At 33.1% G+C, this 144,179-nt stretch overlaps 10 protein-coding genes, 3 long non-coding RNA genes and 1 pseudogene across 24 annotated transcripts in view; 4 read left to right on the top strand and 10 right to left on the bottom strand.

Moving 5' to 3' along the window:
* LOC146897948 (uncharacterized) overlaps positions 1–1,042 on the bottom strand; it is a 1,779-nt gene extending 737 nt beyond the window's left edge. The window contains exons 1-4 of the long non-coding RNA XR_015022444.1: positions 664–1,042; positions 374–538; positions 117–224; positions 1–32 (exon numbers count right to left, since the gene is read on the bottom strand). The exon at positions 1–32 is cut by the window's left edge and continues 38 nt beyond it. This is a non-coding gene — a long non-coding RNA (uncharacterized LOC146897948). The remainder of the gene's footprint in view (positions 33–116; positions 225–373; positions 539–663) is intronic.
* A 6,768-nt stretch (positions 1,043–7,810) lies between these two features.
* On the bottom strand, positions 7,811–11,683 carry LOC146897947 (uncharacterized). Of its 4 annotated transcripts, XR_015023451.1 has the most exons (8): positions 10,827–11,683; positions 10,485–10,547; positions 9,210–9,378; positions 8,920–9,084; positions 8,655–8,762; positions 8,501–8,570; positions 8,319–8,409; positions 7,811–8,218 (listed from the first exon to the last, which is right to left on the bottom strand). It is a non-coding gene; the product is annotated as an uncharacterized LOC146897947 (long non-coding RNA). The 4 variants fall into 4 exon arrangements; XR_015023452.1 differs by lacking the exon at positions 9,210–9,378 and having other exon boundaries at positions 10,827–11,680; XR_015023449.1 differs by having other exon boundaries at positions 7,812–8,218; positions 10,485–11,679.
* Positions 11,684–29,470: 17,787 nt separating this feature from the next.
* LOC146897946 (uncharacterized) lies at positions 29,471–29,965 on the top strand. Its single transcript, XM_085736486.1, has one exon. The coding sequence runs from the start codon at positions 29,471–29,473 to the stop codon at positions 29,963–29,965; it is 495 nt and encodes a 164-aa protein (XP_085592612.1).
* Positions 29,966–34,961: 4,996 nt separating this feature from the next.
* Positions 34,962–74,479, bottom strand: LOC146897944 (uncharacterized). Of its 5 annotated transcripts, none has more exons than XR_015023725.1 (19): positions 74,120–74,479; positions 56,387–59,606; positions 55,941–56,189; positions 54,534–55,331; positions 53,368–54,213; positions 51,180–51,908; positions 50,251–51,072; positions 47,458–48,180; positions 46,523–47,359; positions 44,931–45,656; positions 43,992–44,831; positions 40,982–41,707; positions 40,042–40,881; positions 39,372–39,590; positions 38,865–39,031; positions 37,919–38,764; positions 37,122–37,676; positions 35,625–36,445; positions 34,962–35,382 (listed from the first exon to the last, which is right to left on the bottom strand). XR_015023725.1 is itself a non-coding variant. In XM_085738121.1 (19 exons), exons 3-19 carry the CDS (start codon positions 59,582–59,584, stop codon positions 35,340–35,342), a joined length of 14,325 nt encoding a protein of 4,774 aa, XP_085594247.1. In that variant the 5' UTR covers positions 59,585–59,606; positions 60,651–60,854; positions 74,120–74,479; the 3' UTR covers positions 34,962–35,339. The 5 variants fall into 5 exon arrangements, 4 of the variants coding, with proteins under 4 accessions (XP_085594247.1, XP_085594248.1, XP_085594245.1 ...); XM_085738121.1 differs by adding an exon at positions 60,651–60,854 and having other exon boundaries at positions 38,865–39,590; XM_085738122.1 differs by having other exon boundaries at positions 38,865–39,590; positions 47,458–47,547; positions 47,968–48,180.
* LOC146897945 (uncharacterized) lies at positions 70,410–71,599 on the bottom strand. The gene is made up of 2 exons (XM_085736485.1): positions 71,187–71,599; positions 70,410–70,881 (listed from the first exon to the last, which is right to left on the bottom strand). The coding sequence occupies exons 1-2, from the start codon at positions 71,597–71,599 to the stop codon at positions 70,410–70,412; spliced, it is 885 nt and encodes a 294-aa protein (XP_085592611.1).
* Positions 74,480–80,430: 5,951 nt separating the features above from the next.
* On the bottom strand, positions 80,431–83,184 carry LOC146897943 (F-box protein PP2-A13-like). The gene is made up of 3 exons (XM_085731345.1): positions 82,230–83,184; positions 81,584–81,702; positions 80,431–81,242 (listed from the first exon to the last, which is right to left on the bottom strand). The coding sequence occupies exons 1-3, from the start codon at positions 82,557–82,559 to the stop codon at positions 80,828–80,830; spliced, it is 864 nt and encodes a 287-aa protein (XP_085587471.1). The 5' UTR covers positions 82,560–83,184; the 3' UTR covers positions 80,431–80,827.
* Positions 83,185–92,956: 9,772 nt separating this feature from the next.
* On the top strand, positions 92,957–99,881 carry LOC146897942 (putative methyltransferase PMT15). Its single transcript, XM_085735976.1, has 6 exons — positions 92,957–93,800; positions 96,012–96,222; positions 97,186–97,486; positions 98,116–98,508; positions 99,080–99,157; positions 99,395–99,881. Exons 1-6 carry the CDS (start codon positions 93,072–93,074, stop codon positions 99,618–99,620), a joined length of 1,938 nt encoding a protein of 645 aa, XP_085592102.1. The 5' UTR covers positions 92,957–93,071; the 3' UTR covers positions 99,621–99,881.
* Positions 99,720–100,824, bottom strand: LOC146897941 (uncharacterized). Its single transcript, XR_015022976.1, has 2 exons — positions 100,637–100,824; positions 99,720–100,519 (listed from the first exon to the last, which is right to left on the bottom strand). It is a non-coding gene; the product is annotated as an uncharacterized LOC146897941 (long non-coding RNA).
* Positions 100,825–100,883: 59 nt separating this feature from the next.
* LOC146897938 (plant UBX domain-containing protein 13-like) lies at positions 100,884–122,925 on the bottom strand. 5 transcript variants are annotated; one of them, XM_085735973.1, is made up of 23 exons: positions 122,801–122,925; positions 120,898–120,956; positions 120,461–120,755; positions 120,288–120,371; positions 120,080–120,199; positions 119,163–119,372; positions 118,967–119,086; positions 118,191–118,334; positions 115,726–115,782; positions 114,696–114,953; positions 114,522–114,605; positions 114,314–114,433; positions 113,504–113,713; positions 113,308–113,427; positions 112,781–112,837; positions 112,201–112,332; positions 112,027–112,110; positions 111,591–111,704; positions 110,873–111,060; positions 110,728–110,784; positions 110,473–110,632; positions 110,316–110,384; positions 109,877–110,197 (listed from the first exon to the last, which is right to left on the bottom strand). In XM_085735973.1, exons 1-23 carry the CDS (start codon positions 122,882–122,884, stop codon positions 110,105–110,107), a joined length of 2,919 nt encoding a protein of 972 aa, XP_085592099.1. In that variant the 5' UTR covers positions 122,885–122,925; the 3' UTR covers positions 109,877–110,104. The 5 variants fall into 5 exon arrangements, 3 of the variants coding, with proteins under 3 accessions (XP_085592101.1, XP_085592099.1, XP_085592100.1); XM_085735974.1 differs by lacking the exons at positions 112,781–112,837; positions 113,308–113,427; positions 113,504–113,713; positions 114,314–114,433; XR_015022974.1 differs by lacking the exons at positions 109,877–110,197; positions 110,316–110,384; positions 110,473–110,632; positions 110,728–110,784; positions 110,873–111,060 and adding an exon at positions 111,811–111,937.
* Positions 107,384–108,684, top strand: LOC146897940 (uncharacterized). The gene has a single exon (XM_085735977.1). It carries the CDS (start codon positions 107,399–107,401, stop codon positions 108,326–108,328), a length of 930 nt encoding a protein of 309 aa, XP_085592103.1. The 5' UTR covers positions 107,384–107,398; the 3' UTR covers positions 108,329–108,684.
* LOC146897939 (uncharacterized) lies at positions 116,777–117,948 on the bottom strand (annotated as a pseudogene).
* Positions 122,926–123,778: 853 nt separating the features above from the next.
* On the top strand, positions 123,779–131,225 carry LOC146897937 (uncharacterized). The gene is made up of 4 exons (XM_085736484.1): positions 123,779–123,782; positions 128,805–129,399; positions 129,651–130,748; positions 131,000–131,225. The coding sequence occupies exons 1-4, from the start codon at positions 123,779–123,781 to the stop codon at positions 131,223–131,225; spliced, it is 1,923 nt and encodes a 640-aa protein (XP_085592610.1).
* A 1,273-nt stretch (positions 131,226–132,498) lies between these two features.
* On the bottom strand, positions 132,499–138,597 carry LOC146897936 (plant UBX domain-containing protein 9-like). The gene is made up of 10 exons (XM_085735972.1): positions 138,428–138,597; positions 137,125–137,183; positions 136,478–136,991; positions 136,305–136,388; positions 136,094–136,216; positions 135,179–135,388; positions 134,981–135,100; positions 134,331–134,474; positions 133,564–133,620; positions 132,499–132,822 (listed from the first exon to the last, which is right to left on the bottom strand). Exons 1-10 carry the CDS (start codon positions 138,509–138,511, stop codon positions 132,715–132,717), a joined length of 1,503 nt encoding a protein of 500 aa, XP_085592098.1. The 5' UTR covers positions 138,512–138,597; the 3' UTR covers positions 132,499–132,714.
* Positions 138,598–140,329: 1,732 nt separating this feature from the next.
* On the bottom strand, positions 140,330–142,603 carry LOC146897935 (putative indole-3-pyruvate monooxygenase YUCCA10). Its single transcript, XM_085737949.1, has 4 exons — positions 141,992–142,603; positions 141,340–141,573; positions 140,895–141,020; positions 140,330–140,506 (listed from the first exon to the last, which is right to left on the bottom strand). The coding sequence occupies exons 1-4, from the start codon at positions 142,601–142,603 to the stop codon at positions 140,330–140,332; spliced, it is 1,149 nt and encodes a 382-aa protein (XP_085594075.1).
* Positions 142,604–144,179: the final 1,576 nt, after the last annotated feature.

The raw sequence follows: 144,179 nt of genomic DNA, 5'->3' as shown, positions 1-144,179 counted from the left end.
CCCGTTGTAGCTTATTATAATCTTCCAAAGCTCTACAATAATTAATACTTAATCGTTACTACTTATATGATTAAACATATCACAGTTCATGTACAATATATAAATTGAATACTTACGAATCAACAATGGCTGAAATTTTTTTATCTGCCGGCTTCTTTCCTAATGAACATAGAAATGTCACCTCACGCTTCTTGGGATTAATTATGAGCAACTGTCAATGATGACTACAAGGGCAATAAACAGTTAAATTATTTATAAAATTCAAATCTCTATATTACAAGTGATTGGGATATATATATATATATATATATATATATATATATATAGAGAGAGAGAGAGAGAGAGAGAGAGAGAGAGAGAGAGAGAGAGTTACTTGTTAAAGTAAGAAGCTCGGTACAAATCCTTTTTATTATGGTCCATTGTGTTTTGAATGTAGGTTTGAACACTAACATGGTCATTTTGACCGACAGTGTGATATGAATCAAGAAATCCGTACATGCCACTTTTGTCCAATTCAACACAACGACGGTGTAGATACCTAAGATAGTGAAACAAAATTACATTATAAATAAAATGAAGTAATTGAATGACCATTAAATTTACAAACAAAATATACTTAAGAGAGCCACACTTGCAAAATAGTCAAGTGTAATTCTTTTTTACCCAAACACAAGTCCATGACATCGTCCCTTGGTAGCTCAATATCAATCCCACTATGTTCAGCCTTAAACTTAAAAGCTTGTTCCATATACATTGTCTTCACTATCAATTTTTGACAAATAGGTTCCGACTTTTTTGGTGGAACATCAACTTTCATAGGTATTTCAACATCCTAAACCATTATAATAAAACATTACACAATATTTGGTGTCAAATCAAAGTTGAATTACATATGAAAGGTCTATGTTAATGTTCTAATCTAATTGAAGTGTCACTTTTGTTGAAGTAAATGCACCTGAAAAGTAGATAGCAACATCTACATCTATGAGCAAACCGTGGTAGTTCAGTGGCATCTATTAATTACTAGAAGAGGTTATGCATATGCGTGAGGGATTCAAATCAAACTCTGTACAGGCTAGCCTACTCAAATTTGCATAAGAGGATTCAAATTTGATACCTTGAGATGATCACATTTCAAGGTGTAAAGCATACACCAATGGTTCGACAAAATTGTTTAAAAATGATATTTAGAAAGAAATATACTTGAACATGTCTTTTTAAGAAACTAAGAATAAGGTTCTTGCTAAATTGTGCCTTGAAGACACGAGCTAAGAAGGTAAAATTATAATTAAAAAAATTAAATTTGTATTGAAAAATAAAATTTTGAACTTTCAAACTAAAAAATACACAACTTCCAAGATTTCATTTATGTGTTTAATTTCTTTATTTGTACTATAAGGACATCTCTATTATATACAAATGTCTTCCTAAAAATCAAAAGTACACATTGCATCTTCATATTCTAAAGACCATTAAAGTCTAATTCACCTCATCTAAAAATCGAAAGTACACATTGCATCTTCATATTCTAAAGACCGTTAAAGTCTAATTCACCTCATAAAAAAGTTTACACATGTGATTTATTTGACAAGACAATGTGTCTATGTAAACATGCATTAATATTTTTATTAATTACCTTATTTATAAGCGGAAAGCTGTAAAAGTCTTATAATGACAAAAGAATAATTGAATTTTTTTATCACTTATTAATCATGTTTCAAAGGCAACCATCAAATTATCATCATTGTTTGATTTCTCAACCAATCAAATGTAGTCATGTACTCTTTGCCTTAACTTTCTACCAATTAGAGTAACTAAATCATCATAGGTTTCAATCATACACGAATTTGTTAACAAGTTGTGTGTGTGTGTGTGTGTGTGTGTGTGTGTGTGTGTGTGTGTGTGTGTGTGTGTGTGTGTGTGTGTGTGTAGGTACAACAAATATAACTTACTAACAAGCAAAATCTTCAACTTTCATCTAGCATGTTGACGTGACATTTTTTCTTGGGCTTTAATTTTTCCTTTTTTTTTCGTTGCTCAAACATGAAACATATCATTGATGTCATTACAAGGACCATTGAATTGCTTCTAAAATGCAAGGACCAATGAGTACGAGTATATGATATAACATAACAAGTATGTGTAACATCGCAGTTTAAGTATTAAGAATTTAAAACCTTTTCAACTCAAATGGAGTTTTACTTTAAGATTTGAACTTAAAACATCATATAAATGACTTTGAATAACTTTATTTAGAAGAAAGATTTACAAAATATTTACATTTACATAAAAGACACCTTTTAAAATATAGCGGATAATGAGACCCTAAACTAGACTCTACTGTGATCCGGCCTCTGATGATACTTTGAAAATTACTTATACCTGATAAATAGAAATAAACATGGGTGAGAGTATGAGTGTATGTCATTGCAAGGACCTTTGAATTGCTTATAAAATTGATTTAATTCAAATTATTTTTGGTCAATTTGTTTTGATAAAAAAAAAAGGATCCTAAAAATATGTCAGATTATATAGTTGATTTAATTATAATGTTACGAACAGTATCATTTTTTTTCTACAAAAGATGCAAAATCATCTTAGCATTTAATGAAATATCAATTATCTAATTGAATGTATTTATTGATTTTCCTTGATTGTGTTTTTCCGATGATGTTAATTAGAGGTTCTTGGTACAAACTCGGATGAAGAAGAAAAAAATTAATTTTGTTTTGAGAAAGAAATAAAAATTAATCTAACAACTAATTATTAAATTTGCCATTAAAAAAGCCTTTGTTAAATAGGATATCTTTTTTCTTAATTAAATACATTAAATATATAACTTTTAACCTATGATGATCAATAAAATCTCATGTCATTCATTTTAAATAGTATTCTAGACATTTTTTAAATTAAAAATAGAAAATAATTGATATTTTAAGGATCGTTTCTAATAAGTATTCTTAAGATAAAAATTTATGGAGAAAAAACAAAAAAAAAAACTAGAAGACGTAAACCTAATCTGATAAAAAATTAGGGACATAAATTGAATCCAAGAAAAGAGCTAACATGAACTAAGTTGTATAAACACATTAGGTTAAAAACAACCACATTAATTGACACTACATCTTCGTCAAAATCCTTAAGACATTAGATATATGGATCATCTCATTTATATGTTTCTCTTCATCTACTGATGCATTCAATATGGAACTTTAACTCACATATGACACATTAACATCACTCTATTTAGTGTGATTTAATGGATGAAGCTTTATGTTCATTTCTTTCATGAGTAAAGAGAAAGTAAATTTGGAAATGAAAGATGATAAAAAAAAAATCTAAGCATGAGAAAAATGATAATGAATATCTCCACAATCAAAAGAATACATCATAGAGTTCATAGCTATGAGGAAGCCTACAATGAATTGGATCATTACATTTGTCTAAGAGAAACATCACAAATGAGATTGACACCACATTTTTATCTAAAATCTTTAGATACATGTATATGAGTCATTTCACTTCTATGTTATTCATCATCTACTCTTCCATCTAATGTAAAATTTTAACTCTCTCTCTCTCTCTCTCTCTCTCTCTCTCTCTCTCTCACACTCTCTGCAATGTGCGACTCTGTGTCCATAATTATGTGACATACTACATAGTCAAACAAGGTCACACGGAGGCACAACATGGTCAAAAAGGTGGATTGATGTAATTTAATGGATTGGGGTTTATGTTCCTATCTTTCATGAGAATAGAGATAGAAAAATTAGAAAAAGAAAGAAGATCATGAAAAATAAATTTCAGATTAAGAGATATGATAGTGGTAAAAAAAATAAGAATTGTGTGTTTTGTCCATAAGGTTATAACAAATAGAGTGATTTTATAGTAATTTTATCGGTTTATTGAAGGAGTTTGAGATATTTGGGTAATTAATTTACCAAAAAATTAAACTCAATTAAAAATACGCCACAACATTTAAAAATGTTCAATAAAGATGTATTTTGTCAACTCAACATAACACGTCAACGTTTTTCTATCGTGAAATCCCAACGAAGACCAAAACTGAAGGAAGTTGAAATAATAGAGATTGATATTATAAAATATTGCATGAAAGCGAACAACATCAAAAAACTTCAATTTAATATAAAAATTATACAAACAACGTTGAAAAAACTAACGAAATAATTCATCAAAATGTTTAGAGTTTCAAGGCCACCAACAATGAGTTAGATCATCACAAAGCACACAACTGAGATTGACACCACATCATCACCCAAAACTTTAAAATATTATGTATATTGGTCATCTCACTTATATGTTTTTCAAGATCTACTTGCATCTATTGTGGAACTTTAAGTCACAATTGACACTTTAACATATCTCCCATAAGTGTGAGACTCTTGCGTATGAGGTCTGGTGACATAGCCAAATAAGGTCAACCAGAGGCACAACATGGTAAAAAATGTAGGTTGATAGTGGTTTGATGGATGGAGGTTTATGATCATCTTTCATAAAAAAAGAGAAAGAAAATTAGAAAAAGAAAGAATATAAAAAAGAAATTTAAAGATAATAGAAATGATAAGGGAAAAAAGTAGTGTGTGTTTTGTCCATTGAAGTGTTAGGAATAGAGCGAGTTACTGATAATTTTATGGGACAGTTGAAGGAGTTGAAGATTTATCAGTAATTATTTCACCCAAAAAGAGAATCAATTAAAAAAATATCACATCATTTTTAAATGTCTGATAAATATGTAATTTGTTAATTTAACATAACACGTCTACATTTTTCTATTACTAGATCCCACCAAAAACCAAAAGTGAAGGTATTTAAAATAGTGGATATTGGATAATTTTTTTTCTTTCATGAAAGTGAACATCTAAAAACTTATATTTAATATAATAAAATTAAACTAATGAAATCCAAAAACTAAAAAAATAGTTCATCATAGTGTTTGGAGTTTTGAGTGAGCTTATAATGGATTGATTATCACATTTGACTAACAGAAACCCCAAAAATGAGATTGACACTACATCTTCACCAAAACCTGAAAGACATTATATATATTGGTCATCTCACATTCATGTTTCTCAATATATACTTTTGTTTCGAATGTAGAAGTTTAACTCACACATGACACATAAACATATCACTATTATGTGTGAGACAATCCGTATTTCTGATCTGGCGAGAGAGCCAAAAAAGATCAAAGGCATAACATGTTAAAAAATGTGGGTTGGTAGTGGTTTTATAGAGAAATATTTTTGTTCCTTTCTTTCATGAGAAAAAAGAAAGTATATTAGAAAAAGAAAGAAAACGAAAAAGGAATTTGAACATGAGAGAAATGAAAAGAGAAACAAGTAAGGATTGATTGTTTTTCTCTAAGAGTATAAAGTATATAACGAGTTACTGGTACTTTTATACATTATTGAAGGAGATAAGAATTAATGTTCAATTAATTTACCAAAATATTAGACTCATAAAAAAAATGCCACGACAATTTAAAATGTCTAATAAACATGTATGTATTTTTTATGTCAGCAAAACACATCTACATTTTACTATTGTCAGATCTTACCAAAGATCAAAAGTGAATGAATCAAATATAACAGAGGTTGAATAATTTTTTGACATTTGAAAACTAAAATTTAAGATAAAAAATTAAACAAAACGACATTCAAAAACTAACAAATAAAATTATCACAACGTTGGAACTTCTGTGAGAGTCTGAGTTGAGTTGTATGATCACATTAGGCTAGGGTGTTCGCGGTGCAGTTTGGTTCGGTTTTGAGGCTAAAAGTCATCTGAACCGCAAGATAAAAAAGCATGTGGTTTTGTTTGGTTCGGTTGACTTTTAAAGCACAATCCGAACCAAACCAAACCAAACAAATACGGTTTGAGTTGGATCGGTGCGGTTTTTTTGAGACAATACAATTTTTTGTTTACAACATTAAAATCGAGTTAAAAAGGTAACACACAACATATTTTCAGCAAGGTTCCGACAATGTTTTTAATTTCATTCCACATTAAATTTTCATTTTCACCAAACAACATAAACCAAATTAAAAATGTGGACAAAAATTAATTCTATTATGTAAAAAATGTAAAATACTTATATTTTATCATTCTCTAAAAGTTCAAGTAGAACATAAATACATTTTTGAAATAAAAAAGCAAAGAAGAAACTTAACAAGAGAAAAAATATGTCATTTATAAAAGTTTTCATTGAGTTTCTATGAGTATTGGTCTAGGTGACATAGATTTTAATTAGTGTTTTTATTATGTTGCAGTTTGGTTTGGTTTGGTTCGGTTGGTAAAATGAAAACCGCAAACCAAACCAAACCATGTGGTTGAGTAAAAAAGTGATCCGAATACATCCAAATCAAATGCAGTTTTTTGCAGTTTCGGTTTGGATTGGTTCTGTTTGTGGTTTTTGTATTGGATTGGTTCAGTTTTGAACACCCTTACATTAGGCTAAGAGCAATCACACGAGTGAGATTAACATCAAACCTTCATCCAAAGTCTCAAGGCATTACAACATGGACCATATTATTTATATGTTGTTCACATCTACTCTTGCATACAATATAAAATTTTAACTTACACTTAACACATTAACATCTCTCCATTAAGTTTCAGATTCTCCGTGTTCGTGATCCACCGCCTAGAACACTCCCTCTCCCCTACAACATTGAACCAGGATATCATACCACAGTTGGACTTTTTGGTGGAGCCAACAATAATGTGGATCAACACATCGGAGAAAGGGCAACAACACTGAAAATGAGACTACAGTTTCATCCAAAACGTTAAGGCTTAAGTATGAGTTTTTCACTCTTTTGATGTTCAACCTGCACTCTTTCATCTAATGTTGAACTTTAACGGACTTCTGCTACATCACAATATTATCTCCCTTAAGTTTGACGGAATTCTAGCCCGTGCTTGGCACGGGTGTCCATGCTAGTTTTATTATATTTTAATTAAAATGAGGTGGAAATGAGGTGTGAAATGATGAACCATGTAGGCAATATCACATAGAAGTTAAGAAATGAGGTATCAAAAGTTAACAAATTCAAAAATAGTAAGATCAAAATTGTATTTAAACCTTCTAAATATTATGTTAGAAGTATTGTAAATATTTTTATACATTGTTCTAATTGTCACATGTGAGTGGTTATATTAGTACTTTTAAACCCTATTGATGTTGAAATATTTGGTATGCATATAGTTAGTGTTGAATTGCAATTGCTAATCGCAAAAATATGTGAGGTTTTACTTAAAGAGACCCACATCTTGCATAATTGAATATTAATTAAGGAGAGAAACAAGAGTACTGTGAAGCCATCTGATGTCGCTAAAATCAAATGTCCAGGTTGAATTGAAAGTTCGTTCCTTTGAAAATCATATCATTTGTATACTTAGTTTAACAATCCTTCATGATATAATGAACTTCTCATAACAAAAAGAAAAGTCTACAAATCTATCGACAACCAACACAACTGGGCTTCGGAAAGTATTTCTTCAATGCATGAATACTTAGGATATAAGATGGACATTTTTGTCGATCGTTACATATATTTAAGAAGAATTTATAGCTCAATCTATACGATAACTACTCGTTAATGATAGTTATTTTAACAAATGAATTTGTAAATTGTAGCCTTTGTATATTGATATTATTAATGAAAGAATAAGTAGATTTTTCCTTTTAAGAGAGAAGAATGTCCTCTTTTTTATATTGATATTAGGTGTCACTAGTACAAAAAACCCTTTTTAAGTCGGTTAAAAAGGGCTTTTTAAGTCGGGAGCGTGCCCGACCTAATAGCTCCCGTCATAAGAAGTTTTTGCTTTGTAAGTCGGATATAGAAACCGTCTTAAGGCATCATTTTTTAAGTCGGTTGTAAAGGACTTTTTAAGTCGGGCGTGTGTCCGCCGTAATAACTCCCGTCATAAGAAGTTTATTCTTTGTAAGTCGAATTTAGCAACTGTCTTAAGGCATTAACTTCTTAACTCGCCTAGTTCTAACCGACTTATAAAGTTCAATTTTTTTTTTCCATGTAGCATACATGCAGAATATGCTCCCCACCTGCTCCCAAAACTAGTCTCACACTAAGATGGCTCCGCATTTGCTTCAATAAGTTCCAGAATCAAAACTAGCACAGCGTTCTTGAACATTTTTAACTTCATCCTTTTGAAATGGAGTTGAATCTCTAAATATCTGAATAAATAAATGATGACACAATATTAGTTTATCATATAAACATGTAAAAATAAAATTAATTAATTTATAATAGTTGTTAAAAAAATCTCACACGTACTTGCATCCATGAATCCACAACAGGATACAATGTTCAACATATGTAGCATGACAAAGTATCCACTCTCGTAACAAACCGATTGTCTTCGACTCTGAAATTGAATATGATCAAATATGACCCTTTAGTCGGTAAATACTATTCAAAAATGATAGATGAAGCAGTAGCATGTGTAAACAACTTACAGTGGGATAAAACCATACTACTTTATTATGCTTTCTCACCCGTTGTAGCTTATTATAATCTTCCAAAGCTCTACAATAATTAATACTTAATCGTTACTACTTATATGATTAAACATATCACAGTTCATGTACAATATATAAATTGAATACTTACGAATCAACAATGGCTGAAATTTTTTTATCTGCCGGCTTCTTTCCTAATGAACATAGAAATGTCACCTCACGCTTCTTGGGATTAATTATGAGCAACTGTCAATGATGACTACAAGGGCAATAAACAGTTAAATTATTTATAAAATTCAAATCTCTATATTACAAGTGATTGGGATATATATATATATATATATATATATATATATATATATATATATAGAGAGAGAGAGAGAGAGAGAGAGAGAGAGAGAGAGAGAGAGAGTTACTTGTTAAAGTAAGAAGCTCGGTACAAATCCTTTTTATTATGGTCCATTGTGTTTTGAATGTAGGTTTGAACACTAACATGGTCATTTTGACCGACAGTGTGATATGAATCAAGAAATCCGTACATGCCACTTTTGTCCAATTCAACACAACGACGGTGTAGATACCTAAGATAGTGAAACAAAATTACATTATAAATAAAATGAAGTAATTGAATGACCATTAAATTTACAAACAAAATATACTTAAGAGAGCCACACTTGCAAAATAGTCAAGTGTAATTCTTTTTTACCCAAACACAAGTCCATGACATCGTCCCTTGGTAGCTCAATATCAATCCCACTATGTTCAGCCTTAAACTTAAAAGCTTGTTCCATATACATTGTCTTCACTATCAATTTTTGACAAATAGGTTCCGACTTTTTTGGTGGAACATCAACTTTCATAGGTATTTCAACATCCTAAACCATTATAATAAAACATTACACAATATTTGGTGTCAAATCAAAGTTGAATTACATATGAAAGGTCTATGTTAATGTTCTAATCTAATTGAAGTGTCACTTTTGTTGAAGTAAATGCACCTGAAAAGTAGATAGCAACATCTACATCTATGAGCAAACCGTGGTAGTTCAGTGGCATCTATTAATTACTAGAAGAGGTTATGCATATGCGTGAGGGAGTCATCTACTACAGGGTAATTCTCTAAACATTATTCAACTTTTTTTAATTAGAAAAAATTGTATCAGTGTTTTAATTTATAAACGTTTGTTTGTTGTTTATATTAATTATCACATGAAACCTTCTCTAATGGGTATTCTGCATGTTACAACATGTTCAATATTGTATCAAAATAAAAATCAATTATTTGCCTCATAATAAAGATTCTAAAAGTTCAAATACTTTTTGAAAAATATTTCAAACATTTTCTTTTCTGATGCTATATCTGAAAGTATTGGAAACTAATTAGGTATATGTACATTATGTTATACAATGGAAAGTGGCAACAAATCAACAAAGGATATAAACAAGGAGAAGAAATGCAAAAGAGAAAGCCAGCAAGGTCTAAGAATGAGTTGTTTAATCGGTCACATATCACATTTATGTTTTTTTTTACTATCTAATATATTTGATTTGCAACCCCAATTATTTGTGCAAGATTTAACTCTTTCCTTGTTCTAGCTACTTTCTTATCACAACCAAAATAGGCAGAGTGGTCATCTTCAACTATTGTAGCAGGCCAGACATATGGTATGTAATTTACTAAGCAGGTTTATAGATGAAGTTAACACATGAAAGCAACAAGAAGAATTAACTGCAGGCCAACCACGGACACAAGCACAGACACAAGACTGACATATCAACAATGGTATTAAATTTTAAAATATGAATTTATGATATGTAATCACATATGTCAATGTTAAGTTGTTGTCGGACACTGACATATGTCAAACATCGAAGACGCCCTCAATCAAACGTGTCGGTGCTACAAAGTGCATTAACCAGAAATTTTCAACTAATTAAATCTGAAAATAAAAAATTTGAAATTAAAGGATTATATACTCACATTAGCATGCTGATCACTTTCTACTTAGGCTTAATTTTCAAAGAACAGAAGCTGCCTGATCACCTACCAGAAGAAAATAATCATGTCTCAAAACTAAAGCAGCAAAAAAGCATCCTCTTCTTAAAGAACCTCTGAAAGGATTGAGCTAAATGAAGGACATGTGTTAATGGGCTTGAGTGACGGTAAGCCCAAATTTGGAGAGTATATATGAGGTGGAATTGAAGGAACTATCCAATGATTTATTTTAGCCAATAAAGTTAGGCAGTGAGAGCAATTTTGTTTCTCTAAACTAAGGAGCTTAGGCTCTAGAACTATATTATAATATAACTAGATTTTCATTACCATTATAAAATTCATTCACCGTATTTTATGTCCATTAACTCTGCCCTTTCAAATTTGTCTGACTTGCCTTGTTAATGCCCCCGAAAATGACAGACCGGATCACCGCTATGGAAGACCATTGGATCGTTTGGAATCCAGCATTGAGAGGTTGCATGAGGCGCTGATTGGTGAAACTCAGCATGCTATGGCGAACAAGGAATCAACGAAGAACAGTGTTGCGACAATTTCTTCATCTCTTGACAGATTTCGTCTTTCTGTGAAGAAGGTTAAGCTGAAGGTTATTCAAAATAAATAATTAAATAAAGGGAAGAAGGATATAAGGCTATAGCAACACCACCAAAATTAACTGCAGGCCAACCACAAGGAGTAGTAAGCACTGATGGTGAAGCAACACAAAATTAAACCTTTTTGACTAAGTTTCTTAAATTAATTTTGACAATAACACAATGAACGATTTGTTATAAAATGCTTGGGTAGGTATACTTTATGTGTTTCAATTAAATGTATAGAAATTTAAAGGTTGAATCAGTTCCAATTAGAGTTTATGAATTTTAAAGAAACAAAAGGCTCCTGAGTTTTTAACATGATCACTCGTTCAAATCAAAATTATCAGAGTTCTGTTTTAGAAGTTTATACACACAACTATTTTCATGTCTATTCAAATGAGTTCCAAATCATAAGGATTAAATCAAAACAGAACAAGGTAAAGGAGATTTTCACCTTTCCTACTGTATGTGATTGAAGATTTATCGAGTATGGCCTAGTTTGCCTAGTTAGGATATTTGTTCTTCTTGAAATTTTGTGGATAGATCCATATATGTCATAGAAGCTTTAAGTCTAAAATTTAGTTGACAAATTCCAAGTATTTAAAGGGTTGGACTAGTTCCTGTTTTCTTTGATAAATTCCAAGTATTCATGTTAACTGTCTTGTATTGTGTGCTAGCTAGGTAACCAACTCTTACTGTTTCTAGGCAGCAAAACTATCTTATAATCTATGATGTATGCATAGAGCAGTGACTAATACATTTAATTAAACATATTTTCTTTTTTCTCCCTTTATTTCCTTTTTAATTTCTGGAGTTCTCTCTTGCTCGAAAAGAGATTATTGTTAACCTTATCATTTTCGTAATGAGGATAAAAAAAGATTATAAGAGAAAGATAATGCCGTAATGTGTTACGGGAGTGGAGAAGGCGTAAACTGAAGTTGAAACACGTTTTGTTGAAAAAAAAATCTGGTCAAAGAGCAGCAGATCCACCGGGTAAGCAGGGTTGTCTCTCAATAGGCTCTGACATCGTGTTCATAAGGGAAAAAAAAAAAAAGAATACGAGAGACACATGCATAAAGCCGTGTGTCTAAAGACTTACGAATAAGCTAATAATATGGTATTCCTGAATTTGTAGTGACTAAAGAAGTGGATATGGACATATGGTACATCTAGCTCTCTTGGCTGAAACAGAACAAGTGTCTTTTGATCAAGCAAACAAGGAGCCAAAATGGAATACATGAATGGAAAAAAGAGTTAAATACTACAGATAATAATTGGAGTTGGTTTCTTAACATAAGACCTATATGATACTATTATTTAAGTGAAACAATATTTCCATATTCAATGAAAAGAAAATCGTTGCTCCATAGATTACATTTTACAAGAAGAAACTAGTATTTTGCTTCTTGCAAAATTTAAATTGAATTGCATAGTTTAAGAAATCAATTTAGAACTTTCCAGATTTTGAACTACAATTGTAAATGTTTTATGTTTATCCTGATGAATTAGCTAGGGGGAAATACATGTCTTCCATTAGTAGTGTCACTGTTGTATGCCTTGTAATAATCAATGATATCTTTTGGCTCTTGTGATTTTAGAAACTATGCATTATGTGTGCAAGTAATACATATGAGTATAATTAAGAATTTAGAGTCTTGATTTTGTATCTTCATCTAATTATTTAATCCTACTGAAGAATTTTCCAAACTCTGAATTGATGTGTAGTGTTTTCTTAACCTATTCTAGAAATCTCATGCATTATTGCATAAAGTAATGGTAAATAGTAGGAATAAACGGAGAAAAAAAGAAGCAACATTGCTTCACTTGCCATGTTCACTTATCATTCTCCACTACAAATGTACCTTTAAGTGTTAAAGTTTTACTATTGTCACCCCCTGAAGGGCATACATCTAGAGACATTCCAAACTAATACTTTTATATGACTTAGCATGATATAAAGTTGCATACATTGGTACCACTCATCTGTGATAATATTCATTGTTGTTCCGGTGTTGATCTTTTTCTAGTGTTGGTTTGAATGTTTCAGAACTCTAGTCCAGAATTAACTTTAAATGGAGGGAGCACTTTCTGAATTGGATGTGTGATGTTGGTGAATCTTCATTGATACATGAGCATTTCTCTCGGTCTTTGGTGTTTCTGCCATTATCAGGGATTATGGAATTTAGTATATTTTCTTTCTAGTTGCAGGCTAGTTCTATTATGTGCTATGACATTAGGTGTTTTGTTGCATGCTATTTGTTCCTTCTTGGCTTTAGTTTGTAACAACTATGTACTATGTGTTGATGGCACTATGTTACCTTAATTTACTGATTAATAAATTTGTCCTTGCCTTTTCTAAAAAAGATGTTCGAACATCTTTGGTGTGTATGAAATATTTGAGAGATATTAAATATGATTTAAAAGTGTTTTCACAATGTATTGGACCGTTAATGAAGATTTTTAATCAATAAATTCAGCATTAAGAGCCCGAAATAGTGACCCACATTAGTCGCTAATGGCAAAGAAATTCAGTTCAAAATAATCACTAAATCAGTCACTAGAATCGGTTGCAAATTTGGTCACCTAAGAGCAGTTGCTAAATCAGACTCTAGATTCAGTCTCTAAATTTGCCTCCAACAGCAGTCACAAAAGCAGTCGCTGAATTTTAGTTGCTATAACAGTCACAAAGGATTTGCGACCAATGGATTAGCAACTCGTTTTTTGGTTACTATTTCGGTCATGAAATTGTTTAGTGACCGATTTTGATGATATAGCGACCGAATATTCGGTCTCTAAAAGGCTGATTTCTTATCAATTGAGGAAGCGGGGAAATCCACCACTTCAATAAGTCAATGCTAGTAACACAAAATTTAGCCAACCAATCAGCACATTCATTTTCTTTTTGCAAAGTATCATTAAAGGAGGCCACGAAGAAAGAGCATAAAGCTTCTTGGTGAGAGTAAGCAGAGTTGCATGAGGATGAAAGTCATTCTGTTTAATATCATTAATTAGATCCAAAGCTGACTGATACCTTTCCAAATAGCTATAAGTTCAGCCACTAAATTATAAGCTCTACGGCAAGTTCCAGAAAAACCTTGAATCCGAATTCTCAAATTGTTTCTCAAAAGACCGCCATAATATGCATTACCAAGATTGCCAAAAGAATAGCCATCCACATTAACTTTAATAATACCTTCGGAAGGGGGGTGCCAATGAACACGACGGGTCACACATTGCATACGAATAGGACCAAGAGCTTGGACCATGGATGAATGATATGAGAATATATTATTCACTGAAGTCAAAGTGTCTCTCTTCACATGTTGAAAAATCTCATTATTTCTATTCCGCCAAATCTCAAAACATGTTACTATGAACATAGTACCAATCTCAAAGCAAATTTGACAATCTTGTAAGTAAAATTTCTTAGGATAACTGTGATTAAAATACTTTCAGACATTGCACTAAGGCAATCACAAAGAGTATGCATGTGTTATACCCTAATTTTGGACCTAAAAATACTTGTTCAAAATTTTCTTTCATCTTTGATAATTGTCTATTATTCTTGAAGAATTGCCGATTTGCTATTGTTTACACTGACATTTTACTCTGCTTTATCTCTCAACTTAGCTTTACAAATCTTTTCAACTGTGTATTTGTCCATGGTTTCTTGCATTTTAAGTCATTTGATATGTCTCTGATCAATTACATCTTTCTCTGCATCTTGTTTCAATATTATTTGCAAAATTCATGAAAAAGGGTATTTTAGTCATTTCCTGTATCCAAGCTCATTTTAGTCCTTAAAAATTGTTTGAGTCTTTTCAATTGGTTTGAATAAGTCTTTATTTCAATTCTATGTCAAAATCCATTCCAAAAATTGTAGTTTAAGTCATTTTGAGTCCGTTTAGCCCCTAGGGGCCTTTTAGTCTTTTCACATGTTAAAACCCTGTTTAGTTTCTAAAATTTGTCTCTGAGTCTTTTCAATTTGTCTGAATAAACTCTTGCTTTAATTTCATGATAAAATCCATTTTAAAATTGCATCTGAGTCATTTTGAGTCGTTTTAGTCCCTAGGGGCATTTTAGTCATTTCCAGTGTTAAAACCCTGATTAGTCTCTAAAATTTGTCTCTGAGTCTTTTAAATTGCTTGTATAAATTCTTGCTTTAATTCCCTGTCAAAAAACCATTTTAAAATTGCATCGAAGTCATTTTGAGTCGTTTTAGTCCCTAGGGGGCATTTTGGTCATTTCACATAAAACTTCTGATTCATTTTAATCTGCTTTGTTGCTTTTTATCGTCTCGCTTTACGTTAATTTTCAATTTACTTTTTCAATTCAATTTTATTTTTAATTTTCATTTTGGTCCTTGTACTTTTGTTATTTGCATTTTAATCCTTTTTCAAGTTTGTTAGAGTCAAAGTCAAGGTTTGTTAAATTCAAGTACACATGGCATTGTTTCATTGGTCCATCATTCCCACATCACCTATATAATAGGTCCCATTGGTCAAAGTCAAGGAATTAATCATTTTTCTCACTAATCATTTTTTACACAAAAATCACAAAAATCATTTTTTTTCTTTTTCCCTCTTCTCTCTCTCTCTCTAACCGCCTTCTTCTTCTCTTCTTCTACCACCATAACAAACTCCTCCAACCACCACAATCTCCACCATAACAAACTCCTTCTCTTCTTCCACCACCATAACAAACTCCTCCAACCACCACAATCTCCACCCTAACTAACCTTTTTTTTACTTTCTCTCTCTAACAACCACCACAACTTCATCCTCCACCTCATCTCAACCTCCATAACCACCACCTTCAACCTCCACAACCACCCTAACAACCTTCAATCTTCACCAATTCACTAATATCCATTCACATAAATTAGCAAAAATCAAGTCCATCACAATCGGTTCACCATCAAACCTTCACAAGCATACAAACCGGTTCAAGATTGATATTTGTCAATAAGCTCATCGCCAATCTCAGATTCGTAATCATCATCATCCAAACCGTCCAGAATTGGAAGAGGAAGGATCCACCATTGTTGAGGTCGCAAAGAAGAAGGAGGAATCGGCAAGGCAAAAAGCTTATCCAATTTGTGTAAAAAGTAACCATGCTAATCCTTTTTGTTATGATTTTCGTTCAAGAATTTGTCCACAAAAGTGTTGAATCAAAGTGTTTGGATCTATGTATTTTGAGAATTTTAAGCTTGAATTGGTAGAGAGAGAGAGAGAAGGAAGCATATTGTTGTGAATGAAGAAGAAATACGTGTGTTTCTTTCTCAACAAAAACTCATTCTTTAAACTAACCAACCCATGGATCCAATTGATCCATACCCATGACCCTAACCCAGTTTTCCCCTTAGGTATGGGCTTGGGCCCTGTGAGTTCATTTTTTTGCGTTTTTCCTTGCTATCCATAACCGCCAATTGCTAATTGCACCCCTGCCATGCTTAAAAATCCTAAAAAAAAATCTATAAAAATTCATGCATGTTCTTTGTTCATTTTATAATGTTTCTGTGATGATTGTGCATATTAAAAAACTGGTAAAAACAATGTGATGTTTCCTTGCTTATTGGTGAAGTTTTATTTTAAAATCTTGAGAAAGTTGCATGATTTTGATCCTAATCCTTGGTGCATGTTCTTGACTTGGGATGTGTGATGAGTTTACCTATGTATTTGATGTGTTTTCATTGAATGTTAATGTGTTGTGATTGGTTACTTGCTTTGCAAGGCATGTTAATAATTGTTTGTGAAGGTAAAGTGTTAAAGGTGTCTAGGACATATCATAAATCCTTAAGTTTGAGTATGAACTTATAATTCTCACATTGTGGCTGCAATAAAACCTATTTGAAAATTGCTATAATGTGAAAATTATAAGGCATGTGCGTCTTGAGATATTGTGGTTAATCTCTAGCATATTTTGACACTTTATCTTTACTAATTTTGCTTTTTGTTTGGTATTTTTCTTGCCTATTCTTTTCTATATTACATCTTGTTCTACTAACCATCCTTCTTCATGTTTCATAAGCATCTCATCTTGCATCATCTCCTTTCTTGCCTTTAAATTTTGCCAAGACTAAGCATGTAATACCTAGGAATTCTTGTACTTTACTTTTATACAATTTCAATTCTTGCAAGACCATAGCATGTATCTAGGCCAATGATGTAAAGGACAATGGACTCTAATGATGTACACCGACACAAGCACCGACACATGCACACACATCACATAGATATTTTTAGATGTATGGCTAGGATATGCATGTTTAGATGTATGTTTAGGATTGAATGTTTAGATGAATGCTTAGGATTTACACTTAGAAAAATCATTTTCCAAATAAACATGAACAATATCACTCAAATCATTTTCTAAATAAACCTTGGGATCAAATCCCATTGAATCTTCCTTTTCTTTTCTTAATCAAATTTCAATGGAAATTAATCATACTAGACTTCTTTTGCAAAATAACTAATTCCACTTCACATTTTCCAAATCTTATGCCCTCGAGGCCTCTCTCTCATTCTTCAAAACTCCAAATTTTCAAACTTAAAATCAACCAACAAAAACAAAAACATTTTTTGGAAGAGAACTACGGTGGATTTGATCCCTTAAACGGGTACGTAGGCAAGGAATCAAAATTCCTTCAATTCAAATAAAACAAAAATTCAAATATCTTCTTCTCCCTCCAATTCTTCACCTAGTAAACTCTTAGGTGTAAATATCATTTTTCAAATAGCATTTAAAAATAAAGCGCGCGCGTAGAAAGTAAAGACGGTTCCTATAGGATACTATAGTCGTTATGGGTGCCTAACACCTTCCCGTAGCGAAAACAACTCCCGGACCTCGATTCTCAAGGGTTTTGCTTATTTTTTCCCTTCCCAAGAAAAAATGAGATATCACCGGTTAAAAAGGTTCAAACGTAATCAATGTTTGACACCCGAAAACCAAGATAAAACAGCATGTCACTACTCTCAACAGCTGCACCACACATATGACAAGAAGTATTAGAAGTAAGATGGCGGAAACCTCTGAATGCATTAGTATGAAGACTACCATGCATCACCAACCAACAAAAATGTTTAGGAAGGTGTAATATGAGTCACGCGTAAGGTGTGAATTAATGAAGAGATAAGGTGGGGATATAAACGGATGATAGAAAGTAATGATGAGGAGTCCTATAACTGTGACAGAGAGTGATGACGATTAATATTATATATGTAAAGAAATTACTACGATGGGTAATGATGATATTATATTATAATAAATATGAAAATGATGAGGTCTATGTTGTTGTGATAATGATAGTGTTGATGGTTAATTTATGATGATGATGAGAGTGATGATATTTATCTATGATGATGATGAGAGTGGTAATGTTGTTTTGTGTGCTTGAATTAGAGTCGTGCATTTTAGGGGGAGACTTGCATTAATATGTGGGTTATGTGATTAAGTGTATACGTGTAATACTTGTCGAATTTAATGCTTTACGTTCAGATAGAGTCCAGAGCATGCTGTCGTGAATTGATGACGAGAAAAGTTCAGTAATATACCTCTGGAAAATTATGCAGTGAAAGTCCAATAACATAAATTATGCAGGCGAAAGTCCAATAACATACCTCTGGAAAATTATGTAGGTGAAAGTCCAGTAACATAATTTTGGAAAAATGATGAGTAGGTGTGGTACCATATTCCTATAGGTCGTTAGGAGAGTCCAAATGCATGTATATGTTGATGTTTATACTTGGTGTTTAAGTGTGGAGATGATGTGCTACTGTGATATGTGAAATGAAGAGATTATACATAATAAGTGTTGATAATGATGAGATAGTGGGGACTATATTCTTTTGATATTTATTTAGTGTGCATGCTTTTCTCTATTATTATGTTATAGCAGGATTTCTCAACCCTTATTTTGTTGAGTTGTTTTCCGTATGGTGGTTGTACTTTGAATACAGATACTCAGGTTGGCGATGAGTAGTTGTGGGACGTTTTAGAAGGTGAACATGAGGGGATGCCCTCTGTTTAGTCTGATATTTGGTAGTTGGATAAGCATGTAGTCGCTACGAGCTCTGATATTGTAACACTTGGGTTACGATTGACGATTTAATTTTAATTACATTTTGAGTTGAATCTTGGAAACTTTATTAATTTCTATTTATGTTTGTTGAAAGGCAAGTATGAATTTATTAATGTGATCAGTGAATGATTTCCTTCTTCTACAATGGATTTTCTTTAAAGAAAATATTTTATAATTATTTTGTGATATAATGTCGAGTTTTGTAACATCCTTATTATTAAATAGATTCTTGTTATTTAATATTTATCGTCGAGGAATAGGGTTTTACAGGAACCATCATTGTCATTCTCCAATTCAACATCATTGGGACCTACCCCTTCATCACCAGCTACATTATACTCTATGTTCTTAATAATTTCAGGTTGGGATACTTGGTGAACAAGATATATATGGGCCTTTCCATCAGTTTCTGCTATAAACTTAACCCTCCTAGTACTATTGTCGGCATTTAACAAATGGATTTTAGGTGCAAAGTAAGGGTCATAAAACCATATAGAGTCCATTTCAGTATACCCTAACACCTTTAGATTACCCAATGCTTCAAAGTAGGACCACAATCAGGGCCATACAACCAAGTAATCTCAAGCCTCTCATAACCAGTATGCAAAAAATCTTTAAAAATGCCTATATGATGCGCAATGACTTCAAAATGGTCCTCCATTACCACTCACCAATCCTAATAAACAAATATGCACGGAAATAAATACACATGGACCACTACTATTTAAATACTCACAAAAACAAACCCTAAACCCTAATACACATACAGAAAAGGTTAAAAGTTTGCATTTATTGAAACCCTAAACCAGACACCATTAAACAAACCCTAAACCATATACCAGAAACAACACACTTAAAACCAAAAATAGAAACCCTAAAAAGTTTATCAAAGAGCTGGTGATAAACGATGGAGATGATACCTGGATTCAAAGAGTGATGCAATTTCGTTTTCCTTTTCTTCCAACCAACGTGATTCCTCTTCTTCTTCTTTTTCTCGTTCTTCTCTTCTTCTTCTATTTTGCGTAACCCAGAGGAAATGGAGAGTGGTTTCTCTCTCTCTCTCTCTCTCTCTCTCTCTCTCTCTCTCTCTCTAATATTTATACCTTTTCTCTCTAAAACCTAGCCTTTGCCATGTCATCCATCAATAATTAGCCAAATCAGCCCTCAATTGCCACATGTGCCCTCACTTAAAGGACCAAAACAGGTAATTGAGAGGTAAATAAAGTACTTAAACGGTTTTTTTTTACTTAAGGACCAAAGTGATACCAAATAATAACTTAAGGGACCAAAAGAGAAATTAAGCTATATATATATATATATATATATATATATATATATATATATATATATATATAGCAAATATATACCTAAATTTATTTTGAATTTTCAAAAAAAAATGTTGTAAGAGTTTAAATTTGATCAGTGTTAACTCAAAAAAAAAAAGAGTTTAATCATGGTCGGTTGACAGTCCAAAACAACTTTTCACGCACAGCTAATCAAAACATTCAGAATTGTCACATAAATTAAAAACATTAATGGATGTGACAATTCTAAATGTTTTGATTGGTTTTGTGTGGAAAGATGTTTTGGATTGTCATCTCACCATTATTAAACTAAAAAATATATATGATTCTTGTCAAAAAGTTTTACACTTTCAATAAACGACACATTTGACTCAATATGTTTCCAAATAAAAAAATCAAAATGCTCAATTAATGACACAATTGACTCAATATTTTTTTCAAAAAAAAGAAGTCAAAATGCTCAATTAATGACAGATTTGACTCAATATTTTTTCCAAAAAAAAGTCAAAATTCTCAATTAAAAAATGTTTATTATTCACAAGTTTTAAACTTTCATTAAATGCATATTTGACTCAAATTTTTTTCACAAAAAATAAATAAAAATAGTTCATTTACATTATTAATCTTTAAGCCATAGCATGAGTCTATAAATATATTTCTCAAGATTGTACTTCTCATATGCAGTTTTTATGTTATTTGATGTTCTTATTTGATGTTATTTTCTCAAACATGTATATTTGATGTTCTTATACATGTATATTCGTAGGTAGATGTAACTAGCTATTAAGTTTTACATTCCCATTTTGATCGTCAAGACCTTCTTTTTCAACCCCAGATATATAAACCTGTATCACAAAAATAGAAACGAGCTCAAAAATGCATGTGTCGCCAAGATTGATGCCATTATCACAAACAAAAGCCATCCACCCCACAAAAGGTGTGTGTTGCTTCCGCATGAGAACTCCGTCCTAGGTTCTCATGCGGGAGAAACACACACCATTTGTGGGGGATGCATGGCCTTTGTTCGTGATAATGGCATCAATCTTGGCGACACATGCATTTTTGAGCTCGTTTCTGATTTTGTGATGCATGTTTATATATCTGGGGTTGGAAAAGAACGTCTTGATGATCAAAATGGGAATGTGAAACTTAATAACTAGTTGCATCTACCAGCCAATATACATGTTTGTGAAAATTTAAGGAAGAATCACTTTAGTTAATATTATCTGAATCACTGGTCTCTGATCGTCTTGAGCAGGGATCTGGTTTCTAAATAAAATTTGCTGTTAAAAAAAATGATATTTTTGCTAATTTTATTTTCAATTTGTTGATATATGTTTGAGCTTGGAGTTACATGTTGTATTTTAATTTCTTTACTGTTTCGCAGTGCTTCGAGTTACATCTAGGCAATATCAAGTAGGATCCATGTAATCAATGAGCACGCCACGTCATCTAAGAGGTGGGGGACCAAAAATTTCTGTTGACTTTATAAATAGGGGATAAAAATTTAGTTTTAGAAATTGGGTAATCAAAAGTTAACAAATTAAAAAATAGTGGGATCGAAATTGTATTTAAGCTTTCTAAATATTATGTTGAAAGTATTGTTATTTTTAAAAAAAAAAAAAAATTGTAATTATCACATGTGAGTGAGTATAAGCTAATTGAGTATTATATTAGTACTTTTCAACCCTATTGATGTTGAAATATTTGGTATGCAGATAGTTAGTGTTGAATCTAAAATGCTAATCGCAAAAACATGTGAGGTTTCCCTTGAAGAGGTCCCACATCTTGCATGGTTGAACGCTAAGGAGAGAAAACAAGAGTACTGTGAAGCCATTTGATGATGTCGCTAAAATGTACAGGTTGAATTGAAAGTTCTTTGCCTTTGAAAATCATATCATTTGTATACTTAGTTTAACAATCCTTCATGATATAATGAACTTCTCATAACAACAAAAAAAGTCTACAAATCTATCGACAACCAACACAACTGGGCTTCAGAAAGTATTTCTTCAATGCATGAATACTTACAATAAGATGGACATTTTTGTCGATCGTTACATATATTTAAGAAGAATTTATAGCTCAATCTATACGATAACTACTCATTAATAATAGTTATTCATTAATGAATTTGTAAACTGTAGCCTTTGTATATTGATATTATTAATGAAAGAATAAGTGGATTTTTTCTTTTAAGAGAGAAGAATGTCCTCTTTTTTATATTGATATTAGATGTTGTAATGTTTACTGTCTGTTTTGATGGCTGGTATGTGGGTGTCTTATCATGGGAAATCCCTCCTCTAGTTCAATTTGGCTCCGCAACCAGTGGCGGATCTTCTTGGGAGCCCATGGCTCCCCCCAAATATGATATTAATACTATGTGACACACAAATTATCGGAAGTTTTGCCTGTGTCATAGTGGAAATTGAAGTAATTTTGCATTATTAGGTCGTGAGTTTGAGCCCTTTTGTCTCCTTTTTCTCCTTTGCCTGTGTCTAAACAGGACTTGAACCGTTCATAAGGTGAAATCCAAGCACTATGAACCAACACACCACATATCAATTTGTATCTATTTTGTTGCACAACTTATATATATATATATATATATATATATATATATATATATATATATATATATATATATATATATATATATGTAAGAAATATTTGGCTCCCCCAACATATTCTTTCAAGATCCGCCACTGTCCGCAACGGTTAAAAAATCGTTTGCATAAATTATCATTAATAATGGAAACATCAACAAATATTTTACAACCGTCTTATATGGAATTTAAACTTTTAAACTTTTTCCCTTGAAGTTGAAAATTTAAATTGGTATCACTAAGTTCACATCTAATTGACTAAATAAAGTAGTGTTAATTATGTCTACTTTTGAATGATTTTTTTAAAGACTTTTGAACGATTTTATAAAATGTGACCTTAAATAAAAGGTGTATAAGATTTTTTCTCACCTAGGGTTCCATCTCCATCAATATTTCCACCATGGATGACTTAGTTTCTGATTTTCAGACAACCCATGATCATCCCAGTTTTCAAACCTATTGTGAGAGTCTATTTTTTCAATCGTTTGATCCCCATCAATCTGATTGTTTTTGTTATCTTGTTTCTATGTTATGAATAATTAAGGACGTACATCCCTAACTTTTTCTCAATACAAAAGACCACCCAATCATAGATACAACCCAACTTTATTCAATGATAGGTTTTCCAGCTTGAATCAAGAACAATTATACAGTGTTTGGTTGGGATGTCTGATGTTGGGCAACTAACGGTCTAAGGACAAGCGCATGCAGTACTAAATAATCATTGCTAAATGGAGTTTCTGTAACATCCCGCTTATTCATGTTACGAATTAATACCTGTTAACGATGAATTATGTGCGTTTAAGGATAAGGGCATTTTAGACATTTGAGCTTTAGGGGTATATAAGGATTTTAGGCTCCAAAGTCTTCATTATTCCCTCACTTTCTCTCACTAGGGTTACAACACAAATTTTTGCTCTCTCCTCTCTCTAGGAACTCGGTTCACTTCTCCTCGCTTTGCATGATCTTTACTTCAACTCTTCCAAGTTGGAACTCTTGTAAGAGAGGGTGATTAGTAGCAAGCTTTTCAAGTTGTTTTCCTTTTTGCTAGAAGTAGAGTTTGTTAGGGTTTTGTTGTGTAGAAGCTTGCAGCCAACTTCAAATTCTTAAAGGTGAGTTCTTAGCTAGTATTCCTACCATGGGTTGTGATTTGCTAGTTTAAATCTCTATTAATCATAGTTGAAATATGATATTTCTATAGTTTGGAAGGATGCTATTTTGTTTGATTAAAGATGTTTATATGCCTTGCCTTGCATTCTCTTGGTATATTATGTTTCTGGATGTCTAGAGTTTGCAAGAAAGTTCAAGATTTGAGTACACTTGCAATTTTGAATTTCTGTATCTGAACAGCAAGAAACTCGCTAATGGCGAAGTTTTCACGCCATTAGCAAAATTTTCCCAGCAGGTTCCAGAAGCCTACTCCATTAGCGAAAGTTGCAGGTGAGCTCCAAACCAATTTCGCTGATAGCGAAAGTCTCTGGATATCCAGGGACATTTTGCTAGTAACAACATGCTCACCGAACTTCGACATTGCTAATCATTTGCGTACTTGGAACAACTTTGAAAGGCATGATTTCAACTTTAATCTTCTTTGTAAACAAGTGAAAAATCCTCATCTCTTGATGCAAGAATCTTGCAACCCTAGTCATCTCTTGTTTGAAAGGAAATGGGAAGGCATAGGAAACACATAATTTTAATCAACTATGTAAACCCTAAGAGAGTCTCTCCTTATATGTATACGTGATAGACATGAACTAGCAAGGGAATAAGTATAGAGCCTTGGCCTAGTATGCCGAGAAATAGAATGATACGCATGAATTTTAATTATATATGCTAAGACGTGATGCGATTAGATATCTTATTCACAAAGAATGTTTAAGCAACATGTAGGTGTCGTGTCTCTTGTGATCCACACTAGGTTGGTCTCAAGGGGTTTCCATTAGGTGAAACGAGATTAGCCGTAAGGGGCACGCACGTCACTTAGGGAGTTCCGATGGTTATACCTAAGATAGGTTTCCTTCGGATAGTAAGGGATTGTGCTTGGGCGTTACAGTTTCAGGTGGGCACTCATGTTCTTTCAAGTCAGTGTCCACGATGCAGCTATGTTTATTCATGAAGGTATTTAGTACAAAAGACAAGGAGGATGCAAGTCATGATCTATGGACTTATTGGTATGTCAGATTGTCAAGATGAACAAGGAGGGATGCAACGATATTTTGGAAACAATTTAAAGGTCCAATTTGTGGCATTGAGGGATTCCTCCAAAGTTCTAAAGGTCGAAATTCAGCGTTTCAATGAAAAAATTACAAGGAGTGGACCCAGCGTTTCAATGAAAAAATTACAAGGAGTGGACCCAAACTGCAATATTGATACCACATAACAAGGAAAAATATGGATTTCTCACAGTTTTTAAGTAAATGTTTACCGGGTTGATTTTAATGATAAAATTAGTATCATTTACTAAATAACGGTATAATAGTGGAAAAATACTAGTGCAAGAATAATAGTAAGTAGTGAAATTCAATTAATTGTAGTTAACGTAGTAGTTAAGTTGATGGACAATTATTTTAAAACAGAGAAAAATGATAAAACTCCTTTATTTTTTTTATTTTTTATTTTAGATTCCCAGGCTAAGTGAAAGCTGTTGCCTGCTACCATATTCGAAGTTCGGCGATGTCACTCTTTTTGGTAGGCTTCCTTGATGGATGTCTATATTGTTTATGTATATTATTTTTTTAGGGATATATTATTTATGTATATGTTGAGTCAAAGTATCTGCAGTTATTTGGAGTCTAGGAATGTTTTATTTTGAGATATATAAATATGTAAATATGTCATTTTGAAACTATGGATGAGAATACATGTTGATAAACATGATTAAAATCTTGGAGAATATTCAAAATACAGAGGATACTTTGTCGAAATTTCAGTGGATATCATTTTATGTGAAAGTCAATGTAAAAATTGTTTAAATTATAGTTTGTCAAATGTCGTCAATAGACTTGTCGGAATAAGATGTTCTTGTTCGTGCGCCGGTCACGATTGTAAATTTTGGGTCGTGACAAACTTCCTCTTAACTGTCAATTGAGTTGTGCACTTATACTTATGATACACTAAATATTGCTATCAAAAAAAGATTTTTCAGGTACATACATTTAGAATATACACAATATATTTCCACCAAAAAAAAAAGAATATACACAATATATATATACAATTTATTTTGAATTTATTAAAAAAATGTTTTAAGAGTTTAAATTTGATTCGTGTTCACTCACCAAAAAAAAAAAATTAATCGTGGTGGGTTGACGATTCAAAACAACTTTGCACACACAACTAATTAAAATATACAGAATTGTCACATAAATTATTTCAAACACAACTAATCAAAACATTTAGAATTGTCACATAAATTAAAAACATTATAGTTGATGCTGCAATTCTAAATAATTTGATTGATTTTGAGTGCACAGATGTTTTGAACTGTCAATTCACCGTCTTTAAACTAAAAAATATATATGATTCGTTTAAAAAGTTTTACACTTTCAATAATAAAAGACATATTTGACTAAATATATTTTCCACAAAAAAAGTCAAAATGCTCGATTAATGACGTTTTGACTCAATATTATTCCCACAAACAAAGTCAAAAGTCACAATTAAAAAATATTTATTATTCACAAAGTTTACAATTTCATTAAACGCATCTTTGACTCAAATTTTTCTACAAAAAATAAAAAAAACAATAGTTCAATTACATTATTAATCTTTAAACCATTGCATGAGTCTATAAATATATTTCTCAGGATCTTATTTCTCATATGCAGTTTTCATGTTACAAGTTCATTTTATTTTGTTTGAGGGTTTATACGGCCTTCACATACGTTTCTTTTTCCCTTTTCATAGACCTCCATCAACAAAACTATTTCTTTATCGCCAAATCAAATCGACGAAATACCAAGTTAGTATATTGTGTGAGAAAGAGTACGCCTCAGGAAGAAGATTAGATCAATGAATGAGGATTACTTAACAGATGTGGATGAGGATCTGGAAGTTAAGAAGATTAAGGGGAAACGTGGTAGGAAGAAGAAGGAGGCAATCGGTGTTGGTGTTTCTGATGAAATCACTGTTGCTCAAGAGGGCGAGATACCTGAATGCATTGAACAACAACAGATGGTAACATCATATGATCTTTTTGCTAATTTTATTTTCACTTTGTAGATATATGTTTGAGCTTGGAGTTGCATGTTGTATTTTAATTTCTTTACTGTTTTGCAGTGCTTGGAGTTACTTACATGAAGGCAATATCAAGTAGGATCGATGTAATTAATGAGCACGCCACGTCATTTAAAGAGGTGGGGGAGCAGAAATTTCCGTTGACTTTATAAATAGAGGATCAGAAACTTAGTTTTAGAAATTGGGGTATCAAAAGTTAACAAATTAAAAAATAGTGGGATGAAAATTGTATTTAAACCTTCTAAATAGTGTTGAATCACAATTGCTAATCGCAAAAACATGTGAGGTTTTCCTTAAAGAGGTCCCACATCTTGCATGGTTGAATACTAAGGAGAGAAACAAGAGTACTGTGAAGCTATCTGATGTCGCTAAAATGTACAGGTTGAATTGAAAGTTCCTTGCCTTTGAAAATCATATCATTTGTATACTTAGTTTAACAATCCTTCATAATAAAATGAACTTCTAATAACAAGAAAAAAGTCTGCAAATCTATTGACAACGAATACAACTGGGCTTCGGAAAGTATTTCTTCAATGCATGGATACTTAGGATAAGGTGGACATTTTTGTGGATCGTTACATATATTTAAGAATTTATAGCTCAATCTATACGATAACTATTCATTAATGATAGTTATTCATTAATGAATTTGTAAATTGTAGCTTTTGTACATTGATATTATTACATTGATATTATTAATGAAAGAATAAATAGATTTTTCCTTTTAAGAGAGAAGAATGTCCTCTTTTTTATTGACAATTTTTTTTTTATCTCTATGCAGATGGTATCTATTCATTATTAATGTAGTCAAAATGCATCTTTATTATGTTGTATTAAATTGAAAACTCGGTAACCAAGTTGCTTGGACTCCAGTAGCAAGGAGCTTCTTCCAATGACGTACCCGCGGAATACTGGGTTTGATTCCCAGGGGGAACAAAGCTTGGTCAGTGCGCATGTCTCTACGCATGAACCGGATTAGTCTTCCACCTTTGGTGGGTCGGAAACCGGTGCGAAAGCCAAAAAAAAGAAATTGAAAACTCGGTGTTGTTGTTATTTGTTTGTAGAATAATAAGCTCTTTAACGTCAAAAAAATAAAAAGAATAATATTTAACAAACAATGGTTCATTCTAGTGGAAAATGGTAGACTTCTAAAGAGTAAAAAGTTAAGTTCAAATCTCAATTGAGAAATGTATCCATATTAAGTATCTGCAATACATCGAATACAAATGTTTCTAGTGAGAGGAACCAATGAAAACCCAACAAAAACAGAGAGAGAGAGAGAGAGAGAGAGAGAGAGAGAGAGAGAGAGAGAGAGAGAGAGAGAGAGAGAGAGAGATAAGTATTTTCAATAAAAAAAGTTAAAAAGTTAGTTGTAGCAATTTTATAGTTTATAATAATTTATAATTCTTTGTATAAATCGGTGTTGTTGTTATTTGTTTGTAGAATAATAAGCTCTTTAACGTCAAAAAAAATAAAAAGAATAATATTTAACAAACAATGGTTCATTCCAGTGGAAAATGGTAGACTTCTAAAGAGTAAAAAGTTAAGTTCAAATCTCAATTGAGAAATGTATCCATATTAAGTATCTGCAATACATCGAATACAAATGTTTCTAGTGAGAGGAACCGATGAAAACCCAACAAAAACAGAGAGAGAGAGAGAATAAGATAAGTATTTTCAATAAAAAAGTTAAGAAGTTAGTTGTAGCAATTTTATAGTTTATAATAATTTATAATTCTTTGTATAAATAAATTTTATAATCTCTCTTACCGTAGGTCTGGGGTTCGAATCCAGGACAACACAAAAAAAAATCCAAAAATATATTCTAAATTAAATATCATATTAATCCAAAAAAATATATTTATATTCTAAATCAAATATCATATTTAATGAATACTAAAATGACTTTTTATATGTAATTTATTGTTTTCTTTTAATATCGTGTACATTTAATTTTTCTTTATATCTTTTACATTTTTTATAATATATATATATATATATATATATATATATATATAAATACATATGTATGAGTCAGGATCCGTTAGCACAGGATATAAGTCAAATGACTTACACCAAATATCGACCATTAAATTTAATAAATTGTACGGTTCATAAAAAAATAAAAACTAAGAAAAATTAGAATAGAAGCATGCTATCAGTTCCTCCTAAAATTCAGTGCAAATGGTTGAAACCGCACCACGGAAGGTTAAAATGCAATGTCGATGCGTCATTTTCGGAAGCATTGAACTGTGTTGGTTTTGGGCTGTGTATTAGAGATGAATACGGAAATTTTATCAAAGCTAAAACATTGTGGTCAATTCCCGTTTGCCCTTCGGATGTAGGCGAAGCATTGGGTCTTTACCATGCTATTCAATGGGTGCGAGAATTACAACTTTCGAATGTAGATTTTGAGTTGGATGCCAAGAAAGTTGTGGATTATTTCAATAAGGGCGGGAAAGATATATCCGAGTTTGGAGCTATAATGGATGAATGTAGGAAGAATTGCAATGATTGTTTTGAAAACTCTAAGGTGGAGTTTAGTCGGAGACAAGCGAATGTGGTCGCTCATACTCTTGCTCGAGAGGCCATTTCCCTAGCCAGTCCCCATGTTTTTGATGATGTACCTCTTTGTATCTCGACTTGATGATGTACCTCTTTGTATCTCGACTTTTGTTGAAATTTGGGGCCATATTAGAAATGGTGGTTGGGCCTAACACAACCCCACAAAACCGGCTTGGTTCGTGGACATAAATGGTGGGTGGCTTTGATGATGTACCTCTTTGTATCTCGACTTTTGTTGAAATTTGGGGCCATATTAGAAATGGTGGTTGGGCCTAACACAACCCCACAAAACCGGCTTGGTTCGTGGACATAAATGGTGGGTGGCCCGATAACGGGTGGCCCGATGATAACGGAGAAATGGTTGTTGGGCCTCGTGGACATAAATGGTGGGTGGCCCGATGATAACGGAAACCTGATAGTAGGTGGCCCAATGGATCTTGGAAAGGCTGGTTGGGGCCTAACTCATCCTTACAAAACCGGCTCGTAAGGTGAGGATTGCCTCCTCCTTATATACTCTTCTCAAGAGTCTTATCTATCCGATGTGGGACTTGGGTTTTTCCCAATAACTTTGATTTTTAATGAAAAGCTATAAGCTATTTTCTCTCCAAAAAAAAAAATCAATTCCTCCTAAAAAAACGCTATTAATTCTTTCTTTTCCGTTGGAAAACTCTTTTCTTGGCAAACTTTTGAATTTTATTCTCCAATACTTAGACCAGTTTTAAAATTAATGTCAATCCTCGTAAACGTAGTTTTGAGTTTTTTATTGTATTTGGGAAGAAAACTTGGTTTTTTGGCAAACTTCTGAATTTTCTTCTCCAATACTTAAACTAATTTTCAAATTAATGTCAATCCTCGTAAACATGTTTTTTTTTGGAGTAATGTATTTGGAAAGAAAACATGGTAATAACATTAATCCTCGTTACTGTATTTGGTTGGCGCAGAAGAATTGTTTATTCTCTACCTGTCGACGGAAAAAAGCTGAAAATTAGACAATCCTCATAAACATGGTAATGAATTTTAATGGCAGAACCGAAACAACGACAACGGTGGATCCAACGGGTACAAGCAAGTAGAGGCGATGCCGAAGACTCCAACAAGTTTCGATCTCAATCAGCGAATTTCTCATCTAAGTCTCTGACAAGTTCGAGAAAGCGGAGAAATATGTTTGTGTCATTCTTTTAAGCCTTTGTGAGGTGTAATTATTAACCCAAAAGACTGATTTATATGAGCGGTAGAGATTTGGTTCAAGTTAAATGACTTACATCTGGTGGTGTCAAGTGGATTTATATATAATCCACTTGGGTATTCCAGTGATGTTGGTTTGGGACCTTGGTCATTTGGATTAGTCTAATGGTGTTGGTTTGGGACCTTGTAGTGTGCCCCTCCATAAGGTCCAAGTTCGATTCTTTCTGTTGCTAATTTGCGTCGACTAATTTAGCTTCTTCAAATAGAATTGACTAAAGTAACTACTACCTTAGGCGAAAAACTCTGGTGACCTAGAAATGAACAGTAACCCCGTCTAAGGGTTGTCAGCCAAAGTCGGTGGCTCACTCTTCTTGCTTTCTTTCTGTTCTCGGTATTCTTTTATCTCTGGATCACATGTGATCTGGGTTCGATAATGCATCTTCCATTTTGTGTTCGTGAACAATAACTCCAAGAACGAGTTAGGTTGTTTACCATTGCGCTTCTCGGTGGTTCACAATATGGATTAACAATCTGATTTTGTTCGTGATCAATAACTTTTTCGTTCAAAGTTTTCATACTTCTAGTACTGTTCACAAGCACTAAGTTTTCGGATTTATTACTGGTTTGTAAGACTTGCTTGCTTTTGATTGATATTGGGTTTGTTTCATTCCTGGGTGTTGCATTGTTTGTTTACTCTTTTGTTGACTGGTTTTTCGGTGTCTTATCATGGCAAATCCATCCTCTCGGGTAATTTGGCTCCTCAACTAAAAAAATCTTTTGCACAAGCTTTATCCAACTCATTCAATATTCCAACTTCTCAACTTCCAAAGCCGTGTTTTAAGGGATATCAAATTTCAACCAAAATTTATTAGAATGCATATTTGGCAGGGATTCTAGATTATCAAATGGTACTTCACGGAAAGTCCAATCTTCCAAAGGGTTGCTCTCAAATTCAAATGGTATATTAAAAAGCAAGAATTTCAAAGTTTTGGAAAACATATGGGCCTTGGTCCATGGTGTCTCTCCATAAAGGTTACTTTTCTGCTACTCATGTCAGATAATTAATCAAGCATACTGTTAAAAATTGCAAGTATCAGATTCCAAAAACTTCTTCAAGTTTAATGGATGTGCACAAACAACATGTGGCTTAACCTACTGCATCAAATTTTGGAAGTTAAGAAGGTCGTTGAGGTCACACCTTCAGGACCTGTTTCAAACATTGCAACAGGTAGAATTGTTTTAGAAGAGGATCCCCTTCTTATGGATATAATAAGGTCCAAGGACAAGGCAGTTACTAGTTATGTAGGAGATATCCAAGATAAATATAACTGAATATAAACTTTATTAATTGAATCCAACAAATAAGAATGAGTTCATCTTAGAAGCTTAATCAAGAGGTTTAGTTGCTCATGGTAACATACATCATAACAAAACAATAGAAAAACATACCCTAGAGAGAACAAGAGGAGGATGGAGTCTTTCCTTGGAACTTTGATGCTCGACCCTTGCCTTGAATTGCTAGCTTTCTGAATGGAAAATAATGTGTGCAAAGATCTCTATTTATAGCATATGATTACTTAGGGTTTAAGAGAAGAAAACTTGGTTTTCCCACCTTTTCTGCTTGAAAATCAAGCTACGAGCGATTTTTTGCCTGTAGGCGTGCGCAGGATGCGCATACAGAGGCGCAGAAAGCAGTGGCAACACTGCCTTATGCGCATAGGTGCAAGGCTATGTGCAGGAGGCCGCACCTTTTGTGCAAAATCTTGCATTTTCATTTTGTTTTCGATCGTTCTTCCTTCTGGAAACTCATAGGAACTTGAATTGAACTTTCTTCACTTTGTATTGTCTTCAAGAACCTTCTAAGAAACATTAAACTTTCATCTTCGTATCCTTGGTCCTTCACGTGATGTTTGTATTTGTTGATTTACATGATTTCTCACTACAAAACGAAGAAAACACATATGGAATTGCATGATTTTTTAAGATAGAAGTTAATTACAACGACTCGAGTGAAAACAATACAATATGTTCCTAAACCCATTAACAACTCCTCTAATTCTCATCATATTTGTCTTATAATGCAAAGAAAAGTACTATAAACATCCAAAAATACCATATGATGCTTCGTCATCAGTTTGCTTTTAACAGCTTGATCAACTCCAATTCTTCGAACTCAGCAAGGAAGGTTCCAATTTTGGTGGTTTGGAAACTCAGGGACCCAATCTGAACATCATTTAACTCCACTAGAGGGACTAATCTATCTTGAAAATAGTCTTCTCAGGGATCTAAATCGACAAAATTTATGCCATGCTCGAGGTTACTGGGTGGTGGAGTTGGGTCTGCGACTATATGGTAGGTTCTTTTCAATTTCAAGCTGTATTGGTAAAATTTCCTAGCCATGTATTGGTCCCCTTTTACTACTCCAGTGCTCCCATCTTCAAGTGGTTAATTCATGGTTAAATACAAAGTGCAGAGGACAGCCCCTTATAAGAAGTTAAATGCTGGAATACCTATAATAATATTAGGGTAAAGATATTATATGAGGATGGGGCGCTCACCACCAAATATCTGACCCTAGTAGTTTTCACATTTCTCCCCACCCCAAAAGTTGTATTAAAAGGGATATATATCCTCTCACTACTACATGCTCGTCGGAAAACCCTACGAGTGACCCCTTAAAAGGTTGCAGCATGGAAGGGTCTAATTGCAACTTTTCAATATTATTATTTAGTGAAAAATAAATTATAATTGAATATTATTATATTGGATACATATATTCACAATGTTTTGAAAACCTCTCCTAATCTATACCTTAAGAAAGCATCTGTAAATAATGAAAATAAGTTTATCATCAAATGTATTCCATTGGTTGTTCTGCGGATGAACTACATTAAAATGCTTTTTCATATTATCATCTTTAAATTAAGAAGACAGAGTAAGCAAGCAATAAATGGATTGAAGTTGAAACTCAATTGCGAAACTTTGTCCATGAGGTGTCAACTTCAGAGTCAATATCTTCTCTGTTTTTACCCTCTCAATTTTTTTCATTACGAGAGTGTTGCGAATATAAATACAGAAATGTGACATTTGGTGGATCCAACTATATAATATAGAGAGGGCTGGAACCGCCATGGAGACACCACTTTTATTCGCTGGAAAATGCTTCTGTGTGGCCAATGATCTCGTTGAGTTGCTGCCACTTTGATAAGACTTTTGCATGAAACACTTCTTGAAACTTGAATCTATTCATCAATTCATGTGTATTTTTTGCTAGCCTAACTAAATTTTTAGTTCTAGTTTGGACAATTATATGTTTCCATCAAGTGTATATGAAATTGAACCTATTCATAGCAATTGGCAGAAATTACTAAAAGGTTCAAAATTGAGCCAAAATAATATCAATTCCAGCACTTACAATTTCAAAATTGCAGGAATGAATTTCGATTTTAGCAAATTTGGATTTTGAAATTAACAAACCAATTATTTTTTATGGGTTGTGTAGAAAATGAGTTTGAAATTTTCTTTTTTTCTTGGTGTTTGTGGGGATAAAGATATAGGTGTACATATATGAGGTAAAATTGGTCTAGATGCTAGATGAATTTGTGTCTTAACAGTTTTGGAAGTTTTTCTAAAAGCTTTCAAATATAATGCTCAATCCAAATTTTGATACAGGGCTTAAATCACTAACAATAGATATCTTTATCTTCTAATGAATAGGTGGTAAATCAAATATTTGCAACTTTTTTGTGTTAAACTTAACTTATATATATGATCATGTCTAAAAGCATTGAGTTTAATAAAGCTTATAAGTAATGGCTTAATTTAAACCATGAACAAAAACATAATAATTTGGATAGAGCATTATATCAAAATACATGTCAACTTTAAGCACATCTAGAAATACATGTCAACTTTATTCATGAAATGCACTCTAAATTAAAAGCCATACATAGTACCAGTAGAAATACATACAAAGCCGAGTTTAATTTGTTCATGAAGCATTGTTCTCTGGAAATACATCCAGGTCAAATTTATTTATAGAAAACCATTCTATATCTTAAAAACAAAGCAAACCTTATACATGAAACAATTCTTGAAACTTAAAAGTCATGCACACTTCTCCCCCTGTATATCTGCAGGAAGGCTTTATTCAAAACAAATCCTTATACATGAAACTTTAGAACCACACAATTCTTTTAGATACGTAAGCAAACTTGATTCACGAACACGATACTCCGAAGCCCTTGATTTGTCAATAGTTGTTTCCTTGATTAGCAATTTATCCTCGCTTGGAATCCTCGAGTCTCATTGATCCTTCACACAAAAAAAAAAATAAAAAATTAGATAGTTCCAGCAAGCTAAAACAGGTCAAACTTTGAAGGAGAAAAACAGCATCTATCTATGGGTGTGGTTATTGGATTATGAACCCAAAGTTTGGTAAGTCCAAAATTCAGATTTACAATCATATTTATAAAGCAAAAGAACATGTGAGACCATCAATAACAGTTGAAGGAAGGAGACATTAGCAAATATTGGTAATCTGTCATTATACTTACTCAGGTTGCCTCATCATCTGTTGCATGATTACTTCTTTTGTGTCACCTTCCCAAACGACTCCATCTATTATCGCCTTCAATTCATCTGGTACTTTATCACCAACACGGAAAACTTTTGTGGTGTCGCATTGCGTGAATGACACTTCTTTCAAGGATGAGAAATTCAAAGTGAAACTCCCCGAGTAAAAGCTTTCAAGCTTAGGTAACGTGCCAAGAGTCACAATACTAAGCTCCGTGAATAGAATCTCACCTTCATTTGGTTCATCTTCCTCTTTAGCCACAATTTCTATTATTGATTCACAATTGACTAGCTTCATCTCTTTCAGTACGCTCAAAGTTTTGGCAGTAGAGGATGTGAACAAGTATTTCAATCTGCCACAATCTTTAACATCAAGCCTTTTCAGTTTGGAGAAAGACACAATGGATGGTGTCAAGTTTCTCAAACGGGAACAATACCAAACATTTATGGTTTGAAGATTTTCAATGAACGGGCCTACCCAGGAGCGTTCAAATCCTATGGATTCAAGCTGGGGGAGACTATGAAGCTCCAATCCCTTAAGCTGTGACAAGACTTTAGTACAGTCAACGTCAGGTGTTTGAGAAGGGAATATCTCTTTGAAGGCACTATGTCGCACCACAAGGTATTTCGTACCGGGTAGTGCCGCCTTTGAATGAAAAACAAATGGATAGACATCTGTTTTATCATGAAAGCACGGCAATCTGAGGGTGTTTAATTCTTGGAGATCAACATGAAGTTTTCCTTGATCAATCATCTTTGCTTCTAACTTACCAAGTGTCAGCACATTCAGGCTCGGAGTAACCTTGGATTCAAAATAAATAACAAAGATGACAAGGCCAATATCAGGATTTAATATATGAAACAATTGCTTAAAATATACTACATTGATATAAGAAAGGACTCCGTTAACTAAATCACGAAAATTAAGAAAATTGGCAGTAGTATTAAATATGTTGCTAACAATTGATATTGTTTTTTCAAATTTACCCATCAAGAGAGAGGAAATCATTTCTCAATTTTTTGCAAATTATCATAAAATTATTATTATTAGTAATTCATAAATTCTATGGTTTAGTAAATTGTAATGCAACTATTTTAATGGTAAGATATACTAAAAGTTTCAGAATCTATGTTATTCACAAAGATTGTGAGTGCAACTAAATCAAGGGCATCAAATATATGAAAAATTCCAAGATGTAATGATATCCATGAGAATCTAGTATATTACATCACATGCCAATGCATCATACATATCATGCCTAGACACAATGTCTGATCATTGGTAATCATTTTTTCTATCTCTAAATAACATAGCTTTACAGATATAAATACAGTGTAAGGATAATCGCAAAATCGTAACACGAGGAGAAGAATATATATCCCAAAAATAACAGAAAACCAGAAAATGCAAAAAGTGCGAGGCAACGGCCATCATGTATATATTAGAAGAAAAAAAAATAAAAATAAAAAAGGCATACCTTATCAAGCGAGACAAAGGCTTGCCGGGTTGATGGAAAACTATCTCGAGAACTTTGAAATTCTGTTTCAAAAAATTTCAGCTTTGGACAATGGGTAACATGTAATTCTTTCAACGTAGGCCACTCTAGAATGCGCACCCCAGGATAAATGCACTTCAGATTGTGTAAAATCCGTAACTTCAAAATTGTTATCATTGGGAAAAGAGTAATCAGTTCATTTGCTTCTTCGGTGGCTATTTCTTTCTTTGCAACAATCTCCAGTAATTTTTTACAGTTTTCCACCCATAGCTTTTTCAGCAATGGAAGGCCAAGAGTTCCTTGAGGTCCAATCTTTGTATTAACAAATATTGCCTTAATAGAATTACAGTTCCGCACTTCCAGTGTTTTCAGTTTACTTAGGAAAGGAAGTAAATGAGAAGGTAGTACCGCATCTGTTAAAAATTCACACCCATCCACAACCAAAGAAATTAAATTGCAGAAACACCAGTCCGGGACAGTCTCCGACTTGAGCCAAATCAATTTCAACAAAGGAGAGTCCTCAAAAACTAAATGATCCTGGGAATGCAAAAGAATAAATTCATTGAAATGTTTATTAATACTTATCCAAGGATGAACTTTATTGTTATAAACTGTTATTTATATTTTCAAAAGTTGTTCTCTGGTCTTTACTTCGATACATTGAAATGGCTATTTTTGTCTAGTTCTCCTCTATGCGATTTTTTCCATACATCATTTTAATTTAGAGGAAGCATTTTCTGTTCTACAAGTGAAAATTGACATACACATGAATTACTTACCTGTTGTAGAAGAAACAACTTTTCTACCGAGGCGTTAAGATCATCATTGTACAAGACCAACTGATCATTTGAATCGGACAAAGCCTGGATTCCTCTAAAAGATTCAGCATTTATCTCCCCTCGAGAGAAAATTTTCATCTTTGGACACTTCCATATGTAAACTTCAGTCAGAGATGGCAACTGCAAACTCCCATTGCCAGAATAAAAACACTCCAGGCTTGATAAAGAATTTAGATATATGTAGCACAGCCGCTCAAATTTGACCCCTTGATCAGTTGTTTCATCTAGCTCCTGTGCCACTATACATATAATTGACTTACTTTCTGTGACGGTGATCTTCTCGAGGGATGTTAACAGATTTGCCACTGAGGATCTGAATAAATATCTCAAGCCATGACATACACTTATATACAGTTCTCTCATACAGGAGAAGGATACTGCAGATGGATAACGGAATAACTTATTCAAACCGTGACAATTTGTAACATTTAAATTGTGCAGCTTCTCACAGACTGCATCTAACCATGAGTGTTCTAAATTGATGTATCGGAGCTCAGATACCAAGTACAGTTTCAATATTTTCAACCGTCCAAGAAACCCATCCTCGATGATTTTGGGATTTGGTATGAGGAATATCTCATTACTATTGATGCATCCTAACCACAAATATTGTAAATTTGGTGCCTTCTCAAGTATTCCAAAGAGCACAGAAGGCTTCTCATTCTTATCCACATCAAAGTACAAGTTAGCTTTGTTCAAGTTTTTGAAATCTTCTACATGTTGTCCCAACTTTAACACCGAAATGTGTTTCAAATTGAGTGATAGCTCTTCCACCATGGAAATGGCCTGGTAAAGGAAAATTAAGTGAAAAAGAAAAACTGAGTTTTAAGACAAAAACTAGGAAAAGAAACTAAACAGCAAAGAGTGCAGATTCAATGTAACTTACATTAAGGTCCCGGATCAGGGGTTGTCTAATAATTGAAGTACCAATTTCAGTGTCACACTCGAGATGTGCATCTTGAAATAGCTCCAACTTAGGACAATCCACCACAGAGAACTCATTTAACTTGGGGCACTCCACAGTAAATATTTCAGGGTAAAAGTATGTGAGATCTGGCAAATTAAAAAAATCTAATGAGATTAAATGAGGGAATAGGAACTTTTTTTCTGGGCTTATTACAGTATCGTCCTTTCCTACAATTTCTCGCAACCCATGACAGGATTTAACTTCAAGTTTCTTGAGCTTTTTTAGATTTTCAGCAAGGACGTCAGGAAATAGAGTTTGTATACTTTTACAACCTATAACACTAACTTCTTGTAGATTTTGAAATTTGAGGATTCCTTGAAAGTTCTTCTCCCAAACTAGTGTCAGATTGGATAGACCGTCCAGAGTCAAATTGTTCAATTTGGTCGGAATAACCCCAGTGTCATTCTTAGCAAAAATTACCTTTACCTTGTTACAATTGCGTACTACTAGTTCTTTCAAACTCTTTAAACAAGGAAGAATATAAGACGGAATTGCATATTGTTTGATATCACAATTGACTAGCTTCATCGTAGTCAAGTTGTAAAACCAATTGTTTTCCAGAGTATTTCTATCATGCCATGCCCATGCTTCTTGTAGCTCAGGATGTTCTGAAAAGTTCTTCCCATCCATGCCATTAGTGAGCATCTGTAAATAATAAAAATAAGTTTATCATATCTTAAACCAATGCTTGTTAAACTGCAATAGTGTGGCTCTTCTTTTACCACCATTAAATATAAGAAAAAAAATTAATTAAAAAAAAAAAAAAAAACTTGTTGAGGTTGAATATTGGTTACACAACTACTTCTTTTATTTCATTTAACAGGGGTCTATTAAATATGGACGTCTGACCTACATTATATCATTAATATTTCATTTTAGACAGAATAAAACTGAAAATAATGAAAGACTATTAAATAACATATATAAGTCTACCAAAAAATAACATATATAAGTCAAGCAAAAAAATATAAAAAAACAATAATCATGACAGTTGGGAAAAGAAGTATACAATAATTGCTACCCTAAGCCTGTTTAAAGACATATATTTCATCCAATAGTTGAAATCATCATCTATTTATTTGAACTAAATTTATACCTGCAGTAGAAACACCCTTTTTACTGAGGCGTTAAGATCATTATGGAACACCAATTGATCATTTGAATCAGACGAAGCTTGGATTCCTCCAAAAGATTCAGCACTTGTCTCTCCTCGAGAGAAAACTTTCAACTTGGGGCACTGCCATATATCCACTTGAGTAAGAGCTGGAATCAGGAAAGTGTCATATCCTGAATAAAAACATTCAAGGTTTGACAAAGAATTTAGATCTATGCAGTATAGCCGCTCAAATTCGATAAGTTGAGGAGTTGTTTCATCTTTCTCTTTTGCAATTATTTCTGTAATTGAATTACTTTCCTTAACGATGATTTTCTCAAGGGACATTAACACCTTTGTCGTTGAGGATGTAAATAAATACTTCAACCCATGACACCCGCTTATATTCAACTCTTTAAGACAAATGAAAGATGTTGCACAAGGAGAGTGGAATATTGTTTTCAAACTAGGACAATCGTTAACATTTAAAACATGGAGCTTCTCACAGACTACATTTAACCATGAACTCTCTAAATTGATGTATTGGAGCTCAGATATATCTCTCATGGTCAATATTTTTAACTGTCCAAGAATCTTGTGCTCACTAAATTTGCAGTTTGTAGTGACGAATATCTCGAGACTGTTGATCAACCCTAAGACAATTTCTTGTAAATTTGGGGACTTCTGAAGTATTTCAAGAGGCAAAGTGAGCTTCTCATTGTCATCATCATCAAAGAACAAGCTAATTTTCTTCAAATATTTGAAATCTTTAGCATGTTGTCCTAACCTTAACACTGAAATGTGTTTCCAATCGAGTGATAATTCCTCCAGGATGGAAAAGGCCTGCATAGGCAAATCAAGTAGAAAAGAAAAGGCTGTGAATTCAAAGATGAAAAGTAGGAAAAGATTAAACAACTGAGAGTGCAGATTCAATGTTACTTACAGTAAGATCTGATAAAAGTGGTTGCCTATTAAATGAAGAACCAGCACTTTCAGTGTAACCTGAACCCTGTGCTCCTTCAAATAGCTCCAACTTAGGACAATCCAGCACTGAGATATCATTTAACTCGGGGCACTCCACCGAGAATAATTCTGAGTAAAACCAAGTCAGCTCTGGCAACTTATAAAGATCCAATGATGTTAAACGAGGGAAGACAAACTTTTTTATTAATCCTGTGGATGCGTCTTCTTCCATTCCAACAAGTTCTCGCAACTGATCACAAGATTTAATTTTAAGTTTCTCGAGCATCTTAAGATTTTCAGCAAGGTCTGCAGGGAATAGAGTTAATATACTTTCACATCTTTTGACACTGACTTGTTCCATATTTTGGAAGCTGTGGAGTCCCTTAGAATTCTTCTCCCATATAAATTTAAGCTCCGGTAACCCTTTCAATGTCAAATTGATCAATTGGAATGGAATTGCCTCAGTGTCATTCTTAGAAAAAATTACCTCTATTCTGCTACAATTCCGCACTTCCAATTCTTTCAAACTCTTTAAACAAGGAAGAATATTAGATGGAATTGCATATTGTTTGATATCACAGTTGTACAGCTTCAAAGTTTTCAAGCTGTAAAACATATTGTGTTGGAGACAAAATTCATCATGCCATGATTCTTGTAGCTCGGGATATTTTGAAATTTCCATCCAATCCATACCTTCAGAAAGCATCTGTAAATATTGAAATTAAGGGTATCATCAAATGGATCATATTCCACTATTCGCCTTCCTATAAACTACATTATAATGTTTCTTATTCTTATGGGTGGCATGCATTCTTAAATTTAAAAGGAAAGTACAACAAAGAGTAAATTTTAATGCAGATATTTCAACACACTGCCCCATTTCTATTTACTAGTTCTGACTCTTGATCATCTTACTAAGCTCTTGTTACATTGTTCCTCCCCCCGCTAGTTGTACTTATTTTGTACTTTGTCTTTTCTTTGCCTCTTGGTTCTCACCTATGATCTAACTTAAAGTTTCAGCGGTGAATAGCTGGATATCATCTCATTAACATTGGAAACCTTCGGTCTTAGTGTGCACTTGCAAAGAGAATTACGTTTATGTCACTCCAAAGTGTCTAAATTGTTTTTATAAATCAATTTAATTAATCAACTGTTCCATAATATTTACTTCTTACTCTTTCATTATATAGGACTGGAGCATGAGACCGACCTTTTAGATTATGCTCTTAATCACGAGTTTTCTATTAGCTTCAGCATTTTTCGTCAACCATATGTATTGCTTCTGAATATTTAGATATCAAGCATCGTTTTTAGGGTCATCCAAATCAAGGTAAGTTAAAGGTGCTGGTTTATTGCTTCTGCATCTTTAGATATCAAGCATCGTTTTTTGGGTCATCCAAATCAAGGTAAGTTAAAGGTGCTGGTTTTTCACCTTTCACATTTAAAGACCCTTGATTGTGAATAGCGTTAGCTTCAAAAACATATTCGGCAGTCTTTTCCAAGTAATGCCATTAAAAGATTCAACTCTCCCTTTGATATTGTGCATTCTAATGTTTAGGATCCTAGGCACACTCAATTTTAGGACACCAGTATTGCACCTTCATTGATAATTTCTCATGATGTACTTGAATAACCTTATTGAAGGATCATTCAAAATTATTAGGTGCATTTCATTTTTTTTTTTTGTTTATAGACAAAAATCCAATTTGAAAAAAAGAATCTGAATTTTACGAAGTGATAATCTCAAAGAATACTTTTCTACATCATTTGACTCCTACTTTGCTTCTCATGACATCATAGATCAGTCTGGTTCTCCACACAGCTGCAACAAAATGGTGTCGTTGAGCGGAATCATTGTCATCTAGTTGATACAACTCGGACCTTTTTGACCAATGCTCATTCACCTTTAGTTTTGAGATTCCACATTCTCTCTTGTTTCCTAAGGACCCTCTTTATGCAGTCCATTTTTGAGTGTTCGGATGCAGTTTTTTTTTCATATTTTTTTTTCCTGGTTCACATAAATTGTTTGCATGTGCTGTTAAGTGTATGTTTTGGAGGCATAGGGCTCAAAAGGGATGGTAGTGTTATTATCCAATTACATATCGTCTTTATGTTCCTGCCGATGTTTCTTTCATTGAGTAAACACCTGTATTTGCAAAACCAGCTACATCAGATTCTTCAACAGATGTTACTCCTTCCCAGGTGCTACCTATTCCTCTATTTCAAACATGTCTCTACTCAAAGACCTCCACAGTCACAGGAAAGTCTAGCGTTACGTTGTTTTTATATTAGTTACGAGTGTTCACGTCGTTCTCGCTGCAGTCCCACCACCTCAAGTTTTGTTTGGATAATTCATCAATGTTATTCATGGATGCTTGTTTGTAAACCAGGCAATTAGATGAGATTATATGAAAAATTAAACTATCTCACCATGACCAGACCATATTTCTCTTTTGTTGTCGGTGTCAGGAGTCGATATCTAAACTTGCCTTGTAATGATCATTGGAATGCAGTCTTTCAAATATTGAGGTAAACTAAAAATCACCTAGAAAAAGACTAGTTCTATTCTATATATATTTTATACTTCCCGCATTGTGTAATCTAAATTATTCAACTATACTCAAAACCTTAACTGTGGGATACAGGAAAAACTATCTATTGTAAGGCTTGACTTTTTTTTTTTTTTAGGAATATTATAAGGCTTGACTTGACCAAATTGAATTCTACCCTATATCGAACGTAGCAGACCAAAACAATAAACAGAAAAACTTAAAACTCATATCATCAGATGCTAATATTTCTTGTGAAATATTTTAAAAAATTATCAATAATGAAAGAAAAAATTCATAACATATGAATATAAGTGAGAAAAAAAAATAATAATTACAGTTAGGACTAAAGTACAGACACCGTGATTTATCAAAAAAAAAAAAAGTACGCACTCCGTGCAGTAATACTAATGTTAGAATCATATTAGAAATGCATATTACCTGTAGTAGAAATACCCTTTTTACGGAGGTATTAAGATCATAGTGGAAGACCAGTTCATCATTTGAGTCAGATGAAGCTTGAATTCCTTTAAAAGATTTTGCATTTATCTCTCCTTGAGAGAAAGTTTCCACCTTGGGACACTGCCATATGTCCACTTGAGTAAGAGATGGCAACTGCAAACTCTCATTGCCTGCATAAAAACATTCCAAGCTAGATAAAGAATTTAGATCTATGTAGCTTAGCCGGTCAAACTTGAGCCCTTGTGAAATTGTTCCATCTTGATCCTTCGCCACTATTTCTATAATTGACTGACTTTCTTTGACGGTGATCTTCTCAAGGGGCGTTAACACCTTTGCCATTGAGGATGTGAATAAATACCTCAACCCATGACATCCGCTTATATACAACTCTTTCAGACACGTGAAAGATGTTGCACAAGGGGAGTGGAATAATTTTTTCATACTAGGACAATCCATAACTTTTAAATTGTGCAGATTCTCACAGACTGCATCTAACCATGTGTCTTCTAAATTGATGTATTGGAGCTCAGATATGTCTGTCATGGTCAATATTTTCAACTGTCCAAGAATCCTGTGCTCACTAAATTTGGAGTTTTGAGTGAGGAATATCTCGAGACTGTTGATCAACCCTAAGACAATTTCCTGTAAATTTGGGGCCTTCTCAAGTACTTCAAGAGGCAAAGAGGGCTTCTCATTGTCATCAGCATCAAAGAACAAGCAAATTTTCTTCAAATGTTTAAAATATTTAGCATGTTGTCCTAACCTTAACACTGAAATGTGTTTCCAATCGACTGATAATTCCTCCAGGATGGAAAAGGCCTGCATAGGCAAATCAAGTAGAAAAGAAAAGGCTGTGAATTCAAAGATGAAAAGTAGGAAAGATTAAACAACTGAGAGTGCAGATTCAATGTTACTTACAGTAAGGTCAGATAAAAGTGGTTGTCTATTAAATGAAGAACCAGCACTTTCAATGTAACCCGAACCCTGTGCACCTTCAAATAGCTCCAACTTAGGACAATCCAGCACTGAGATATCATTTAACTTGGGGCACTCCACCGAGAATAATTCTGAGTAAAACCAAGTCAGCTCTGGCAACATATAAAGATCCAATGATGTTAAACGAGGGAAGACAAACTTTTTTATTAATCCTGTGGATGCGTCTTCTTCCATTCCAACAAGTTCTCGCAACTGATCACAAGATTTAATTTTAAGTTTCTCGAGCATCTTAAGATTTTCAGCAAGGTCTGCAGGAAATAGAGTTAATATACTTTCACATCTTTTGACACTGACTTGTTCCATATTTTGGAAGCTGTGGAGTCCCTTAGAATTCTTCTCCCATATAAATTTAAGCTCCGGTAACCCTTTCAATGTCAAATTGATCAATTGGAATGGAATTGCCTCAGTGTCATTCTTAGAAAAAATTACCTCTATTCTGCTACAATTCCGCACTTCCAATTCTTTCAAACTCTTTAAGCAAGGAAGAATATTAGATGGAATTGCATATTGTTTGATATCACAGTTGTACAGCTTCAATGTTTTCAAGCTGTAAAACATATTGTTTTGGAGACAAAATTCATCATGCCATGCTTCTTGTAGCTCGGGATATTTTGAAATTTCCGTCCAATCCATACCTTCAGAAAGCATCTGTAAATATTGAAATTAAGGGTATCATCAAATGTATCATATTCCACTATTCGCTTTCCTATAAACTACATTATAATCTTTCTTATTCTTACGGGTAGGATCGTTAATTTAAAAGGAAAGTACAACAAAAAGTAAACATTGATGCAAATATTTCAACACACTGCCCCATTTCTATTTACTAGTTCTGACTCTTGATCATCTTACTAAGGTCTTGTCACATTCTTCCTCCCCCTCTTGTTTTACAGATTTTGTACTTGGTCTTTTCTTCACCTCCCCTAGATTCGCACCTATGATCTAACTTAAAAGAGTTCAGGAATGAATAGCTTGATAAAATCAATTGGTGATGGTGCACTATTAGATCTAGTAGACATGTCAAATCCAATTGTTTCTTTTTTAACAAAAAGATCAAATGGTTAAAATTAAAAAATAAAAAATAAAAAAAATGAATGAGATCTTTAGTGCACCACCTACAATGTTGGTCTACCTTAGACATTTAGGATTAAAAATTGACTGAAGGGACCAATTTGATTTACGCAAGTACAGTTACGTGACCTAAGCATAACCACAAGTAGTTATGGGACCAAAGTACAACCAAAAAATTAGTTAAAGGATCAAAATAGTAATTTATCCTGCATTAAAAAAATTATCAGTAATTATTTTAGACAGAATAAAATTGAAAATAATGAAAGAATACTAAATAACATATATCAGTCAAGCAAAAAAAAGGAAAAAGCAATAATCATGACATTTGGGAAAAGAAGTATACAACAGATGCAACCCTGTCATAATTTATCTAGCCTGTTGAATGACATAAATTTCATCCAACAATTGAGGTCATAATTTATTTATTTGGATTAAATTCTTACCTGCAGTAGAAACACCCTTTTTACTGAGGCGTTAAGATCATTGTGGAACACCAATTGATCATTTGAATCAGACGAAGCTTGGATTCCTCTGAAAGATTCAGCATTTATCTCCCCTCTTGAGAAAATTCTCACGTTGGGACACTGCCATATGTCCACTTGATTCAGAGAGGGTAACTGCAAACCCTCATTACCTGAATAAAAACATTCCAAAGTTGATAAAGAATTTAGATCTATGTAGCTTAGCCGCTCAAATTTGACCCATTCGGATGTTCCATTTTGCTCCTTTGCCACTATTTCTTTAATAGACTGACTTTCTGTGACGGTGATCTTCTCGAGGGATGTTAACACCTCTGCCATTGAGGATGTGAATAAATACATCAACTCATTACATCCACTTATATACAATTCTTTCATACAGGAGAAAGATACTGCAGACGGATAATGGAATAACTTAATCAAACCATGACAATTGATAACATTTAATTCATGGAGCTTGTCACAGACCAAGTTTAACCACGAGTTCTCAAAATTGATGTATTGGAGCTCGGATACTGTGCTTAATGTCAATATTTTCAACTGTACGAGAAGCCCATGCTCAATGATTTTGGGTATTTTTATGAGGAATATCTCAATACTATTGATCATGCCTAACAACATTTCTTGTAAATTCGGTGCCTTCTCGAGTATTCCAAAATGCAAAGAAGGAGTCTCATTCTTATCCACATCAAAGTAAAAGTTAGCTCTGTTCAAATATTTGAGATCTTTCTCAAGTTGTCCCAACCTTACCACTGAAATGTGATTCCAATCGAGTGATAGCTCTTCCACCATGGAAATGGCCTAGTAAAGGCAAATTAAGAAGAAAAGGAAGACTTGTGAATTTGATGACAAAATGTAGGGAAAAAAATTAAACTGTCTTCAGATTCAATGTTACTTACATTAAGATCTGGGATCAGGGGATGTCGATTAATCCTAGTACCAACGCTTTCAGCCTCACCCTCCAGATGTGCCACTTGAAAAAGCTCGAACTTAGGACAATCCAGAACATAGAAAACATTTAACTTGGGGAACTCAACAGTAAATATTTCAGGGTAAAAGTACGTAAACAATGGCAATTCCTGAAAACCTAATGAGGTTAAATGAGGGAATGGAAACTTTTTTTCTGAGCCTGTTACTACGTCTTCCTTTCCTACAATTTCTCGCAAAGCATCACAAGATTTAACATCAAGTTTCTTGAGCTTTTTTAGATTTTCAGCAAGGACATCAGGAAATAGAGTTTGTATTCTTTTACAACCTATCACACTAACTTCTTGTAGATTTTGAAATTTGAGGATTTCTTGAAAGTTCTTCTCCCAAACAAGTGTCAGTTCAGATAGATCTTCCAGAGTCAAAATTTTCAATTTGGTTGGAATAGCCTCAGTCTCATTCTTAGCAAAAATTACCTTTACCTTGTTACAATTCCGTACATCTAGTTCTTTCAAACTCGTTAAACAAGGATGAATATAAGATGGAACTGCATGCGGTTGAATATCACAATTGACCAGCTTCAATGTTGTCAAGTTGAAAAATAAATTGTTTTGGAGACTATGTCTGTCATGCCATGCTTCTTGTAGCTCCGGATATTCTGAAAAGTTCTCCCCGTACATGCCTTCAGAGAGCATCTGTAAATATTAAAAATAATTTTATCATATCTTAATCCAATGCTAGCTCAACCTATAAGCTGCATTATAGTGTCACTTTATTATATATCATTTAAACAATGGTCTATTGAATGTAGAAGAGGTTTGACTTGCATTATAAATAACTTACTTGAAGAATTATAAATAGTATTCTTAATCATTAATATTTCATTTTAGACAAAGATTAAAATTGAAAACAATGAAAGAATATTAAATAAGATACATTAGTCACAAAAAAATAACAAAAACAATAATCATGACAGTTTGGGAAATAAGTGTACAATGACTTTTACCCTGTCATAATTTATCAAGCTCATTTGAAGACATTTACTTTCATACAATAGTTGAAGCCATGACGAATATTGGAGGGGAATAATCAACATGCCGCCATAAAAAGCCGGTAGTGTGGTGGATTGTCAGGCTATGTAAGGCCATGGCAGCACGACGACAAGAATCGAAAAAGGTGGAAAAGTTTAATTAAAAAAATTCTAGTAAAAATGGATTTGGTTGTGCAACTCCAAAATTGCCATATGCTAGCAATCAAAGTGTTGAACTTGACATCTAGTGCACCAGGATGTAAATGCAATCGGAGTGTATTTGAACATGTTGATATTTAAATAACATAGGAATAATTTGTAAATATAGTGTAGTATATTCTAGAATGGTCTTAGCTTATTGCATTGTAATTAAATGGTCATTATTGTATCGGTGCCTATATAATATAATCTTCGTGGTGCAGCCTAGACACACGGTTTTCAGTAAATGTCTCTCATTCTCTCTTACTTTCTCCTATTCAATATGATATCAGAGCCAGTGCAATTTCTCTCAATTATATTAACATGTAATGAGAGTTAGATGATGATTATGAGGTTGGAAATGAATTGGTGCATGAAGATGACACTACTCTAAATTGGCAAGCTGGTTATGAGGCTTTAGGAGTTGCAGAGTCTACAACTACAAGAAGTACGAGGCAACAAATTAGGAAAAGGAAGGCTGCAATTGCTAGAACCACTAAGAATCGACACTTGATGAAAGTTACTCGAGCTTTATTGTCTGAGATGAAGGTTCCAATAGTTTTTGGGCAGATGCAATCCTTAACTACACATTTAAACGCTTGCCATCATTTTTGGCCAGAGTCAACTCCATATGGAGTTGACTGTGTTGATACATTTTTTCCCCGTTACCAGACTTTCATATATACTACGCTCTTAATCTAGTAACATAAATGCAGGTCACTTATCACACCACAATTTCATAGGACAACTATTCCCAAATCAAACATTTCCTTATTATTAGGCTTAGATATAGAATAAATGCTGAAGCTCTATATATTCTGGACTGTGTAATAGGTTAATATTCAAGAGAAATAGAAACTATTTTTATGCTCTATTGAACATTAGGCTTTGACTTGATCAAATTCACTTCTACCTAATTGTACAAACAGGTCCGAAATTGTACTTGAAAAAATAAAAATAAGTATCATATTCTAGATCATTAATAGTTTTTTAAGATAACTAATATGAAGAGCAATAGCGATAGAAAAATTTATTACTCAAAAAAAAAATGATAGAAAAATTTATCAACATAAATAACAAGTTACTAAAAAATGCCAAAATATTAGAATCAGTGGCGGAGGGACCATGGGGGCCACAGGGGTGGCCATGGTCCCCCCCAATTTTTCTAATTTTTTTTTACTACTATTATACTATTATTTTATACTGCTATTTACACATGATCATGAATATGGTCCCCCCATTATTAGCATTTGTGTCATTTTGTATGTTGGGCTTTTGTTTTTTATGGCAAAAAAATCCTTTTCGCTTTAAAAAAAGCCCATTATATAAGTTTGTTTTCTAAATTATACTACTTTTTAAGACTTGGTCCCCTCAATGTTTAAAACCTGGCTCCGCCCCTGTTTAGAATCATGGTAACTAGGGAAAGCAGTATACACCTAGCATGTTATAAATGCCATAGATTATTAAGCCCATCTAACGATATTAAATTAATGCAAAAGTTGAAGTCACAATTTATTGGTATTGATCAACTTCTTACCTGCAATAGCAACACCATCTTTACTGAGGCGTTAAGATCATTGTGGAAAACTAATTCATCATGTTGTTCAACCGAATTATGAATTCCTCTAAAAGATTTGGCGTTTATCTCTCCTCGAGAGAAAACCTCCATCCTGGGGCAGTGTTGAATGTTCACTAGGGCCAGAGATGGTAACTCCAAAGTATCATCACCCGAATAAAAGTATTCAAGGCTTGACAAAGAATCTAGAGATATGGAGTATAGCCGCTCGAGCCCTTGGAATGGTGTTCCATCTTGCTCCATTTCTACTATTCCTTTAATTAATTGACTTTCCTTAACTTCAATCTCCTCAAGGTGCTTTAACACTTTTGTCACTGAGGATGTGAATAAATACTCTAATCCATGACATTCTTTAATATACAATTTTTTCAGAGAGGAGGAGGAGGAGTTAGATACTGCAGGAGAAAGGAATAATTTTGTCAAACCAGGACAACTGATAACATTTAAATTGTAGAGTTTCTCAGATACTATGTTTAACCATGATGAATCCTCTGACCAGGGCTCAGACACTCTGAACAGCGTCAATGTTTTCAACTGTTCACTAATTTTGAAGTTTGGAGTTTGGAATATCTCAAGGCTTTCGCACCACTCTATACTCAAGTCTTGTACATTGGGTGCCTTATCAAGTATACCGAAGGGTAAAGTGGGCTTCTCATTATCATCCACATCAAAGAACATTCGAATTTCTTTTAAAAATTTGAGGTCCTCCTTTATTTGTAAACCTGTTCTTAACACTGACGAGTGTTTCCAATCAACTGATAATTCCTCCAGAAAAGAAATGGCCTAGAAAATGCAAAGAAGTCGGAAAGAAAAGGATTAAAATTAAAAAGATGAAAAGAACAGTGGGAAAAAATTTAAGCATCAGAGATTAAATATTCTTTGTTACTTACCTCCAGATTCGAGAAAAGAGGTTGTCTATTGATTGAAGTACTACTACCTTCACCATCACCCTCGAGACGTGCACATTGAAATAGCTCAAACTTAGAACAATCCAACACCAGTAACTTACATAACTCAGGGCATTCCACAGTGAATATTTCACAGTAAAAGTAAGTGAGCTCTGGCAAGTCATAAAGATAAAGTGAAGTTAAACAAGGGAACACAAACAATTCTGCTCTATCTGCAGCAACATGTACTTCCTTGCCAACAATTTCAGTCAAATTTTGACAAGATTCTATTTGAAGTGTCTCCAGCTTTTTAATATTTTTGGCTACGGAAGCTGGAAATAGCATTTTCAGACCATTACAATCACTAACAGAGACATGTAGCAGATTTTGAAACTTGAGATTTCCTTGATAATTCTCGCCCCACACATGCTTCAATTCTGATAGCCCTTCTAAAGTCAAATTCTTCAATTGGGATAGAATTCCATCATTGTCAAATTTTTCAAAAATTACCCCCACTTTGTTACAATTCCGAACTTCCAATTCTTTTAAGCTCTTAAGACAAAGAAAGATATTAGATGGAATTGCACATGATAGATTTTCACAGTTTTCCAACCTCAAAGTTTTCAAATTGTACAACAAACTTTTTTTCATATCACTAGCGCCACCATTCCAGAGTTTTTGTAAGTCATAATGTTCTGACAGACTGATCTCATCCATGCCTTCAAAAAAAATCTGTAAAAATTGTAAATAAGTTTATCATTATATAGATATCATCTTATTACAATGCTTCCCCTGCCCCAAAAAACTCATTACAGTGCTTAACCTATTAGCATCTTTAAATTGGAATGAAAAAGTTGAGCAAGTAGTAAATTACATAAATTACATTGAAGAAGTTTACTCTAAGTAAAGCAATACTTTCATTATTTCACTTTCCTTTATTTCATATGAACATGGTATGTTAAATGATGAAATTTGGGGCCTAACTCATCCTTACAAAACCGGCTTGTAAGGTGAGGAGTGCCTCCTCTTGATAAACTCTTCTCAAGAGTCCTATCTATCCGATGTGGGACTAAATCCACCCCCTCAAAGCCAACACAATGAAGGTGTTGGAGGTTGCAACGAAGGCTAACCAAAGGCCGCAATTTAGGCAACTAGGGGCGGACCGCAATTAAGGCGGAATTTCCAACATTAAACATACAGGAACGTATCAAATTTTTTATTCTCATTTTATAAAAATATTATTGTTGAATGAGAGAAAACGAGAGAAGCATATGGTGAAACTATATGTTTGAGAAGATCAATTTCATATACACTCAAGGCAATAAATAAAACACACACACACACAGATATATATATATATATATATATATATATATATATATATATATGGGAAATGCTAACTTGTGCCCTTAGGGCACAAGATAAGAATCTTAAAATAGAATTAAACAATAAATATTGCATTGGAAAGATAAATTTTTAAGCTTTTAAGGTTATGAATGCACAATTTCCAAAACTGAATTTCTATATTTAGTTTCTTATCTTGTGCCCTTAGGGCACAAGTTAACAAGACCCTATATATATATATATATATATATATATATATATATATATATATATGGGTTTTGTTACAAGCCACCCTTTGGTGGTGTCTTTTAACAAGTCACACCTTAAGGTGTGATTTTCACTTTTTAGTTATAACTTTGCTAAAAGACACCTTCATAAAAGTAAGTTGGTGTCTTTTCGCAAATGCTCATAGAGTAACTTGATAAAAGACACCTTCATAAAAGGTGTCTTCTATCATAACCCTATATATATATATATATATATATATATATTATTTTCAACACTCCCTCTCAAGCTGGAGCATATAAATCCTACCAAATGCACCAAGCTTATATTTAACTGATATGAGGACCTCTCTAAGATTTAGTGAAGACATTTGTCAATTGATCGTTCAAAATGACAAAGCTAGAAGTGATATCGCTTGAAAACAAATTGGTATTTGAAAACTGGCCCACTTCTATCATCTTAATTTGTTTCTCACTTTTGATTACCTACTAACTAGCAATCCAAGTTTAAAAACTAACTTTTAGGTAAGAATAATAATTTACGCATTTATTTAAAAATCATTTTAAAAAAGAAAAGAAAAAAACAAAATGAAAATTTAGTCAGAAACTTCAAATGAGCGTACCTTTTCCTTGAATATTTCTTGTATTGTAGTATTCATATCATCATTCCAGCGCCATATCTTCTCAGTTTCATGTACAAATATTTTTTCTAAAAGTGGGGAGCTCTGGACTTTTTCAGAAAAACTTTCCATTTTTGGGCATGCACTCACCACTAATTTCTCCAAGGACGGAAACTCAATGACGCAACTCTTGGAGAAGCAATTGAGTTTCTTCAAGGACACAAGTTCTAGGACTCTCAATTTTCTGAAAACAATGTCAACTTTCACAGCATTTTCATTTTCTGCATTTTTGTCAACTTTACCTTCATTTTCATTTTCTACAACTTCCTCCAAAGATTCACATTTGATTACTTTGATGCTGTCGAGTTGAACCAAGCTTTTAGCGGCAGATAGTGGCATTAATAATTTTAACCCACAACAATTAATCACTTCTAAAGTTGTCAAGTGAGTGAGAGATACTGAGGAAGGCATTATGTTGACTAAAAGAGGACAATTGTTTAAAGTCAGTAACTCTATCCTCTCAAGAATTATTCCTCCTTCAAAGCCTATAGCCTCAAGATCAGGCATGTCTGTTAACATCAACCTTTCCAGATTTGGAACAACCCCCAAGTTTTCAATTTCAGGAGGCATTTTGAGAGGCACTATATCTGTAATGAAACACTTATTTAATGATAGGCTTTTCAGATTTGGATTTCTATGAAGGAAAGAATAGAGAATTCCAGGATTCATTAATCTAGATAAGCAAAGCTCTTCTAAGTTGTCCTGCCAATGGTTCACATCCCCCATGTAACTGGTAGACGACTTTGCATGCCATGACTCAATTTTCATGCACTTCAACTTATTGATTACCTGTAAGAAATAAATGATGAAAAAATGTAAATTATGTAAAAGGAAATATATAAAAAGAAAACATTTATGAAGTGGCAACTTGAGATCTAAAATTGTTATGTTGTTTTGATTCTCAACATACACAGATACATTATAAGAGGTATAGTGTCCTAACTCGTAACAATATTCTGTGTCAGATACATTATAAGAGGTATGGTGTCCTAATAATATTCTCTGTCGTTAGGAAATTGTTTTCTTTTTTTTTTTTATTGGATAAGTTTTTGTTCTACCTTCAATGAAATCAATAGAATTCTTAAAAATGATTAAAAGCTTAATGGTACCTCTTCAGAAAAGAGGGTTGACATTGTTTGTGTATCTGTGGTTTCTTTTCTGAATGGTTCCAGTCTGTCACAAAGCTCAATAGACAGGTTGTTCAATGCTGGACAACTTAGTGTATAAGCTGTTGGATAGAAGCCTGAGAATTTTGGAAGTTCCGAAAATTTGACGGTTGTCAAATTAGGAAACTCAAATGATGGAACAATTGTGCGGGTAACTTCTCTCTCGGGGTCTGGAACAAGATTGCCAGTGCGGGTACCTTCTCTCTCAGGGTCTGGAACAAGATTTCCTGTGCGGGTACCTTTTCTCACAGGGTCTGGAACAATTACCCTCAATCCAAAGCAATCCTGTATCATAAGGTACTCAAGACTGGGAAATCGCACGGCTACAGAAACTGGAAATATATTTTCTAAGCTATGACAACCATGAACCCACATCTTTTGCAGACTTTTCAATTCAAGAATCCCAACCCAGTCTTTGCTCCATTTCCATACATGCTCCAGTTTAGGGAGTGTTTCCAAATAAACATCTTGTATGTTTGTTACATCCACATTATTTGGCTTACTAACACCAAGTAAAAATATTGCTTTCATTGATTTGCAATTTGTAACCCTCAAGTTGCATAGACTCTGAAACATTCCCTCCACATAATAAGGAAAAACATTCTCAAATTTGCCACACTCCTCGATTATCAGAGTATCCAGTTTCTCAAAAGAATTTGACGGGATTTCAGAATTCCATATCTTCTCCAAACTCTTCATACTACTTAGTTTGATATTCTTCAAATTTGGAAAGATACTACCCTGTTTTGGTTCAAATACCCATAAGTTAATTGAATCAGATAACAAACATAAAGCAAATGAAATGATAGAAGAGAGCACAAAAAGGTATATGGAGAAATCAATATAGCGAAAATATGTAGACAAATATGACCTTAACAAATTATACACAAACAAAAATCATTCATAATATCCTCAAAATTAAAATAGTGCAGTCACAGACTTAAATTTAAAGTCTTAATCATCGGAGAGATTAAAGATTAATGATGCATTCTTAAGTCTTTTGGTATACTATATGACCATGATATCTAGATGTCAATATAGAAAATACTGTTGTATAATCTACAAAAGCTTTCAATATTACAAGACTCGCAACAAATAGAGATTTGAAATCCTCTAACATGCAAGATAGTGAGGGCATTAGTTCCTTATTTTATATTATTTTTAGGAAGCTAAGTTAGCCCACCTAAATTGGCGCTAGGGAGAATCGAACCCGAAACCTCGAGGAGGAGCACACTCCCAGGTCCCAAGCCAATACCACCAGGCCAACCCAAGTGGGTTGGCATTAGTTCCTTATTAAAATGAGAGCACAAGAGATCTAACAATCGAATCTAATCTCACTAGCATACATACCTTGATTGTAGCATGACTACCTTGTCCTTGTGGGAATATGTAACTCATCTTCTCACATTCACTTACAAAAAGGCTTTGAAGATTCACCAGACTCTTGGCCATTGAAAACGATATTAGATATTCTAAATTCCAACAACCATTAACATCCATGTGTATCAAATTTTTGAATATCTGCAGAGATTGGTCACTGCAGACTTTGCCAATTTGGATTGAAGATAAAACCATTCTTTCTAACTTGGGAAGTTCAACCTGCTCAGTGACACACATAGTTAGTGTTAGAAAAATAAAGAATTTGTTTTGACTTACTCAAGTTAACTTTGCTAGAGAATATATTATTTAAAATACAAATACCGCCATACAAAGCCCTTCCTTTTGGTTTTAACAAATAAAATACGAAGAGAGTGTTTAATAAGTAAAAGATAAATGAACCACAATTTCATTCCCACCTTTTCATGGAAAAGTTCTGTAGCTTCTCCATCTGTTGAAGGAATGGGATAGAATCCAATGAATTCAGGTAAAGACAGTAGAGTCAAAGAGCGCAATTCAGGAAACATCAGATGCTGAATTTCATTACATTTCTCCTTCACTTTCAAAGGGACAATCTCCTTCAAGGCATTACATTCAGAAACTTCAATTGTTTCAAGATCAGTTAAAAGACTAATCACAGAAAATACGGCAACATTGGTCAGTTTACCACAAAGACTAATTTTGATGACTTTCAATTTTCTGAAAGACGGTGCTGAAAGTTCACAAGAGCATATTTTATCCATGTTTTTGAGATTGTACAAATGCAATGACTCCAATTTAGGAAAAGCCTTCTCCGTACGATGTCTGCCCTCTGGATTGATCAGAGATTGAATGTCGGAATTATTGGTAATCAACAAATGCTTAAGATATGGAAATCCTTTCAAATTCAATCTTAAAAATAAATCTTGGACTCCATGGAGTTCTTCAAGGAACAAATTTTCAACTCTTTCAAACAAGATTTTGATACCCTTTTGAGAATGAATGTCAAAATCATCTTCCTTTAACTGTAGTGCCAAAAACCTCGATGCTTCATATTTCTCTGGCATCTTGACATCCATATCTGAATATGCATTCAAATCTCCAACAACAATCTTGTAACTATATAACCTGTCAAAGAACAAGTTCTTTGGCAATTGGGCAGCTTCAGGGATATGTATGTCCAAGGTTGTCAACTGCTTCAGATGCCTCAACTCATAAAGACTGGCCTTTTCACTTTGATAGTTCTGTTCTTTAACCTCCCAATCAATCAAAGTGTTTCTCACATAAAACTCTTCCAAACTAATCAAACTTGATATTACATTTGATGGAATTTTTCTAAGTTTGGAGCAATTACTTATGTCAAAAATTTGTAGCTTTTTTAACTGCTTCAATTCAACAGGCAACTTTTCAATATCAGATCCCGAAAAACTGAGAATTCTTAACTTTTTCAGTTCACCTATGATGGATAATTCCTTATCTAGCATGCATTGCTCCAAAGAAAGCATTTTGAGTTCTGTTAGGGATGCAATGGATGAATCTAAGAGTGATATATGAATGCCAGTCAATATCAACACTCTGAGTTCTTTCATTCCTTTGAAAAAGTTTTTTGGTATTTTCAGATGTGAATCATTGTTGGTAACTTGGAAGAATCTAAGCCTCGGGTAGTTTATTCTTCTAGGAAACCCCTCAATGATATGACAATGATGCAAGGAAATAGCAGCATACTTTTCAAGTTTATCTGGCCATTCATCTATTTTCCCTTTTGTCTTTGTAAATACATGCTTCTCCTTGAATGCTATTGACAAAGCCGCACTGCGAACAATATCTGACATGGTGAAATGGTCACTAGAATAACTGTCAGACAGCAAACCAAACACTTTTAGCTTTCCAACCAACACATAAACTCTATCTCGAGCTTCCTTTACTGTGTAGATTTCTTGGAGAAAACCCAAACCAATACAGTATTTCACCAAGTCCACAATCAATGCATCAGGACCCATGCTAGCACAGAGTAAGAAAAAATACTTGATCTCCTCGTCTTCCAGAAGATCATAACTTAACTTTGTAGAAAAATCAGACACTCCTGCTAAATTTCCTCTTTCAAGATGTCGATGAACATCTTCCCATACCAAGAAGCTCTGGTTTTTTAATGCCCGTGCAGTTGTGACTATTGAAATTGGCAACCTGTTACACTTGTTGACTATTGACATTGTTAATTTATCAAATTCGGTCTTGCCATTACCTATCCCAGCCATTTTCTTGAAAAATGCTTCTGCTTCCTTTTCTTTTAAGACTTCGATGAAGTAAATAGAGCTTTCCTTCCCTTCCATCTGACTTAATAACACTTGTTTGCTTTCAGAAATCAGCAAAACCTTGCACCCTTTGTAATGGCTAAGAGTTTCCTCTGTTTTCATATTAGATGCAATGGGGAGTTTTCTAGATTTCGCATTATTGATAACACTATTGTTTCCTTCTGTTTTTGTCTTGCTCTGCTCTCCATAGGGTTTTCCTTCATTAACATTCCCAAATGGAATTTCCTTCATTGCTTTTGTATTGTGGTGCTCTGAAGAGGGTCTCCCTTCTTTAACATTTCTAACTGGAATTTCCTTCATTGTTTTTGTCTTGCGGTGCTCCCCAAGGGTTTTTCCTTCTTTGAGATTCCCAAACGGAATTTCCTTCGTTGTTTTTGTCTTGCTGTGCGACGCAGGGATTTTTCCTTCTTTGACATTCCCAGATGAAACTTCCTTCACTGTTTCTTTCCAAATGTTCTGGCCATCACCATCATCAACGTCAAGTGGAATCCCTAGCATATTCAAGTCCAGAGCTACCCAAAGATCATCTAAGATTATAAGTGTGCTCTCATTCTTCAATCTTTTTCGTATTCGAGCAGCTCTTGCAATGTCGCTTTCCTCGTCTAATTTCATCCCTAACGCATCAGCAATATGCCCTTGAATTTGTCTTATGTCAGGATTTCTCGTTAGGCTTGCCATGGCCACTACATCAAACATCTTAGCCGCTTCTGAGGCTTGTAATGCATCTCTAGCAATTTTTTTGACCAATGTGGTCTTACCCACACCGCTCAACCCATGAAGCCCAACCACTCTAACATTTGGGCTTTTCAAGGCTTCCTTAATCTTGTTCATAGATTCCTTTCTCGATGGAAAGCTTTCATAACCAACAGTATGGAAAAAGGAAGAAATGGAGGGCGGGCCAAGCCAATAAGAATATGTATCATGCTTGGCTGTTTGCAGTAGTCCGTGGACCTTCCTTGTAATATCGAGTGCATTTCTGCTTAGGCGATACCTTATCCCAGATTTAGGGAGGTAACCACTTGTAAAAAAGTCAAATACAGCAAGTTGATGGTCTTCATCCGCATCGAACTTGTCACATTCAGAAATTATTGTATCCACGGCTTTTATCCAGTCTTCAACTTCCTTGGGAATTCCGTTCCCGTATCGATTGTCTACCTCATCAACTTTACGTCGAACTGCATCTCTCGCTTTCTTGAGACTCTGGATGCTGGCATTTAGTTCCCTAAGTCTTGCCTCATACAACTTCAAGTGAACCAGACACTCCTTCAGCCACACTTCAACAGGTGGCGACAGGAATTGAAAACAGTCAACTAGATGAGAACCCATCCTTCATCCTCAGCTACATCTTCTGCATAGATGTAAACAGTGAGTAAACGTTAATTAACATTAACAAGAAAATAAAGAATTAAAAATGAAATTGGTTTTGTTGGTGCTTCTTCAAAAAAAAATTGGTTTTGTTGGTTATGTTCTTCTTTGACCAAGAAAGTTCAAATTCTGTAATAAAGGATAGGTCGATTACATTACATAAGTTGCAAAATGGATCAATACAAGCTATATTTTCTTAATTCACACAATAATGCAAAAAAAAAATGAAGAGAAAACATCATTGAACGAGCACAGGTTCTGTAAGTATAAGATTCAAAATTTCATAGCTATTATATCACAGTTCAAGCATCCATTAGATCACAATGGAAACACACAAACAAATAAAAGAATCATATTATATATAAATTAATTTTTTTTTTTGGTAGATAAACGAAATGACAATTGTCATTGGAAACCCACATACAATGGAGGAGTTGGGATTTGGTCATGAAGGCTGGCCTAACAATTTCGGCATTTTGTCATTTTAGCGACTTGTGGACAATATAAATTATTTAATTTAATTTAAAGGAATGGAAATATAGCTCCATAGATTACATAAAATCTATACACTCTAGTCGCTACAAAATCACGAACTTGCAAGTTTAGATCCAAATAAATTGTAATGGAAACTTTAGTCTTTCATAATATTGTATTTGTAAGAATAGTCTGTTTTAAAAACATTTTACAAAGATAAAAATGGATACTTGTAGTCTTCAAGATAATCTTGCAAACAAGGGGTGAATAAATTTTTTTGAGAATTAATCTTGTAAATCGTGATTATCTTTGGTAGTGTCCGAGGTTCGAACCTCGGACCTTACATATATTATGCATTGTCGTGATTATCTTTGGTGGTGTCCGAGGTTCGAACCTCGGACCTTACATATATTATGCATTGTCAGGGGACCTTACCAACTGAACTAAACTCACGCGACGTAAATTCGTGATTTTGTAAGACTAAAAACATATTTAACTCACAAAAAAATGAAATGGAATGGTAGTAGTTAAGAATATTTTTTAGTTTTACCACCGTTGAGCACGAAGGAGAATCCACTACTACAGCATCGATGCTTTCGTCAACCTTCCCACCGAAAACAACTCCCAAATCACCCTCTCCAACCCGAGAATCGCCGATTGCTCCGCCATTGCCTTCTCCGATGCCGTGCTCAGCACATCCCATCCCCGCAGTTCACCACCGCCTCTTCCGGCATCGCAGCTAGCTACCCATCTACGACTATGCTTGTGCATGTTTAAGACTTTAAACAAAAAAAATTTGGAGATAATGACCCAGAATATATCTATATCAACTTTGAATGATTTGAATATTGTTGAAGGAGAGTAAGTCGTTTGGTAACACAAATAAGCTAGCTTATAATTTGTTGGATTAACTTATAAGTTTGTTTTAATACAATGCAATGTGTTTGATAAAAAGCTTTTTTTCACTAGTTTATAGCGTTTTCTAAGAAGCTACTTCAAGTAACTTATGAGTTTATAACTTGTAACTTTTTATACTTTCTTCCAATTTTAACCTTTCCTTGATTTTATTTTATTTTTTATTTTTTTATAATTAAACAAAAAAAAACTACCCATGTTCTCATGGGCAAACCACATTTACCATGTTGTCACATATTAGGGTATGACTTTTTAGATTTTCTTCTTCACTTTTTTTGTTTTTTTGACCTTGCTCATAATTTATATAATATATAATTTTTAAAAAATTTACAATAAATAGTGAAAAAAGTTTAGTTAGATTAAATTCATAAAAATAAAATAAAAATTGTTAAATAAAAAAAGTCGATTGAATTCATAAATATATTTATCATTTTGGAGATGAAAATAATTTGAAATATATTTAAATATTTAAAAATAAATGTGTTAAGTAATAAAAAGTATATATATGGTATTAAAAAAATTAAACAAGCATGCCCTTTTATGTCATTTTCTATTTATCAGCTACTTTAACAGATAATTTTACCAAACACTTTTAATTTTAATAAACTAACTATTCAGCTATAAATTCTCAGCTATCAGCCACCAGCTATAAGCTAGCTTTTCAGCTATCAGCTAGCCTATAGCTTATTTTTACCAAACACACATCAAAGTTATTTCCAAATTAGTCTTGACTTTATTAATATTTTAAATTCATCTATGTCTTTATTAAAACAAAAATTAATTAGATCTTGTCTTTATGTTTAAGTTATATGACAAGGGACTTAATTGAAATCTTTTAACATGGACAAAGATTAGTTTGAAATATTATATTGAGAGTTATTTACTAAGATAATCATTATTTTGATGGTTTACAATTTAAATGTGTTTTTGGAAATGTTTAATGTAATAGGAAAAGAGGGATGCACGTAAAATAAAGACAAAATTCAATTCTTCATTTAATTTAATTTTAGAAAACATTTTCGTCTTTTATTTTTCTTCTGATTTAATCTTTTATGTTATAAAATGTCAATATTGTATTATTTTTATGGGATTTCTTCGATGAAATTTGGATTCTTATGTCTGTATAATGAAAATTTAGGTTTGTTTATAAATTTTTATAAATTTTTTATTTTATATGGATAAAAAAAAGATAACAATGTTGAAATTTTATAACATAAATAATTAATCGAAAAGAAAAAAAAGACGAAAGTGTTATCTGATTATAACATAAATAATTAAATCAAAAGTCCTACCTGATTATAACATAGATGATTAAATAGGAAGAATCTTATTTATAAAAGGTCTTAAGTCTTTTTGACAACTTTTTGGAGCCAAAATTATTGTTGCACTTTTCCTTCCTAATTTTTTGCTGTTTGTTTATATTTTTAGAAAATGATCGTGTATCTTATTTATCTTATTTATAAAAGGTCTTAAGTCTTTTTGACAACTTTTTGGAGCCAAAATTATTGTTGCACTTTTCCTTCCTAATTTTTTGCTGTTTGTTTATATTTTTAGAAAATGATCGTGTATCTTATTTATCTTATTTATAAAAGGTCTTAAGTCTTTTTGACAACTTTTTGGAGCCAAAATTATTGTTGCACTTTTCCTTCCTAATTTTTTGCTGTTTGTTTATATTTTTAGAAAATGATCGTGTATCTTATTTATCTTATTTATAAAAGGTCTTAAGTCTCTTAGATAACTTTTTGGAGCCAAAAATCTTATATCTTATTTATAAAAGGTCTTAAGTTGTCTTAAAAAACTTTTTGGAGCCAAAATTTGAGGTTAATTTTGTCATTTTAATATTGATTATTATTATTATTATTTAATATATATTTAAGCAATTGAACAAACTTTTACTAAATTTGTGTCATAAACTACTAAATACGTTTTTTTTTCTTCCATAATCTTAGTTCGTTTTTTTTTCTTTCATAATTTTATTTTGTTTTTCTTTCACATTATTATTTAATAATATATATTTAAGCAATTGAACAAACTTTTGTTAAATTTGTGCCATAAACTACTAAATACGTTTTTTTTTTCCTTCCATAATCATAGTTTGTTTTTTGTTTTGTTTTTTTTTTTCTTTCATAATCTTATTTTTTTTTTGTTTGATGGACATCATAGTTTGTTTTCTATTTTCTCAATTTTTTTTGGTAGTACTGTTTTCTATATTTATTTGGCAATATAAACACCGATCCCCATATGTTTTTTTGTTTTTGTTAACTATGTTTTTCTAAACAAACTTTTGCTAAAAAAAAATTCTCATTAATCATTGGTTTGTTTTCTATTTTTCCTATTTTGTTGTTAATTATTGAATCCTATCGAATCCTGTTAACTAAAAAAATTATTAAATCCTATTGCCACTATAATTGAACAAAAATTTGCTATATTTTTGCCACCAAAGTATGGATACGTTTTATATTTTCAGCATAATCTTTGGTTTGTTCCTTCAAAAAATAATCTTTGGTTTGTTTTATATTTTTCCTATTTTGTTGTTTAGTTATTATATTTGTGCCACCAAAGTATGGATACGTTTTATATTTTCACCATAATCTTTTTTCCTATTTTTTGTTTTTGGTAACTAACTCTCTCTACATCTCTGCCACTTTATGCTAAACTAATTATCTCTCACTCCCTATATAAGTAACATAAATAGCGCTTATTTGTCATCCTTCATTCCATTAAATCATCTTGCTTCAAAGTAATTGTACGTTATATTTTGTTTTTGGCTTTGAATCTCTTTTTTTACTTCTAACTTCTTTTTTATATCAGCAATTAAATTATCTCACTATTACTATTTTTAACTTTGTCTACCTTTGTATGATTTATTTCTTCAATTCTATGTAGGTTGAATAATGGCTTCTCATATTACTGATATTGATGACATTGTTGCTGGAAAAATCGATTGGAAGATACACGTTCGTATAGTTAATCTTTGGAAAATTCCTGATTTCAACAAACCAAAAGAGGCATCCAGTATTGAATTACTTTTGCTAGATGAAAAGGTATGGTCATGTATATGGTTCTATTGTACCTATTGTTGTTAAATATCTCTGATTTATACTACTACATGTTTATGTTATGTGTGATGAAACGACATGCCTCTGTATTATTTTTATATGTTTCTATTATACCTATCTATTTGTTATTAAAGATATTTGATTTATTAATGTATTTCACAAGTGTATCTTCTGTTTTTCATCACAGTTAAATTAGCCTATTAAATTAAAAGAGCCATATATGAACGTGTTAGTTAAACAATTAGCCTATTATCTATTAAACACTTGGCCTATTGAATTTAGAGGTGGGGATTTATTTGTTTTGGTTGGTGCTGTGCAGTTTTTGGGTGCATGTTCCTTTCTTTGTTATTTTGAGTTCACTACACTTTCTTTGTGGTTGCCTCTGTTTTAATATAATAATATGCCGTTCAAAAAAAAGAAAATTAAACAGCCATATCTTATTTATAAAAGATCTTAAGTTTCTTAGACAATTTTTTGGAGCCGGAAAGTTTGATCGACATTTCCTTTCTAATTTTTTGTTGTTTCTTAATATTTCACATACCTTATCTTATTTATAAAAGTTCTTAAGTTTGTTAGACAACTCTTTGGAGCCAAAAATGTTATTGAAGTCTAAATTATTTCGGGGTTTTTATTATTTGTCTTTTGGAAGCATTATCAATGATTTTTTTCATGACAAGGATTGGACCAAGGGTCGACCCTAATCCCTATCAATGTATTTTTCATTATAAGGATTGGACCGAGGGTCAACCTTAATCCCTTATATTTTTACATTAGTTTTGGATGTACTTCCAAAACACATCCAATAGCTGGCACTAAGATGTATGAGTTTTGTAGATGATGTAGTCTTTATTGGAAAGTCGGGGCAGGAATTGAATGGGATGTTGGAGACATGGAGTCAAGGCTTAGAAGCGTAAGACTTTTGTTTGAGAAGATGCAAGACATGGTATATGTAATGTAACTTCAACAAAAGAAAAAGTAGTTCAACCTTAGAGGTGAAAGTTGAAGATCATATCATAGAAGTTACACAGTTTAGAAATCTTGGGTTCATTCTTTCAACAAAAAAAATCTTGGGTTCATAGTACAAAATGATAATGAAATAAAATTAGATGTAATTCATTGTATTCAAGTTGGATGGTTGAAATGTAGAAGAGCCTCGGGTGTTTTTTGTGATACAAACGTGCCGTTTAAGTTGAAATGAAAAAATACCAGACAGTTGTCAGAACAACGATGTTTTATGGAATAAAGTATTGGCGGTTAAGAACCAAAATGAGAATAAAGTAAGTGTACGGAGATAGGAATGTTGCGTTGAATGTGTGGTAAAACAAGATGGGATAAGATTAGAAATTGCCACATTGTAGAGATAGTTGGGGTAACACCTATAGTATAAATATTGTGGAAAATAGGTTTATGCGGTTTGGACATGTATAGAGAAAACATGTAGATTTTTATAGTAGGAAGAGTAGATCAAATAGAGGATAATCATATTACAAGAGGTATAGGAATACCTAGAAGAACTATAAGAGAAACTATCAAGAAATGTTTATAGATTAAGGAGTTAAATTTAAATATTGTAAATGATAGAAAAATAATATTACTTACTTCAATCCGTGTAGTCAAGCCCACTTAATGGGATAATGTTTGGTTGTTGTTGTTGTCGTCATCTTTTGGAAGCATTAACTCATGTTCAACAACAACTATTATCCATTTCATGATCAACTACCACATTTATTGTCAATGAGATAATCAACTTCCCGTGCGATGCACGGGTCCAAAATCTAGTCTTATTTATAAAAGGTCTTAAGTCTCTTAGATAACTTTTTGGAGCCAAAAATCTTATCTTATTTATAAAAGGTCTCAAGTCTTTTGGACAACTTTTTGGAGCCAAAAATATTGTTGCACTTTTCCTTCCTAATTTTTTGTTGTTTGTTTATATTTTTAGAAAATGATCGTGTATCTTATTTATCTTATTTATAAAAGGTCTTAAGTCTCTTAGATAACTTTTTGGAGCCAAAAATCTTATTTATAAAAGGTCTTAAGTCTTTTGGACAACTTTTTGGAGCCAAAAATGTTGTCTTAAAAATGACACATGTTTAAGGTCATGTATGGGAAATGATTTGTTTCAATGACCATCTTTGGAATCCCTTTGTTATCTAACTTAAATATGCCTTCCTTTATAGCCTTTTGAATAAGAGTAGGTTGTTAGTCGTTGAGTGGTTGTATGAGTTGTGTTCCACTTACACCACCTCTTGCCTTTGATTTCCTATGACGGAGAAACTTCTGACCATCTCACATCTGAATCTGCTTATATTTTAACAGATGATCAAATATATGGTCAAGTTTGATGATATCGAAAGCATATTAAACCTCTTTTTTTGTTGAATAATTGACATCAATTCCTTTAGTTGGCCTTAAAGGAAGAACATGAGTTGTAACACCCCGCTCGTCCACATTGGATTCTAGTAATCGAATGTGTATCAGAGAATGAATGTCCAGGAAGGTTAAGGTAAGACGGAAGATACTTTTATGCATGTCAGTTAAACGCGAGTTAAGTATCAGTGTCAGGCTAAACACGATTAAGGTGAAGGGCGAAGTGGTAAAAAGCCGCAAGGGCTATTTAAGGTCACAAGGGCCATTTTTCCTTCATTTTCACTACTCTTTCTCTCTCTAGGTTTAGAAACTTGGATTCTCTCCTCCTTCTCTCTAGAATGGCGCCCCCATTCCTCAATCTTCTTCCCTCAAGCTTTCAAGTTTGTGTAATTGATGAATCGAGTATGGATGCTAGCAATTCTACAAGCAAGAAACAACCATAAGAGTGGATTGAAACTTTGGGGTTTGGATTGGTGAGCATAAATCATGGATGCAAGTAAATCAAGAGCTAGGGTTTGGTGTTTGAAGCTTGAAGATTGTTGCAATCACTAGGTGAGTTCTATTGATAGTTTCCCACCTTTGGGTTTTGTAAATTCTTGTGAGAGTTCATTATTATGATATGTAGGAGTTAAGAAACCTAATGCCCCTTTTGCCAATACTTGTTGATTATATGTTAAAATTGCCATGAAATATGTTTATTATTGTCTCTATATGTTGTTGGATGAATATGGTGCATTGCAGGATCGAATTGGACGAGTTTTGGGTCAATATTGCAAATTCTGCACCACAAACCCGAAGAAACTCGCTAATAGCGAAATAATTTCGCTAATAGCGAAATTACCCAGATGGATTTCGCTAATAGCTAAAAAATTCCGCTATTAGCTAAACTCTCTGCACATGCCAAAATTTCTTTTGGCTTGTTGGCTCATCTTGGGGCAGGTGGTGCATTCTGAATGCTTTCTTTCATTGATTTACAACTTTATAACCCCAAAACAACATCTAAGCAATGCACATAACATCAAACGATTCATGAAATGAAAATCATGGAAAAATTAACATATGCATCAAGAATGGCATAAGAGAGTTTAAACATGATGGGGTAGTGATGAACTAAGAAAGGGAATGAATGTAGAGCCTCGACATAGCTAGTCGAGAACTAGAATGTTAAGCATGAATCCTAAGTATGTTAAGTCGCGAAGCGATTAATGTATTCTCTTCGCACCTGAACATGAATGAACTTATGTATGATAAGACATGAATGAATAACTATGTAATTTACCACTAATCGGGTAGATTATGAACCTGTGGTAAATGAGCAAGCATGTATTGGTTTATCCTTAAAATCAACGTGATTAGTGTATTCTCTTCGCGCATAAACATGAATGAACTTATGTATGATAAGACATGAATGAATAACTATGTAATTTACCACTAATCAGGTACATTATGAATCCGTGGTAAATGAGAAAGCATGTATAGGTTTATCCTTAATGATAAGACATTTGCTATTGTTGTTGTACGAACGTGATTTGTTGTATATAATATTCTTTTTAGTTGTTAATGTATATGTTTAAACATAAAAGTAATTATCATGTTATTTGAACAAGAAAAATAGGTATTTAAACCATTAGGCGAGGAAGCCTCTCAGTCGATTGAAGGAAATGCGATGCTAGAGCAGCCGAGCTAAGAAGTTGATTATTTCTCGTGGCCACTAACTCATAACGTGATTCGTTAGAGACTCAAAGTTGAGTCAAAATATAGTGCGACTTGTTATATATCTTGTTTGTTGGGAAGAGGCTGCTGCACTTGAAACCTGAAATGTTTAATGATTATGCATGTAAAACTCAAAGTGCATGGGTTGTCACACTAACCTTTAGGTTCGATTCGCCCCCTCCAATAACTATATATTGGATGCAATAGGAATGACCGGCGTATCTCCTTCAGGATACTATGAGTTCCTTGATGTGTATTACACAACCACACCAAGCGGATCTCTTAACAGTATTTTACAGATTTATGGTTCCAACAATTCACTCATGCATTAGAGAATTGATGAATGATTTAGAGTAGAAGAATGATGAAGAGTTATGTTGTTAATGTAACATAATTATATTCTATGTATGTCAAATTAATGCCCAAATGTCAAGAATTTATAGGGCATTACATGACCTTTCACATGAGAGAAAGCACCCTTTTGACTTGAATCAATGTTATGGTTCATTAAGCACCCTTTTACCAAAGGTTATGATCATATACACTTGAATCAATGCTAAGGTTCATTAAGCACCAATTTGTCAAAGGTTATAATCATAAACACATAAATCAATGCTGAGGTTCATTAATTACCCTTTTGCCAAAGGTTCCAATGTATATGAAAGATTCCCATGAAGAGTTACAACTTTTGGTTCTAAAGTGATTCTATTATTTTGGAAATCACCAACACGACTTGACCGTGACGTGATAAACCATGACCCTTATTCTTAGAACCACTAACCTATTTGAGAAATGATAGGGATGACATGATCTCTAGTGGGCTTGCGCACCAACAACACTGTAAATGGATCATGCTAAGAAGAGGATATTGAAGTCAAATGTGGGGCGCCACGATCCAACTAACAAGGGAGATATCACCCACCACCCACAAAAATAGCATAATGGAGGTTTAAGCATTACAGGCCTCATCGTTTGGCTAGTAGGCAAAAGTTACACAATAAATATTGTGTTCATACATTGTAATTAACACATCAAATTAATCAAACAAACTTATTTTGCACTTTTTTTTATCCCTTTATCTTTCCGCTTTTATTTATGCATTTTTAATGTAGTTCAAACCCAAAAATAACAGTACCTAACACCCTAGTGGAAAAGTTAGGGAACCCATACGTCAATTGGTTGAAGCAAATGGAATCACAATTGAGGAAACTCATTCGACCTCGGCTAATTCCAAATCCCATTAACAGTGTGTGTCATGGAATCGGATGACATATAATCGTCGAGTTCGTCCAAATCCCATTAACAGTGTGTGTCATGGAATAATTTTCGACCCTCCCTTGAACTGAACGCATATAATCATCTTCATCTAAAGCATTTGGCAAAGAAATAGTATCTTCATCTTCAACTTGCTCTTCTTCAAACTGTTCTTCCTATTCACAAAGTCTTTCTTCTGCATTCTCTTCCAACACATCATCATCCCCACATTCAAGACCAACACATTCAGTCCCTTCAACTATTGTACCCCAATCCCATTTTTTTTCTTCCTTAAACACCCCATCCCTGCTTATATTTTTTTTCCGACACATGATTATACATTCTGTATGTTTTAGATTCCCCACTTAAGCCCAAGAAAACACACCTGAAACTTTCATCGTCAAGCTTCTGTCTTTTACAATCAGGGTTGTGCACATGTCCAATGCATCTAAACACTCTAAAGTGATCCACCGATCGTTGAAGCCACACCATGCTTCCTTTGGGGTTTTATCCTTTACTGCAAGTGCGGGGCATCTGTTCAGCAAATGAATTGTCCAATTAACATCTTCTAGCCAAAATTCTTTGGGGATTTTTTTCTCCAATAACATGCAACGTACCATATTCATGATTGTTTGATTCCTTCGCTCTGCCACTCCATTTTGTTGTGGTGTATAAGCCGCAGTATGTTGTCTACTAATTCCATTTGAATTGAAAAATTCAATAAATTCTTGTTAGTCAAACTCTTCACCTCGATCAGTGTGAATGCAACATATAACATTTTCATATTCCTTTTATACCAAACTTTTAAATTTTTTAAACACAACAAATGCTTCTGATCTAACATTAAGATAGTAAATCCATAAGTTCTTGCTATAATCATCAATGAATGTGATTATGTACCTCTTATGACTGTTGGACTCAGGTGTGATGGGGCCATATATGTCAGCATGTACAAGTTGTATTATTTGAGATGCTCTCCACAAGCTCCTTTTAGGAATGGTCTCTCAATGTTGCTTGCCTGCCATGCAGATAGTACATAATTTTGAGGAAGCTTTAAGAACCGACATTCCTTTCACCATCTTCTTGTAGGATAAGATTCGCAAGCCCTTGAAATTTAGATGTTCAAATCTACGATGCCACAAATTAGTCTGATCCTCGGATGTAGTTTGGAAGCATATGGGAGATGGAGCTTGCACTTCAGTTATCATTGATGCAAGCAATACAAACATCCTATTAGTGGACATTTGAGTTTGCATAATCAACCCCTTTTTAGAATGATAAATCTCGCACTCTCCATGTTGAATAACGGTGGATAAATTTTTCTCTTGCAGTTGTCCAATACCAAGTAGGTTATTTTTAAGCTCGGGTATATAGAAAACATTAGTGATTACCATATTTGCTCCATTAACTTGTAATCTGATGCTTCCCTTCCCCATTACCGTCATTTTTGCATCATTCCCAAGCTTCACAGCTTGCCTGAAGGTTTGATCCAAATGAAGAAACCATTCACAGTCATGTGATTACTGCAACATGAGTCGAGGAACCAAACTGCTTCTCTATTTGAATTGTGAGGATCTACATGAGCCATCAATAACATCTCTTCTTCATCATCAATTTCTACATAATGGACACCTTTCTCCCAAGTGGGACATTCATATTGGAAATGTCCTAGCTTGTGGCACATATAACACTTTATAGTTGGCTTGTTTGTAGAATGTCTGCCTCTACCTCTTCCACGACCTCGGAATGTACCTCAACCTCCTCTACCTCTTCCTCCTGACCATTCTTCATGAGTAATCTTTAAGGAATGTTCTTCCTCTTCTTTGTGGTTGTTCATTCTCTGTTCATGTACAAGAAGGATGCTTTGGAGTTCATCGATTTTTAGCTTGTCAAGATCATTTGATTCCTCCATCGAGCATATCACATAGTCAAATCTGGAAGTTATTGATCGCATAACCTTCTCAATAATAACAATTTGCCCCATATTCTCTCCATGAGCTTTCATCTTGTTTGTTATCGCTAGTGTTCGAGCAAAATACTTGTCCATTGTTTCTCCTTCTCGCATCAGAAGCACTTCGAATTCCTTTCTTAGGGCTTGCAACTGATCCCTCTTCACTCGCGTGGACCCCCTGTATTTCTGCTTCATTAAGTCCGATATGCTCTTCGAACTCTCTTTATCAAGGATAGTCTCCATGATAGTTCAATCAATAGCCTGAAAAGGTAGTTTTTTGCCTTTAAATCCATCAATCGCCAATCTTCGATTATTTTATGAGCCTCTATCGGCTCGACCCCATCTAGTAGCATAGGAACGCCGCTCTCCACCAATTGCCAATACTTCTTAGACCGAACGAGATTTTCCATTAGCATATCCCAATGGCCGTAATGACCATCAAACTTAGGTATTGCATGTTGCACAAAATTGCTTCCTTCAAGTTCCATCTCTTTTTTTTTCTTCTCTGGTTCTCACTATATTATTTTTTGTTAGGAAACCGTCGTTCCCAACTTCACTCGAGCACTAGGTCCCTTTGTGGCGGTCTGATGCCACTTTGTAGAATTATTTAGAGTGAAAACTCTTTGTTTATTATTGAGTAATACTGATGATGCTTTATTTAGCATTACAATAGTAATAAAGAAATTAACGGCACCCACGTTTGCACCTAATGACGTGGTGAGCAGTTGAGAAAAATAAGCAAAGCTAGTTCCTTACAAATAGGACTTTATTAGACAATAAAACAACAATTAAATGACTTAGTCTAATTGACCTGTCGTCAATAATTCCTAACAGGAAGATAATATTTGGAAACCGAAACTGAAATTAAAGAAGATGGGAAGCTTCATGTTGCAATAAGGAGATAGAATGCTTCGAGATCTGATATATACTCAAGAAGGTCTCATTCTCAGTCTCATACAAAGACAACGCCTCAAGCTTCAAATCTGACGAGGAAGGAAAATGAAGGAACAAAAGCTGACGATGAAGGAAAACGAAAATGAGTGATTCAAGATGAACACAGAAGAAGAATGGGGAAGGAAGAAGACAAAATCCGCAACACACACAGAAGAAGAATGGGGAAGGAAGGAACATATGAAAACAAAGGAAATAGAAGGAATAGAAGAAGAATCAGGAAGGAAGAAGACGAAATTGATTATGGATGATGGATCTAGAAGGAAATTGAAGAAAACGAATGTTCTTGTGTTCTTCAATTTGGGAATTATTAGGGATGACAATTGGACCCAGGCCCGATGTGCAGCCGCAAAAAATACCCGCAATGGATAGGATAAAACCCCGCTTTTATGGATATGGGATTGGGTCCGATAATTACCCGCAAATTTAGATGGGTATGAGTGCGAGTAAGGGCACTATACTACCCAGCCCCGCAACCCGCGTATACATGATTTTTTTTTTTTGGTTACAGTATACATGATTTATATAATATAATAAATATTTTATTTATTTTTGGTGTACAATTATTTAATTTATTTAGCTATTTAAGGATAAACCTAACCCTAAAAACTAATACGGTAATCGTTTCATCCTTACCTTCATAAGCTCATGAGCTACAAATTTATGATTTAAATCAATTTGATGTTTATTTTAGCATGCATTTTTTTATATGTATTTTGAATGTTTTTATTTTAATTTTCGAGGAATATTTTGGATGTTTTTTTTATTTGGTTAAATACTATGATTTCTACTATTTTATGAGTTGCTTTAAAAAAATTGGATCATAGTTTTAGTTCAATTGTGAAGTTTTTTATTGTCTTTTTATATTTAAATTGTAGGTAATGGGTACGGGTATGAGCACTTAGGTACCCACAGGGTATGTGGAATGACACTAAAGTTGTTACCCACGAGGGTACGGGCTCGGGTACGTGTATTTTTTACAAACACGGGTATGAGGAAGGGTACTATAATACCCTACCCATTGCCATCCCTAGAAATTTTTTTTTTCTTTTCGATTTGGTAACATAAGAACATATTATAAGGTTTCTAATTTTATTCCCCTTAATTTTTTTTGTTTAATTTCAATATTAATTTGTTATTTAAATTTATAAAAAAATTTATGATTATATGTTAATTTTAATGACGTGTAAATGGTGCGTCAAATGATGTACCACATTAACAATGACATGTTAGATCCACGTCATTAATAAACATGTCACGTCATCCAAATAGGAAGGGGGGATCAGAAATTTCCGTTGACTTTTAAACTAAGAGAATCAAAAAACTGGTTTTAGACAATGAAGCATCAAAAGTTAACAAATTTAAAAATAAAGGGATAAAAATTGCATTTGAGTCTTTTTCCTTTTGGTTTATACAAACATACCCCCTTTATGTATTAGATTGTTATTTTGTTTTAAATCCTGCAAGATTCATTCATATTAAAATTGTTCTTTGTAATATTTATAATATTTTATTTTAGTCCTTCAAAATGATGATTGTTACATGAAATAAAAAGCATATACAAAACTTTTTTCCAAACTAATTTTGTAACATCGTTGACGGTAGAATTTCTATTGAAAACTTCCTAAATTGATTGATCCATTTTCTTTAACAATTGTAGGCAGCAATCATTTTATCTGATAGTTAGATGAAGCTGCACAGAAGAAAACCTTGTATTATCCAATTCATTTTATTTTCTTTTTTGAGGGGGATTATCCAAATCATTAAATAGGCAATGAAAAAAATGACAAATTAATTAAGACAAAAACTAACCTCAATTACTTCAAATGGAATTGATAAAGTCCTTCCTTGCTTTGTGGCACCACGAACCCAACAAGTCTGCTGAAGGCAAGAACAACACAGCAATAGTTTTTTTTTTTTTTTTTTTTTTGTGTATAAAAAACAAGTCTAATGGTGCTAAAAGGCTGCGAAAGATTAAATGTTACATATATATATTTTTGTGCTTTTTGATATAAAAGAGAGCCAAAGGCCTAAAGAAAAGAGATCACAGAGATTATAGCGTAAGGCTACAAAATCTTCAAAGTATTGAATGGTAATTGCTTTGAAAGCAGAATTTTTTTTTTTTTTTGAAAGAAAAGAAAGCAGAATGTTGGAAAACAATATTAGCACATTGATATTTGCAGCACAGGTTCAGTATATATTATATTAGTCACTGTTGTTTGCGTTGACTTTATGCTAAATAGGCAACTACAAATGGCAATAGCGATCAAATGATTTTTTTTTTTAAGGAAGCAATCAAATAAATGATTTGAAATATCTATTTTATAACAGTTGTTGTTGTATTATATGCGTTTACTATTATTAATCTTTCCGGTTCAAAATGGGTGACTTATATATTTATTTCATATGTAACAAAAAAAAATAATATGTAAGATAAATTTGCTTTTGCTAGAGCACTCTTATTAAGTATAGCTGTATAGGTGTATTCATCACTACAGTAAAGGTAAGGTAAAAGATGTTAAATTTAGAGTGATACAAATAATATTAATTAAACTGTAAAATAAATGATATTGAATTTAAAACGATCCAAATAATATTAATTCAACCATATGATTGAAACAATGTAATTAAAGTTGCACTGAAAATTGAAAGGATCAATTATAAATTACGGGATAGAGGAAATATTATTTTTAAAAAATGTTAAAGAATACCTTAAACATTGCTTAAGCCTTAAAGAAACCAATATATAAATATTATATCATAAAATGATAAATTAAACTTTTTTAAAAATTTAAAAATCGTTGCTTCTAACGTAATACTACTGCTTTTAATTTTCTCTTGCAAATACCTTTAGACATCGATTAATATAACATTTGTTTAAAAATTAAAATATTAAAATATTGAATGTTGGATAAGGAAAGGTTGCTTCTCATATCATGGAACAAGTTGCTATTATAATTTTTTACTAGTTGCTATTATTTAAAACTAAATTAGATCTCAGATTAAACCTAAGGTATTTTTATTCTTTTACACTAGACCACTAACTCAATCGAGATTTGAAGTAGTCTTAGAAAGTATATTAATAGATTGTATTTTTTTCTCAAACAACTTATGAGTAGTTTTCTTTTATGGAAAATGTAAAATCACTTGTTAAAAAGTTCAAAAAAGAGTCTTTGATCAAAATTATTAGGTCGGACATTGTGATTGAAGTTCCAACCCCTCAAATCCTCGCCTTTATTTTTCTGACTTTCTAATAATTATTCTCATTTCGTCTATATCAAAAAAGAAAATTTGGAAATGATACATTCAACGTTTTGACTGATGTAGTTCTTATGCAATCAGTACATGTGACTGTTATTACCACTGAGCCGAGTCATAAACAAACTGAGGATGAATAGAGCAAAATAGTTTCTAACATGTGCATCATTTTTTATTTTTTTGGTCAAGTAAACTAGTGGCTAGAGCTCACACAATTTAATTGTGGAGAAGTGGAGTGTCCGGGGTTCGAACCCTTGCATATAAAATGCGATATTCCTACCAACTGAGCTAAGCTCACGGGGATAACATGTGCATCATTGGGCTTTGGAGTGAAGAAGTGATAAACCTAGACTATATTTAATATCCTCCATCTTTGTGGGATGGGAGCTCTTCCACTAACATTGCTTATGAAGTTGTTTTCAGTCTCAATGTCACTCATGATTTGGAGATTCTGTTGCCGAATTGGAAGGGCATTGATGCCAGAGACAATGGTCCTTAGGTTTATCCGATGAGGATGAGAGAACGATAACTACCAGTTATTTGAAGGATCGTTCTACTGTTAGGAAAGAGTCTTTCATCAAGGTAAAGTCTAAGTCCAAGAATAAGAACATGCAGAAAAGTAATCAGATTCATTATATTGATGAAAGTTTTCAATAACTATTTGCCATTTTTTCTATCTTTAACAAAATCACAATTATTTCGTAAATAAAACTAGGGTTAAATGTGTTTTTGGTCCCTATAAATATATCAACTTTTCATTTTAGTCCCTCTAAAAATTTCCTTCAACTTTTTGTCCCTGTAAATTTTTCAACCAACACTTTTGGTCCATATTTTTAAGTAAATTTTTGTATTTTTTTTAATAAAGCAGAATGAGTGCTCTTGGGGTATTGATTAAAGTATTAAAAAAAAAATTACAACAAAAAGTTGTGTTATTATTGCTAAGATAAAGGTCAAAACTTGTATTTCCAAGACAAATTTTCTACTAATAGATTCCTTAACCATTGTCTTTAAGGCACTAATTAGCAAAACTCTAATTTAAAATAAGTTTGACCTCAGATTTAAACCTAATTTTTTTTTTTATATTCTTTTTTCACATGATTAGCTCAAACGACTTTTGAAGCTTTTGTCTTTACTTTCCCTTTTTTTTATAATACTGTCGCAATTATTAGATCAGCAATGAGTTGAATATTTTCAAATTTAAGGTAAAAAAAACAATCACATTAGTGTGGTGTCACATGATTAACTGATGTTGAGTTCTTCATTTTGCATCTTATATATAATATCCGAAATGTTTTTCTCTCTGTGTCCCTTAATATAGAAATCTCTAACAAAAATCGTGGTTATAAAAATAAAATATTAGTCATAAATTTGCTTGAATTATAAGAAATATATTTGAATTAATACATTTAAAAATTTGTAGAGAATTTCATATTTAGGAAGAACAATTTTTTTTGTAAAAGATCTTATAATTAGAAAGATTGTACTAATAGAAAAATTGAATTAATTTTTTTCCACTAATTTTAATTAGGCTTTTATTTAGCTCAAAGTGTTGTTGCCATAGACTTTTCTCTTCTTCAAATTTGTTTTCCCTAAAAGTTAGTTACAAGCAAATGAAGCAATATATTATTCTTTTGCTTAAAAAAAAGCAATATATTATTCTTTGAAATACATTATTTATTTAGAATTTCATATTCTTTATGATACAATAATTCATTTAAAGAGACTCACATTTTTTTTTATTAACAATAATTCATTTATGGACAAATTCTCCCATTTTGGTTTGATTATGTGATAGAATGCACTTATATGTGAAGATAGTAAACTAGGTGGTTGATGATTATTTCACTTTGTTGTTTTTACTTTCATGCTTTTAGGTTAGAAACAAAGATTATCCTCAAGATGATATTGATCCTCAAGATCATGATGGTGATCCTCAAAATGATCTCCAATATGATGAAGACCAACATTTGTTCAAGCATGGACGATAGAAGATTATGTTTTGTTTTTTGTAATTATATTAAGTATTAGTTTATATCACTTTGATATATTTTGAAAGTGTAGGTTTGATATAGTTAGTATTATTAGTCATTAGTCATTAGATTATAATGTTATCAATTTTATGAATGTATTAAGATATCATTGACGTCTACTTGAAGGTAGATGAAACAATTTATTATGTAATTATTGTTTTTATAGTTTTTTTTTTTGAGAGAAATGTTTTTATAGTTTATGTAATTGATAAAGTTGCATAACGTACGACAATATATAAATCGGAATGATCATAGTTGTATATACAATAGTGGATTATAATTGTCGTATTATTTTCTGGATTAATAAGTAGAGGCTATGATTATGGGGTACGAGACAACGACAAAACAAAAGTTCTGAATGTCTCCAAAAGTCTCAAGATTTTTTGTGAGATTGTTGAATGACCATGTTATGTGTATTTTCAACTAAAAAGTCTCACCAAATCCATCATACAAAAGAATCCATTAAAATTTGGAGATTTTTGAATACCTATGGACATTTTATAGGTTGGTACAAATCTTGATTGAATACCATGAGATTTGGTTGCCCTGAGTAAATTTTTTTGATTGTCTTGATAGAATATCATGGGATTTATTTATATCCTATAAAAGTCTTGATTGAATAGCACAAGATTTTTTTATCATTAAAAAGTCTTTTAAAATCCCTTGAAATCTTAATTCAATACACCCCCCTAAATTTGGAAGAGAGAAAAATCGACTAAAGTTTTGAAATTTAAGTCTTTTTATCTTTATAATGAGGAATTTATGATAACTAAGTTGAATAAAAGTACATTAAGCTCCCTAAAAAAAGGTGCATTTAAGCTTATTTTTAATGTGTTGACGATATTTTTTTTGCGTGTTGTTAACCCTTCAGTTGTCAGCGGATCAAAAGAATCTTGATTATCTAAAGTTTGGTTGGAAAGTCATGTATTGACAAATGACGATATACTTATATTATTTTAGATACTCAATTTTGTCCCGTAAATACAATTAAGTTGGTAGCTCTAGAACATTTGATGTGTTGAGTCTAGGTTCAAATCTAAAATTTTCCATTTATCCATATCTAAGGTGTGTAGTTCTTATTTTTTATTTATTTTTTTTACAAAAATAAACGGTATTCATTTATTCAAATTGATAGGGTACATCGATACAATGAAAATTCACTAAAAACAAAAAGGATGAATCTGTGAACAAACTCACAACATCCATGTTAATAGCATAAAACGGCAAAGTTCTAAAGCCTACACATATGACTATATTTAAGTCTACGGAATATCTATGTCTCCGGATCTGCAACATTGACGACTCCAAAGTCATTGATTTGATCTGCATTTGATCGAAGCTGATTTGACAATTTGAATCGAACAAATACCTGAACGAAACAAAAAAGACAAACAACGTCGCACAAAGACGACGAACAAAACAACGTCACACTAATTAAGACGACGAAATCACAAAAAAAATCGAAATAAATGTGAAAATCACTTATTTCAACAAAAGGAAAATAGAAAAATGAGTTAGAAGAGTGATTTTGGGTCAAAAATTGACCCTAAATCACCCCTCTTTGGTGGATGTAGGAGAAGAAACTAAGGTTTTGATGACGGCTCACAAGAGAGAAGGGAAAGAGAGAGCGAAAGAGGGAGCTTTTCAAATTCGCAATGTTAAGGTGTGTAATTCTTTTCACTAGACTATTTAAAAAAAAATCATATTGTTAAAAGAAAAGTTGTAATAATTACAAGTTGTTGGAAAAGTTCTTATGATAGTTCTTAACACTGGAGTTCTTCATAATGAATGCAACCATGCCAGATGGAGTACTTCATCATTCATTTACTGAAGTAGGAGAAAAGTTCTTATGATAATTCAACAAAAATACCACAATGGAGTACTTCATCATTCATTTACTCAAAGTCCCACCAAATACAAATGAAGAAAATGAACTTGAAAATCAATACCTTAACACTGGGGAGTGGGAGTCATTGAGTCATGTAATGATAGTTCTTATGATAACATACACAAAGTGGAAGGGATCACATGTAATATTGGAAAGGAAACTTTCAAGTAAAAGGTCATAAATCTAAAAAAGTATCGACATCACATCAAAGAGAGATCCACTTTCACCATGTGAAGAAACATTGGCAAAAGCTTAGTAGAAGTATATGGATAAAAGTGTATATGCTATTTCTCCACACGTAACATCAGATTAATAATATCTTAGTAAGTGTGTGGCTGTTCTTGAAAAGTTGGAGATATTTCATATGATATCTATGCAAAACCCTTGAAAAAAGTGTATGTATCTTGATTGGAGGGATATGTTTATTTTTTGAAGGAAGAGGGATGTGTTTATTAGCATGTTTAAAGGATAAAACTTTAATTACTTGCATATGTTGTCTTAGTCACAAGATACATGTTTCCCTAACTTTTTGTTTTGGTCTTTTATGGCCATGTTCCAGTTACTACTTTGTGAACACGTATGTGCATTTTTATGAGTTGTTTAGAATTTTTTTAGTTTTGTTATTGGTTCTTCTATTTCACTTCCATTGAACATCTCTTTCTTAAAGTTTAGTTTACGAAATTATACGAAATGTTATAGCTATAATGGATATTGATAGAAGTGATATTCATCTGATACAAGTGATATAAAACAAATGTTCTAGCATCTTCATTGTCTAGTAGTGATTTTGTTGCTGAAGTAACAAATGGATTTGGAACAAGTTATTTTGATTTATTTCAAAAGAAGGAATGCTTTGTTAATTTTTATAATGAACTTCGGGAGAAGAACTATTTGAGTAACTCTCTCCTCAAAAAAAATATACTCAAGTAACTCAAGGGATGTGCTTCTTAAAGAAAATATTGTTACACTTTCATTTATAATTGGCCATAATGTTACACTTTCATGCAAACCAGCTGAAGTAATAGAGTACACCAACCATTCCATTCTTTGAGAAAGCACAACAATCAATTCTCAATATCAACAAAACAATAAATACACAAGTCACACATGGATTCTGACTTGAAACATTATCTTATCAAAGAAACCAAACATCTATCTTGGGAAGCTTTTTGTGGGCTATATTTTAATGTATTACTTCACCTGGACACACCCTATGCGACCAAAATTGCTAAGTGCGTGTTTGGTAGCATGGTGGATTTTCTGAAATCACGGTGACTCACCATGATACCAAACATGCACTAAGTCAACTCAGGTGACTCACGTTTTCCTACCTACAAAAACAATTTACACTTCTTTTTTTACATCGCTACTATTGCATATAAGCACGGAGTCGACACACAAACCACCCTTGGTATGAGTGCAATCTATTTGAGACAATGAAAACTTGATCTTCATCAAATCATTAGAATTCTTAGAGACAAAGTTTCCTACATGGTAGAGGATCCAGTGCCCTGGATTGTCCAAATGAGTATGGGATACAGCAATTTGACCATCAGAAGTCGTCAGCTGAAACTTTGCAGGTTTTATATCCCAGCCATGGATGTGCTCGGTCTTACAAACTCGTCGGCCGAGCTTCTTGGATGACCTGCCAAGGTGAAGTCTGAAGTACACACTGTATGTCCCTACTGGAAATTGGAAATCAATATCTCCTTCCACTTCAAGCCACCAAATTTGATGAAGATACGCAACTGTATGGAACCTATTTACATACAATCAAGAATATACTCTAATCAAGTTCAAACATAACTGCGGGGGATTACGAACACACGCAATCCATATCCACAGTAGAGTTGGTATTGGATCATAACCATTGTGAAGAGTTGGAAAAGTGTGAATATTCCATTCTTCAATCTTCATAACTAACAGAGCTAGAAAGTGAGTCCAATACAGTGGAATCAATCAATCAAAGGGCAAAAAAAAAAAAAAAATTTCGGCAAGCAATGTTTTGTATTTCCATTCATAAAGATGAAAACACAGCATAACAATGAGTCAGGTTCTATAATGGCACAAGTAACATATTTTCAATTGCAATAACCTCACCTTGACTCTTCAGTTGAAATGTGATTCCAATATCTGCGATCATCAATCCCCGTAATCCTTAACGCTTTGGAGGAAATTGCCAAACAAACCCCACCAGTCCTCTTATCTAGCCAAATTTCCTAAACCAAAGTAAAATTTTTGACATAAAAATTAAGAACTTGAAAATCATGACATAACTTAATAAAGTGGAGATCATATACTTTTCTTTCCACGATACTAAGTTTTTATGTGTATAAAGCACGTATTTCTTGAATTCGTGATATTAATGGGTTTCTATTTCACTTTGGATTCTCTGTAGCGACTGCACAAGCTACTTATTAGGCTATAATATTGGGTGGATTTTGGTTGGTTTATTCTCGTTATCATAAATTCAAAGTGGAAATAACAACTTGAGAATGATTCACACAATATTAATCAAATGATCTAACTTATTCTTGCAAAATCGGCTTTGTAAGGTGAAAAATATCTCTATTTATAAACTCTTTTCAAACTTAATCTCTTATCAACGTGGAACTGAATTTTTTTCCAATACTACCAAGGATCCGAATGGTGTAGCCGCTTGAGAGAATTCAAAACCCTTTTATACACAAAATAAAAGTCATCGTAGCAGATTTGAGAAATGAAATTAATGAGCCAAAATTGTTACCTTGGTTCCATTGTCAAACAAATTAGGCTTACAAAGTCTTGCATAAATATCCCTCTTCCCTAATTCAGCACCAGAACTACTAGTATCATCCTCCAAAGCTTTCCCCATGATAAACTCATAATTCAACGGCAACTTCGATTCCCAAACAAAATCGGCAAAAGAAGCATCACGAAACGCCCTATTCAATCGTGCTAGCTTACATATATCCGGTGGATCCAAATACATCAACACCAATGCTACACAACTCTCAGGTATATCCCCAAGCCTTGGTCTCAAAGAACTACAATCCTCATCCCCATCACATACACATGAGGAAAAATTAGCACCCATATTCAACACACACTAAACCAAAACACACTAGTTAATCCCCAAAATATAAAACTATAAGATTTCACAAACCCAGAATATCAATTCAACTAAAAACTTGATCTTGAACCTCAATTTATTGAATTTATCGAATTCATCACAATGTAAAACACTAAAATTCCACAGACCCAGAATCTGAATTTAACTAAAAACTTGATCTTCAAACTCAATTTGTCAAATTCATCACATACCAAACCAAACTACTTTATCCCCAAAATATAAAACCCAAAAATTTCAATGACCCAGAATCTGAATTCAACTAAAAACTATATCTTGAACCTCAATTTATCAAATCCATCACTTATCAAATGAAAATTTCCATGACCCAGAATCTGAATTCAACTAAAAATTTGATTTTGAACCTGAATTTTGAACCAATTGTGTACCTCCCAATGTCAAACCTAAAAAGCTAGTTGTGATGAAATGGGAATTGGCATGAATTTCTGGGTACGACACGCGTGCGTACGCCGTTTTCCGGTTGAATTGGATTCTTCAAGATCTATGGTTATATGAAGATCAGATTACTTTCGAACATGAAAGAGACAAGGAAGAATAAAAGCATAGAGAAAATATAGAAAATGTGATGAGTGATGTGATCAAAATAAAAGTAATGATTTAATCTTCAATACACATTACACGTCCTCATAAAACCATTTTATGGATATATAATACTCCCTCCGTCTCACAATAATTGTCACTTTAACATTTTTTCTTTTTCTCAAAATAATTGTCACTTTACAATATCGATGCAGCATTTATTACTTTTTTCCACTATTATATCCTTATTTATTGAATTTCATCCAACTTAACTACTCCACTAACTACAATTAATAAGGATATTTTAGTAAATGCTACTAATTTTACCATTGAAATCAACACAATCAATCATTTCCTTAATAATCTTGCACAAATCTTAGACGACAAATATTGTGAGACGGATGGAGTATTAGGCATCCAGTCATATTTAAAGGTCATATTAACTTGTGTCTCAAGACACAAGTTAAGAAATTAAAAAAAGAAATAAGAAATAAATTTTGCATTGAAAATATAAATTATTCAACTTTTACGGTATTGAATAGACAAGTTTCAAGATAATAATTCTCCCTTTAGGTATTTAACTTATGTTTTAAGAGTATGAGTTAACATTTTCTATTTTTTAATGTGCATCCAATCATATCGAATTATATCTTATTATGTCAGAAAACATGCTTGTCTTGGGTAAAAACATATACACCATCTAATTATTATTATAAGCAAAAAGTCAATTTTTAAATTTATTGAATAAATTATGTATCTAGTCTATAATATAGACTTGATACGTAATTTATTTAATAAATCTAAATAATTTTTTTTTCTTATACCGGTAAGCTTTGGATTCAAGTTTTCCATGCTAGATACACCCTCCGGTCACTATTATAAGCAAAAATCAACATTTTAGGTTTATTCATTAAATGATGTATGTAGGCTATAATAAAGACTACATACATCATTTAATGAATGAACCTAGAATATTGATTTTTGCTTATAATAGTGACCGGAGGGTGTATGATTGTAAAGATATTATCCTCATTCAAACACTCATCATTGCATAGCTACCCCGACTTGGAGGGGGATTGTTATGGCTTGGTCCTATGTTAAAACTAATCTCTCATAGGTAATTAATGATGGTCATACCACTCGCTTTTGGCAAGACCAATGGGTCGATGGAATCATAAACCTAAAAGATTATGTGCTTGCATTCGTCCTCCTTAGTAGTACTCGTTGGTTCTCAAGTTGGGGGTTTTATCTAATATTGGAACTTTCTCTATTAAATCCGCTTATGAGTTCCTTTCCAACAATTTGTTACAACTACTAACATCGATGCCCTCTTTGACTTGGTGTGGATTTGGCATGGCCTTCAAAGAATTAGAGCTCTTCTTTGGAAATTATGGCATGGTCATCTTCTTACTAATGATGAAAGACATTGGAGAAACACGACTAACGATGCATCTTGCATTCATTGTGGGGATCAAGACGAAACAATCATGCATCTTCTTTGTGATTGTGAGCCGATTAGGAATCTTTATGATCATTTCATTAATGAGAAACACTTGGCAAGATTTTCAAGTTTTTGGTCTTTATGATTAACTTCATTAGAATCTCACTACAACGGATATTGGTGGCACCAGTCTGCATTGGACAACTTTTTTTGGAAAGACCGGAACCTACTTATATTTTATGGCAAATCAGATCTTAGTACAAATCCTCACAATATGGTGGATAGTTTTGTTCGTCATTAATACAACTCGTACCATTAACTCTAATTTTTACTTTTGAAATCCAAAAGAAAGAATTTCCCATTTCTTGGAAACCTCCTCGCGATAATTGTTTGAAACTTGTTGTTTATTGACGGGTCTCATTAAACTGCTGATAATCAACTGCTTTTGGTGTGTTAATTAGAGACTTCACATGTCATTGAAATTTAGGAACCTCTGTTGTTATCTCTACCGAGCTTTGGGGTCTCAACTTTTTTTTTTTGAAAACTCGGTATCCGATCCAAGAATCGACTAATCCGAGGGGACCAATCCCACCGCCCACTTGCAGGGGTCCCGTTTAAAGCCAGAGCAAGCTCTGTATGGACTTAGCCCACCGAAATTAGCACCAGAGGGAATCGAACCTAAGACTTCTGAAGGAGCAAACTCGCCCACCGAAATTAGCACCAGAGGGAATCGAACCTGAGACCTCTGGAGGAGCAAACTCCAAGATCCCAAGCCAACCACTAAGCCAACCCCAAATGGGTTTTGGGGTCTCAACCTTGGTTTGAAGCTCCCTAAGGAATGATATTTTGACAACCAATTTCTAACAACGTTTGGTGACAACCTTTTTCCTCTCTTTCTATTGGACAATAACAATAGAGAGAGAGAGAGAGAGAGAGAGAGAGAGAGAGAGAGAGAGAGAGAGAGAGAGAGAGAGAGAGAAAGGAAGAGAGAGAATAAAAGTACAATGAAAGTATGAGAGAGAGTTGTCACAAAAGTTGTTGAAAAATGAATGTTCAAATATCATTTCTCAAATATTTGCTCTCTTATCGTTGAAGTACACCCATCGGTTGTTGTTAGTCTAGTAAAAAATGGTACCACATCCATTTTTGTCAACTTAATTGGAGTCCATTTTTTTAATTCCAATAACATTGTTGTCGATAAAAAAAATTACTCCCTCCGTCCCGGAATAACTGACCCATTTTCTAAAAAAAGTGTCCCAAAATAATTGACCCATTTCAATTTTCAATACAACTTTCATCATTTTCAATACAATATAACACTAAATAATACTACTTTTATCATTCTCAATACAATATATTACACTTTCCCCTTTATTTATACACTTTTCTTAATCTGTGTGAAAAACCAAAGTAGGTCAATTATACCGGGACGGAGGTAGTAGTTGTTTTCACTAACTTTTCGCATTTCCAAGCGTTTTTTCTTGCAGTCAAGAAAATCTCCAATGTTGCACATTGTTTGTTGACGGATTGATTACTGTTAGCCAGGGCCGGCCCAAAGCAAGAGCATCCAGGCCCATGGCACAGGGCCTCCAAATTTTGGGGGCCCAAATTATATATATTTTTATATATCAGGTCTGATAAAAATGAATATATCCTAGTCACGTAAAACTGTTTCACGTATTGTTACATTGGTGTTGTGGTTGGGGAGAGCACTTGTAGCTGTGTGAACCTGGGTTCAACACCCAGTAAAATTGTGTTTTTTTGTTTAATTTTCTTTATTTTTTTTTTAACATGGGAGGAGATTTGAATTTGGGGCCTAATTTCTCCTCCAATTTAGCCTCCCCAAAAAATTTAATTATTCTTCTTTAAATTACAACAGGGTCTCCGAATTGTTGAAGACGGCCCTGCTGTTAGCTACTCATTTTGTATTGATGAATGATGGCTATGATTAATCAACTTCTGCATATGACAAAAATATAAGCCGATTCATGGAATTAATCTACTTAAACTTTGCCATTTGTCAAAGACTTATTCAAACACACTACGAAGGCTGATTAATTTTATTTCATTCTTATCCATCGGAATAAATAAATCAAAGATATACAAATACTAGGTTTTGTTGACATCTTTTTGATGTCATTGTAAGCATCAATCATCATCAACTAACTCTTGCAATTAACTTTAAGCCTATTTTATGCAAGCTTATCCATTAACTATTATAATGAATATAGAAGACTTCTGTTAAATTAAATGTCTGATGATATTTAATTAAAAAATTAGATTTGAGTATAAAAATCTTATGATATTTAAACAAAATTGTTTGCAATCTTGTGATATTTAATTAGGGAAATGGTGTCAAAAGATAGTGAGACACGAGAGAGACGAGATACAATTTATGACATTTAGGTCCATGAAGACGTGGCAAGGTGGTGAAGAGTGTGACTAGAGATGAAAGAGGAGAGAGGGAGGTTGGGGGAGATGTGATCTGACATATGAATGTTTTGTTTATATTTTCTTTTAGTTTTTTGTTTTGGTATAAGACAACAAAAATGTACCACCTTCAATGGGGGTTTTTCAAAAGGTGAGTTGTCTATTTATCACTACTCTTAAACAAATGAGAAAAAAACAATACAAATTCCCTAAAGAAAAAAAATACAAATTATTTCTTTTGTTAGAATATTAGAAGGAATTGCTTTAGTGGCATCTATGAAAAGGCACCAAAAAAAAATCAATCATTTGTACTTGTAACCCTAGAAATATCATAATCTACTAAGAGAAACAATTTTTTATATCCATATTCAATATCTCATTTACTTTCTTTTTCTTTTTTTCTATCACATCTATCCTTCTACTCTCTTTATTTCCTTCTTTCTCTAATGATATGGTAGAATGTTTTGGATGTTTAAGAATTATTATCAATCTACTAACCATAAAATTATTTAATGGTGACAACTATATTATCCATCGACAAAAAGTGTGTAGAGTTATTCATGTGAATTGACACCATTCAAAATCATCTATTTGTCTCCACTATTTACGTTATGGATAGTGAAAGATAAATCGATAGTTTTGATCAGTGCAAAAACTTAAATGAATAACTACTCATATGATATATTGATCGATGTCTTATTTAATATAGTTTTTTTTTGGGACAAATTTAATAGTGTTGTTTATGCAAATTGCTGATTGCTCAGATTTTGTTTTTATCTAACTGATTAGTGAGATAAACCAACTGATGGCACCTGTACATATTTTGACATTCTTAAGTTAATTTGCTTACAGTTACACCTACACAAGGACCATATACGAATTGGTAGGAAGATATTTTAAAAGTTTTTTGTTGGAAAGGCTAAGAGATAATACATTAAAAATATTATTCTAGCACAAGATAGGTAAAGAATAGAAACAAAAAAAGGATTACAAATGAAATACAACCAAAATAAAAAATAACAATAAGAAAAATATATCAAGAGGCTATAAATCCAAGACAAGAGAGTGGAATTAATCCAACAAAGATTAGATTAAAATCTTAAGAGTAGCTTTTATATTTAACCTTAATCCACTACCAAACTTGAACCAATGACAACTCTTTAGGCTTAAAAGCCGGTTATTGTGTTCAACATAACCTTAGTCAAGCAAGGCAAATTGTATGAAAGATATCATGACAATGTAGTTAGATAAGGTATTAGAGATGCCTAATTCAAAAAGCCATTGTAATTACTGGTTAGTCCCTTTTTTTTCTATGGTATAGAATAGAACTCGTTATTAGTCTCTAACATCACATATTTTGTGAGAGACAATTGATGAGTGGTTTTCGTAAGTGGTATCAAAGTATGTTGGGATTAAGTTTCAATGGTTAGATCTTTAATGTCTTTCCTTTATCAACTATAAACTCTTCATATTTCAATAATACCTTCACATATTGTCCTCTGTGTATCCCAATGTCTCGAAGAAAACGAGAGATCAACTCTATTCTCTAACCTTCGATGTCTCGCTCAACTAGTTAAAAAAGAAAAATTATGTTTTGATAATGTGTGTCATTGTAAATCTAGTTTGGTGTCTCGCAACTATCATCTAGAAGTTCCTTTACCCCTGTCTCTTACAAGAAAAGTCTATGTCTAGAACTCCCTAAGTCAAATGATCAATCTTAGATTGCACGTCAAAGAAGCATTAAGAGTAGAATTAAAGACACTAATATAACGAAATATGATTTAATTATGTCTAACCAGACCAAGTATTTACATTCGATCCCAAACTAAATACATTTATTCCCAACACATAGAAAAATTAACTACGCATAATGTATAAATTACAAGACATAGGAGAGAATGTCAAGATGTTGCATCAATCGGCTTGATCTGCAAGTCTTCGATGTTCCCACCTCGTGCTTGCCCTTTTACTTACTCCTAAGCTTGAATTCTCTAAACTTGATTATTGTGTGAATGAGAATTTATGAGGCTCTCTATTTATAGGTTTTTGACTTGCATCTTCAATGGGTGAACAACCATTTTTCTTTCGATGGAATTCTGCCACGTCATTCAAATGGAGCTTTGAGACCGCCTCTTCTCGCCAAGTGAGACATCTTATTCGCTAGGAAAATTCTAGCTCGTCCAAGTAGGTTTTAGACCACCTTCGTTCTTTGGGCCAAAAACTCTCTTCGATGGCGATTTTTCTTGTTTTAGAACTTGAGATCATGACTTGCATTATTGGGCGAAGGACATGGATTGTTGGGCGAAGGACATGGATTGCTGGGCGAAGACCTAGTTGAACCTCTTTTATGCTCAACAGTTACAACTTACATTCTTATTCTAGTTATTGCACATTCGTGTTGGAAAAAAAAGGTAAAAGTACAAGAAATACTAATATTATCTTGGTACTATAATATTTATAATGTTTGGAGGTTTTCATGATCTTTCAAGTAAAATAAGTCAATAAGTGTCATGATTTACATATGTAATAGAACGTTCATTTGTCACTTATCATCTCTTCCTAACTTAGAACTTTGTTTATCCTCAAACAAAAGTCCTACAAAGAGTAGGTATAAGGCAAACCTTTCAATCCACATAATACATTATTGATCCATGGTTTTGTGGTGAATCAAACAATTGAAGTATGCATGATTCATGAAAATGCAAGATAAAAACCAAATCTTATGAATAGCCTTGAACAAAAACATGAATATGAATAGACTGCTTACTCAAAGTAAGATTTTAAATCTTTGAATCCACAACTAGTCAATTCAAAATCGCTTACTCTAACTAATAAATACACTCGGTGGTTGGTGTTTCACTAAAAGTAGGCAATGCATATACAACAATTATGTTTTGAAATACATCTTAATTTTAAGAGTAATGATATTTTGACATCCATTTGATGACAACTTTGTTGACAACCTTGTTTTTCTCACTTCTTATTGGTCAAAAACATCATGTGAGTATGAGAGAGAAAGTTGTCCAAAATTTGTCAAAAAATGGTTGTCAAAATATCATTTCTCTAATTTTAATAGTCAAATATGCCCATGGTTTATTCCTTGTAGCATATCTTTTGAACGAGTCAATATATTGATGCTCAAGCACTGTAAAAACTTGTGAATTGGGGGGTTTTGGTAAGTATCGAATTACAAAATCCAAACCAGGCAAATGTGGGATTTTCTGTTGGCCATAATTAAGAGAAATGATATTTTGACAACCACTTTTTGACAACTTTTGGACAACTTTCTCTCTCATACTCACATGATGTTGTTATCCTCTCTCTTCCTTTTTCTCTCTCCATTGTTTTTGACCAATAAGAAGTGAGAAAAACAAGGTTGTCAACAAAGTTGTCATCAAATGGATGTCAAAATATCATTACTCCATAATTAATGCACTGACAATTTATGTGGTCCACAATGCACAAAAATTTCTATAAGCCGAAGTACCTGGCTCATTTGCACTCACAGAACCATGAAGACTTGTTTAGTACACATAAAACAAAAAAAATGTCATTAAATCACATTCCACATCAATAACAACAACATAATTCAAATTATATATAATCAAAAGTTCAAAACTATATAAGGACTTTGGAGGGCGCGTGAAAGGAGCGGGAGGTGAGAAAAGAAATTCTCTCACCAAAGGCATATTGCTGTATTAGAGATGGGCTTGAAGCGTACACATGGTTCATTGTTTACGGGCTAGATCTACTTCTAAAAATGGATCCGTAAACTATACATGCGAACCTTCTTCTTTCCAATACCCCCCCCCCCCCCCCCCCCCCCACCCCCACTTTTTTATAAAATATTTTCTGAAAAAAAAAATTTGAGATGCCTAAAGTACACTTAAAAAAAAATTAGCTCTAAGATTTGATTTGTATGAGATTATGTTTCAAATCTCACTATCACAAATGTGAACTAAAAAGTATATCACAAATGTGAACTAAAAAGTATATGTGATTAAATATACTTCCTTAGTCTCAAAATGATTGACACAGTTGATTATTTCACATATGTCAAAGTACAATTTTAACATTTAATATTTTTAATTATCTATTTGTAAAAATAACTAAAAAAATGATATTTTAAAAATATTCATTGAGACAAATCCAATAATATCTTATATGCCATCATTTATCTTTAGTATGTATAAAAATACCGTTGAAGTATATTATATGAATAATACATATGATCAAACTAAGTCACTCATTTTAGAACGAACAGAGTAATTAAATAATTTTAGAACGAACAGAGTAATTAAATAATTTTACAAGACTTTTTTTTAGGCTATAAATTCATGTGCTATAAGAGAATATCAGAAATGTATATTTAGAATATGACATGGTATAACAAGATAAAAGAGTACCTGACGCAAGGAGAAGATATTTGCTATAACCATTACCATACAATTATAGTCCAAAAAAAGAAAAAGCAAGTATAACACAACACAAACACAAAGACGGCGCCGTTTAGGGTGGGAGATCTTCTTAGGTCTCCTACCGTAGGAGACCTCTTTTTTTTTTTTTTTTTTTTACAACTAATATGATTTTTTTATGTGAAAATAATAGGAATGCTTATTGACCCATAGATCAGAATTAAATGATTGAGATTAAAAGCCCTCTTTTAAACAACACATGTTCCTTGCCACATGGTATCCTGTTTATATGGATTGTTCATCTTCTCCAATCCAAACAACACCATCGGTGACACTGTAGCAGTCAATTTTTTGTTTATGATTCAGAATTTTGGTAGAAAATAGGCAATAGAATCTGTGCATTTTTCTCGCGAAGCTCAACAATTTTAACTAGCTCATCTAAACAGCAAGATGAAGAAGCATAATTTGGAGAAAATATCAGCACAGAAATCAGCGATGTTTCAATGGCATGAATCAACGATTTTGATATTCCATCTCCTTTCTTAAGCATATTATCTTCAAAAGCAACAATTTGATTTTGACGGAAAGCTTTGGTTAAGTGACCCATGAAACCTCTTCGACTACGGTGTCTATTTTTCCGGTGAGGACAGGACAACCAGAGTGGTTATCGTTTGATCAAACACAACTACATGATAATACAATAGTCTGTCTACACCAGAATATTTTTTACCTCTCTCTCACGGTCAGCTAACTAAGCTCCCTGTCAAATATTAACGCCGATGTCGACGCCGCCGACATCACCGTCGACGCCGATCTCCATCTTCCAAACTTAGATCCAAAATGAAAAAGTTATAATAATCAAATTTTTGATTCGTTTTCTTCCAGAACGCTCAAAGCTTATCAAAATCTCCATCACCAGACTGTGATCCAAACAAGAGACTGAATGCATCACAGAAAAACGGCTTTAAGTTTTCGACCCTAATAATAATCAATATTTGGATCATGATCTAAGGAACTATGAGTCGCTTCATGAACCTTATGCCACACTGTTCTTTCCTCAAACGGACAAACATGCATTTACCAGAAGCTTGTCCCTTTACAAATCACCCTCTTATGTTCATAATCAATTTGTCGTTATCTCTCAGTTTTGAAACCATGTTGTTTTCACATTCAAATTTTGTAGTGTTAGTTGTTATTGTGATGAAAGACGAATTAATATGTTTTAAGGAAGCTGGAACACTGTAACGATGCGGCGGTGGTGTCGCAGTGACGAGAGAAGAAAAAAGGAGAGAAACAGAAGGGTAAAAACATACTTGGAAATATATGGTGTAGAATATTAGGTGTTGTCAGTTTATGCTAACTATCATAGAGGTTCATAATCCAACGGCTGACTTCTATTCATTTTGCAAAAAAAAAAAAAGTTCAAGTCTCCTATGGTAGGAGACCTAAAGAGGTCTCCTACCGTAGCCTTTGCCCACAAAGACAAGCAAGTACTAGCAATAGTCAATTTATTTAAATGACTATGCAATAAATCAAACAACCACCACTTACACCTAATCTTCAAACTCGACTCATCACTTTCACTTCAACTCTTCAACTCTTCAACTTAAACCTTAAACTACAAGAACAAGAAAAAACACAAAATATAGCAACATGAATATTAACTTTAAAACCCTAGTTCACACTTTCAAATCCAAAAAACCAAACATATTATTAACCAATCTATATTTTATCACCTTTGCATTTTTCTTATGTACCTTCTTTTACTTCCTTGGTCTCTGGCATCACTATCCTTCCACCACCGTCATCTCCGCCACCGGTTACTCCACCACCACCTCTCAAGTCTCCTCCTCCTCCTCCTCCTCCATATGCTTCCACCATAATAACAACAACAATACCATCACAGCCACCATAACTCCATCACTCGACTTCACCGCCACTCACCACCTCCCTGGCCCACCACTAAAGACGGCGCGTGTTTCTCACCTCCCACCTTGTGAACCATCTCTCTATGAATACACACCATGTGAGGATCAGAAAAGGTCACTGCGCTTCCCTAGAAAGAAACTTATCTATCGGGAGAGACACTGTCCCTTACCGGAGGAGACTCTCCGGTGTAGAATACCAGCTCCGTTTGGTTACCGGTTACCATTACGGTGGCCGGAGAGCCGTGACGCGGCTTGGTATGCAAATGTTCCACATAAGGAGTTAACTGTTGAGAAGAAAAACCAGAATTGGGTCCGGTTCAATAGAAACCGGTTCAGGTTTCCGGGTGGTGGGACCATGTTTCCACGTGGCGCAAATGCATACGTTGATGATATTGGGAAGTTGATAAATCTTAAAGATGGGTCTATCAGAACCGCTATTGATACTGGTTGTGGGGTACGTATCCTAAATTCTTCTTGAACCGGTTTTTCTGTTGGGTTTATTTTTGTGGTTGTAGGAACTCGTTTAGTTGAACCGGTTGGTTCATTTAAATATTTTTACCTATGAGGTTATGACAATTTTCGTACACTGAACTCACTCTGCACAAAATTTTTGGGTGCAAACTTCCAAGTTGACCTAACCGACTGAAATTTCTATTTTTGTATTTTTTTCATTCTTTGAAAATTATATAATAATAGGGTCATGTTAACTTGTGCCCTTAGAGCATCCACAATGGTAGTTCCCTAACAAGGACTCCTTAAATGGACCCTACGTGACACATCATTTATTTATAATTTTTTAATAAAAGTACCTATTAAGGACTCAATGACTCCAATGACAATACACTAATAAGAACTCCAATGAACAGTACATAAATATGTCTCACTATATTTACATATTAAACAAAAATAATTTATCTATTACTCATTTTTACAAGTGGGACCAAGTAGTACACATTTTATTACTCTTTTATGCAAGTGAGACCAAGTAGTACACATTTTATTACTTTTTTAAACGTGGGACCCGTTAGTTACCCAGGTGAGAGATGGTCTTTATATAGTTGCACGTTCCTTAACGGGGACTCATTTTTTCTTCCTCCAATGGAGGGTCCTTAACGAGGAGTGCTCCTTGTTAAGTAAGGACCCCCCGTTGGAGATGCTCTAAGGGCACAAAGTTAAGGAACTAAAAAAGGAAATAATAAATCAATTTTGTATTGAAGATATAAATTGTTTAAATTTTACACCAATGAATACACAAGTTTCAAGAAAATGTTTCTATTTTTAACTTTTTAACTTGTGCCTTAAAGGTTTAAGGCACAAGTTAACATTTTCCATAATAATATTATGGGTTGTAAGTAAGAGATTAAAAATCATATGTTCATTTTATTCTTATATGAAAACTCACTTCATTTCTTGTCAACAAAATTTGCACCAAAAAAAGTTAATGATTGAAAGCAAATTGAGTACTAATAAAAATCACAATTCAATCTAAAACTTTTTTAAAAAAATAGTGCAAGAAATTAAATTTTACAGTTTTATATATTTATTTTTAAATTCTTTTGTGAAAAGTGCTTGAACTGTTAAATTGTTAAAAAAAAAAAAAAATAAACCGAACCTAACTATGTATATACATTTTAATATTAAATATAGTAAAAATTTAGCTTTAATGGTTATTTGTTTTTATCTCTTTCTGGTAAGAAGGAATAAAATAACCAAAGAATGTTTTTCTTTTTTCAAATTGATGTAATGTATATGACTATTGGAATAAAAAAATATGCTCTCAATTTGCAAGCATGAAGCTTTTTTTGGCTCAATGATTGAATTAGTTAGACTTCTGCATTATTAAACTACCAAACTTGTTTTTTATTTATTTTGCAGCAGTAATTTTTTTTATATAATCTGCTTTGATAGTTTGTGAACTTTTTTATCGTAGCATTAGTGTAAAGCATCATAATAATATATATAATTATTGACATACTACAGTACAATACAACTTTTCTCTATCATGCTCCCTTTTAGCTATTTATATATTATTAGAATAATAACATTTTTTTTAAAACATTGAATAATAATAACATTATTATCATTATTTCCTTTTATGTATTGTGAAAGACATATCATATTCCCAATATATGGTAAAGGAAACTTATAGAAAGAAAGAGAAAAAAGTCTTAGATAGGCATGTGGGTTTGAGCCCCACTATCCTTAGAGTAAGGTAAACGTAATTTTCTCTGAGTGTGTTTTTTGAGCTTTATCAAGATATTTTCGACCTTAAGATGAGATATTATTTCATCACCTTTAAAAAAACAAAAAAAAAAAGGGCCATTTGAAATTGGACATTTTCTTTTGCATATTCCTTTTTGGGATGTCATATTTGTTTTATGAATCTTCTTTCAAAAAAAAAAATATTTGTTTTATGAATCTATGTGCTCTACATTGGATCTATTAACATCATGTATAAAAAAATGTACTCACATCTATTAACATCACGGGAACTACACCTAGGCACGAGAATTTGTACCTAGCATGTGATGTGTTCATCCAATCCAACCACAAATATTAAAATCCAAACCAATACATTAATGTTTCTCATTCATAAAGGCTCATTATATTTCATGACAATTTTTTTATTTGATCTTTAACAAGTTGTAATTTATTACAATATCAGGTGGCAAGTTGGGGAGCTTATCTTTTGTCACGTAACATATTAACAGTGTCAGTTGCACCAAGAGATACTCATGAAGCCCAAGTTCAATTTGCTCTTGAACGAGGTGTTCCTGCATTGATTGGGATTCTTGCCTCAATTAGGCTCCCTTATCCAGCAAGAGCCTTTGATATGGCTCACTGCTCAAGGTGCCTCATTCCTTGGGGCCAGTATGGTACATTCATAACTTTAACTATGAAGCACAAGTATGAACACGGACACCTGACATGACACCGACACAGATACCACAAATAATTTAAGAAAATCATATATTTTACTGTAATTATATGTGTTAGTGTCGTGTTGGTGTCGAACACGACATATATCCGACACTAGAACACGTCTAATCTGAGGAGTGTCCGTATTCCATAGTTCTTTAATATAATAAGCAACAAGTTTTGCATAAACACATTCAATGATTAAGGGCTCCTATTTAACTATTTTATCACACTATATTATTAATTCCTAAAATCATGTTTATTATATCATCAAGAGCTCCAGTCAAAAATAAATATGATTTAGGGCATGCTTGTTAATATAATTTAAAATCATACCAACATTATTAGGACATTAAGGACTCCTTAAGTAATGTCTGGAATTCAAGCTTTGAAGATAAAAATAATGTGGTTGAAAAGGAGACCACACTAAAGGTGTTGAGTCATATTTCCATACTGAGATTAATCATCAACAAAGTTAGTGAATATTTCGCACCTGTTAAAAAAAAAAACAATAAAACCAATTAACACTCGTATTCTACAAAAAAGTATTAGTGACACATTTTTTTCAATACTCACTTTATTATTGATTGAAATTCATGTGCATTCCACCATTAATACCACAAAGAAAATGTAACTCATAAAGTAGCGAGACTTGCATGAATTAACATCAATAATAATAGTGTAAAAAAAAGTATTGTCAGCGCTTCTCATTCTCGTAGTGTATACTTACTATAATCTACAAATAAACCATTTACTCTATAACACGAAAATGTAATAACATTCGATTAAGTTATTTTCTCAAATTATCGGTGACAACATGTTAGTGTCGTGTTCAATGTCCCGCATTTTTAAGCATCTAGTTTGTGTGTGATTGTGAGACTAAATTTGTTTCTGACTTAATTCACAATGCTGATTGGCAGATGGAATATACTTGACTGAAGTTGATAGACTACTGCGTCCTGGTGGATACTGGATTCTATCAGGGCCACCAATAAACTGGCAGAAACACTGGAAAGGATGGGAAAGGACTAAGGAGAGTCTCAATGATGAACAAGATGCAATTGAGAATGTAGCAAAAAGTCTATGCTGGAAAAAATTGGTACAAAAAGGTGACCTAGCAATATGGCAGAAACCAACCAATCATATGCATTGCAAAGTTAAAAGAAAGATTTTCAAGACTAGACCCTTTTGTGAAGAAGCACAGGATCCAGATATGGCTTGGTAATAACACATTTTATATTAGATTGTAGCTTTAGTTGGTAAACCTATATGAAGTACCTAATACATAGAAACTTTAGTTTTCCAAATTCTGCTTATTAATTTGCTTTTTTATGAAGCACGGACACTCCTTGGATTAAGCGTGTCCCAGTATCGGACATGTGTTGTGTCCGACACCGACACGTATAATTACACTGAATTATGTGATTTTCTCAAATTATTAGCGGTGTCGGCGTGTCCGTGTCTGGTGTCCGTGTCTGTATCTGTGCTTCTTATGAGTCCCGCATTGGATTGAATATTGTGTGAAATATGTTTATTAGTGGGAGACATCTCTCACCTTACAAGTTGGTTTTAACTTTTAACTCAACCGAAATTTTGAGATAGAATGAGAGTCTATCCAAAATTTGTTGGACCATCCACTATCAGGTCAGTCAGGTTACGCTCCAGATGTCCGGTCTTAGCCATGAGGGATAATGTTGAAAATCCCACATTTGATGTGATATGCCTTGAAAAATGTGTTTATAAGTGATAAACATCTCTCATCTTATTAGTCGGTTTTGTATGATCGAGTTAGGTTCTAACATGTACATTTTTCTTTCAATTGTTTATTACATCAACCTTTTTCATTGCAGGTACACAAAACTAGATACCTGCTTGACCCCACTGCCAGAGGTAAACAACGTTAAAGAAGTTGCTGGTGGAGAAATATCAAAATGGCCAAAGAGACTAACTTCAATTCCTCCAAGGATTAGTAGTGAAAGTTTGAAAGGAATAACATCAGAGATGTTCAAAGAAAATACTGAGTTATGGAAAAAGAGAGTGTCATATTACAAGACCCTTGATTCTCAGCTAGCAGAGTTAGGAAGATATAGAAATCTTCTTGATATGAATTCTTACTTAGGAGGCTTTGCAGCTGCACTGGTTGATGATCCTGTTTGGGTCATGAACATTGTTCCTGTCGAGGCTGAAATTAATACTCTTGGTGTCATATATGAACGTGGACTCATTGGAACCTATCAAAATTGGTATGCCTTGCTTCTATTTGCTAGGGCAAAGTTGAGTGATTTGTTTACTTTTAGTCTTAACCCTTCGATTTTTAGGACAAACTGGCACTGGTAATTTAGAATTCGGCCGAAAAAGTATATAAAGTCCGATCAAAAATTATTTCATCTGGGATTCAAGTACTCCTGATTGATCCGACATTCACTCACTGAAATTCGTTAATCGCACAAATTTTCTAAAAGTAAATAAAGTTGAGTGATTTAGTGAATGACAAGCAACATTGGTAGATGAGTTAAAATATAAAAGTAGCTTTTAGGTATCCCTAATTAGTTTTTCAGTATGATCCAAGTTGTTTATTAAAACTTTTTAAATAGTCTGGACCTACCACTAATAGCAGCTTTATGAAAGAAAAAAAGTTCAATTATTGTGAATTATGTCATTATCTGTTATATAATTATATTTTGTCCTTTACTATTGTTTCAGATTCTGTTGTCTAATAGTATCATGAAATTGAAAAGTGAAATTTAAGGCAAACATTTGTCCTAAGCATGTGGTAGTTAAGAATGATTACTTACTACTTTTGTCTTGTCTCAGGTGTGAAGCCATGTCTACTTACCCACGAACTTATGACTTCATACATGGTGATTCAGTTTTCAGCCTCTACCAACACAGGTAATGATAGGAATCAATTTGATGTATTGGTCAAATTTATAGAACCTACTTTCATAGTATAAATATTATTCATCATTTCACTTTTACAATAGCTTAGTTTGACTTATGATAGAAGCATTTGTATAGGTATTTTCAAAATAACTTCTAAAAACAATTTAGAACTTGTATGAAAACACGCGTAATATCTTTGGTTAATTGAATATTAGACTTGTAACTTACCAAATTAATGTGTCACAGATGTAGTATGGAAAACATTCTTCTAGAGATGGACCGGATTTTGCGGCCAAAAGGTGGTGTAATTTTGCGCGACAATGTAGATGTGTTGACGAAGGTGAAGAGCATTGCAGATGAAATGCAGTGGGATGCAAGAATTAGAGACCATGAAGAAGGACCTTATCAAAGTGAAAAGGTACTTGTAGCAGTCAAGCAATACTGGACAGCTCCACCAACAGAGCAAAACTAACACAGCAAGTATTAGTTTGTTTTTGTTTATGTCAAAACTTGCATAGGAATTCAATTCTTTCGAACACCATTTTTTGCTTCTGGTGCTTATAAGAGAAATTTTGTTCATTAAGATATGGCTCCTTAACATCTTGAAGCTTATCAGTTATCTTTAATATAAAAGAAAATTTGTAAATTAGTAAATACCAACTGTATAATATTTCTCCATGTAGTCTTAATATTATAATATGAGTTTGAAACAAGATATCATCAGTTCATAACACTTCCCCAGTTCATGTCAAGTTGCCTAATGGTTGTCCCTTTAGCTCAGTTTTCTGGTACCATCATATTTTCAGAAACTATTTCGTTGCACAATGTGTTATAACCTCATTTCATCTTTTTTGATAAGTAACACCTCATTTATATACACAAGCTTTGTCATTCCCTTGATTTTCAACTGGTTTTTAACTTCAAATCTTGTTTGATTTAGGATGTAAGTTGTGCTTACATTGAGGATGGCTGTAAATGTCATTTCTAGCATTCATGTAGTCCATCATGTTTGATTTGTGGCATTCTATGTCTGATAACTTCGGATACTTCTTGCTTAGCTTATATTCAATACTGATATTTACATCAAGTTGATGTAATGCTCCATGGCAATTTAGATGTGGAGGATTGCATGAATCTTCGTCAAGGTGTGCTTTCGGCTAAGCCTCGTCATGTTTGCAGATTCTGAAATCTCTCTGAGGCATCAACTAGTAGGCAATGGTTTACTTAATCGTCCTCATTTTTGCTATCACATGGCCCCTCACCATCTGAGAAGGACCATTCCTTGTTTTTCCAAGCATTCCAGTTTCTCTTTTACTGCTTTATTGATTTATGTCAATGATGTCATATTGACCAGAATTTATTTGGATTCAACTGCCATAAAGTAACAGTTTGATCATGCTTTCAGAATCAAAGATTTGGGGGCTCTAAATACTTACGTCAATGAAAATATGCATTAGACATTTTCAAACTTGGTTCGCAGGCCCTTACATAAGTTTTTTTTGACTTCGCATCAATTTCTTTATTCGGTTCAGCAATTGAGTCAGATCATATCATCTGCCACCATTTTGATTCAGCAATCAAGTCAGTTCATGGTTGCTCCTAGCTCAGCCCATCTCTATGGCCAAACTCATAGTTCCCATAAGCTAAAAGCTAATGAAAATTGAGCTCAGATGACTCTAAACTGCGATGAATGGTGTACAGAAATTAGAAATAAGATCAACTAAATGGTCAAGTATGCTCAGCCAACAGCCAATTCTTTCAACGTAAATATAATAATTGACAAGTAACGAGATCTGTACATACAATAAGTTAACAACAGCCCTCAGTTGTATTCAATAAATATCATCCGTCTCAAAGACTATGTTTATCCCTAGAAAAGTCAAATGAGCGCCCTGATAATTTCTTGGGTTCTAATTAAGGACCAGGATACTAAATGGAAGAAAATAGGTGACTAAATCAACTCCAGAAATAAAGCCTCATTTTTGTTGCTAAGGCCTACTTCATTCAAGGTAGCCGATCTATCATTAACATTGTATGCTCGTCGCGGGTATGACCTTACCTGTTCAAATATCCAAGCAGTGACTTTCTTATCACTTCAACCTTTAAACGATAACGAGAATAATTTTGTCCAAATATCGTAAATCGGCGCTAAAGTTTTACATTCAAACTTTCAACTTCAAGTAATAATGAAATAAAAATTGTATACAGAAAATATTTTTAAATATTAGGGTTTTGGTTTTCTTTTCTCCTTTCTTGCATAAAAAAACAATAATCAGCTTATTTCATACCGTTTCTGACGGTGTGCTGTTTTTTAGTCAAAATATTTATAGTATACTATGACCTCTGTATCCGTCAGACCATCAACATACATATGGTCATATGGTCATATGGTATACACTGATTAATACTACAGAGTCAAATTCATTTCATATGGGCCTAGGCTTTCCTGAATCAAATTCTGACCTATACATGCTCTGGAAGGTGTGAAAATATGCTCTATTCACTTGGTAATTCTCGGTCATGTGAACTGTTTTGCTCAATATGCACTTTGCGGTCTAAACTTAGGGTATAAAAGATCTGAGCGCCCGGCCATCGGTGTTGGAATATGTCACGACCCAAAAACAATCATCGTGACTGGCGCACGAACTAGATCATTCTAGCCGGCAAGCCTATTAAACAAACTTGACAACTAAATAAACAAATAAAAATTCACTGAAATTTCGACAGAGTTTCCTCTGTATTTTCAACATTTCCAAGATGTAAATCCTGTTTTAAAAACCTGTTCTATCTGCCAGAATCTCCAAATAACGTTTTTATTTTCATACTACTTGTACAACTCAAAATAAAACATCATAACATCCAAATAGCTGCAGATACATCAATACTAACTATATTCTCCAATCCTATTTCAGCCTCAATGATATTGATTCAAAATTCGATTTGAAATCATAAAAAAAACACTTCGAAGGAAAAATTAAACTAAAGGCATCAACACCATAATAATTCCAAAAGTTCCTACTTGATCTAGAATATCATCAGCAACACTAAGACAATCATTCAAGGAAATAAGATAAATCAACCGACTCATAATATATCATAGCAAAGTTAAGTCCTAATTTTGACTATCATCCCTTAATCTCTAATCCTTCTCACTATTTAAATTTCTTTAATCACAAATCATATCCACGCTATTTGATCACATCAAATCTCTAAACTTAAATCTTAATAAGAATTTTACATGGCCTTATGCATATAGATTCCATCTTATCGAGAAATTAACATAAATTTAGTACGCAATTCCTCATTTCCAACTATTGGTAAAATGCCCCTGAAATATTTCTTCGTAGCTAACTCATTCTAAACATAATTTTTATGTTAATATGCATATGCTAAGTTAGTATTCATGTTGGAGGGTCCTTAGAATTTTTCCTTGGTTCCATAATTTTATTTTTGTTCTCTTTCAAATATTATTCGAATAATTCTTGACTTAAAATTTTATATCATTAATTATACATTTCATTCGTTACTATGAGCCGTACCTCATAGGCTACATTATCTCTCGTTGTAGCAAACGGATTACTATGACCCGTACGTCATAGGCTACATTATCTCTCGTTGTAGCAAACGGATTACTATGACCCGTACGTCATAGGCTACATTATCTCTCGTTGTAGCAAACGGTTTACTATGACCCGTACGTCATAGGCTACATTATCTCTCGTTGTAGCAAACAGTTTACTATGACCCGTACGTCATAGGCTACATTATCTCTCGTTGTAGCAAACGGTTTACTATGACCCGTACGTCATAGGCTACATTATCTCTCGTTGTAGCAAACGGATTTTTCATATTTTCTTTTATTATTATTTTTTTCTTTCTTTCTTTTCTTTGAGCATGTTACTCATTTCAATTTTTCTTCTCATTTCCATTTTTCTGTGACTTTCTATAATTCACTGTGAACATATTACTCATAGATTGCATTTCAAATTTTCTTTCAAATCATTTCTATAATTTTTATACATCAATTGTCTTGATAGAATTTTCCTCCAACATTTATACTAGCATAAACATACTTATTAACATAAAAGAGATTTTTGGATACACTAATAAGGATACCTAATTCAGAAATAATCATTATACTATCTCACATATATTTTGTTTCAAATGTACCATTCATATGGCATAATAGTCATGCTATAATTATGCCAACTTATTCTAATAATTCATAGATATTCCATCAATCACCATCTTAATCCAATTCCAAACAAGTTCTTAAATTATCTATACACATATCATATAAATTTATATGTTCTTTTTATTAATAATCATCCATATACTTCTTTAAATCCATGAACTATCAATGTCAATACACAAGTAACGATATCATTACTAATAAACTCTAATAAATCATTTAATCTACCCACTAATACTCACATAGGACATTATACACATTTCGGCTACAAATTCGATAAAATGAGTATTAAAATTCTTAACCAAGCTAAAGCCATTTATTTCTATAAAAGCTTCATTTACACTATCAAAGAATTGTGTCAAAGCTATAAAATATAACAAATTTACTTTCCAGAGTTCTAGCCGAAATTGTGCAGACATACACTAAAACCTATTAAATTATCCTTCCTCCAATTTCAACACCACCATAAACATATTTAACATCATAAGAGCTATTTTTAGAGTATACTAGCAAGGGGAATTAACCTAATGTTATATCATCGCTAATTATTTCCTAATGTATCAAAATCATATATTATCATTCTAAGGGCATAATTAAAATACCCAAAGGGAAGTTTTACTAACTAAAGGAACTCACAATCTTGTGGAGATTCCTCTAGAACACTTTGTGGCAAAATCTCCAACTCCAAGCCACTAGCTAAATTCCTTCTTCCTCCAATTACTCCAATGCTTTAAAACATCAAGGGTACTCCTAGAAACTTGCTTTCCAATAATTCCAATGGATTAAGAATGAAAAATGGTGATTTCGGAAATAAACAAGAAAGGGGCTGTTTGCTTACTAGAGAGAAAGAGAAGAGTTTTGCTTGCTTAATAGTTGCTAATGGCACCACAAGAAACTTATTTGAGGTTTAAGCTAAAGGATTCATGGAATGATTGATTAAAATGAAGATGGTGAGAGTTTGGTGGTGGCCGATGGTCCTAGAGAGAAGGAGGGGAGAAACTTTGTGATATTTTCTTTAGAGAGAGAAAGGTAAGATATTTTTAGAAAGAGAAGGAAACTAGAATTGTGTAGAAGTTGTGGTGGAATAATTTTTATAAAATGAATTTTGGTTGGAAAATACCCATTTTACCCTTGGCTTAAAAAAATCTCATGGAGGGATATTACATTCTACCCCCCTTAAAGAAATTTCGTCCTCGAAATTTTAGAAATTTATTTGCTAATAAGCATAAACAATTTCTACATAATTTCAACTTTAGATTCCAACATACGTCCATTACTAACTAATTCTTTTTGACTGACTAATTTAAACTGCATAGGTACCAGCCACCACGCTTCCACTGCGCCACTCTGATTTATTTCTTCACACCTTACATCTTATTAAATTCCATTGACCCAAGGCACGATCTGAATCGACCTGCTCTGATACCAACTTTGTCACGACCCAAAAACAATCATCGTGACTGGCGCACGAACTAGATCATTCTAGCCGGCAAGCCTATTAAACAAACTTGACAACTAAATAAACAAATAAAAATTCACTGAAATTTCGACAGAGTTTCCTCTGTATTTTCAACATTTCCAAGATGTAAATCCTGTTTTAAAAACCTGTTCTATCTGCCAGAATCTCCAAATAACGTTTTTATTTTCATACTACTTGTACAACTCAAAATAAAACATCATAACATCCAAATAGCTGCAGATACATCAATACTAACTATATTCTCCAATCCTATTTCAGCCTCAATGATATTGATTCAAAATTCGATTTGAAATCATAAAAAAAACACTTCGAAGGAAAAATTAAACTAAAGGCATCAACACCATAATAATTCCAAAAGTTCCTACTTGATCTAGAATATCATCAGCAACACTAAGACAATCATTCAAGGAAATAAGATAAATCAACCGACTCATAATATATCATAGCAAAGTTAAGTCCTAATTTTGACTATCATCCCTTAGTCTCTAATCCTTCTCACTATTTAAATTTCTTTAATCACAAATCATATGCACGCTATTTGATCACATCAAATCTCTAAACTTAAATCTTAATAAGAATTTTACATGGCCTTATGCATATAGATTCCATCTTATCGAGAAATTAACATAAATTTAGTACGCAATTCCTCATTTCCAACTATTGGTAAAATGCCCCTGAAATATTTCTTCGTAGCTAACTCATTCTAAACATAATTTTTATGTTAATATGCATATGCTAAGTTAGTATTCATGTTGGAGGGTCCTTAGAATTTTTCCTTGGTTCCATAATTTTATTTTTGTTCTCTTTCAAATATTATTCGAATAATTCTTGACTTAAAATTTTATATCATTAATTATACATTTCATTCGTTACTATGAGCCGTACCTCATAGGCTACATTATCTCTCGTTGTAGCAAACGGATTACTATGACCCGTACGTCATAGGCTACATTATCTCTCATTGTAGCAAACGGATTACTATGACCCGTACGTCATAGGCTACATTATCTCTCGTTGTAGCAAACGGTTTACTATGACCCGTACGTCATAGGCTACATTATCTCTCGTAGCAAACGGATTTTTCATATTTTCTTTTATTATTATTTTTTTCTTTCTTTCTTTTCTTTGAGCATGTTACTCATTTCAATTTTTCTTCTCATTTCCATTTTTCTGTGACTTTCTATAATTCACTGTGAACATATTACTCATAGATTGCATTTCAAATTTTCTTTCAAATCATTTCTATAATTTTTATACATCAATTGTCTTGATAGAATTTCCCTCCAACATTTATACTAGCATAAACATACTTATTAACATAAAAGAGATTTTTGGATACACTAATAAGGATACCTAATTCAGAAATAATCATTATACTATCTCACATATATTTTGTTTCAAATGTACCATTCATATGGCATAATAGTCATGCTATAATTATGCCAACTTATTCTAATAATTCATAGATATTCCATCAATCACCATCTTAATCCAATTCCAAACAAGTTCTTAAATTATCTATACACATATCATATAAATTTATATGTTCTTTTTATTAATAATCATCCATATACTTCTTTAAATCCATGAACTATCAATGTCAATACACAAGTAACGATATCATTACTAATAAACTCTAATAAATCATTTAATCTACCCACTAATACTCACATAGGACATTATACACATTTCGGCTACAAATTCGATAAAATGAGTATTAAAATTCTTAACCAAGCTAAAGCCATTTATTTCTATAAAAGCTTCATTTACACTATCAAAGAATTGTGTCAAAGCTATAAAATATAACAAATTTACTTTCCCAAGTTCTAGCCGAAATTGTGCAGACATACACTAAAACCTATTAAATTATCCTTCCTCCAATTTCAACACCACCATAAACATATTTAACATCATAAGAGCTATTTTTAGAGTATACTAGCAAGGGGAATTAACCTAATGTTATATCATCGCTAATTATTTCCTAATGTATCAAAATCATATATTATCATTCTAAGGGCATAATTAAAATACCCAAAGGGAAGTTTTACTAACTAAAGGAACTCACAATCTTGTGGAGATTCCTCTAGAACACTTTGTGGCAAAATCTCCAACTCCAAGCCACTAGCTAAATTCCTTCTTCCTCCAATTACTCCAATGCTTTAAAACATCAAGGGTACTCCTAGAAACTTGCTTTCCAATAATTCCAATGGATTAAGAATGAAAAATGGTGATTTAGGAAATAAACAAGAAAGGGGCTGTTTGCTTACTAGAGAGAAAGAGAAGAGTTTTGCTTGCTTAATAGTTGCTAATGGCACCACAAGAAACTTATTTGAGGTTTAAGCTAAAGGATTCATGGAAGGATTGATTAAAATGAAGATGGTGAGAGTTTGGTGGTGGCCGATGGTCCTAGAGAGAAGGAGGGGAGAAACTTTGTGATATTTTCTTTAGAGAGAGAAAGGTAAGATATTTTTAGAAAGAGAAGGAAACTAGAATTGTGTAGAAGTTGTGGTGGAATAATTTTTATAAAATGAATTTTGGTTGGAAAATACCCATTTTACCCTTGGCTTAAAAAAATCTCATGGAGGGATATTACAGAATATGTATAACTTTTGCGATAGGTGCACCTGCAATTGCTGGTCTATATACAATCCTTAGTCCTCTAGGTAAAGATTATGATTCTGGATCGGACGAAGAATCACAGGTTCAAATTGCTGCTGCTCAAAAGATAGAGCAGATGAGACTGAAATCATTTGAGAGGAGATATTCATTTGCAACAAAAAATAAACTAAGAACAGTCGAAAATAGACCAAAGTGGAGTGGAGGAATACTTGACATTTGGGACGATATCTCTCAAGCATATCTATCACTTTTCTGTACTTTTTGTGCATTTGGTTGGAATATGGAGAGACTTGGCTTTGGAAACATGTATGTTCACATTGCCACTTTTATGCTTTTCTGTATGGCCCCCTTTTGGATTTTCATCTTGGCTGCTGTTAATATTGAGGATGACACCGTTAGGCAATGTCTAGTAGGTGCTGGGATTGTTCTATGCTTTTTCGGTATGCTCTATGGTGGTTTTTGGAGGATCCAAATGAGAAAGAGGTATAATTTGCCTACTTATGACTTCTGTTTCGGCAAGCCTGCGGTTTCGGATTGCATACTTTGGCTATTCTGTTGTTGGTGCTCTCTTGCTCAAGAAATGCGAACGGGGGATGCCTATCATATTGTAGATGATAAATTCTTCAGCAAAGAAATTAACACTGTTGACCAACAGCCGATTTCACCTCTGCGTCGCGAAGGTGTGTCATCAACCAAATCTGGGACAAGTTCTCCTCTTGGTGTCAACTCGTCTCCTTCTACTTTCAAACCGTCAAGTCCTCTAAGTTCTAGCAGTTTCTTTATGGAATATCATAGTCCAGATGGTCCACTATCTTCCGTAAAAGAAGAGCTTTCTGAAAAAGATAAAGATGTAACAATGATTCCACCAACGCCGCCGGTGATACAATGAGAATCTCCTTAGTCCCTGAAGATAAAAGCTTGAAATCCTTTCTACTTGTCAATTGCTATTTATATATGGCATTTTATGTGATGGTCTATTCAATTGAGTTCTGTGCCTCCAAACTCATGGTTTTACTCATTTGGTATGCTCCTACTCATGTATATCGACCGTGTATTTGAGGAGGCACGTTTTAGCTGGCTGACTATCAGCTGCATGTAATTGAAATCAAAGTACTTTCTTGTTTGAGGCTTTCTTTACATCCATTGAAATGATTGTAGAGAGCATTGTACAGTACATTCTTAAGTGTGTGTTCCTTCTTGTGAGTACAATTTATGACTGGATATGCAACCAGGTTTTGTTTCCAATTTGTTTATATTGGATGAATTCTTGCTTGCACAGCTTTTCTGGTTCTATCCAAGAAACAGGCTTGTATGAAAGACTCATGCATGAATTTGTTGATTCACCTGGTTTATGGAAGGTTAACAAATCATTTTATAATTTGTGCACGTATATATAGCATGCACCACAACTATAGTCTGATTTTTTATATAAATTCTGATATGAGACTAAAGTACTGAGAGTTCATGATGTAGTGTGGTTGTGAAGATATAAAATATGCTGAGTTCTGCTAGTGTTATGTAACGTGCATTAAAGCACATAACATGTGCTTCTGCTTCTCTCTTCTTTTGTGAACAAACACATAACATGTGCTTTGTGTTTTATCATAATGGAAGGATTTCACCGCAATAGGGTTTGGTCTTTCTCAACGAATTACTACAATTAGTGTCAAATTCATATTGCAAGTTCATTGTTTAAGTATATTGGATAAATCATACAAAATAAAGGATAAGTGAAATGAGTTGTTAATCATATATGATTCATACTCATTGAATGTATTTGTGTAGTATACTACTACTTCATACAAAAACTCAAATCGAAAGGAATATTTTATTGTGTAACCATAAAATTTGCATTGTTGTATAGCCCGGTTGATGAACATCATGAAACTAGCAAAAAACAGTAAATTTAGTTTTATGTTGGATGTGTAGTCACACAAAATTATAAATGAAAAGAGAGAAAGTACCTTCTGTTGTAAAACAGATGATACTGTTTAGTCTTAAATGGTTTGACGAGTGTTTAGACCTTTCAAAATGTGGTATTAACAATAACAAACTTTATGATCAAAATTCATGTGATTTTAAACTTATGACATTTTCTTTTTAATGCACCAAATATACACCACACACACACACACACACGCTGCATTTTTGTTTTGTCTGGTTTCATCCTGTGTTTGAGAGCAGCTATTGTGACGTGGCTTTCATTTCGTCTAATCTTCATTTATTGTATGATAGATCACAGCTACAAATGTTAATTATGGCCTCCGGTTGGCAGCAAGCAGATACAATATTTTGTTTTGTGCTCTACTTGCAAAACTGTTAATGCCGTTGTATCTGTTATTTTCGATGTTTAGACTTATAGAAGACAATTTTTGTGATCCTTTATTGTGTTTTGCTCATGAATAAAAATAAGGCACTCAGCATAGTAGCCAACACCTTCACACCCTAAGAATTTTTTGCATTCTTCCCATCTATAAAATATCAACTTCCAAGTACTGGTTTTTCAAATATTTAAACATATTGAAGAATGAGGATATATATATACAAAGCATATGCATTTTTTCTTTCAATCAGGCAATTACTAAAACATCATTTCAGTTTGTGTTAATCAATGCTGCAATTACTTCAACATAATTTCTGCTTCTGTGATTCAAGACGATGTTAATTAGTTTCTTCTGTCCTTTCTCCAATCCCATGGCTTCTCGGGATTTTTTGAAGCCCATAATCCAACTCGCTTCGCTCTGGCTTCTTTCTCCCACTAGTGTAAGAACATAAGAGAGTTAGGATCCTATTATGTTTTCCCCCGTTAAACCAAATACACAATTCATGCGTTTTAAAGCCCCAAATGCATTTTCATACACATCATTAGCACTTACAGTTTCTAGTTCTGGTCGTTTGTCGTAGGCTGCATAGTGCCATGCTAAACCCTTCTTTAGCATCAATTCCTTATCATAAAAAGAAATCAACATGAAAAAACTTGGCAGTCATAAAATGTAAAGAGTTAAATTAACTTAAAATGTATGAAATGAATACCTGTACAAAAATGTTATTACAATAGATATCGCCTACTAAACGTTGATACTGATCTTTTCCATAAATAAGGACTCTCAAAGATTTCCCTTGAACAATCTTGGTCAGTTCAGTTTTAGCTTCTTTTCCGTACGGCATTGCGTTTTCTGGCGAATCAATTCCCCTGTTTTTATCGTAGAGTTCATCAATAGTTCAATACTGAAGACTTAAAATGTATGCAAGAATCAATCAATAGTTGTGTCTTTGTTTGATGAGTACCTTAGTCGGATCCGATACTTTTTAGCTAGGATTTCCTCGTTTTCAAATAGAATCATCCTAATCAAGAAAACAACATTGGAGTAAAATATGTAGAATTTAACTTTGAAACAAATACATTGAGAATTAAGTAAAACTATAAACCAACCGGTATCCTGCGTCAACAATCTGTTTGTGCAATGCCTCTTCCTCTTCATAGTTCCTTCTAGAACGGGCTTCTGCCCTATGCACGGCTGCAATGTGCACGTTACTAGGGACCCGTGATGATTCTCTAGGGTCTGCTGTGCTAACATAAACTGTTAGACCATCACCATCTGCCACTGCTTTTGCATCAACCTAGTCCAATTGCAAAATCGATGAATCATTTCAACTACCACATGTTCATCATCAAATCATCATAATAAGCTTATAATTTAACAAGAGGGAATTGCCGTTTTAGTATCTGAAATTTAAGGATAATTTGGTCTTTGAAGCAAATAAAACTCTTGAGATTGAAAACCATTGATCACAAACTCGTTTATATCAATCAATTTTATCTCTGAAATTGTTGCAGAAGAGCTAATGCTATCAAAGAGCTCAAAATTTCATAAATCATTTTAGAATTTTGTGAATCTTAGAAACCAAATTGCTCAATTTATGCAGTTTTAGAGACTAAATAAGTGATTTACTCTACATTTGTGTTATCAATTGCAGTTTACGAAAAATAGTTGTTTGTTCAAATTTCATTACGCAACAGTGCTATAGCCGTTATTTGATAACTATTTGTACTAAATATTATATCACCGAATAGTTGTCTGTTCAAATTCTGCTACGTTATAGCCGCCATTTAACAGCACTGCTCGACATGATAGTAATTTGATTCTTACCGGCAAGGTGTGTATTTCATATTGTACTCCATGAGGTAAAGATGTAGGAGGAGGTTGAACAGCTACTTCAACTGGAGTATGTGACAGTGGAAGACCATAGAAAGTCAACAATTCCTATAAATCAAACAACAAAACATATTTGATCTGTTATATCATATCACACAGTGACAGTACTCTTAAACAAATTAAGTAAAATTGAAGTTTGGAAGTACATGAAAACCTCAATGTCTTCTTTTTTATGGCCTTTTAATGTCAGAATAACAAATAGTTAATCAATTACGCATTTCAGTCAAATATAATCAATGATCAAGATAGTTGTCCCCATGATAGCATAGATCTGTCATAAACTTTAATAGAATGCAATTGAAACTAAGAATCAGAAACATTGGGAAGGTACAAATTGAGTCATATAGGAATTAAAAGGAATTTTCAATACCTGTAAAGACAGTGAAATGACATGAGCCAAATCATCATCTTCTCGTTCAAAATGACTTTGTTGAGGCACATCATAATATGAATGCTGAAATAATATATTGGCGGAAAATTTTTTAGAAAGGATAAAGAAACAGAAGTAAACAAAATATGGTTAAGCTTAATGATACGGGTATACATTATCAGCATTCTGTGAAGAACTTTCTCTGATCTCCTTCTTCGAGGCTTCTATTGCAGCTAGAAGCATTGCATCCTCTGCATCTTCATCATGAACGCGTGAAGCACTTGACTGAGCTAAAGGGTAGTCATTCTGATAATCATTATGAACATGTTTAAATATTATGAACCAATATAAATAAACGCATTAGTATTATTTTGATAGTATAAATTAGAAATAACCATAATTCATGACATGTAACTTCAGTATCCTATAAACTTCGATTAATTTTTAGCCTACTAGCTTAGATTAATTTTTTCCATAAGTTTCATACATTTATTTTAACTCATTATTTTATTAGATTTCACCGGTGCAGCTAAATTCCACTCCACATTGCGCAGGTCAGTGTCTAGTATCCTATAAAGTGTGACATCCTCAAAAAAATGGCTAACATAATTCATTATTTAAGAAAAACGACCACATGACAACAGATTATGAGATCACTGAACATCTTTAGCAACAAAATTGTCAAAATCCATGCCATTGTAAAACAACAAAGGTTCAATCCATAAATCAATTCGATAGGATGAGAAACACTCACAACTCTATAGGTGCCAGGCTTCACTGCTCCATAAATGTCTATGAAATCATAAAGAAGCTACAAGGCAATAAAATAACAAACTGTTAGCAATAACAAGTATCCAAACTACCGCAGTAATGTAAAATACACATAGTTTCCGACTTCATAACTGCATATGTATGCTATCGTAAATTAATGGAGAGATACAGAAACACTTTAATATGAATATTCACTAATTGCCACAAAGAAGTCAAACATGCAGGTTCTATCCCATATGAGCTTCGAGGAAAGCATGAATTAAAATAAATCTGTAAAAGGTTTCGCGGTTTCAGCATTTCATGCCTCTGTTTCTCATCCATGAGAGTAGCTAATTTTAACCATTCATCTTGCATGGATACCGAAGATTCGAAATTACTCAGAGGTCACATGACTTTGACTTCTATACTTGACCATACATGGATGATACAATGGTCAGCGGAAAAAAAAAAACGTTTCATAGCTCAGCTAACAGTAGGAAAAGTTACGGTGCAACTCAGCCAATGCATTACCGTTCTTTCAAGCGTATTTTTGTGTTTTTCTTCTTGCTTTGATGAATGGGTTTCAGATTTGTTGAGAGAATTCAATTCTTTTTGTTTATCAGCTTGTAGTGATGCTATATAGTCAGCATCCTGCATAAAGATGTTGACAGGTTATTATCCTTTCATGGATATAGATCATACAGACATTACAGGCAAGAGACTAAACCTGTTGTTGTCTTATCAACTGAGTCTCAGATAATAATTGAGATCCTGAACTGGATGAACCCTGCCTTTTGGGATCAGCATTTTTTTCTGAATGATGTTGCAGGTCAGGCAAAGATGGAAATTTGTGAGAACTGTGATTCGAAGTTTCACCATAAAGTGCAGTTTCAATCAGCAATGCTTCATTGAGCTCGTCAGGAGAAATACCACCCCACTACATTGCAAAATAAGGCAAGAAGTCATTAGCATAACCATCAGTTTAAGACATGAAGCTTTGCATATGCATCACACACTCTTGGGTCTCCAATGGGTGGTTGTGCAACATCTAAAGCTACATTTCAATTAGACGATGGTCCTGACTTCACTTGGACAAGATATATTTATCAAAAAGAAAGAAATACATAATGATTTTTTAAGGTGAGATTGAATATTATAAATGCACAATTTCTCCCATGAAACTGCTCTATGAAGTGCTTACATTCAAATGTGTTGCGTGATAAGAAGGTAAAATGTACCAACTTAAGTTAATACAATTGAATTCTGATGGATATATCAGAAAATTTCGTTATTTCAAATTTACAAAATTACTTCTGTCAAACATCGACATCGCATAACCTGAAATAGCTTTACAGAATTCGCTATGTATTTTAATCAACACTGGTAAGGAATGGGCATGAACTACGGATAATGGAATGACCTTGGCTGCATGATTCCTCCATATATAACCACCCAATTCATTGAATATCTCTGCTCTAACACCCAAGAGTCATGTGTGTGTAAATGAAAAATTGCATCAAGTTTATGAAATACCCACCTCTAGTTTGCTTCTGTTGGTGTTAGTTTTCTCTCCCTCGGCTAATAAAGCATGAGCACCAAGTACTTCACTTTCCTCTTTTACTCGAAGCTCATGTATTGCTTCCTCTTTCTCTGCAGTCTAAATAGAATGCAATTGAAACTAAGAATCAGAAACATTGGGAAGGTACAAATTGAGTCATATAGGAATTAAAAGGAATTTTCAATACCTGTAAAGACAGTGAAATGACATGAGCCAAATCATCATCTTCTCGTTCAAAATGACTTTGTTGAGGCACATCATAATATGAATGCTGAAATAATATATTGGAGGAAAATTTTTTAGAAAGGATAAAGAAACAGAAGTAAACAAAATATGGTTAAGCTTAATGATACGGGTATACATTATCAGCATTCTGTGAAGAACTTTCTCTGATCTCCTTCTTCGAGGCTTCTATTGCAGCTAGAAGCATTGCATCCTCTGCATCTTCATCATGAACGCGTGAAGCACTTGACTGAGCTAAAGGGTAGTCATTCTGATAATCATTTGACCCATAAATCAACTCCAGAAATAAAGCCTCATTCTTGTTGCTAAGGCCTACTTCATTCAAGGTAGCCGATCTATCATTAACATTGTATGCTCGTCGCGGGTATAACCTTACCTGTTCAAATATCCAAGCAGTGATAGTTAATCAATTACGCATTTCAGTCAAATATAATCAATGATCAAGATAGTTGTCACCATGATAGCATAGACATATCATAAACTTTAACCGAAGAGGAACAAAATTGAGAGCCATAACCAACTTTATTTTAGGATATGTTATTCTTTTAAGCTAAGTTTATTAAGAAAAATGATAAAGAAAAAATTGGAGGGACATAAACCTAACTCAGACAGGTTGAGAGTATGAAAGATATGAAAATCATGATATTCTTCTATGATTAGATAATGTTAACATGTTTCAATTTTTTTTTTTTTTTTTTTTGAGTAAAACATGTTTAAATACTATGAACCAATATGAATAAATGCATTAGTATTATTTTGATAGTATAAATTTGGAATAACCATAATTCATGACATGTAACTATAGTATCCTATAAACTTAGATTATTTTTAGCCTACTAACTCGGATTAATTTTTTCCATAAGTTTCTTACATTTATTTTAACTCATTATTTTATTAAATTTCACTGGTGCAACTAAATTCCACTCGCACATTGCATAGGTCAGCGTCTAGTATCCTATAAAGCGTGACATACTCAAAAAATGGTAATAAAAGCATAACATAATCCATTATTTAAGAAAAACGACCACTTGACAACAGATTACGCCACCACTGAACATCTTAAGCAACAAAATTGTCAAAATCCATGCCATAGTAAAATAACAAAGGTTCAATCCATAAATCAATTTGATAGGATGAGAAACACTCACAACTCTATAGGTGCCAGGCTTCACTGCTCCATAAATGTCAATGAAATCAAAAAGAAGCTACAAGGTAACAAAATAACAAACTGTTAGAAATGACAAGTACCCAAACTACCACAGTAATGTAATACACATAGTTTCCTACTTCATAACTGCATATGTATGCAGTATGCTATCGTAAATTAAAGGAGAGATGGAGAAATTTTGGTTTCAATATCTTTCCTGTTTCATCTTCATGTCTCATCCCAGCTAAAGAAAGCATCAGTAGCTTATCTAGTAGAACATATTTTCCTAGTTGATTTCTAAGTTGGTTATTCATTATCTTCAACAAAATGTGTCTCAAGATTTCAATTAATTGTTTACGAAGCAAGGTTTTAAATTACAATTGCAGTTGCAATTGCAAATGCATAAAAATCCTTGACATTGCATAAAATTACAAAATAAAAATAAAAATGCGGCTGCTGCAACCACAACTGCAATCGCGATGTGGTTGCAGTGACCACAATTACAGCTGCAGACCGCAACTTAAAACCATGCCACCAAGGGATCAACTTGATCATACACTTATCAAAAGGTTACCACAACTCCTGTAGGGTGTTCCTTGCGAAGTTGGAAGAGTGTGCATCCAATTAATTCTAGTTTTCAGACCTTAGGGACAAGGTTGAACTTTAAAGGGGTTCGTAGGAGTACAAAAGGATGTTTGCTAGGAAGAATACAAGGCAGACAAAGTCGTTAGTTCAGAACAATGTGATAGAAACTGATATCAAAATATAAACTAACAGTAAGATTACAATATAATCCCAAGAAATTCGAGAGTCTTGGTTCCCTCCCCTCCAAGTATTCGAGAGCTTGGTCTCTCCCTACCAATCCTTTATCCCAATCCCTGAATACCTTTCTTTTCCTCTGCATCTTATTTATAATACTAAGTCCTATAGCTGTTACATAGAAGTTTAGTAGACAGCAATTACTACACCACAAGTAACAGTTACTTATTTATAAGATTATTAAGGGTCATGTTAACTTTTGCCCTTAGGGCACAAGTTAAGGAGCTTAAAATGGGAATTAAAAATAAATTTTATATTGAAAGTATAACTTTTGCAACTTTTAAGACATTGAATATACAAGTTTCAAGAAAAACCTTCTACATTTGGTTCCTTAACTTATGCCTTAAGGCCACAAGTTAACATTCCCCTATTATTAAATAAACTACTATTATTCTATAATTGCTGCCCTTAGGAGTCCTATTACTAAAAATACTCCCCCCCTAAAGATTCACCTTGTCCTCAAGGTGAAGGATAACATAAGTGTCCACCAGGGTCCCATAACTTGAAGTAGAGTGACAGAGCAAGGTGTGAAACATGATAACTAATGCATGCATCAGACACTCTCTTTGGGGAGGAATTTTTGGCAGCAATAGGCACAGTGCCAGTTCGATCAAACCAGAGGATAATCCACTCTTCACCACAAACATGTCTGGATCTGGCGGCTTTGGCAGCGGTGGAGGTAGGCCGCCCAACTCGAGTGAAACCCATCCCTCTCCGATAGTTTTTCTAGGCAATTTCGCCCTCGATTCGAACACACTACTCATACCATGTTCATAAAAGAGTCTGTCGATACCAAGAAATTTGTGCAGATCTGCTTTGGTCTCTTGTTGCTTTTCCACAATGATGACATTCATGGAGGAATTTTCTGCATCCCTTTCTTCTGCGTTCTCTACCTTTTCCTCATTTTTCTCTTCTGCTGTCTGAATGAGTTCAGAATTTCCTTGATCAGTTTCTACTGATTGAAGGCTGAATGTGTGAGGCGTGAGGCGTCGATGACTCCCATTCCAATCCAGATTCCTCTTCTTCATCAGATATAGGTAGAACGTCTCTATACTCTGGCTTAAAATGCCAAAGTAGTGCAATGTGAAACGCTCGCCAACTCACATGTAGATGGCATCACTGCCACCATACGAGAGCACGATTTCGCAAGGCTTTCACCACCTCCAGCAACTTCTCACCCTCCTGTATTCCCACGACATCAAAATGTTTCTCAATACAAATCAACCACCAATAAGCGTCACCGCTACCGTCAAATTGTGGTATGTCCATTTTCCCCAACTGTGAATTTATTGCCCCGGATCAGAACTGCTCTGATACCAGTGATAGAAACTGATATCAAAATATAAACTAACAGTAAGATTACAATATAATCCCAAGAAATTCGAGAGTCTTGGTTCCCTCCCCTCCAAGAATTCGAGAGCTTGGTCTCTCCCTACCAATCCTTTATCCCAATCCCTGAATACCTTTCTTTTCCTCTGCATCTTATTTATAATACCAAGTCCTATAGCTGTTACATAGAAGTTCAGTAGACAGCAATTACTACTACACCACAAGTAACAGTTACTTATTTATAATATTATTAAATAAACTACTATTATTCTATAACTGCTGCCCTTAGGAGTCCTATTACTAACACAATGTATTTACCTGAAGCTTGTCAGTTTTGAAGAAGCGACGTTCACAACGACCACCGTCCGGCATTCGAACAGCAATAGTAATTGCTTTTTCATCACCTAAGGGTGGTTCATTTGGAAGCATATTCTTTTTTGCATCACCTGTTTTCTCTAATTCCTGCAAATATGTAAACACAGTTCAGTACTATTGTAAAACCAATGGAAAAAACATTCTCCTGTCAAAGGAATATGAAAAAGTCAAAAGAATCAGGTACCATACAAAAGACACGTCAACTTCTGTTAAAGCACAAGTGTTGTTAACATGCTTACCAAGTGAATGGTGCATGTTCAAAAGACAAGAATAATTTTAATGATATGTCTTTACTTCATATAAAAAAGTCACACATGCAAAAGACAAATGGAAAACAATCTTATGCAATGCGGTTGAGAACTAGTGTCAAGTGACACCAACACTTTAATATGAATATTCACTAATTGCCACAAAGAAATCAAACATGCAGGTTTCTATCCCAGATGAGCTTCGACTTCGAGGAAAGAATAAATTAAAATAAATCTGTAAAAGGTTTCACGGTTTCAGCATTTCATGCCTCTGTTTCTCATCCATGAGAGTAGCTAATTTTAACCATTCATCTTGCATGGATACTGAAGATTCGAAATTACTCAGAGGTAACATGACTTTGACTTCTATATTTGACCATACATGGATCGTCAGCGGAAGAAAGAAAAAAATGTTTCATAGCTCAGCTAACAGTAGGAAAAGTTAAGTTACAAACTCAGCCAATGCATTACCGTTCTTTCAAGCGTATTTTTGTGTTTTTCTTCTTGCTTTGATGAATGGGTTTCAGATTTGTTGAGAGAATTCAATTCTTTTTGTTTATCAACTTGTAGGGATGCTATATAGTCAGCAACCTGCATAAAGATGTTGACAGGTTATTATCCTTTCATGGATATAGATCATACAGACATTACAGGCAAGAGACTAAACCTGTTGTTGTCTTATCAACTGAGTCTCAGATAATAATTGAGATCCTGAACTGGATGAACCCTGCCTTTTGGGATCAGCATTTTTTTCTGAATGATGTTGCAGGTCAGGCAAAGATGGAAATTTGTGAGAACTGTGATTCGAAGTTTCACCATAAAGTGCAGTTTCAATCAGCAATGCTTCATTGAGCTCGTCAGGAGAAATACCACCCCACTACATTGCAAAATAAGGCAAGAAGTCATTAGCATAACCATCAGTTTAAGACATGAAGCTTTGCATATGCATCACACACTCTTGGGTCTCCAATGAGTGGTTGTGCAACATCTAAAGCTACATTTCAATTGGATGATGGTCCTGACTTCACTTGGAAAAGATATATTTATCAAAAAGAAAGAAATACATAATGATTTTTTGAAGTGAAATTTTTCCCATGAAACTGTTCTATCAAGTGCTTACATTCAAATGTGTTGCGTGATAAGAAGGTAACATTACCGACTTAAGTTAATACATTTGAATTCTCATTGATATATCAGAAAATTTTGTTATTTCAAATTTACAAAATTAGTTCTGTCTAACATCAACATCACATAACCTGAAATGGCTTAATAGAATTTCATGTATTTTAATCAACACTAGTAAGGAATGGGCATGGACAAAAGTAGGAAGAGAAAGTTAGCAGAACCACATATAACCCCAAGGGCTTTTTAGTAAAACAAAATATTTTTAGGTGACTATAAAAATATACCCAAAAAAATTATGATGTAATAAAAAAATCAAGGTTTGTGAACTACGGAAAATAGAATGATCATGGCTGCACGATTCCTCCATATAGAACCACCCAATTCATTATGTCTCTGCTTTAACACCAAGAGTCATGCGTGTGTAAATGAAAAATTGCATCAAGTTTATGAAATACCCACCTCTAGTTTGCTTCTGTTAGTGTTAATTCTCTCTCCCTCGGCTAATAAAGCATGAGCACCAAGTACTTCATTTTCCTCTTTTGCTCGAAGCTCACGTATTGCTTCCTCTTTCTCTGCAGTCTAAATTGAATGCAATTGAAATTAAGAATCAGAAACACTGGAAAGGTACAAATTGAGTCATATAGAAATTAAAAGGAATTTTCAGAACCTGTAAAGACAGTGAAATGATATGAGCCAAATCATCATCTTCTCGTGCAAAATGACTTTGTGGAGTCACATCATAATATGAATGCTGAAATAATATATTCGAGGAAAAAACTTTCGAAAGGATAAAGAAATAGATGTAACAAAATATGGTTAAGCTTAACGATATGAGTATACATTATGAGCACTCTGTGAAGAACTTTCTCTGATCTCCTTCTTCGAGGCTTCTATTGCAGCTAGAAGCATTGCATCCTCTGCATCTTCATCATGAACACGTGAAGCACTTGACTGAGCTAAAGGGTAGTCATTCGGATAATCATTTGACCCATAATATCCTCGACCATGAGATGATAAACTTCCATTAGTATCAGCACCTGCATAGCTCAATCCGGCGCGGTTTTGGTTGTTTTGATTATTTGCTTCAGAGTAATCATAGTGTGGGGTTGCAGTAGCAGCAAGATTTTGTTCCTGACTAGATAATTTACAAGAAGAAAAAATAAACTCAACCTCTTATGTCTAGTAAGATTCCAACTTCTAATAATGGTCATTAACAAAAATTGAGAGGATGTGAAAGGAAATAAAAGAAATTCTATTTATGAACCACATTGCCATACATGTGTCTGTCTCCAATAAAATGTGCATTCACGGCTTCGTTTAGATTGCCTCCATATTCCTGCAGACAAAAGTTGTTCAAAAAAAATCTCAATAAAATCTCTCTTTTTCTTTCTTGTTTCTTCAAAACCAACTTCAAAAGGAAACAAGCAAAGAAAAAAACAGAGGGGAATAAACAAATGCAACAGTTATAGTAAGGATTGTAATCTTTTTTGACACTCTTTCATTTTAGTTCTGTAAAAAAAAAAAAATTATTTATTTTTAGTTCTTACAAATATACCACTTTTTAGTTTTAGTCCTTATTGTTTTGTATTAGTCCTTATAAAGTTAAAAATGGTTATATAATAGGTGTGTAATATTCACTTTAGTCCTTATATATAGCAATGTTTAAAAGACTAAAGTAAGATCGATTCTTCTTCTTTTTTTTTCTTTATGGTTTCTGATATTATAGAAATCATATTTAAGAGAATGTCAGACACACTAAATGTGAGCACTTCTTCCAGACAGAATTTGAACGCCCATTGTGCAAGTCTAACTCCTTCTACTAGATTCAACTCCTAAGTTTTTTAAAGAGACTAACAACAAAATGCAGTATATGTATATCTGCACTGAACAAAAACACTTAAGTCTCCTAGTAAGTTACTCTCTTTGTCCTCCTTAACTATATAAGCCATTTTCAAATAAAAATTTGTCTCTAAATCTAAATATAAGCATATTTCCAAACGGAAAATGCTAACAAGTGCCCCAATGGCATTGTTTAAGGATCCAAAAAAAGCAAATTTTACATAGAAAATGATGTATTCCTTAAACAATGCCCTTAGAGCAGTTGCTAGCATGACCCTTTTAATCCCTGTAAATTTTCCATTAGCTTATTTACTCCCTGTAAATTTTTCTGTTAGTATTTTTTGTCTCTAAAAATGCTAAGAAAAATGTTACAGGACTAAAAAGTGTAATTTTTTATATGGACTAAAATCGAAATTCTAGATATTTATAGAAACCATTTACTTCTATTTACTACTTGAAATCCAATATTGCTAGGTTCAACTCTTGAGTCACTCTGGCAGTTGTGTGTGTGAGTTTGAAGTGGTGTGCTAGTGACTTCATCTATAAACAAAAAAGTATCTACACATAGGATAATACACAAAATGTACACATTATTAATTCAAGGGTTAAATATGGTTTTGGTCCTTATAAATATATCAACTTTCCATTTTAGTCCCTCTAAAATTTTCCTTCAACTTTTACTCCCTATAAAGTTTTCAATCGCTACTTTTGGTCCCTATTTTTAAGATAATTTTAGTATTTTTTAATGAAATTGTACAGAAATGTGTAGAATATTGTAAGAATCTCTCCCAAAAAAATTTAGAATTTTTTTTTTTTTTTTTTGGTAGAAAATTTAGAATATTTTAACAAAACATAAATTTAATATGAATTTTTAACCATAAAAAATATAAAAATTCATATTAAATTCATGTTTTGTTAAAATATTCTAAATTTTTTTGGGAGAGATTCTTATAATATTATGAATTTTTCTGCAAAATTTAATTCAAAAATATGAATTCTACATATGAGTTTACTTTAAAAGAGGGATCAAAAGTGAAGATGGAAAATTTTTGAGGGACTAAAAGTTGAAGGAAAATTTTAGAGGGATAAAACGAAAAGTTGGTATATTTATAGGGACTAAAAACATATTTAACCCTTAATTCAACATCTACATATAAAAAAAAAAAAAAGTGTTAAAGTGATTATGAGTATGATGAATGAATGAGAGTAAAAAAGTAAGGTAGCCACGGTTTTGATCCAAGATGGTGAAATTGGTAAGTAGATCAGAAAAATGAAAACGAAAATTGAAGAGCGTGCGTGAATGTGAAGTGGGAGATGAGAAGATATGAGATATGAAACTACCTCTAGTTTTTGAACGGCGACGAACTCCGTTGCTCCGGTGATTCGCATGAAGGTTGCGACGGATTCCGGCGACGGTGTCGTCATTGAGATTTGAGTGTGTATAGTATACGAAACGCGCGTAGGATAGTAAAATGAAAGTGTTATCCAAGTGCGCGCCACCTTTATTCGAATAAAGTTACTTTCAGGTCTAAAAGTGGGACAATACTTTGGTGACATAATGTCACCGTGACATTAAATCTGGGCCACACAAAAGGTTGTGTTGTGTGGCCCAGATGTGTTGTATGGGTGACATTAAATCTGGGTCACACAAAGGTGTGTGTTGTGTGGCCCAGATTTAATGTCACGGTGACATTATGTCACCAAAGTGCCACCCCTAAAAGTGTTACTCGAATAAAGTTACCTTTATCCGGTACACGGTTCGTTTTTGTTTTGTTGGACTCGTAGTCGTGGCATATCTAGGGATGTCATTGGGTACCATGGCTACAGATAGTATGATACCCGTACCCGCCTCGTATCCTTGTGGGTATCCGTGGGTATTGAGGTATCAATGGGTATTCATGGGTACCCATGGATTTTTGGATTTATTTTTTTTTACAAATAATAACTTTTTTTAATTATCAAAAATCTTCAACTTTTAAACATTCATACATAATTCATTCCAAATTTCATAAATCATACCTAATCCATAAAAAATTCATGATTTTTACATAATTCAGGATATGTTTTATGATGTGAATATAGTGAAAACGGTGAAACTTAATGAGATAAATTAAAAAAATTAAAAATAAAAATAGGTTATTAATGACGAATCTTAGGTGGGCAGTAAAATTTCCTTCAATAAGGTAACAACTTTAAGTAAAAAAGATAAGATAAAATAAGATATATAAGGATATTTTAGTGTAATTTACTTAATTTATCATCGGGTATGGGTACCCGTGGATATGGTACAATCAAATCTGTGTCCGTATCCATATAATAATGGGTAATCAAGTACCCGTTTATTATACCCGTGGATACCCGTTTAACGACCCGCCCCGTGCCCGTGATGGATTTTACCCACGGGTACCCGTGGGCATGGGTATTTTTGCCACCCCTAAATATCCCACCGTTTTACATATGGAGTTGATCAAAATTACAACCGATCAAATTAGATAAGTGAGAGAATTAAAAAATTTGAATTTTAAAATGGGTGAACTATTTTAGTAAATATAATGCAATATGGAGATAAAAAATGCAATTAAATATGAATATATTTTTTATAATATTTGATTAAGTCGTCGTTATTTTTCAAAAGTTGTTCTCCTAATTTAAACAAAATTACGATAAGTCATTGTGATTCGGATATATCTATTGTGATACTAAATATATATTAAAAGAACTACCAAACATTCACTTTATTTTCAACATATATTTTTATTAAATGAAATTTGTGTAGATCTCATTATTTTGATAATAAGATTTGCATAAAAACGATAACATTGTTGTTCATTGATAGATATAAAATGACATAAATAATTTTATATATATAATAAGTTTTTGTTTTATGTAACTGGTTCACTTACATAAAATTACCTTTTAAAAAACTTACATAAAAAATTAATAACAGATATATTGTTATGAATAATAAACTTTCATCATTAATCTTCAACCTTAATATAACCCCTATTAGTAAATGTATGGTTAGTGATCCCTAATTGTTTTGATCACTCACTTGCTCATTTGTGTACTATAAATATGACTCATATTTAAGTGTAATGACACAATTGTGTAGAGAATAATACAAAAACTCTCGTCTTATCTATCTTATATAATCATTTATATTTTGATCTTGTTATTTAGCTAATAAGAAATAACGAGGTCCTTCTCAAAACCTAGTCGTCACCCTTTTCTTCTTCTTGTTAGAGGGGTGATTTAGGGTCAATTTTGACCCAAAAATCACCCCCTCCGAGTTGTTTTTCCTTCTATCCTAATTGAATAAGTGATTTCCACATATTTTCAGTTTTCCTTCGTTTGTTTTTTTGATTTTGTCGTCTCTGCACGACTCTGTTTGTTTTAATTTCCCGTCTTTGTGCGGTGTATTTTTGATTTCCCGTCTTAGTGCGGTGTTTATTTGACTTCCAATTGACACAAGTAAATGACCTTAATGCCCCTGGCGGTAGTTAACTACCGCTGGAAGATCCGCCGATAGTTAACTGCCGCTGGGACCCAGCAGTTGTTAACTACCGCTGCTGTCTTTCCCCCAAAACCAGCAAACCCTTGCCTCACCTATTCATTCATCACCTTACATCATTCCATTCCTATACCATAACCCAAAAAAACCCCATTTCAAAATTTTTGTGTCAAAATCTTGCCTCAAAATCATTGATGATCGATTGATAAGACGTTTCTACACACAAAATGCATCAAAGAACAGGTATTACAACGTTAAAATCCATTACATTTGATTGATTTTTCTGTTTTTTTTTGCTCTGACACGCGTTGTAGCGGCTGTAACACCCAGTTTTCCCAACGTAAAATTTCAATAAATAATCAGAGTTTTTTTCATCACAAAACGGAATGTCACATTTCTCGAAAAAATCATAAACTGAATAAATAATAATTTATCCTTCAAAATTCAATCAACAAAGTACTTAATATCTTGCAGCGGAATTATTCAACATCTAAAAATAGTCTTTAGCACAAAGGCCTCATCATAAAAGTCTCATAATAGTCTAAAACATCTCATTAGTTCAAATCTAGTAACTTAATCATAAATCTCGTAAAACAATACGTAAGGAATAGAAAACAATAGCAAAGTCCCCATCCTGTTACGTATCAGAGCACCTAAGACACACTTGTGAGGAGTCCACTCACGACCACGCCTAATCTTGATTACCTGCAAGTTACCCATACGAAGAGCAACATTTTCAAGCAGAAGGGGTGAGATTTCACAAAACAATAATATTAGGCATATAATTCAACAATTATATCTAACATCTTAAACTTCATTAACTAGCATCATTAATCTTCCTACATTAGTCATAAACTTCATCATACATCATCAAAACTACAATCATAAACATCATCATATATCTTCATAAATATAATCGTAAAACATCATCTTATAGCATCATAAGTACAAACATAAACGTCATCATATATCATCATAAATATATTCATAAAAGCATCATCAAATATTAGTCATAAACAGTCATCACATTATCATCAAATATTAATCACAAGCATCGTATATCATCTTAATCGTAACATCGTATATCATTTAATAAACATAGACATCATATCATAAATCATATAACATCATATCATAAATCATATAGCATCATATCATCAACTTATCATAGTAATTATCATTATAGCATCAACATAACATCATCATCATAAACCACTTCATAATCAATCATCATAAACAACTTCATAATCATTCATCATCTTAAACATCATAATTATTCATCATCTTAAACATCATAAATTAACGACTTGACTCGACTATGCAACTCTTCATCTTAAATCATCTTGACTCAACTATGCAACTCTTTCGTCTTAAATCATCTCGAATCATCATGAAATGCAAATGCATGTGGTACCATTCTAGGGCATAAGCCCTCATCGTCGTTGAGCATAAATATACTCCTAGGGCATAAGCCCTCATCGTCGTTGAGCAAAAGCTCCTAGGGCATAAGCCCTCATCGCCGTTGAGCAAAAGCTCCTAGGGCATGAGCCCTCGTCTATAAATGAGTATGCATGGACTCAACATCTTACGTATTAGGAAACATCATGAACATCTATGACATCTTAACATCTAAACATCTTGACAACATAACCTCTTAACAACTTGACGACTTCATAACGACTTGACGACTTAACAGCTCTTATCATCTTAACGTCTTAACATCTTAACATCTTATCTGACTCCAATAATTTGGACAACATCTTACAACTTTACAACTTAGACCGACATTTACAACTTTATGACATTAATGGTCAACAACAGCAAAACAACAACATATGCAGCATATAAACAACTCTTATATATCATATCAACATTAAAGAATGAATCACATCATCATAAGCATCGTAAACAATACATAAAGTGCATATATAACAATATCTCACTACTATTAATCTTAATCATCTTAATTCAGGTTTTCTGGACAACTTCTAACATCATAAATAACTTTCATTCCTACCCCAAGGTCGTCTCATGACTACAGGTGCGAAAGGTTCGCAAGACAACAATTCAAGGCAGCCTACCACTAGTTAGACTCATCACAGCATAGGTTAAATTCTCTTAAACACCTTAATTGAACTCATAGTACACAAGCTTTGAAGTTTGGAGACAATCCATAAGTTTTGGTTTAACTTAGAAATAGTTATGCTGAATTTTCATAAAGTTTTACTAAGACCTGCTTGGAGTATTTTCATCATAACTCAAAAACTAAAAGTCATTTTCACGTCAAACTAAAGCCACTGGAAAGCTAACAAAATTATCTAAAACTTTCATGTTTACACCCAAGGCCAATTTTGTACCAATCAATACCAGTTTTCGTTTCAAAATCGAAAAAGTTGTGCAGAAAATCCATAAAAGTTCACTGTGACCTACGTGCAGTAATTTGACCATAACTCAAGTTCTATAAATCATTTTGAAGTCAAACCAACGGCGTTAGAAAGCTAACATTCATACCTACAACTTTTGTGTTTACACCTAAAGCCAATTCAAAACTGAAACGTGTGAAAAAGATGCAAAAACATGAAACAGAGAATGATGTCAGAGATAGCTCTCGGGAAAACTCCACTTTTCATCCCAAAATCCCAATTTTGAATCCCCTAAGCCCAAATTTGGTCCCAAAGTTTGTTTAAACGTTTTTAAACATGAAAAGACACCCAAATCCATATAAAACTTGAACTAAAACATCATTTCAACAAAAATCACCATTTGACCCATTTTTCATGAAAACCTTCAAGAACAACATAAATTCACTTCAAGTTCTATGATTATGATTACCCATTGCATCAATCATTAACAAAAACATATCATAACAATAACCGCAACAAGCAGCCATGAATTAATCAACAACAACATTATATTTCATCAATTTTGAGTGAAACCTAATTTCTCTAATCATCAAAATCAAACAACAACAACCATGTTAAACCCTAATTCTCAAATCTTCACAAACTCAACCTACAACATGTTAAATCTAATTATCAAAATTACAGACTTAATAATACTGAATGTTAGTCTCACCCTTACCTTAACAATTGATGCAACCTCTTCTCTCTTCTCTGTCTTCTCTTCGCTTCTCTTCTCTTCTCTCTAAACCTTGTTTCTTCCAAAAACTGATGGTACGTTCTGTCTTTCTAAACCTAACTTCTCTTTATTTATAACCCCTCATCTAATTTCTCTTACACATCAAAATTACTTTTTTCCTCATAATCTTATTTATTTCTAAATTAAATATATATCTCTCCCACTTAATAATATTAATACACCAAATAATGCATAATAGCATATTTCATCAAAATATATATGTATATAATATTTTAACACCAAATAACAAATATATCTCTACACAAAATAACATATATATTTCTACACAAAATAACCCCACAACTTAATATTTATTTTATTTTCGAATCTTATTTTATTAAACAATAAAATAAGTCACAACGTCTCATAAATTTCTCTAAAATCATATAAATCACATAAATCTCATATAAATCACGCCAATCATATAAATATGATCTAAAACTCATTTAAAATAATTAAATAATCGAAATGGTCGTTACAGCGGCAGTTAACTACCGCTGGGAGTGAGCGGCTGTTAACTGCAGCTGGACACTTAGAAAATTTCAAAATTTTCTAAGTGGCCGTAACTACTGTCAAAAAAAAAAAAAAAATTCCAATTTTTTTTCTTTTGTTTTTTTTGTTTGTTTATGTTATTATATGATATTAGATACATGTGTTTATTAATTAGTTTAGTAATTGTATGTTGTTTATTTATAGATAATGTTGAGAATGCGGGTGATGATCCGGGTGATCGAAAACCTAGAGTTGTCGATTCCATTAAGGTTGAAGTTCCCGCTAAGGTCGAAGTTTCCGTTAAAGTTGAGGCTTCAAGCGTCAATTCCGATGTGTGGAAACTTCGTGACAACGAAGTGGACACGGCTCATTTCTTTTCAACCCGAGACACATGGAAAGATAAAGATGAATTGCTCGGTTGGGTCCGTCGACAAGCAAATAGGGCTGGATTTACGGTTATCATTAGAAGATCTTGCGAAGGAAGAAATGCTATGTTGGAGTTGGTTTGTGAACGGAGCGGCGAGCACAAAGTACCGAAGACAAAAGTGAAGCATGAAGGAATGGGATCAAGAAAATGTGGGTGTTTGTTCAAGGTGCGTGGATATGTCGTTAGGGAAGACAATGCTTGGAAATTGGCTATTCTTAATGGCGTTCACAACCATGAGATGGTGCCGTATGTAGCAGGGCACCTTCATGCCGGAAGATTAACGGAGGACGACAAGAAGATTGTACATGACTTGACCGATTCTTCGGTGAAACCAAAAAATGTTTTGACAAATTTGAAGAAGAAAAGGAAAGAGTCCATGACAAATATCAAGCAAGTCTACAATGAACGTCATAAATTCAAAAAGGCAAAAAGGGGTGACTTGACGGAGATGCAATATCTAATCACAAAGTTGGAAGAGAATGGATATGTTTATTACGTAAGAGAAAAAAGGAAAGTCAAACCGTTCAAGACATATTTTGGACTCATCCAACTTCGGTAAAGTTGTTTAACAATTTTCCTACTGTTTTGATAATGGATTCCACGTACAAAACCAACTTGTATAGGATGCCATTGTTTGAAATTGTTGGAGTCACCTCAACCTATTTGACATATTCGGTTGGTTTTGCATTTATGACGTCGGAGAAGGAGCATAACTTTACTTGGGCTTTGCAAATGTTGCTTAAACTTCTTGGACCAAATAGTGATATGCCTAAGGTGGTAGTGACCGACAGGGACACGGGTATGATGAATGCCGTAAAAAATGTTCTCCCCGGTAGTAGTGCAATACTTTGTTATTTCCATGTTGGCAAAAATGTTAGATCAAGAATCATCACCGATTGCAAAGTTAAACAAAATGTTGTTGTGGTGGATGGGCAAAAGAAGATTGTCGACGAGGAGAAGCATAGTAAGTTGGTTGATACCATATTTGATGCATGGGAAAAATTGGTTGAATCTCCTACTCAAGAGTTATATGCGGGTAATCTAGTGGAATTCCAAGATGCTTGTAAGGATCATCCAAACTTTCTTCACTATGTTCAAGAAACCATATTGAACCCTTTTAAGGACAAACTAGTGAGGGCATGGACGGACCTTGTGTTACATCTTGGGTGTAGGACCACGAATAGAGTTGAAGGAGCTCATGGTGTGGTGAAGGAATATTTGTCCACCTCCAAGGGTGATTTGGGTACTTGTTGGCAAAAAATAGATGAGATGTTGGCAAACCAATTTGGGGAGATACAATCATCGTTTGGTAGGAGTGTTACAGTCTTGGAACATAGGTACAAAGATGTCACTTTGTACTCCGGGTTGGGGGCTCACGTGTCTAGACAAGCCATGAACTTTATTTTTGTGGAAGAAGAGCGTGCTAGGAAAACCTTGTGCATTGAGAAGAAAACTTGTGGTTGTGTTCAAAGGACGTCGTATGGCCTACCTTGTGCATGCTTCATTGCTATGAAAATCCGTCACAACAAGCCCATTCGATTGGATGAGATACTTCCGCATTGGCATAAGTTGTATATGGGTGAAGAACAAAGTAATGAAGATTTGTTTTCGGTCGCGGAGGAGTGGCGTGGTATCCAAAAACGTCTCCAAAGAGTTCCATTCCAAATGAAACTAGAAATCAAAGAGGCTTTGCGGTTGTTAGCGTTTCCGGAGGCCACATTGTATTGATAGGAATCAATTTGATGTATTGGTCAAATTTATAGAACCTACTTTTATAGTATAGCATGATTCAAAATATTATTTATCATTTCACTTATGTAATAGCTTAGTTTGACTTATTATGATAGAAGCATTTGTATAGGTATTTTCAAAATAACTTCTAAAAACAATTTAGAACTTGTATGAAAATACACATAATATCTTTGGTTAATTGAATATTAGACTTGTAACTTACCAAAATAATGTGTCACAGATGTAGTATGGAAAACATTCTTCTAGAGATGGACCGGATTTTGCGGCCAAAAGGTGGTGTAATTTTGCGCGACAATGTAGATGTGTTGACGAAGGTGAAGAGCATTGCAGATGAAATGCAGTGGGATGCAAGAATTAGAGACCATGAAGAAGGACCTTATCAAAGTGAAAAGATACTTGTAGCAGTCAAGCAATACTGGACAGCTCCACCAACAGAGCAAAACTAACACAGCAAGTATCAGTTTGTTTTTGTTTATGACAAAACTTTCATAGGAATTCAATTCTTTCAAACACTAATTTTTGGTTTTGGTGCTTATAAGAGAAATTTTGTTCATTAAGTTATGGCTCCTTAACATCTTGAAGCTTATCAGTTATCACTCTCTTTTTAAATTTTGTTTTAATATAAAAGAAAATTTGTAAATTAGTAAATACCAACTGTATGTAATATTTCTCCAAGTAGTCTTAATATTATAATATGAGTTTGAAACAAGATATCATCAGTTCATAACACTTCCCCAGTTCATGTCAAGTTGCCTAATGATTGTCCCTTTAGCTCAGTTTTCTGGTACTATCATATTTTCAGAAACTATTTCATTGCACAATGTGTTGTAACCTCATTTCTTCTTTTTTTGATAAGTAACACCTCATTTATATACACAAGCTTTGTCATTCCCTTGATTTTCAACTGGATTTTAACATCAAATCTTGTGTGATTTAGGATGTGCTTACATTGAGGATGACTTGACATGCTATAACAGCATGTATCACTGAAAGATAACTCTTGCATAAAAATTTCTCAATTAACTACTGTGAACATCATTTCTAGTATTCATGCAGTCCATCATGTTTGTTTTGTGGCATTCAATGTCAGATTACTTCGAATACTTCTTGCTTAACTTATATTCAATACTGGCATTTACATCAAGTTGATGTAATAATACTCCATAGCAATTTAGACGCGAAGATAGCATGACTCTTCTTCAAGATGTACATTCAGCTAAGCATTTATCAAGTTTGCAGATTCTGAATTCTCTCTATGGCATCAAGTAGTAGGCAATGGTTTCCTAAATTGTTCTCGTTCTTATAACTCTAGGTCCCTCACCATCTAAGGGTGATCATTCCTTGTTTTCCAAGCATTCCAGTTTCTCTTTTACTGCTTTATTATTTGGATTCAACTGCCATAAAACAACAGTTTGACGATCCTTTCAAAATCAAAGATTTGGGTGCTCTAAATGTTTGTGTCCGTGTAAAGATGCATTAGCCATTTCCAAAGACTTGGCATAAATGTTTTAATTCGGTTCAGCTATTGAATCAATAGCTGCTGCCACCTTTTTGATTCAGCAATCAAGTCAGTTCATGGTTGCTCCTAGCTCAACCCATCTCTATGGCCAAACTCATAGTTCCCATAAGCTAAAAGCTAATGAAAACTGAGCTCAGATGACTTTAAACTGCGATGAATGGTGCACAGTAATTGGAAATAAGCTCAACTAAATGGTCAAGTGTGCTCAACCAACAGTCAATTCTTTCATACCTAAATATAATAATTGACAAGTAATGAGATCTGTATATACAATAAGTTAACAACGGTCCTCACTTGTATTCAATAAATATCATCCGTCTCAAAGACTATTTATCCCTAGAAAAGTCAGATGAGCGCCCTGATAATTTCTTGGGTTCTAATTAAGGACCAGGATACTAAATGGAAGAAATAGGTGACTAAATCAACTCCAGAAATAAAGCCTCATTCTTGTTGCTAAGGCCTACTTCATTCAAAGTAGCAGAGCTATCATGAACATTGTATGCTCGTCGCGGGTACGACCTTACCTGTTCAAAGGTCCAAGCAGTGATAGTTAATCAATTATGCATTTCAGTCAAATATAATCAATGATCAAGATAGGTGTCACCATGATAGCATAGATATATCATAAACTTTAACCAAAGAGGAACAAAATTGAGTGCCATAACCAACTTCATTTTAGGATATGTTATTCTTTTAAGCTAAATTTATTAAGAAAAAAAGATAAAGAAAAATTGGAGGGACATAAACCTAACTCAGACAGGTTGAGTATGAAAGATATGAAAATCATTATATTCTTCTATGATTAGATCACATTAACATGTTTCAAAATTTTTTTTTGAGTAAAACATGTTTAAATAAATATTATGAACTGATGCAAATAAATGCATTAGTATTATTTTGATAGTATAAATTAGGAATAACCATAATTCATGACATGTAACTTCAGTATCCTATAAACTTAGATTAATTTTTTCCATAAGTTTCATACATTTATTTTAACTCATTATTTTATTAAATTTCACTGGTGCAACTAAATTCCACTCGCACATTGTGCAGGTCAGCATCTAGTATCCTATAAAGCGTGACATCCTCAAAAGATGGTAATAAAAGCATAACGTAGTCCATTATTTATGAAAAACGACCACTTGACAACAGATTATGCCACCACTGAACATCTTTAGCAACAAAATTGTCAAAATCCATGTCATAGTAAAATAACAAAGGTTCAATCCATAAATCAATTTGATAGGATGAGAAACACTCACAACTCTATAGGTGCCAGCCTTCACTGCTCCATAAATGTCAATGAAATCAAAAAGAAGCTACAAGGTAACAAAATAACAAATTGTTAGCAATAACAAGTATCCAAACTACCGCAGTAATGTAAAATACACATAGTTTCCTACTTCATAACTGCATATGTATGCTATTGTATATTAAGCGAGATAGAGAAATTTTGTTTTCAATATCCTTCCTGTTTCATCTCTCTCATCCCAGCTAAAGAAAGCATCAGTAGCTTATCTAGTAGAACATATTGTCCTAGTTGATTTCTTAGTTGGTTCTTCATTGTCTTGAAGAAAACGTGTGTCAAGATTTCAATTAATTGCTAACGAAGCAAGGTTTTAAATTACAATTGCGGTTGCAATTGCAAATACATAAAAATCCTTGATATTGCATAAAATCACAAAAATAAAAAAAATAAAAATATGTGGCTGCTGCAACCTGAACTGCAATCGCGATGTGGTTGCAGTGACCACAAAAACCATTATGTTGCTGTCGCAATTACAGCTTCAGACCGCAACTTAAAACCATGCCACCAAGGGACCAACTTGATCATACACTTGTCAAATGGTTACCACAACTCCTGGAGGGTGTTCCTTGCAAAGTTGGAAGAGTGTGCATCTAATTAATTCTAGTTTTCAGACCGTAGGGACAAGGTTGAACTTTAAAGGGGTTGGTAGGAGTACAAAAGGATGTTTGCTAGGAAGAATACAAGGAAGACAAAGTTGTTAGTTCAGAACAACGAATTTACCTGAAGCTTGTCAGTTTTGAAGAAGCGACGTTCACAACGACCACCGTCCGGCATTCGAACAACAATAGTAATTGCTTTTTCATCGCCTAAGGGTGGTTCATTTGGAAGCATAATCTTTTTTGCATCACCTGTTTTCTCCAGTTCCTGCAAATAGGTAAACACTGTTCAGTACTGTTCTAAAACCAATGGAAACAAAATTGTCCTGTCAAAGGAATATAAAAAAGTCAAAAGAATCAGGTACCATACAAAAGACACGTCAACTTCTGTTATACCACAAGTGTTAACATGATTACCAAGTGAATGGTGAATGTTCAAAAGACAAGGATAATTTTATTGAGATGTCTGTACTTCATATACAAAAATTGACACATGCAAAAGACGAATGGAATCAACGATCTTATACGATGCGCTTGAGAACTAGTGTCAAGTGACACCAACACTTTAATATGAATATTCATGCAGGTTCTATCCCAAACGAACTTCATGAAAATAATGAATTAGAAATTACTCAGAGGTCATGTGACTTTGACTACGATACTTGACCATACAAGGATGATTCAATGGTCAGCGGAAAAAGGAAAAAAAAAAAACATTTCATAGCTCAGCTAACAGTCGGAAAAGTTAAGTTAAAAACTCAGCCAATGTATTACCGTTCTTTCAAGCGTATTTTTGTGTTTTTCTTCTTGCTTTGACGAGTGGGTTTCAGATTTGTTGAGAGAATTCAATTCTTTTTGTTTATCAGCTTGTAGTGATGCTATATAGTCAGCATCCTGCATAAAGATGTTGACAGGTTATGTTATCCTTTCATGGATATAGATCATACAGCCATTGCAGGCAAGAGTCTAAACCTGTTGTTGTCTTATCAACTGAGTCTCGGATAATAACTGAGATGCTGAACTGGATGAACCCTGCCTTTTGGGATCAGCATTTTTCTCTGAATGATGTTGCGGGTCAGGCAAAGATGGAAATTTGTGAGAACTGTGATTCGAAGTTTCACCATAAAGCGCAGTTTCAATCAGCAATGCTTCATTGAGCTCGTCAGGAGAAATACCACCCCACTATATTGCAAAATAAGGCAAGAAGTCATTAGCAATAGCATATTCATCAGTTTAAGACATGAAGCTTTGCATCACACACTCTTGGGTCTCCAGTGACTGGTTGTGCAACATCTAAAGCTACATTTCAATTGGATGATGGTCCTGACTTCAATTGGAAAAGATATATTTATCAAAAAGAAAGAAATACATAATGATTTTTTAAAGTGAAATTTCTCCCATGAAACTGTTTTATCAAGTGCTTACATTCAAATGTGTTGCGTGATAAGAAGGCAACATTACCGACTTAAGTTAATACATTTGAATTCTCATTGATATATCAGAAAATTGTTATTTCAAATTTACAAAATTAGTTCTGTCTAACATCGACAACCCATAACCTGAAATGGCTTAATAGAATTTGCTATGTATTTTAATCAACACTGGTAAGGAATGGGCATGGACAAAAGTAGGAAGAGAAAGTTAGCAGAACCACATATAACCCTAAGGGCTTTTTAGTAAAACAAAATATTTTTAGATGAATATAAAAATATACCCAAAAAAATTATGATGTGATAAAAAAATCAAGGTTTGTGAACTACGGAAAATGGAATGACCATGGCTGCACGGTTCCTCCATATAGAACCACCCAATTCATTGTATGTCTCTGCTTTAACACCCAAGAGTCATGCGTGTGTAAAAATTGCATCAAGTTTATGAAATACCCACCTCTAGTTTGCTTCTGTTAGTGTTAGTAGTTCTCTCTCCCTCGGCTAATAAAGCATGAGCACCAAGTACTTTACTTTCCTCTTTCGCTCGAAGCTCCCGTATTGCTTCCTCTTTCTCTGCAGTCTAAATTGAATGCAATTGAAACTAAGAATCAGAAACACTGGGAAGGTACAAACTGAGTCATATACAAATTAAAAGGAATTTTCATAACCTGTAAAGACAGTGAAATGATATGAGCCAAATCATCATCTTCTCGTTCAAAATGACTTTGTGGAGTCGCATCATAATATGAATGCTGAAATAATATATTGGAGGAAAAAACTTTAGAAAGGATAAAGAAATAGAAGTAACAAAATATGGTTAAGCTTAACGATGAGTATATACATTATGAGCACTCTGTGAAGAACTTTCTCTGATCTCTTTCTTTGAGGCTTCTATTGCAGCTAGAAGCATTGCATCCTCTGCATCTTCATGAACACGTGAAGCACTTGATTGAGCTAAAGGGTAGTCATTCTGATAGTCATTTGACCCATAATATCCTCTACCATGAGATGATAAATTTCCATTGGTATCAGCACCTGCATAGCCCAATCCAGGTTGATACTGATAGGGTGACACATGTGCACTATTGATCCCTGTAGGAAATTCCCTTGCCTCCCCTTGTGGAGAACCACGTGGTGGTGTACTACTTGAAAGCGTAGTAGCACCAAACCCGTTACATAGATCTCTAAGTTCTCTCCTATAGTTTGAGTCAAGTAGTAGTGAAGGTCTAAATCTTCTAGCAGCATTGAACAAAGGCATAATTCCACGTGACTCGGCGCGGTTTTGGTTGTTTTGATTATTTCCTTCAGAGTAATCATAATGTGGGGTTGCAGTAGCAGCAAGATTTTGTTCCTGACTAGATAATTCACAAGAAGAAAAAATAAACTCAACCTCTTATGTCTAGTAAGATTCCAACTTCTAATAATGGCATTAACAAAAAAATGGGAGGATATGAAAAGAAATTCTATTTATGAACCACATAGTCATACATGTGTCTGTCTCCAATAAAATGTGCATTCACGGCTTCGTTTAGATTGCCCCCATATTCCTGCAGACAAAAGTTTTAAAAAATTGTCACTAAATCAACTTGAAAAGGAAACAAACAAACAAACAAACAAACAACAGAGAGGAACAAACAAATGCAACAATTATAGTAAGGATCATATTTTTTTGTCACACCTTTTTCATTTTAGTTCTGTAAAAGAATTTGTTTATCTGTAGTCCTTACAGATATACCACTTTTTTTTTTGGGTTCTTTTTGTTTTGTTTTAGTATTTGTAAAATTTGATAAAGTTACCAACAATGGATAGGTTCAAGTGATAAGGAACTTCATCCCCTTAAGCAAGTGATCATGGGTTCAATCTTGTTCTTGCGTATGAAGAAAATTCGGTGGGTGGTAACTAAAAAAAATTATAAGTTAAAATTGGTCATATAATATGTTTGCAATATTCATTTTAGTTCTTATATTTAAAAGATTAAAGAAAAATCAGTCAAATAATGTACATATTATAGAAATCAATTCTATAATAAAATCTTCATAGCAAGTGTGCCGGGTACTCAACTCGCCTAAACATTTTATTTAAAAAAACAGAATTTTTAAAGAGACTAAACAAAATTTGGTGTATTTGCAATGAATAAAATAAAATCTTCATAGTAAGTTACTCTTTAAGCCACTTTCAAATGAAAAATTGTCTAAACAACTAAATATATTTATTAAAAAAAAAAATACCTTTCTTAATCCCTATGTGGGACTTGTTTTAATTTCCAAAATTTTCAAATAAACATTTGTCTAAATTACACTAAATATGTTATTAATGTTTCCAATTTTTTGTGCACAATGGAGGCAATGAGGTTTGAACCTAGGACCTCATATGCTTATCACCCAAACCCCTCACCTCTACTAATAAAATTTAATTGATAATACAATGTTGGTGTAAAATAGTTTTACACATGTATTCAATAATTTATTGCTACATCGGTTAATGAGTTAAAAACACATGACTTATCATACCTGATGTGTAAAAAATTTATACACATACCGTTAAGAAAAATCAAAATTAAACACATCTACACAAATGGCAATATACATAGTTTAAATGGCTTATTTTTGAGCTGATGTAAAACAACTTATGCAAAATAAATAAGCTTTTAGGTAGAATTCGTAAGATCGTGAATTTGGCGAGTGAGTGAATGCGTTTAAGGTGACGTAGATCAGAAAATGAAAACGAAAGATGAAGAGCGTGCGTGAATGTGAAGTGGAAGATGAGATGAAAATATGAGATATGTAACTACCTCTAGTTTCTGAACGGCGACGAACTCCGTTGCTCCGGTGATACGCATGAAGGTTGCGACGGATTCCGGGGACAGCGTCGTCATTGCGCACAAAATGTTGATGGAAACGAAAGATTGTGTTGGTGTGAGAGGAAAGGTGAAGATATGGAGAGTGTGTAGTAAGCGCGCGTAGGATAGTGAAAATGTGAAAGTGTTTTTATATTGAAGTGCGCGCCACCTTTATTCGAGTTTTATTTTCATTTTCATTTTCAGTCGGTACGGTTCGTTTTTGTTACCGTTTTCTTGGAGTTGATCAAAATTTACACAATACAACAAATGAGATGAAATAATTGAGAGGATTACAAAACTTAAATTTAAAATAGACGAACTATTTTAATAAATGTGATAAATTATGAAGATCAAAAGTGCAATTATTGTTTTTTTTTTAATAAAAAGTGCAATTGTATTACTCGTTTTTATAAGAAACAATTAATTGATTTATTGAATAATTAATACATAAGTTATTCAATGAATTTTAAAAAATAATTATATTTTATAATAACGATTGGAGGGAGTATAATATGCAATTGATTAAGAGAGCTAGTATTGCTCACATTCTTTTCAATATACATTTTTATTAGATAAAATTGATGTAGATCTCACTGTTTTGGTGGTTAATAAGATTTAGGTATAATGGTGTCATTTTTGTTATATATATATATATATATATATATATATATATATATATATATATATGAAAAATGATAAGTTACTAGATCAAAACTAGTTTACGTAGCATCTAAAAAAAATGTTATAAGTTGATATAAATATGTTATAAACTAATAAGATAAGATCGTCCACCAAGCACACAGCAGTAAAATTCACCATAAAAAATCAGCAAGAATTGAGAGAGAAGACTAGCTTGTCAAACATAACTAAAGATGAGAAATTACGTACTAAAGTTTACAATGTAACATCTTCCAATATGGCTTCACCTGACTAGGGACTAGTGTTGATTTTGTATGGGCGAGGGAGGGGGTGTGCTACTCTATCTATGAATTAATAATATACAACGTCAATAGCTCAATACAACTTTGAAGTGAATTGTTCAAATACAACCAAGGAACCATGCACGCAAGAAATGGCTAGTTATAGTAGTTACATGTCTCTTGAACATGTCTCTTGAGAAAATCAACCAAATTTTGGACATGTTGGCAAAACATGAATTGAATATGACAATGCCTTCTAAAATATTTGATTTTCCTCCTTTTATTTTGAATGCCATGTTGGAAGATGTTGCTTCTATTTCTTTTCTTAGAGGTCTCTATTTGTCTTTTGTTGCGGGCATAACCATCTTTTCTTTGTTAGATTTTTATTTAAATTCCTCATGAAAATCACACTCCAACACACACAAAACGTATTTTTGAGTGGAAATTGTGTTTCAAAAAGCAATACACGATATAAAATTCTTAATGTAATTTTTTTAATAGAGAGAAATTTTATTAAAGTGATATTAATGACCATTTTACAACGTCTCCAAGAAATTTGGACTCAACATCTTGAGATTACACTGCTAAGCTCTTATCAATGGACTAACATCACAAGTTTAAGTACTTATTCTATTTAGATAACACACTACAACCAGTGGCGATTCCACCTCCCAGCTAGCCTGGGCTAGTGCCCAGGCTCAGCTCCAACTTTCCTTTGTAGCCAGCCCAGCCATTACTACAACTTTGAGCTTTTCCTGTGGATTTTTGGGGCTAATTTCGCATGAAGAAAGTAACGTATTTTTAGCCCAGGCTCTATAAATTTTTTGGCTTCGCCACTGACTACAACTATTCATAACTCAATTCTCAACCAAAATTTTAATAAACCCTTTATAAACCAAAGGGCAATGACTTCTTCTTCAATAGATAATATTCATTAGTTATGTAGATTAAGATTTTGGTTGATGTCTTCAGCAATTGATTCAGCATCCACTTTGACTCCCCATAAGCCTCTCCTTGCAAGTCCTGCACAATACAATCCATGATCCCCCTTCCAATGCTTTGGGAAAGCATTTTTCGGCATCCCTTTGTCATTAAGGGCATATTTGTAGTCCTTCAAAAAAGACACATATCAAACAATAATCTTATTATTAATTTACAATTAGGAGTATAAGAAATAAAGTCCAAAGGAAAAAAGAACAAAAGTTTACGTGGGAGGTTGAGTGTTTCTCCTTCATTTATCCGAACTAGTTTGTAAAGAATTTTTTTTTTTTGAGAGAAAGTTTGTAAAGAATTGATTATGTTTAGTTATCCTTCTTATCTTCTTCATTTTCATATGAACTCAAAACTATAAATATAAGGCTACTTGTATTCAATTTTATTCAATTGATCAATTTTATTTTTGAACAAATGAATTGATCAAATTAGCAATAAGATTGGTTCATTAATTTTCTATATTTCTCTTCATCTATGGTTTCTATCAAGAATAAGAACTTTTATACCTTGAGCCATCCATTAGCTATGCTTTTGTAGCCGGTAGCAAAAACAATCGCATCAAACTCTTTTTCAATATTGTTTTCAAAGACAATTTTCTTCTTCTCGATTCTCTTTATATTCGAAGGAACAACCTGGTACATCCAAACCCAAAATTATTTTATATAATGCTTAACGTTATATTGATAAAAAAAATAAAAAATAAAAAGTTAAACTAAAAGGTATAAATTTATACTTCATTTGGTCACAATTACAAACAAAAAAAAAACTTTTTGGATTCCTTGAATATAAAATGTATTTAGTTCGTATTAAGACCAAATACATTAGATATTGAATGAATTAAATAAATGTTTTTTTGCTTATAAATGTGATCGGATGTAGTATAAAGAATGAATATTAATTCTTGTTAAATAGTATTGTACGCAAACAAGTATTAGCAACTAATCAATTTACCTTTATAGCTCCCTCCTTGATCTTTCCAATGGTTCCAACATCAATAACGGCAGACTTTCCTGTAATATTTTTGAGATGTAGAGGTCCTTCTTTGGGACGATAAATTCCATATTCAGACAGATCACCGTATTTTAGTTTAGCCAAAAGAGTAATGTATGTATCCACAACATGAACCGGCAAATACTTCACCATGCGCATCCCTTGGTGAATCATTTCCCTAGTGAAGACATGCAGCTACGGAAAAAAAAACAATTAATATTCCAATACTCACGTATTTTTTCATTAGAATATATGTGTATGTGTGTGATTTAATTTGTATACACCTATGTAAAATTTTACACATAATTTCAGACCAAATAATAACGATGCAATGGGGTTAAAGTATAAAGTCAACTTAGTCTATATTCTGGGTGAGTAAAAAGTGCATGTCAATTGGATAAAATAAAAATAAGTGATAAAAAAATTATAGTTCGTTCTTTCAATCTAAATGATATTATTTCATAAAAATGTTGCATTGACAGTAACTTTTTTATACATATGTGAGACATGTTTAAAGTAACTCATCAGGTGTCAAGTGGATGTGCAAAAAATGGGTGACTATATTTGTTATTGTCAGTTCATTAAAAAGAGTAAGTTAAAAAAAAGTTTTTACCGGACTTCGAATGACAATGGAAGGGCTAGCACCCCAATTATGGAGGTCATAAGCAATCTTCATTCCTGAGTTGCCACACCCGACTACCAAAACTTTTTTTGATTCGTATTTTAAACCAGATTTGTAGTATTTAGAGTGTATCACTTCTCCTTCAAAATTTCCTAGTCCAGGCACATTAGGAATATAACCTTCACTATTTTCACCGGAGGCAATCACAAGATGGTTCGACACATAAACTTCCAATGTGTCATCTTGTGTGTTCTTTGTTTGAACCCTCCATTTGTTTCTAACTTCATCATATTCAGCAGACTCGACCATGCGACAATAGCGAGGTTTTATGTTGAAATGTTCGACATATTTGTCTATGTATTGAAGGAATTGGTCTTTGGATAGGTATGTTGGTCCGGAGGGTGGGTGAGGCATGAGGGGTAAAGAGCAAAACTCACTAGCCAAATGGAGATTTAAACGATCATAAGCGTTTTTTCTCCAAAGAGAAGCACAACAATCTTCTTTTTCGAGTATGATATGAGAGATGGAGTTTTGTGTTAGACAAGCTGAAATTGCTAGGCCAGAAGGACCAGCACCTACAATTACAACTGTGAATTCTTGCATATTGTTGTTGCTGGTAAACTAGGATCTATGTGTCTATGATATCTTCAAGCCAACAAGAAGTAGTCGAATTTATAATCATGTATGGAAGCTGTAAAATATGACTCGGTGCATGAATGAAAATAAAAAATTTCCCATGTTATTTTTCTTTTGACTTTGCATTCACAAAATTACTACATACGACTCTAACTTAAAAAAAAATCTATATGAAAAAATGGGGTATGTGTATCGGTCATGTCTTTAATTTCGATTAAAAAAATTTCTATATGAAAAAATGGGGAATGTGTATCATCCATGTTTTTAATTTCGATGAAGTGTATAGTTCATGTTAAAAATGGTATTAAAAAAAGTAATGAGGTTACATACAGGGTAATCGTAAAAAACAGAGGTTAGATACATGGTTTATTAATCAGCATTTGTATATGGGGCAAAATACACTTGATTGAATCCATCACATTACACTGAAAATGTTATGTTGTGACTGAATTTTTTTTTCCTAAAAAATAACAAATAAATAATATCAATTTTATTTATAAGTTTGATCAAAACTCACGTAAGATAAAAATGTATGTCCTTCATGTACCAAAAAAATATGTATGTCATTCATAATTCTCTTCTTTTGAAATTATTTTGAAACATCCGTGCATAAATTTAAAACATCCTTCAAAAAAAAAATGCTTATATGACAGTCGAAATGATCAAGAATAATTTTCTGTTACTCAAAAAAAAAAAAAAAATCGGTTAGGCTCATCAAGCTCCAAATTACTAATGGTCATTTCCCTGAAACTAAATAAAGGAATATAATTCTCCTTAAAAAAAGATAAGGAATATAATTTATAATACAAAAAGTATGCATTTTTCTCAAACAGTGCGATTTCTTCTTGTTATTCAATTTATTTATTGAATCAAATATAGTGTTTCTTTTTTACTTTTAATTAATAATTCGTTTGATGCGGATTTTTTTATGTTTCTTATATGATATTTTAAATAATATGTAATTATAATTTTCAACAACCATTTGAATTAAAAATAATTAGTTTATATTATTTAAGTTGATTTTCAAAATTATTTTAAACTTCTAAAAATATGAGATCATTGTATTTTAAATTTGTTTATAATTGCAAAAGTACAAATATAAAAGTTTTAGAAAAATGTATTTTAAATTTGTCTATTATTAGAAAAGCACAAAATTTCTTAATTAAAAAATTGCTAAAGCACAAAATTTCTTAATTAAATTATTTTCCCAAAGATCCTTAATTATATTTCTATCTATAAACAAATTCATATATCCTTAATTATATTTCTATCTATAAACAAATTCATATAATGTATAATATATATTAAAAATATCCATGCAATGTACTTAATATATTAACTATTTTCTTTATCTTTCTTCTTCTTCTTCTTCGGTCAAACAACAAAACATAAATAACAAATTTGAAATCCCGCAAACCAAGTGATCGGGCTCAAGTGTTCAATGAGTTTCACCAACTATTTGAAAGAATATGTGTTCAATTCTTTAGAATATTTTTTTATCAGCTTTACTTCTCTCTCGATCGAACTTCAGATTACCATGGGC

Source organism: Medicago sativa, chromosome 8 (genome assembly GCF_051527215.1).
Source record: "Medicago sativa cultivar Bolivia chromosome 8, Bolivia_mono, whole genome shotgun sequence".
Lineage (NCBI taxonomy): Eukaryota > Viridiplantae > Streptophyta > Magnoliopsida > Fabales > Fabaceae > Medicago > Medicago sativa.
This window is presented reverse-complemented; position numbering and strand designations above follow the sequence as displayed.

Bases quoted from the DNA above. Each gene is read 5' to 3' on its own strand.
- LOC146897938 (XM_085735973.1), bottom strand. From the start codon at position 122,884: ATGACGACACCGTCGCCGGAATCCGTCGCAACCTTCATGCGAATCACC. The intron at 119,087-119,162 runs GTTTAGTCTCTT...ATCTTTATGCAG, and splicing joins AGTTGATAAGACAACAACAG to GTTGCTGACTATATAGCATC. The intron at 112,111-112,200 runs GTATACCCGTAT...ATATTATTTCAG, and splicing joins CTTCACAGAATGCTGATAAT to CATTCATATTATGATGTGCC.
- LOC146897936 (XM_085735972.1), bottom strand. From the start codon at position 138,511: ATGACGACGCTGTCCCCGGAATCCGTCGCAACCTTCATGCGTATCACC. The intron at 136,217-136,304 runs GTTATGAAAATT...CATTCAATTTAG, and splicing joins TCATTTCACTGTCTTTACAG to ACTGCAGAGAAAGAGGAAGC. The intron at 134,475-134,980 runs GTAATACATTGG...ACCTATTTGCAG, and splicing joins AAAATACGCTTGAAAGAACG to GAACTGGAGAAAACAGGTGA.
- LOC146897940 (XM_085735977.1), top strand. From the start codon at position 107,399: ATGGAGGGATATTACAGAATATGTATAACTTTTGCGATAGGTGCACCT.
- LOC146897946 (XM_085736486.1), top strand. From the start codon at position 29,471: ATGCTATCAGTTCCTCCTAAAATTCAGTGCAAATGGTTGAAACCGCAC.
- LOC146897937 (XM_085736484.1), top strand. The intron at 129,400-129,650 runs GTCCATGACAAA...CAACTTGTATAG, and splicing joins TTGAAGAAGAAAAGGAAAGA to GATGCCATTGTTTGAAATTG. The intron at 130,749-130,999 runs GTATTGATAGGA...AATGTGTCACAG, and splicing joins GCGTTTCCGGAGGCCACATT to ATGTAGTATGGAAAACATTC.
- LOC146897942 (XM_085735976.1), top strand. From the start codon at position 93,072: ATGAATATTAACTTTAAAACCCTAGTTCACACTTTCAAATCCAAAAAA. The intron at 93,801-96,011 runs GTACGTATCCTA...TTACAATATCAG, and splicing joins CTATTGATACTGGTTGTGGG to GTGGCAAGTTGGGGAGCTTA. The intron at 98,509-99,079 runs GTATGCCTTGCT...GTCTTGTCTCAG, and splicing joins ATTGGAACCTATCAAAATTG to GTGTGAAGCCATGTCTACTT.
- LOC146897944 (XM_085738121.1), bottom strand. From the start codon at position 59,584: ATGGGTTCTCATCTAGTTGACTGTTTTCAATTCCTGTCGCCACCTGTT. The intron at 48,181-50,250 runs GTAAGAAGTTGA...TAATATTTACAG, and splicing joins AGATGGTGTTGCTATTGCAG to ATGCTCTCTGAAGGCATGTA. The intron at 35,383-35,624 runs GTAAGTATAATG...TTTTGTGTGAAG, and splicing joins CAGATGATGAGGCAACCTGA to GATCAATGAGACTCGAGGAT.
- LOC146897945 (XM_085736485.1), bottom strand. From the start codon at position 71,599: ATGGAGACTATCCTTGATAAAGAGAGTTCGAAGAGCATATCGGACTTA. The intron at 70,882-71,186 runs GTCAGGAGGAAG...TCAAACCTTCAG, and splicing joins AAGATTACTCATGAAGAATG to GCAAGCTGTGAAGCTTGGGA.
- LOC146897943 (XM_085731345.1), bottom strand. From the start codon at position 82,559: ATGGGTGCTAATTTTTCCTCATGTGTATGTGATGGGGATGAGGATTGT. The intron at 81,703-82,229 runs GTAACAATTTTG...ACTTTGGTTTAG, and splicing joins TGTTTGACAATGGAACCAAG to GAAATTTGGCTAGATAAGAG. The intron at 81,243-81,583 runs GTGAGGTTATTG...GTATGTAAATAG, and splicing joins ATTTCAACTGAAGAGTCAAG to GTTCCATACAGTTGCGTATC.
- LOC146897935 (XM_085737949.1), bottom strand. From the start codon at position 142,603: ATGCAAGAATTCACAGTTGTAATTGTAGGTGCTGGTCCTTCTGGCCTA. The intron at 141,021-141,339 runs GTAAATTGATTA...TGGATGTACCAG, and splicing joins TCAAGGAGGGAGCTATAAAG to GTTGTTCCTTCGAATATAAA. The intron at 140,507-140,894 runs GTATAAAAGTTC...TCTTTTTTGAAG, and splicing joins TAGCTAATGGATGGCTCAAG to GACTACAAATATGCCCTTAA.